Source organism: Conger conger, chromosome 5, assembly GCF_963514075.1.
Source record: "Conger conger chromosome 5, fConCon1.1, whole genome shotgun sequence".
Classification (NCBI taxonomy): Eukaryota; Metazoa; Chordata; class Actinopteri; order Anguilliformes; family Congridae; genus Conger; species Conger conger.
The window spans coordinates 52441240-52585418 of record NC_083764.1 but is presented as its reverse complement, the minus strand read 5'-3'; the positions used below and the strand labels follow the sequence as shown (position 1 = coordinate 52585418).

General features: G+C 44.4%; 3 protein-coding genes across 6 annotated transcripts in view; all 3 read right to left on the bottom strand.

Annotated features, from left to right (window-relative positions):
• Nucleotides 1-42031, bottom strand: part of fndc3ba (fibronectin type III domain containing 3Ba) — a 150182-nt gene extending 108151 nt beyond the window's left edge. For 2 of the 3 annotated variants that reach the window (XM_061243134.1, XM_061243136.1), the window contains exons 1-3: nt 41925-42031; nt 7375-7512; nt 5576-5651 (exon numbers count right to left, since the gene is read on the bottom strand). In XM_061243134.1, coding sequence (XP_061099118.1) covers nt 5576-5651; nt 7375-7488 — 190 coding nt within the window. In that variant the 5' untranslated portion in view covers nt 7489-7512; nt 41925-42031. Of the gene's footprint in view, nt 1-5575; nt 5652-7374; nt 7517-41924 lie in introns of all 3 variants that reach the window. The other variant, XM_061243135.1, reaches the window with a different exon arrangement.
• Nucleotides 42032-51159: 9128 nt separating this feature from the next.
• LOC133127931 (transmembrane protein 212-like) lies at nt 51160-54443 on the bottom strand. Its single transcript, XM_061241062.1, has 4 exons — nt 53989-54443; nt 53248-53307; nt 51885-52208; nt 51160-51285 (listed from the first exon to the last, which is right to left on the bottom strand). Exons 1-4 carry the CDS (start codon nt 54145-54147, stop codon nt 51277-51279), a joined length of 552 nt encoding a protein of 183 aa, XP_061097046.1. The 5' UTR covers nt 54148-54443; the 3' UTR covers nt 51160-51276.
• Nucleotides 54444-54747: 304 nt separating this feature from the next.
• Nucleotides 54748-137451, bottom strand: ppp2r3a (protein phosphatase 2, regulatory subunit B'', alpha). 2 transcript variants are annotated; one of them, XM_061242113.1, is made up of 15 exons: nt 137344-137451; nt 119175-119248; nt 88379-91025; nt 66870-67145; nt 65897-66000; nt 65506-65608; nt 64277-64351; nt 62380-62466; nt 62132-62288; nt 61695-61743; nt 61279-61368; nt 60904-61079; nt 59370-59488; nt 58259-58365; nt 54748-57518 (listed from the first exon to the last, which is right to left on the bottom strand). In XM_061242113.1, exons 3-15 carry the CDS (start codon nt 90509-90511, stop codon nt 57422-57424), a joined length of 3573 nt encoding a protein of 1190 aa, XP_061098097.1. In that variant the 5' UTR covers nt 90512-91025; nt 119175-119248; nt 137344-137451; the 3' UTR covers nt 54748-57421. The 2 variants fall into 2 exon arrangements, with proteins under 2 accessions (XP_061098097.1, XP_061098098.1); XM_061242114.1 differs by lacking the exons at nt 88379-91025; nt 119175-119248; nt 137344-137451 and adding an exon at nt 70256-70800.
• Nucleotides 137452-144179: the final 6728 nt, after the last annotated feature.

Sequence of the window (144179 nt, the reverse complement as noted above, 5' to 3'; positions counted from 1 at the left end):
TCAATGGTGCCGAACTCCGGAGCCCTCAATTACCACAGCGTCCGTGGCGAATACCTTAGCGAGGAGGAGATGAAACGCACCTCAGGACTGGGGGGTTAGGTTACCTGCCTCTCCGACCGGACCGGTGATTTTCCCTTCTGAAGCTGACCGACTATCCCTTAACTGAGAGGTGCAGAAAGAAAAGGCCCCTTTGCTGATCTCCCATTGAAGTGTCCACACCAGTTCTGCAAACACCACTCTTCTCCCCTTTCATACTGTAGTGGTGTAAAGGCAGCTGGACTGGTTCAATGACACAGAAAAAAAACACAGGGATATTGTTCGGTTGCACTTCAAATCGGCTTCAGGTGAAACTTTCCAGAGCACTGGTGCTATTGAAAGCAACTAGCATAAGAATGCGAATTTGCCATATAACCTTGTTCTAATATTTATATTTCTATAAATTTCACATTTCAAAGGTTACCGGAAGATTCCGTTGGTAGTGCTCAAATATTTTTCGTGGTTTTCGGACAAGAATGCAAATTTTCTTCCACAAATAAAAATGTGGGGGGGGACTAAATGGCAAATATTGCCTGTGGCTATTGCAAACGGGCAAACAACAAACAGAGCCCGCTCCCCTTTGATGGAAGTGTGGGAAAAGTGGAGAGCATTCCTCCATCGCAAGCGAAGGACCACGGAGCGGGGCTGTTAAACCCTGCGCTAAAGAAGGTCGTCCTGTTTAAACAAGGCAGAGATTATGGCTCCCGGCTTCCACCCTAATTAGCACGCAGATACAACAGGCCGGCGCGAGTGTAAACACCCCGTCCAGTGCTCGCGAGCTGCCCCTCAGCCGGGATGGGGACTTCCATGCTGGGATTTGGGGGGAGGGGGGTATGACCAGTCCTGGATGGACCGTGGTACCTCAATTTGCAGGGGGGGGGTGAGGGTCACTTTCACCTGAATGGACCAGGCTGGGAAATTTATTGAGACTCAAAGCCTACGGAAGCCAGAGTTTTTAACTCTATTAAAATTTTAGTCATACAAAAAGGCTGGATGTGTTGCCAAAATCAACGCCATGCACAAATTATACACGGATAGACAAGGATTTTTGTCCACGTGATGCTCAATTCTTAATTAGGTAAGACATTGATACATTTGCGCTCTAAAGTCAAAGTAAAGAAAAAATTCTAGCATTATACCAACTGCAGGTAAAAAAAAAACCTGCACTAAAAACCGTATCTAAATAAAAATCTTTTGACCAAATATCACCTCTGCCAACCCAGCTAGTTGAGGTCTCACAGAGAGAGTTCTGCACAGTACTGTCAAAAGCCAACGGTTCAAGGCCTAAACAGCAGTTACTTTATATAAAATCTTAAATCCAGGGTACTGCCCTGAGGTTAGGATAATGACAAAGAGGCTCCTTTCTTAAAAGCAGTTTCTGTTCGCCTGCAGGGTGCCTGCCACAGCAGACTTCACTGAAGACTCCAACCCAGTGACCTTTTGTATACACGCCTGCCTATAGTCAATGGAGTTATACGACATCTACGTGAGAAAACTTAGATACAAGTTTGATTGTGAAGCCAATTATTTCATTGCCACAACATTATTCATATTTCACACACGTTTGCCTGGGGGGAGATTAATTTTAATTTTAAGGACCAGCCAAATGGCTTTAACCGTGAGCCTTATTTGCAGAGAGTCATTAATGAATTTGATTTGATTTGATTTGTTTTGGACAAAACAAAGAACAATGGGTTTGCCCAGAGAGGGGTATTTCCAGTGGAAACCATGGTTCCGTGTGGTTTAGGGGACCTGTGAAATCCTACCGGGATAAAACGCTGTACCTCGCCTGTGTCAGCAAACCCAAAAGGTAATTTTCCTTATTAAATTACAGCGGTCGAGATTGACTAACAAGGTGTGTGTGTGTGTGTGTGTGTCAGCGAGTGCGAGCGAAGTCTGTCTGGAAGAGATGTATGTGGCCTAAACACAGGCAGACAAAGTGTAAACATATTTTCATATTCTACATGTGTGTACTCTTCTCCTGCCCATGACACAGCAGTTTTCCAGCTGTCCTTCACCAGTCAGTAGCCAGTTGGGCTCAGCCATTCCCACAATCCCCGAATCCATCGGGTGGAAGCAGGCAAGGTCGAATTCGGTCCCTGCTTCTTTGAGCCTGGCCTGTTCCATGAGCCAGCCCAACTGGTCACAGAGCACACAACCATGTCCAACTCTGGTCCTTTTTAAACACTGTAGGACCGGGGAACGGTCATGGGCCCCGTGTTATTCTTATCTTCAGTTTAAAGCAAACACAACCGTGCACAGAACGTTCAGAGGCATTCCGGTCGGACCCTTATCCCAACAACAGGCCTTTCGGGGTGCAAAGTGCACCTAAGGGGGGATCAAATGGGAATATAACGGTATTTTCCCTTAATAGTACCAATGAATGTGGACACAAGCGTTTTGGGGGCATAAAATATGTGACTACAACCTGTTCTTATAAAACCCAACAGAGTGTAGCAGGTCATTCGGTGCATGCCACACCTCGGTGGCCCTGACAACAAAGCTGACTGTGGAATGCGCGGAGGACCAACCAAAACCTTTCCCTTTGTTTTACTTTCTCATTAAGCAGCCCTTGGGGACTTGACTCTTGAGCATTCATCTAGACGAGCGACCCCAGGTCTCAAGCGCCGTGGCGCAAACAACGAGCCGGGACCAAAAGTCGAGACCAAAGCCACACCAATTGACTGCAACATTAGTTCTCATCATGTTCCATTCCGGCTTTTAGCAAAATTGCTGCCTGCGAACAAAGACTCCGTTCAGGGCCTTGAAACGTGCTCTCTTACACGATCCCAATGTGGCCATGACAAGAGAAATGTGCCAAATTCGATGTGGCAGCTAACAAGTTGTTGGCTCTCACGACTGGGAGCTTGGCCACAGACAACAGATCCCCATGCCTCAAAATCCTAAAAGTGGAGAGGGAATCGGGCCCACGGTCTTGGCAATGCTGGAGTTTCCAGCCCTCTTTGGCACGGATGACCCGACTCTTTATGCCACTAATTATGAGTCTCTTGCCCCGGATGCCTCCTCCGTATCTCCCGCTGCTCCACGGTCCCCTCCTGGCACGGTGCTTTGGGGACTAACAGGTAGTCTCTGGAATGTCCCTGGGGAGGAGGATAGGGAGCATGGGGCAGCACTCACCACCTCCCCTCTCCCCCCCCCCGTGCTGCAGGGCCTCAGATGGTTGGGGAGAGTGGGAGGCACCAGCCAGAGGAAGATGCTTTTACTCCCATCAAAGCATTCCTCAGCCCTGCCTGTCCCTGCCAGCGAAGCAGCGGTGTTAACTCTTCCTTCAACGGCTCTCGCAAACGTACAAACACACACACACGCGCACACACACATATACGCACGCACGCGCGAGCACACACACACCGACCGTGTCTGTGTGTCTCTGTTTGTGTCTATCGGTCTCACACACATCCACACACCCTGTATGTTTATCGGTCTGTGTGTGTGTGTGTGTGTGTGTGTGTGTGTGTGTGTATCTCTGTCTCTATCTGTATCTGTCTCACACACACACAAACACGGCATCTCAGCACATCTGTCTCTCTGTGCGTCTCTGTCTTGGTCTCTCTTTCACACATACACACACACACACACACACACACACACACACACACACACACACACACCGTGTCTGTGTGTCTCTGTTTGTCTCAGTATGTCTGTCTCGGTCTCACACACATCCATGCACACTGTGCGTCTGCGTGTGTGCCTGCGTGTCTCTGCACGTGTGTCTCCGTGTGTGTTTCTGTCTCTATCTGTATGTCTGTATCTGTCTCACACACACACGGCATCTCTGTGTGCCGTCTCTTGGTGTGTATCTCTCTGTATATCTATCTTGGTCTCTCTCACTCTCTCTCTCTCTCTCTCACACACACACACGCACACACACAAACACACACAGTAATCACTTTCTGCAAACAGGGTCCGTCGTCATCACTCTGCCCCCCCGCCACCACCCAAAGCCATACCAGATGATGGAGATGGAGGGAGGACCCTGGGGGGTCACATTAAAAGCACAGCGGGGGACAGGCAGTTTCCCCCGACCAAGCTTTTCAACAGAACCACAGAGCCACATGCACACTCCTAAAGAGGGACCCAGCACCCCACAGCCCCACATCCCAAGCCCAGGAAAACCACACGCAGAGATACTCTTGATCGCTTGAGGGGCCTGGTGGTGAAACAAAGCCTCTTCCTCAGAGTCCTTTGACCACCTGTTCACAATCATCACCTTGAACAGCTTTTGTTTTATTGCTTCTTGTTTGTTTTTTTTTTTATCACGACTCTCGGCATTCTGAAAACTTACTTACGGCCTATTTTCTGCCGACCTGTTTGCTCATAGCGTGTGTAATGTTCATCTTCAGTCTGCACATTTTTAGCAGGCTCGTTGTCTCATATATAGCGATATATGCATTCCAAATGGCCAACAGAAGCTTGACCTCAAGTGCAAAAAATGTTTAAATTTGAAAGATAAACAGGGTGACAAAGTGCCCTCTCTTCTCTTGCCTTGAAAATAAATATTTGTGCTGTAGCTTTACATAGTTAAAAACAAACTTTCGACTTCTGATAAACGCATGGGCCTTGCATAAATAGAACACTAAAGTTAGCAAGAATTACATTTTGAGTTACCAAAGCACAATAAAGTAAGACAGGTTTTGGAATGAGAAAGCTTACCAAAAGTAAAAAGTACAAAATTTCTCATTACAGGTCTAGATTCCCTGTAAAACTACTGGTGGTATATAGGTGGCAAAAACATCCCAGGAAGAGATTGATAGTAATTACATTCTGTAATTTCTGCATGCTATAAAGTTTTCACTAAAGCAAGTCCCACCTGGGATTTTAACCTGCAGTAAGCTGCTTTATTACCTCCAAAATGACTTCAGGCAGCAAAGCATCATGAAGCACAATGCAGTTCACATAATGATGGCCCTGCCCAGATGTTAGCAATGCCACAAAATGAATACCTTCACCTTGAAGCCCAATATTTCTGAAGCTCTCCCAGAGTTAAAACACATGGGAACAAAGAAGAAATCCTCTCTTCCCCCGGCTGTTGTCCACATACAGAGTGACTTTTCCATGCAGACTGCTGTGCATATAGGTTTTGCTGCGATTTTTGTCGCTCAAAATCAAATTACATACAAGTTGCGGTTCCACTTAGCTGTAAAAACATCGTAACATGCGGAGCAGGCGCACTTCACAGTGATTCTGAGTAACCGTTCACTCAGCCCGAGAGCGCCTAGGTTCTGATCCACCCTACGGTTCCTATATCGCTCACTCACACAATGCAGCCCATTCATGCTATGACTTTCACTGCTGGAAGCCTCTGGAACTTTCTATTAGGTATAATCTCATTTCATGTGGTGGAAGACTGCAGTTACAGAGGAATATCTATCAAATTGGTCTGATCTTTCTGACCGAGGGAAAAGGCCCAGCGCCAATTCCAGTGGCTTGGCTGGTTTCAATGTCGTCACCGAATAAAACGTTGAAGGCACGCACAAGGGAATTCGGGTGGGTAGGAGCGCCACGTGTTTCAACATACCTTGAATGCACTGCAGAGATCCATCTTCTGCCCTTATGGTAAACGTCTCTCCTGGGTTGACTTGAACCAGGATGACCTGTAGGGGGAGATCAATCGGGTCACTAAACACAACCGAGATCCACGTCATGACAGCATCTCAAAGCCCAAACAGAGGAACCAGAAATTACAAATCATTTCAGAACTTGAAGTGACCAAAAAAGAGCTCTCCATCCCACAAATGCAACAGTATAAAATAGGAAAAGTTTGAGCCTTTTGATTCAGTCATCTCAGATCGGTTTTCTGCACATTTGAACAAAGCCTTCCACGTTCTTACCCTGACGGGAGACACAAAGACTTTTTTGTTGTTCGATTCGCAACAGTTCTCTGTGGTCGTTAATAGTGATTTAATTTGTGCATTTCTAAATATGTGCAGGCAGGAACAAACAGCCACTATTTTCTTACTCCTCAGCCTGTCTCTTTAGCCCCCGCAGACACGCAACTCTAAATCGCCCGCAAGACGACACCTGCATCGTCCCATCACATTAAATCATCACCGCACCTTCCAGCAACTGCGAATAAAACCACTTCTGAGCGGTCCTGTTCACACAGACGAGCCCTTACGGTCATATTCCTTGCAGACAGGTCCTTACCGTCATATCCTCCGAGCACACATTGTTGACAGTGTATATCTGCTGGTATATGTGGAAAAGTTGTGCAGCCATTCTGGCTGTGCGAAAGCTCTACAGGTGCGCCACGATCGTGTTTATCGCCATTCCTCCGACGGACGCATCGCTCGCGGTCCTCCCGTCTCTGTGCTCCAGAGCCCAACCAGCGAACTACTTCCTGCAGAACTGTCTGCTGCCGGGGGTTGCTATGGGAACCTGAACGTGTTCTACAAATTCAGGCCAGGTTTAAAGATGAAGGTTGTGAAGGGGGGGGGGGGGGGGGGTTGGAGGACGGGGGGGGGGGGGGGGGGGTCGAAAATAGATTCCTACAGCATGGGCACTGGTTCCTTCCATCAGACAACCCCCGTCTCGAAATTGCCAACCCCCCCCCCCCCCCCCCCCCCCCCCCCCCGCTTTGTAACCTTACCTTCCTGTTGCCCTCGCAAATCTCTGTCACGGTGCTCAGCTCCTGAGAGACAGCTACGAAGAGGAAACGGGCTAAATCATTTCCCGTCTGTTTCAGTCCTGCGGATATTTGTGGTTTTGACCGAAGCAAAAAGCCGGGCCACGGGGAGCACGGGAGGAGGGGCAGGGCGGCAGAGGCAGACGGCTGCAGGTCGTCGGGGCGAGCGTGGCGTTTGGAGGACTGCACTAAACATCCCTTATCAGCGGCAGACTCTTCCCTTTCAGCTCTTATCTCGCATCGAGGCAGGCAGAGATCCCCATCAGCCTTCCTGGCATCGCGCAGAACGCAGTGCATTCGGCTTTACTTTACTTTACTTATTTAAAGTGATACAGACTGGCCAGAGTTCAGATACGTGCGAGGAGGAGAGGAGTGGAAGGGTTAGCCTGCACTTCCTCAAACTGAAGTTGCCCTTTGTGATTTTGGCTGGACATACGATGAAAGTATTTATATTTGTGATTTGTGCGAATATAAATAAATCATTTAGAAAAATGTTAAAGGCAGTGTGGTCCTTTACCTGACTCAATTTATTTTGTAGGACCAGCACCCAGTTACATTTGATGTATTCAGTTGAGTGCGTTTCTTTTATAATGCCATAAAAGGCCTAATCATAAGATGCATGAACCAGTAGGAAGTACAAGAACTGAATCTGGAGAAAGCCTGAACCTCCATTCCCACAATCCCCGGCTCACCTGTTGCGATCCGTCCCCGTTAACCATGTGCGGCATCATCGGAACCTCTCCGTTCAGTAAGGGCGGAGGCAGGTCCAGTGGTATCTGGTCTGTCATCATCATTGTGACGTACATTCATGGAGAACTTTCCTGGACTGCCTTTCTGAAAGAGAGGGAGAGTTTGAATTGAGTAAAGCTGAACTGAGTATATAATAGGGAGACGGGCATGCTGCAGTTATAATTTAAATTGATACAGATTTTCATTCCAAAAGCTACACAGGAACAAGGAACACAAGTTCAGAAATGCCTTTCGGTAACGGGATGCATTATGACCATAACATGAAGCAGATCAGAATATTAATAGGACTTGGAACATCTGTGTTCTTTGGAAGAATCTTTGTTATCACAAGGCTTCATTGCTTAGAGAACACAAAACATACAGTTCGGAATGATAGTATCGTAAATATTTTTTGGGCCAGTCTGTGGGAAAACAACAAAAACTTCTCTTTGGGTCGAGGGTAAAAAATCTTTTTTTAAAAGTAAACCTCAACAAATTAAACCAGTCGCCCAACAACAGACTCTCATGTTGCAAAACAGAAAAAGCCATCCAGGTTTTCTGATGTCATTGAATAATGGGAAAAGTCCTTGGGGAGAAAGCAAACGACGCAATATCCAAGTGTGAGTACAACGCAGATGAGTGATCCCATCTCTTATTGACCCACAGAGCATATTCAGTTATTTTTGCCACTGGTTTGTTGGTAATGAAGTGCTGAGTGTCCATTGTCCCGAAGGGGAGATGCTGACTCACAGGCTCTCAGTTTCTCTTTTCCAGACGTCATTAGCAGCTCTTCACGGCTGTCATTGCGACAGACCTTTTACAGGGAACAGCAGTCTGTTCTTCAACGGAAATAAAACATTAGTAGTTTTCCGTATAACTGTCGTTTTGGAACGTGACTCAGCCCAAAAAAAACGTTTGGTCGGATGTACCAGTCAGTGAATGCAAATACAGATTTATGCCCTCCTGGTAGTGCGCGACCAATGAAATGCCTTCGCAGTGGTTTGACTGTCCAAAGTGCCTTGTGTGTTTTAGGCTGAGGAGAGTCAGGAAATTACTGGTGCGGGTCACAAAGCGTCACACTGTGAGTCAATGGCACCCCAAGGGATGCACGGGGAACCGGCAAGAACACCCCACCAGAGAACCGATGGAGGACAACAACGATCTCACTGTTTCATCAGCCATTTCTGTAAGCCATTAAAACGGACACAGCTTCAAAGTTTGTCAGCAGATGTAAGAAGGCTGTTAAACCCATCTCCATAACGCAACGTGACAGGAGATAAGCATGTAGCTTAGAGGCTGTGGGTTTAGGCAGCGATGTTGCAATTTCCTTTATTCAAAGTACCTAAGCAGGTTCACTACATATACAGCTGTGGAAACCAACACTATGTGAGTTCTGCCAGGGAAATGTGTGCATAACAGCAATGACATGTAATGCCATGAAAATTAAATGTAACCATAACAAATAAAGCTTAAAGAAATGATAATGGGGTCCAAGCACAAGCCAACAGCCCCAATGGTAAGAAATTATTAATTAAAAATAGTGTGGACAAATATCACAAGCTATAAAAAAAATTGATTTTCAATAAATCAAAGAAATATATAAAGATGTGTAAAGATGTTGACTAGAACCTTGGAAAATGTTTTCCAATATTAGACTTCTGAAAAACAGATATAAGCATCAACTACATATGAACAAAACAGCCTTCCCATATTACCCAATATTGACAGCCTCTAGCAGGGAAATATTAAGCGTTTCTGACTTTGTAGTAACTTTGTTTATGATCCCCAAATCAGACAACCATGCAAAAGAGAAGCAGGCAGCGGTGCAGCCATAAATTCTGTGTAACCAAGTTATGGATTTGGACATTCACTAAGCCAGTACCCACAAAGGAGGCCAAGGTGACAATGGCACATTGCTGTGGCATACTCAGCCTGCAGATAACTGCCACATCATCACCCACTAAATAATTACCAAAATGAAAAGGAGGGTGGGGGACAGAGAGGAATAAAGAGAGCACGGTGGTATTCTTGTTCCTGCTCTTGGGATTTTATTGCGTTGTTTTTTAAAAGAGGGGGATACAAGCACACCAGTAACCGTGAAGCCTCCTACTGCTCAAGAGGTTTTACAAACTGCGACCGTTTATGTGCCAGAGATGAAAGCAGACCCCGGGGCTTGATATGGACCTGGCTCTCTGTACTTCCTCACTCAAGAGCACCGGCCTCTTTCCGTTCCTTCCTGATCTCCTCTTTTCGCCTCCCTGCATCCTCTCTCCTCATACGGTTTTCCCCTCTCTCTATCTTTCTGCCTATCCATCTTCATGTAAATGGTAAATGGCAGGCATTTATATAGCGCCTTTATCCAAAGCGCTGTACAATTGATGCTTCTCCATTCACCCATTCATACACACACTCACACACCGACGGCGATTGGCTGCCATGCAAGGCCCCAACCAGCTCGTCAGGAGCATTTGGGGGTTAGGTGTCTTGCTCAGGGACACTTCGACACAGCCCGGGCGGGGGATCGAACCGGCAACCCTCCGACTGCCAGACGACTGCTCTTACTGCCTGAGCCATGTCGCCCCATATGAGTTTGTTTCTCTCTCTCCCCCCTTCCAGGTAGGGATTCTTTTGATCTTCTACTGCAGTGCTACTCAACCACACGTCCTGCGGGGCTGCAGTGTCTGCAGGAATTAGCTTCAACCGTGCACTACACCACCTGATTTCACAAATTAGCTTATTATCTGAACCAAGCAGGTGAAATAATTAGTGAAACCAGGTGGTGTAGCGCACGGTAGAAGCAAATACTTGCAGACACTGCATCCCTCAGGACATGGAGATAAGTAGCGCTGTTCTACAGTAAGAATTGTTAAGGGTTAACAGATACAGACTGATCCAGTCAGCTGTCAGCCAGATCATCCCTTGGTCAGAGCCATCAATCAACGGAGGACAAACGCATTTCAAAAACACTGCAGCCCTCCTCCGCCCTGCCCAGTAATCCCAGCTCAGATACACATGTTCCCAATTGAATGTCGCTTCCCCCAGGGAGGTATTCTACGGATCACCCAGAGTGACATCGGAGTAGTCTCCCAGTGCAGAATTTGCAGGGAGCGGGGTGCAATCATACAGAACTTCCCTCCTGATTCAAAGGGCTCATTAGGCTTCCATATCTGGGTCGTCATGGCACAGCAGGTAAGGTACGTTTGCGGGTTACATTCCCCCACGTCTGGGTCAAGGCACTTCCCTTGAATTGCTTCCGAATATGGAGAGCTCCCAAGCAAAATGTTTACCACAAACGTAACCTGACCCTAAAGGAGATGAGACGTTTCTTCCCATCCTGCATTGTTCTTGGGCAGTAAAGCAACCTCTTTCCCCGCCAGCCACCCAGGCACATTCCTCACATGAAGGCTTCTTCGGTTACAGCCTGGTACACTTTAGCCCGAGGGAGAGAAGACCCCTTCCTTTTGTAGGGGAACGAGTTAGAGAGAGGACCATTATGGTGAGCCGGGGTGGGTGACGGATCGCGTATCGCCAGCTACAGACGTACTTATCCGCTTGGTCTTCTCATCTCTCATTCCTTTTCTCTTTACGCACGGAAAGATTTGAATGAATGATCAAATATGACCCCCCTGAAGACAAGTACTAAAACAGGTAAATTTTGCCTTTTTAAATTAAAATTCCTATCTTGTCTCGGTCTGGTCCAGACAACCTACTGCCCTCGGAATGAACAAAGGGTGAAGCAAGGGTGAACCCAAGACCTTTCCCAGAGGGTGGTTGGGGGGGCTGGGGTGAAAACGGGTGAACTCTGCCTCTCTTTCTTTCTTTCTCTCTCTCTCTCTCTCTCTCTCTCTCTCTCCAATGATCAGCTGTCACAGTTGAGCATCGGCCCTTGGGACAAGCAAAGCACTGTTCTGACTCATCCGCCAGAGAGAAGCAAACTCCAGAATGATTGTGACGGTGGAGGACTCGGTGTGGAAAACAGCAGGAAGACGGAAAGTTCCTCCGGCGGGAGAGGGGACGAAGCACCCCCGCCCGGCCTAAACCAGAAGTAATTAATGACCTTTCAGGAGCGCGCTCCGCGAATCGGACGGAAGGCCACTGAGCGGGGGAGTTAGGAGGAGGGGGGATGAAGTCATCGTGAGGTCATCATTATTCCGAGGCAACTATCAAAAGGCCTATAACGCCTGCCGGCAAAGCGAAGATTAGGGTGCGAAAGGGAGAGCGTTTGGTGGGGGCTGAGTTGCACCCTTTGATAACTGAATCCCCCCTTCTTTAGTGGCTAATGAGGATGTGGAGACCGCGTAAGCCCCCGGAGGCCTCCTCCTGCTAAGTGGCTATAATTACGGATTCTATTTAAACCTGATCCAGGGTGTATTTTTAGGATTTGTAAATCTTCAATGGAAATAGATTATTTAAAATTAAAGTACTACAACAGGAAAATCGGGGTGGGAGGTTGATGGAAAAGGAGGTGAGGGTAGAGGGGACAGTATTGACCAACAGGATCCACATATCAGCAAATAGAAAGTCAGAACTGCTTTGCAAGCTTTTGTTCCTAATTTTTGACGAAATCCTGCAGACAATACAGTATTACTCTTGAGCAGTGCTGCTCAACTCTGGGTCCTGCTTGCTGCAGTGTCTGCAGGTATTCACTCCAACCATGCAGTACACCACCTTACCAAAGAGGTAACATACTTGGTGAAATCAGATGGTGTACATGGTTAGAGTGAATACCTGCAGACACTGTAGCAAGCAGGACCCAGAGTTGAGCAGCACTGCTCAAGAGTAATACTGTACTGTCTGCAGATATTTGAGGATTTCATCACTCTGCAAGGATATCTCATTTAAATCGAGCGTCACTTCACAGCTCTCTGAGAAAGAGCAGAGTCATAATTTTAAAGACGCTTTTGAGGGTACTCCCCATACTGTGGGGGGACCCCTGCTGGGCGAACGGAGGGCTGGAATTCTTCTGCAGTCTGGGGGAGGGGGTCAGAGGAACACGGGGAGCACCTCGCCAATATCTCACGGCACATACAGAACAGTAATTCATTTAGGTCTCTAGAACTTTCCGAGGGGCCCGCCCGGAGCAGTCTCCACCCGCTCCCTGCCCGGCGAGTCATTCTTCAGTGTCACGGCTTCGCACGTCCATGACAGACCGGCTGCTCCACTTCTACAGCGGCCCAGCCCCCCAGCCTAGACCGTAGCCAGCAGCTCCATCGATCACAGACCGCGCCGAGCCTGACTTGTGTCAATAGCTGCATTGTTGTGTCACGGCTGAGCTGATTTGAACGGAAGCTTGGAAGCAGCCTGCTCCCAGTGTCTTCTTCTGTCGTTATCTCATTTTCACGGCAATTCGGCTCTCTCCGATGAAGACAAGGGGGCCTTCTGTCCACCAGCTCCTCTCTGCGTTAACTCGGTTTCACGCAGACTGCTCATGTACTCAGTCCAGGGCTGAATCGATCTGACGGCCCATCGTCCAAAATAAACTGTTATTCCAGTGCCCCGGACGGGTTCTCTCCCCCGGACCCACTGAAGCCGCATCAAAGGAACGAAAATGGAGGCGTAAGTTACCTTTCTGTCCAATCATTTCATACTGGCTCTCCAGGCCAATAAGCAGGTTTATTAATGAACAGATATTTGAATCCTTGCATAACATTGATATTACACTGTTCTTTGGTTAAGGTACCATCAGCTAAGCCCTGCTGCAGCACCCTTCTCAAAAGTGTGAAATGGGTGCTTCAGCAGGGCTGAGAAACAATGTCAAGCATTGTTTCTGAGCAGGGAAAATGGCTGCTTTTGGTGGTATAGCTTCCCCACCCCTTGTTCTCAAAGGAAGTCATCAGCAGCAAGAACATGCCCAATCTACCGGCAGCATTAGAAAAGGATCCGCCGCTAATAGCACTAAGTGAGGAGATATACGTGTCATCACGCGCACACACAGCCTGCTCCGCGTCAACGGTTATTTATTATTCCTGCCTGGGGAACGTGATAGAGTCCACTGTTTGAAAGCCCTTCGAGTCTTCACCTCCTCTTCCTCAAAGAGCTGTTCCGGCCTGCAGACAGCTGGAGCAGCTCTGCCGTCAGTATACCCACCACCACCCGCGGAGGAGTGGAACCCAGGTGGTCCCATCCCAAAACCTGCCGCATGCAATCCCACAGTCGCCGGGTCAGAACACAGGACTGCCGAGGTAAGAAGGTTCAGCAAAAAAATAAATAAAATAAATGATTCATTTTCCTTCCAGGAGATAATGGCCAATTTTCTACATCACTTCATCAATCATATGTCAAGTAATAAGTACTTTTGCATGGTGGTATCATTAGGGTTTTGTTTTTGTTGCTAGGATACAAGGTGCTGGTTTGTTGCTTTTCCTCCATTTCACAATAATGTAAAAAATTAACTTGGACAGACTCAGAATTTAATACCTTCATGTAGGAAACACCTAATATTAAGCAGTCAATGGTGTATAGGGTTGTGAACATTGAACATGTAACCTGCATCAACAGCAGTCTACTTAAAGGACTAAATGCAATTTGCCATCGCACAAGAGGTTATGGTGGAGGTTTAAGTAAAACCAGTAATAAACACTATTAAGCCTTTGGAGTTGGCTGCCAAGAAGGTACTTCCCATATATTAATATGGGTCCATGAAAATAAAATAAAAAAGTTATAGCATGTTCAATTTTGTTTTACATGCTGCTTAAAAAGCATTAAACTATAAAAAAAAGTCCCTTTATAAACAATGCGCTTTGCTGCACAAGTACCGGTCCTCAACGGAACTTAACGACAACCGCAATTATTCCGTGACGTTCCACGTTTTGGATGAGCAGCCATTAAACCTCCACGGACACACCCTCCATTTCCTCTTTCCTGTCAGCAGGCCGTTAAAGACAGCAAGCTGCTTGTGCCCGATCCGTGGGTAATGTCACGCAGCTGGGAACGGCTGTTGACCGTGCAGTCATCGCAACCAGGGAAAGAGGATGGGAGTAGGCCAAGATGCATAATCAACTCTGACTCAGTCCCTTTGTAGGAACTCGCCGTGTCAGTAGCCCCGGCCTGTTAACACAGGAGCGGATTCACAGAGCGCTGGCTGACATCGGGACGTGAGTGGGACTAGCTGGCTGTCCGATGAATCATGGGATTTTTCTCTCCCGGCTGTCTGCAGCCCTGCCTTTCAAGGCCCTTCCAAACAAAGAGGTTTCTGGTGAGCTCTCTCGTCCCCAGTCTGGAAAAACATGGCAACACCCTCTCTTATTTCTACATAAATATTGCGATCGCTAATTAAGCTGTTGGAAGTTTGAACAGGAGGCTGTGTCCAGCAGGCTTCAGCAGGCTCCTTCCTGTCACACGCCCCTCCCTCCCCGGGCAAAGCCCATGCCAAAATCCTTTGGCCAACACAGGCAGGCAGAGAGACCAGCAACATCCAAGACAAATGACTATGCTCCAACGGATAAGACGGGCGATGCCAGGGCACTTTCAGTGGGCAGTACCGGTCTACAGTGCAGTACAGGTCTAGGCAAAAGCATTCACCTTTTTGAAGTATGATTAAACGGTATTATTAAAAGAATGATTAACTGTAAAGTTACTGAGAAAGCACCTTGTATTCGCATCACCTCCAAATAAAAAAAGAAAATGTCACCACCACGTCACCTCTTGAGAACTCAAGGATTATTGTACTGTAACGATTTAAGGTCTGTAATGGAAATAATAAACCTTATTCATGATAAACACTTACTTTCGGAGATCTTCAAGAGCTCATATTCAATGACCATATTCAATATCGAATGTTCTTATTCGGCATTAAGAAATCTGAAGGATGCGACTCGATGAAAACAGGAAAAGAAGTCCAGGTGAGCTGCCTTTTTCAGCCAGACCAGGTGTCAGCCACATGTAACAGATGACAGGGTGGAGAGAGAAAGAGAAGTTGGGGGGTCAGAAAGAGGAAGGGCGAGGGAGAACAGGAGACGGGCTGAATCAATCAATCACTCAATCACTCGCTCGCTCACATAGAGTTGTGGGATCAGATGAACCCTCCCCATCCCCCCCTCTCTGTTGTCATAATATTGCACTTCCTCTGCAAGATGGGTTTCACAGGGTCTGGGGCTGTCATTAAGCCTGGAAAGTCTGGAAAAAGCGTTAGAGACGGCTGCGTACTGAGCGGTCAGGGAGAGAAGCTGCACCGAACTTAATGTGCTTTTTGTTCATGGGTCTCTCCGGGAGGGTCTCACCAGGGCGTCTGGAGAAAAGGGCATCGCTGGAGAAGCCGTTCTCCCTGGAGCCGACGGACGGATCCCTCAACAAGAACGAATAATGCTGAAATTATATAGTCTAAAATTGTCTGCTTTGATCCGTTCCCCACACGGGGGTCCTAAGTTTCAGAGGGCGACCCGTACCTCAAATCAACAGCAAAAACAACGAAACGGACATCCTGGAGGCGTGTTTACGAGGGTCGTGCGAGAGCAGCCTCGAACCACCCGGACAAATCAGGACATGCACATGCAGGAAATTCCTAATGCATCACCATCAGCTGTACGATGTCAGTAAGGCAAACAACCAATGTGAAAGTCTGACTGTAGCCTTCAACCTACTTTATTCCCCATTAGCCTGCTAGCACGCCCTCAGATAAACAACAAATCTTCTGATATATGCAAGAATTTATTTTATCTTAACAGAGATGGATAAAAGCCAAGAAAAATGACAACCAACACTGGGGGACGGAGGCTCATTCGGCCCTAAAGTTGACTTCTGTACAACACAGAGTTCCATTAAAAAGGCCAAAGCAGCATTGCTCCAATTCACAAAGAGCCTCCTGAGGGAGGGATTACAGTTGACTAAAGATGCCCATCGGCTACACAGACGGCCCACAAACCACAACGGCATATAAGGAGAAGTGGTAACACTACATCCCCAGGGTTTTTTTTCTTTTCTTTTCTTTTTTAAAAGAACCTCCGGAGACATGAGCTCTACCTGCAAGTATGCGCACAGCTGGCCGATGTCTGCGCAGACTGGAATTATGTCACGCTGTCTGATATCTGCTTATTAGCGGTCCTTAATCACAGCCTGCCTGCAGGTCTCACTGACCCGTGCTGCCACCACCGCAGCCACACACCTCTTCCCTTTCCCAACACGACGGCACACGATAATTAGGCAGGACAGAGACGAGGCCAACTAATTATCCTGCCAAATTTCAAATTAAACTCTCCCGTCAACGGATTACGTTTTTATTTGTTTTGCACACAGACAATGAAGAGCCTTCTGATAGGAGCTCCGCGGTAAAATCCTCCAAAGCTTCCAGAATATTCTGACAATACTTGCAATGAAATAGTGCCGTGAAGACAACGATCTTCACAAGGAAGAGATGAGAGTTTCACATTCATCATTCCTGTCAGTCAGAGATACTCTGAGTAAGGGAACAAACCCCTCGGAACAGTTTTGATACGAATGACTATAAATATTGAAACAATGCACATGCAAATCACTAACCGATTGCTGGGGCAACACCCTACAAAGCAGCTAATAATGCATTCCAGCCTGTTGCCATACACGGCTGGTGGATGTGACTGTATAGATTAGTATTCTACATACTTAATTTTAACTCTCTTCAAAGTGCATCAGCCGAACATAAATAAAAGTGGATCCATGTCTGCCAAACATTTTTATTTAATTTGCAAAACACAACACTTGCAATGCACATGTTATTGGGAAATGAAAGTGGTTAGGACAGCGTTTTCCTCTTCAACAAAAAAAAGGAAAAAATGTTCAAGCAAGAGCTCATGACATTTATTTCACCATTACCGGACACAACCAAATCTGAAAATTCAGCAGAAAGCTGCTCCGGTTTGCTTCAGACGCCATAGACTTGGCACTCAGAAGTAGCTCTTTTCGCTCGAGTCTGGACTCGTCTTAGCGGAGGCACACAAATTATGCGTTTCAGCTTTCAGAGAGTTTAAAGTAGAACTTTCAGTGGCTCTGGTCACTCTGTGTTGCAGAGTGGTGGGTGGGGGTGGGGGGGGACATTCAATCAACAGGGTGATATCATTGAGCTGTTAATATAGTGTTGTACTTTGTTAGTGCCCACTTTGCTAGCACTAGGTGGGCAGGAATGCAGTGCCTCACGTATGAGACGCAAGCCAAAACTCCAGGGAGACGTTTGCTCACAAATCAAAAATGCAGCTTTTCCACCACTTCGCCAGTGTCAGGCTCTGCAGGACTCTGTTGCGAGCCACATAGTTACTGCTGACCTGAAACCAATTTGCTCTGCAAATCACGTTAAATGTTCTTTGTCAGGGAATTGTTTAGCAGCTTTTTGTCTTTATCTAGCTTAAATTTGAGTGCACTTACAGTCGAGGAAGAGACCTGTAGCCGGCATTGAAACTCAGACTACCCCTTCAAGGTGAATCACGCAGAGCTCCTCGTTATGTTCCAGTTATGTCGCATCTAAATTAGTCCTTGGCTGGCTTTTTCTGAGCTCCATTCTCCCTACTCAACATGACCACATGACCAAAAAATGACAATCAATTATTTTCCCGGTTTGAGAATAAAACTATGGCAACTGTTCCCCTTGGCAACAGCATCTCTTTATGCCTCAAACTCACCTTGCAAGAGGCAAGCTTAATTTTTGCATTGCTGTGCCGCACTGAAGTTGCTGCAAAGCATGAGCGTCGTCCCTTGAAAAAGCACATTCTGCTTAGCCCATAATTTTGTCTTTAAATGCAGATCAATTTTCAACTGTTGACTTCCATTCCAGCAGGACTGGCAGGGATGTTGTTCTGCCTCGGCACTTGAAAGCACAACCAAACAGAAACGATAAGTGGCTGCTTTCACGTTGCGGCCAGCAATATCGGGGACTTTCATTTTGGGGAGGCTCGCAAACAGGAAGTGAGACGCAGTAATCAGCCACCCGCGAGGAGGACCACAAGAATCCCTCGGGGCCCGTGCAGGCCACGGGCAGACTCGCGCTCACTGCGGGAGGCCTTCCTGCCTGATCAAAACAGCCGAGAGGACATCCCGCCAACGATCGGGGCCGCTGGGATTGATGTGCAGGCAGGGTACTGAACCCCCTTCACCGTCGCTTTTGCTAACAAAGCAAGAAAAACGCAGGATGTCAACGAGGGGGGACGACTATTAGGAGGGGTAGGCAAGAAGACGGTCTTCAAAACGCAAGATGAAATATTATAATGGGAAAGGAAGATTCTGCAGACCTACTGCGTCTTGCTGGCTGACACTGCAGTGACTGTAGCACAGCAATGGTCAGACAATATCTTGGCATGATGCGCCCCCAGTGCCCACTCACCTCAGTACGTATTAAAAATGAGACAGGAATCTTTTCAGATGTCAAAGTAAAAACACCTGACGGCCTTAATCCAAAAGCCCGTATTGAGCACCATTATGACAACCAGACATCACAAACGACAATGAAGCCTGTGACCAATGAGACTAGTTAAATGCTGCCCACAGTCACCATGTCCCGCTCAGGGAAACGCACGCAGCAAGATTTAGCGACAAGATGAGAAAAAAGACTCCCCCCTCCTCCCTCCTCCCCAGAACGACACACCTGCCTGCCCTTTCTCGGAAAGTAATTTCATGCTAACCGGAGCCCAGGCGAGAGGATTAATTGGCGAGGAGCACTTTAATATTGTGGGAAACTGTTACGCACACACACCTCCCTTTCAGAGCCCTGCCATTAACAATAGGCGCTAACACAGGGAGCTTAAAGCCCGGTCACAGAAAGGAACACCTTTGTCAACCTAGGGGGAGGGAGGGGGAGGAGACGGAAGCGGACTTCTGCTAACTTTACCATGAGAGGGCATTGTGTGCCGGATTAAATTAATGTTTTTACAGGATTACAGTACAGAGTCAGGGAAACAGCAACCTGGTGCTTCACTTCAGAACAGGAGAGTGCGTGTGTGCTCGTGTGTCTGCGTTCACGTATATGTTTGTGCGTATCTGCGAGAGTGTGCACGCAATTTTTTACAGACAAAGAACCAGATAGCATCTTGCCCAATTATTCTTAAATTGGCTCATTTCCCACCCTATATCCGAGCCGCAATTAGGAATTGAGTTTCGGAAAAGTTCTTTATTGGCAACGGATTGTTTTTGCGAGTCTCCGGCAGGGAGTCCGTCTGGCACGGCCCCTGTAATTGAAGTAATGATATGTAATAAGGCAGAGGAAAGAGAGAGAGAGAGACAGGTAGAACTTCTGGAATTCCTCTCCCTGCCGTAAAACACGTCGGAATGAAAGAGAAGGTCTCCTTGCCCGCTCCTCTCCGTACCCTGCCCGAACAGGCTTCCCCGCTTATAAAACAGCCGCTCTGGGTGGTGGGGAATCTGCCCCTAAAACAACACTTTCTGCTCTTTAGTCCCATAAAGTTTTTCCCTTTTATGTTTCTTTTCCTTTCTTACCAAGCCACGACTTTTCACCGCACCATGAAAAGGGATTGCACCGCCCCGGTTCTAAATTTAGTCTGATGACGGCCAGAGTTCACCTTGTCATGGCGATTTGCCATTTACCAGGACGGTTTATGGCCGACGAACTACGTTAAGTGCCCGTCAGTGACGGAATATCGATAGCATTTTTTTCCCCCCTTTTATGTAATCGTGGTGATTAATGGTCTTAACTTGCAGTCGAGCCTCTGTCTGGGATGTTTATCTCCCTGGCTCCATGCCAGCATGCGCCGGCAAAACCTCTGCACCACACACATGGCTAAAATGCCCGTCACAGAGGACGCAAGGGCCCTAAAAAAAGTTGTACAAGAACTCTCTGGGCACACCGGCCAAAAGCAATGGACATGATCCTACACAAAGCTTAGGAAGCAATGCCCGTCCAACAAGTACAATTGACTTTAAAATGTTTTTATTAATATTAAAAGATTTGTATTAAAGTATGTAGACTGCCAAAATGTCTGTTTGTCTATGTTTACTTGCCGGCATTTTTAAATGGTTTGTTTAAAAGTAATAATGATACATTCAATTGAATTAATATTGCATTGCGCTTTCCCTAAAGTAATCACGCTTTCCCCACACAGTGCCATGGATTCCTTTTGTATATCCAACTGGAACATAAACTGCTTTCAAAATGGCCACTATGTCCAACTGAACAGCTTCTCTGAGCTTCACTTACTCACAGGTGCACCCTAGGTGCCCTCTAAATACACTCATTGCCTTTAGCTTGGAAGGAGTTCAGTGAAGCCAACCGCTGAGGTGTTCCTCAACCACGAGAAAGACCTGGTCACTGGAGGGTTTAACCAGCCCGGTCAGTCGAAACCCTGTCCGAAACCAGACACCGTGACAGCCAGACTCTCTCACGGGTCGGGACAGCCAACCGGATCTCTGGGCTGAAACCACACTATGTAGGTGTGTCGTCAGGGAACGATAGACCCACATAAAATAACAAACTTGATGGACATCTCAGGAAACAGACACCAGAGAAACCCTTGTCCATGTGCGTATGTGAGTGCATGTGCATTGTATGCATGCACTAGTGGTCTGTATTATGCCTTAGTCTGCAGCTTTAGTGAAAAGATTGAATTCAATACTCCAAACCAAACAACTTGCAGCCATACAGACTGAACACTTCCAGTAGGGATCCCTGAACAGCTGTTCTGCAGCAAAGACCCACTTTCTGATCTCTTTTCCAAACAAACACACATACATATAGATGTGCATGTGTGTGTGTGTGTGTGTGTGTGTGTGTGTGTGTGTGTGTGTGTGTCTCCAAATGCATGCACACTTCTGTTAGGACCAACTACAATAGGCAATAGGCAGTTCCTGAATTCCTGTGACAAGCACAAACAAAGCTCGTGAAGTGCGTTCAGTCAGCAGCTCAGGAAAATTACCATCCCTGAGGCCTGCTTGTCAAGAATGATGTCAGATTTCCTGACACACGTAAAGAGCTTTGCCAGCAAAAGGACAGATTCAAACTCATGCGGTGACACGTCATGACTTTCTGTCATTGACATTAAGTGGTGCTCACATGGCAAAGGAATGCTCTGTGGAAAGTGAACCAAGGGTGCCTGGCATCTGCTCCCCCATTACCACTGTTCATCCCTAAACATTACTCCCCAAGACGACTGTTCACCCTAATCAGTACTCCCCATGACTACTGTTCACCCCTAAGCAGTACTCCCCAAGACCACTGTTCACCCCTAAGCAGTGCTCCCCAAGACTACTGCTCACTTCTAAGCAGTACTCCCCAAGACCACTGTTCACCGCTAAGCAGTACTCCCCAAGACCACTGTTCACCCCTAAGCAGTACTCCCCAAGACCACTGTTCACCCCTAAGCAGTACTCCCCAAGACTACTGTTCACCCCTAAGCAGTACTCCCCAAGACTACTGTTCAGCCATAGATACTGTTCCCCAGTACAATAGTCCACCCCTGGTTACTCATCACTGCTGTTCACTATTCCCCATCTCTGCATTTCCTTGATGATTGCATGCATGTGTGCAGACGGTACACATGATGCAACTTGTGAAAATCTCTACTGGGTTAAAAAAAGAAAGAAAGAAGCAGAAGGTATGCAGATGAAAATATCTGCAGAGCAAACACGACTCCTAATTGAGGACATAGCTCATCCACCTCCCGGCAAATACCACTCATTCCTCAGCCCATTTCCCCGGCAGCACCGATATTTTCCCCCGACCAATGCGCACCGACATGTCGAGACTCGGGCTGAAAACGGCAGGATCAGCTCTTTTTTCCTCCCCTCTTTTCTACAAGGGAACGCGCTCCCGATCCCAGCAAATGACTGACCTCCATCGCTCTTTCCCTTTTCATTCTCCTCTTATCTTTTCTGAAATGAAAGACCTGCGTGAGAACGTGCGACTGAGCCGCGCTATCGCGGACCGAGGGGAACAGAGGGACTTTTGTGAACGTAAGTGCTCTTTACGTACCGGGGAAGGGAGAGGGGGGGGAAGGGGGGTTCAGAATGAGTGACATTGGGGGATTGTGTTGCTTTTAAAGATGCAGGCTATGTGAAAGGCCTGTTTTTTGAGACGTGCCTTCGACAATCGCGACAGGGTAGGGATGAAAGCCTACACCTACTGCTTTGTGAGATCTGAGGCCTAAGGGTTTCGCTAATAGCCATCAACCCAGGCACCCCTAACAAATGCAAGTCAGCAAATAAGAGAATCGCCCCTATCTGCAGATAAGAGAAGAATAAAAAAATCTGCAGTCAGTGGCAGGTAAAAAATGAGGCTAACACAAGACAGGCCAATCTAAAGGGGGCGACATTAGCTCAGGAGGCAAGAGTGGTCGTCTGGGAGCCAGAAGGTTACCGCTTCAATTCCGCACCCTGACTGTGTCAAAGTCTCCCTGATCAAGACACCTAACCCCCAATTGCACCCTACGAGCTGTTTGGTACCTTGCACGTTAGCTTAACATCGGTGTGTGAAGGGGTGAATGAGAGGCATCAACTGTAAAGCGCTATATAAATGCAGTCCATTTACCATTTACCAATCTCTGGAAATAATGCACATTTTCCACCATGTTAAAACCCAGACAGATATTATTAAGCTAAATCCTATACCCCTGGAGGATCAGCCTGGTGCTCGGACCCCCCACACCGCACAGCTACCCAGAAGGTCCAGGTACGCAGAGAGGGGGTGCCTTTGTGTGGTGCAGGCTGAGGAAGATGCCATTCCTCCCAGAACATAGGGGAGGATCTTCACACTTCCTCTGGAGAAGAGGAGGGAGATAAGGGAGCGGGGAGAATCGTGCAACAGCTGAACTTTTCTGGGGCTGTGGGCCCCAGCGACGGAGGAATCTCCGTTCTGCCTAAAGGCTGTGAAATCATAACGCAATGCTGGCAGGAAATATTAAATCTTTCACATGAAACACCGTGTTCCCTACCTCAACCAAAAGCAACTGCAAACATCTTTTTTTTTGAGGGGTTGAGGGGGGGTGACTCTGAGAAAGACGGGAGTAGAGATGAAGTGAGGGGAAATGGGAAAAACAAAGAAAGGGAGGGAGAGCCTAACACAGGTCAGAGATGCAGCAACTGCCTGCATTACAGTTCAGTTCCTCATTTATTTTAACATTTTAGGGAACTGATGCTTTTATCCAGAGCGACTTCCATAGTATACACCACCAATTTTTCCAACAAATATTTACTGTTGCAATACCGGTTAAGTACCTCACTCAGAGGTGAGCAAAACAGCAGTGTCCTACCAGGGAATGGAACCTGCCCATCTGAAAGCCCAGCTCCCGAACCACGACACTACACTGCTGCCCATTTTGGAACCAGAACACCCCCCACCCCCAATCCCAAAGAGAAATAGCCCATACTATCCACCCCCAAGCAGTACAAGTGAGTTAAAAATCTGTTCGTACGAGTGGTTCTCACAAGAGACCCGATGTTCCCACACTGTTGCAGCGAGGAGTTGAACAATTTTACTTCCAAATAGTGCAATGCGTTCCCATAACATTGCCTTGATAAAATTTACAACTCCCAAGTAACACATAACAATCCCATAATACAATGCGTTGCAGCTCTCTCAAGTGACATGCTAGGTTCCCGTTACCCGTTGCTATCCCTGGTTAATATGTGAAGCACAGGTGACATTAATGAAGCAGCTATGCGTCAGGGCAGCGTTTCGACAGCGTGTCTCCCACAGAGGGACAGGGATGAGCAACGCCTGCCGCTCCAATGCTTCCCCAGTAACACGCATTCTGAGAAACAGAGTGAAATCTGCCGTGAGAAAGAGCAGCTGGACATAGACTGGAGCTCTGTTCAGATCAAGAATTACTGCATTCACACACGCATGCACTCACACACACTAACAAACACAGACACACACAGACACACACCTTGACAGCCCCACAAGGCTGTACACACTGGAAACAAACACACCAGAACCCACACACACAAATTACATGTACAGGCAATCATACAAATGGACATACATTTTTAAAACACAGGGTGTAGTCACCAGCTGTACTGCTGACAGAGAATTATTTATGATAAAGCAGCTGTTAGGACTCCTCGTATTGACACTGTTATATTCTGCGCTTCTTTAATAAACAGCATGGGCCAGATGTTGTCATGTGGGACTAACAGTCCGATGAATCACCCCTCAATTACTGCAGCCAAGAAAATAAACTCCCTCTCTCTCCCTCTCCCATCAGCAGGTCCCAGCTAGGAAAGTAAGTAATATTATGGTAATCTACACCTGTCAATCACACCCATGACCAATCCCTTTCTGCCTAGGTCACCAAGCATGTACATCCCAACCTCACTACACAAACACAGAATGTTCCTGGTAGCTAAAGCTAGAAAGAATCTACTTAAGTTTACATTACATTACATTACATTACATTATTGGCATTTGGCAGACGCTCTTATCCAGAGCGACGTACAACAAAGTGCATACCCATAACCAGGGATAAGTTCGCTGAAAGACCCTAGAGGGAAGTACAATTTCAACTGCTACCTGTACAACAAAGATAAGGACGAGGGCGGTTTTTTTTTTTTTTTTTTTGTGTCAGCCTTTATGCCCTGCCATATGCTGAGAAAGAGAGACATGAAATAAGATAAACATTATCAATCGCTCACCAGACATCCTCATTCAGGATGACAAACTCAGCTTATGTTTCATATACTACTGGTACACACAGCTGGATAGTGACTGAGGTGGTTTAGGTTCAGCTCAGGCACACTGTGCGAGCAGCAGCCAGGGATATCCTCCACACCTGGGCCGCGTGTCCGAGCCACGGCCTGTTAGCGCCCCGCCACGCCGGGAGACGACACGTTAACAAACTCTGCAAACTCTGGAATTCACATCCTCAACACCTCAGCAACTGCACCAGTATCTCTACACTCAAATCCTGCTTAAAAGCCTACATCCTCTCTGAACACTATTTCCCTCACTCTGTACCCTCGGCTTTACCCACTTCCCTTTTCTCTTCCTGGTTTTGCCTCATTTCAGTCATTTTTTTACGATTTTTAAAATCAATTTACAATTTCCAGTATTCTTGTTGTATGCTTATTTCTGCCGTTTTATCCTCTACTTTGTGAAGTGTCCTTGGGTTTGAGAAAGATGCTATATAAATAAAATGTATTATAATTATTATCATTATTATTATTGTTATTGCTACTGCTGAGGGAGGGAGTGGATAATGGCAAAGACAGTGAGGGTTGAAGATGGGTTAAAAAGCGCTAGAGATAGAGACGGGACATAGATGAGAGGAGAGAGATTGAGAAAGGATGCAGGATGAGGGTTAGAGAGGGTGAAGGAGTGTGAAAGGGAATGAGGGATGATGGTTCTTCTTACTTTCCTGTCTAGATACGTATATATCTGCATGTCTACGATCCCACTCAAAGTGGCTGCCAGCTGATTGGCTGGAGCACAACATTAAGGAGGGTGTCACATAGAAATATGACCCCATGGAAAACTGTCCCACTGGTCATTTACTGGTGTTGGGAAGGGATCCCCCCCTTATGGAAAAATCATCAAAATTATAAACAAGGTTCAAGGGACTGGCGTCACATTTCCATAGCATAGCAAAATGACCTGAATATTGTTTTTGAGATTGGGGTCAACGACACTAGGTCGTGAAATGTAATAAATACTCACATTTTATCAGTGAGATAACATTTGGAAAAGGTGTGGTCACTTTTCTATAATCAAAAAATGGCACGGTGCACTTTTATATCTCAGAAGGGCAGCTTCTCTGCTGAGTCCACACTGGCAGAGTGAAATACCTTGATCCGAGGGGCTTCAGCCTGGGAGGGACTGCCAGGAGGCTGGGGGAGCAGCACTTGAGCAAAACAGCATTTTTTAAACCTTCCTCGTCGTCTCGAACACAGCCGCCAGTGCCTTGGCAACAGGCTGGTTCTGAGATTCTGTCTCTCTGGTAAACATCTCTCCTCTCCCCCCACGTTTCAGCTGCAGCCGAGACTAAGCCCATTTTCCACCGCTCCTACGGCTGTTCTCTGAAAACAATTAACCGTTTTCCTGAGACATGCACGTCTCATCGGAACATTAAAACGTTTTTTCGGAGAAACCTCCAGCGAGTCAGTAGCCCTTGCGAGACTGAGTTATAAATACAGGAAGTATTATAGTCTATAGCATGTTCATTCCCCTACAGAGTTACCCCTCTAAGGTAGCGTGAGCTAGCTGAGCGATGAAAATGGATACTTGGGAATCAAGCGCCTTTGTTGCCTTCACCATCGGAGAACCCCGTGAAATCCGGTCAATGACACGCTAAAAAACCTGAGGGAGGGAGAGGGAGCTTCTGAGCATTATCACAAGATCTGTAGACAAAACAAAATTCACATCATTTTTATTAGCACAATTTCAGCTGTGCTCCAGACGCGAGGACGTGAGGACACGAAAAGCTCAGATTTTTTCCCTATATGATGTACCCCACGATGAGAGTGCAGCGAATGCATCCTATTGTGGGGAAAATATTCAGCTCTTGTAGTTTTTTCCATTTTTCCACACAACTCGACTGGCCGCTCAGCAAAAATAAGGAGCATTAACTTAATGGCGCCCTCGTTGTTAAAATGAATGATGGCCTGATTTGACGAGCAATGGTTTGCGGGATTCAATTAGGAAAATGACAAGACTGGTAGCAAGCTACGCCAGATCTCAATCACGTGCACTCTCCCTTGTGTCTCGCTTCCGTTTAACAACATCTCAGTCATGCAGAGCAGAGCCCAAATGATGACACACAGAATCACGTTTATTGCTGCACTTCTTGAATTTGCGACAAAACACAGCAGGGAAGTTTCCTCGACAGACATGTCAAATACATAATTGTTGAAGACATCCGTTCAGAAGAAGGAAAAATAGATTCACAGGATGAAAGTTCATTGCTGTGTAATGAGCGTCAAACATGATACCGCCTCTGACAATTCTTATTGCAGACAAGAGTCAGCAATTCAATTTGAGAAGTCTCTGTCACATGCAAGTTTTTTGTCGAGTGGATGTGAGAATAAAGGACATAGAAATTAAACAAGCATTCAAGAGCTGGACTCGAAGGCCACACGTTTTGTGTGAGAGAGGGCCCGGGGGCGGAGTAAAATTTGGATAGCCGCATAGCAACGAACCCAATTGGATCTGCCGGAAATGCAGTGGACTAAGAGTTCCCAAATGAGAACTGCTGTGGGCCCCCTTGTCAGCAAGCAGCAATCGCAGCGAGAGATACGCGAGGAAACAACTACCCCCCTTCAGGAGCTGGCCAGCAGACGGTCGGCACACTGGGTCTCTGTGCTCAGTGCGGAGGGGAGAGGTTCTGCCTACAATACGTCATTCAGAAGCCCCAGATTTTTTTTTTTACTTCCCTTCAAACTTTCTCCAACAAGGCCTTTGTTCAGGTCTGAGTCTGCGCAGGCCGACCTCTCCCTTAAGCTGCCGTTTGCATATTTCCCAAACGCCCGGGTAAGACGATACTCCCCTGTGCGCAAGATGTTCTATAGAGGTCAGGCCAGCTCGGCACCATGGGCGTAGACTGGCCCCAATCATCACCAGTGGCCTCCGCAGGTATTAGTTGCCATGGTGGAATTCCTAAAAGATGAGCCACAAATAAACCCCTTCTGAAACGCACCAGGCAACGTGGTTTCAGTCCGGGTGTAAGTATAGAGGTCCTCGCGTGCTGAGATGACGCATCGGGTGCAACAAATACTCTCCATTAATGCGAAAGGTAACCCCAGAGACAGCTGGAATTTTCCTAACTCGCAATTGGTTAAACCGGGAGGGTTGAATTCTTGGCTCGCCATGGCAACATCTTGAGAACACCTGCACCGCCCCTTCCCATTGGAAGAGGGTGGACAACGGCATTCATTGTCCAGGGATGTTACGCGATTCTACTGTATCTCAATTATCAATGGGCCAAATGCCATTGTTCCCTAGATCAGCAATACATTTTTAATTCCTCCTGACTGCTTTGTTCGCAGGTTCCTACACGTTTCTTTGTCAGGATAATGCTTACCTAGGATGGCATCCACTGGTCAAATCCATGGACAGCGACAGCTCCCGTCAAGCTGAATGGCAATTTCTCCGGCACTTTGGTATAATCCACCAACCTTCCTAAACCCATGCCCCCCTTCCACTGGGCACCGTTATAGAAACTTCAGCTCAGTGCCCAGGCTAATGAGAGCTCCGGTCCTTATCGAGGGGCCCAATTGACCCTCACAAAGTAATCGGAGAGGCAGGGCCACAATTGGCTGGTTCTTGGCCCAGGAGGGGAAGGGCCCGGGCCCGCTTTAAGCCAAACCCACAGGCAAAAGAGCTATTTTTTTACAATTTGGGAGAAGATGCCAGTCATCGCTGCCTTCCAAAAACCAAAAATGTGCTCTCTTTAAATCCCTGCAGAAGCATGCTCACTACCATTATATGAAAATTAAGCAACGGTGGAACCAGTGAACAATGCAATTCCCTCAAACAAAACATTTCAAGCCTGGGAGCTGTAGACTCTGGTCGGAAAGAAGTTGGCAGGAAGACTGCGGGCAGAGCCATTGTGCTCTCCGCATGGCACTGCTCCAAAAACCTTCGCCAGCTTGAGCTGGGACCACTTATTTCTGTACCAAAACTGGCTTTCCGTACAACGGAGTGAAAACAACCTCTAGAGTCCCACGAACAAGACGGATAAAAAAAATGGGAGGGGGGGGGGGGGGAGGGGGTGCGGGGCAGCGTTACTCATTTACAGCCAATAAAAGTGTGGCTAAAAGTGCAGTCACTTTGGGTCGGTCCTGTCACCGAAGACAGAGAAGAAGCCTCAGACCAGAGGCTGAACAAAGCACTACACTGAATCTAGCTGATATAGCAAGCAGGGACAGCACAGAGGACATCAGCAATCAAAGGGTTCTGCCCTCTCTAAGTTCAGAGCAAGCAGCTCAGATTGCAGGCTTAAATTAGGAATTCCGGCCTCACACACAATGGGCTTGTGCCCGGCGCACATGCACTCAATGAACCTTTGATTAGCTCCTCTCAGCATCCGCGCATCACGTGAACCATTACAGAAAACGGAGATTCGAGATTTATTCGTACCAGAGGTTCTGAGTTGAGTCTTCGACCCATTACCAGACTGTTATTCGAAAGAAAGTTTGGTTTCGCTGCCAATTCCTGCCTGAATTCCTTTCAAAGCTACCGTTAAGATAAATTTAAAAAAAGAAAATGTTCCCCGAGTTCTTCCAAACGTACAGTCTGTGCAGTTCCCATGAACGTCCTCTCTGGTTAATCCTGGACCACCTCGGTCCCTGCCCCGCCAGCTCATATAACACAATGAAAGCATGGGAACGCGCAGCAAAATGACTTTTTCCTACGTGTTCCCAAAGTCTGTAGCCTCCACAGTAACAGCAAGAGCCTTTTTCTTAAAAAATGAACAGGAGGGGAGAGGTGAACGCCGAGGTCACGCCACGACACATCAGCGCTCCGACCCCACGCCCTCCCAACCCCCTCCTCGGCCCCCCCGACTTCAGCTGGAGCCAGGAGCAGCGGGCGGTGGTGTTGGAAGCGCAGTGACATCGCCAAAAGTCCCATCCAAGCATCTGGAGCCAGACCGGGCGAGGGGCCAGAGGCAGGAAACCCACTGTGAGCCAGGGACAGATCCGTGACTGCCACGTAGCCACTGCACAGGCTGCTGAGAGAGGGGACCCCTTCAGGCTCCCGGAGGAGGGAGGCCAGGCTTCTGCTAGCGCTCCTCCCAGAGAACACATACGCATGAACAGCATGGGGCGCAGTGGTCGTGTTGTGTAATAAAGGCCAAGCTGCCCGCACTACAAACATTGCCACTTTACGATGTCCTTTAAAAGAATATGCTGACCGGTCTGGGTGCCCTGAAAAGACAATGTCATTTAGGGCTCCAGGGTGGCTCAGTAAGTAAGTGAGTCCAAGTTGAATCCTTGGTTATGTCTTTAGCCAACTATGACCAGGGCCCACAACAGTAGCCACAACTGGGTTTAACCATAAGTACCTTTACTACAATCCTGTGAGAAGATCACTGAATTCCCAGTCTAGCTGGCATCTGCTGTTGGTGACTTCATCCATTCATTAACAACAAAGAGCCATTGAGGCCTAAAAATACACTTAAAAAGAGACTGTATCTTAACGCTAATGGGACACATCCATCGGTCAATGCATTCCCTTTTCTGACCATTACGCAAAGGATCGGCTTCATATGAAGCAGCCAAGCTCCCCCAAGCATATGAAAATCGCTTGCTGCATACCTATGGCTTTACTTCCAGAAATCTCCTCCTCTTTTGTTTTCCTTTAATTTGGCCCATGCTCCATTCCTTGTCCCCTTGAGCTCAACTGCCGCTGGTCAACCTATGGCTCCCTTCCAGCATCTTTAGCCACAGAGGATTTTCAAGGACCAATATCAAAATCCAAACAGAGCCGGTTCACATTAGATGCCGCTGTCAAAATGGCAACTATAGCCTATCCCAAAAAGCTCTCCTTAAGTCTGGACCTGAGTGATACAGCTTCTCCATCAACTTACTTTCTGCACTACAGGCCAACTAAAGGAGTAAAGAATGCAATGAGGAAGGCAGACATCAGGATGAAAGAGTCCCTGACATCCACTTTAGGATACTATAGCATCCGCTCACCATCCATAACATCCGACTCCACATGAAAGCTGAAGAGAGAGGGTGTAAGGGTTACAACTCTCCCGAGGCAGAGTCAGCGCATGCAAGTCATCCGTGTCATTCTGGTTTCTTCCTTGTTCGCTCTAGGTCTGTTAAATATGGTAAATATCCTTTTTAAATGGAATTGCCTAAAACTAAGCAAAAAGAAACTCAGCTCGGACTTTCTCAATGCTTCAGTGCCCTAGGGGGCCCTGAAGAAAGAGGTTTTGCCTTGCAGAAGGAAAAGGACGCACACGCAGTTTATTCACTTCCCTTCTCCCAGACTCCAGCCACACACACCCTCACACTCAACAACCAATCAACAGCTGCCTGCCATTGTTCAGTTTACCTCAAAGCCCAGATTGTGGGTGTTCTCAAAACTGTGACTTCAATAAACAGCCCCTTTGATACTACCGCTCTTGGAAAATTCCAGAATGAGCATCTTGAAAAAACTAGGATAATACATTCAATAATTCAAAACAAAGATACAAAGGATAGAAAGAGAGAAAAATATCTTTGGAAGAGAGGGGTTTTTTTGGGGGGGGTGGGGGGGGGCAGAAACAGGCTAATGCTTAATCCAGTCTGATCCATTTGTCACTCGCTTTCAAAGCACTTTCAAGTTATGGCGCTACGTATAAAGAGGGAACAAATGTGCCTCGCCTCACTCCAGACCGTTAAGGTTCATATGAGGAAACGGGCGCTTGGAGAACCAATTGCTTCAATCACAAACTACATGTCCCATCATGTCTTAAAGGAAATGAACCATCACAAAAGGTGAACAGTCCATTAAAGGAACCCCTTTATACTCGGCAGCTTAAATCAGCTTATAAATGTAAGTAGCGCTAAACATCCTGCAGCCCCGCTGCGACTGGACTTTCGCAGGAGCAACTGAGGTGAAGTACCTTGCTCGAAGAAACGGCAAAGTACTAACCGGGATATGCACCCACGGTCCTGCAGAACAAATGCGCAGACAGAAGGAAAAGGCATGAAATGGATGTTATGCTACTCAGGAAAAGCACCGTTTTATCATTCTCCCCAAAGCTGACCATTTAACATGAGCAATGTACACAAACTCAAGTTCTCTACTGAGAATGGCGTGTGAAACAAATCCTGAATTCTGTTGTTAAGGATTGAAGTAAGCAAGAAATGCAGAACTGTCTATGTCACTCTGATCACTGAAGATCCATAAACTGTAATACACAGTCACCACACTAACCATAATGACAAGGGAGGTAGTATTTTTATTCACACCATCCAGTCTGTTCACCTCAGTGTTATTTAAGTCACTTATTTCACAGGGACAATGCAAAAGAAGTTCATATTTGTGGGAACATGACAGACTTACCCATTGAATATGTCACGGTGTATTGGTCAAGAGTCTACAGATTGTACCAACATTTCAGAATTGGTTAGTAGTCTCAGTAGCCAATGTAGGTCCCACCTTATAACCTTTTTCTCCCTTATGTGATGATAAATGGATATTTGAAAGAACTGAATAACAAATTTGCCCCAAATCTTCACCTGGCCAATCGGGCAAGAGGTTGCATTAGATAATGAGATAAAAGGTCTTTAGTTCAATCAAAACTTGGCCTTATCACAAGTTAGGTAAGACAAACAGTTTTCAATGTCCTAATTTTTCTTCCATTGAAAAATCTTCAAAGGAATGTTAATCGGTGACGGTGATATTAGCTGTAACTGCAACAAAGGTTCACCCCTTTGTGATTGTGGTGCAACCCTCGGCTCAGGAATGTGTGTCCTACGCTGATGAAAAGGTCAGGCATTTAACCCTTTGTTGACATCTCGGCAGGCTATTGATGTGCCATTCCGAGTGTTTGCCTAGGCTCTATTCAGGCAACACTTAGCTTTTCCCCACTCAGTGTCCATGTGAACAGTCATTGGTCAGAAGCAGCTCTGGGAAATGGCTCTTGTCCTCACACCCACAGCCACCAAATCCCAGAAGGCAATTCAGGTGGAGGTACAGAGCACAGTGTAAATCCCTTCCAAAATAACGGGTTAAAAAGGCTAATTCCATCAAAAACAACTGTGTTGGAAGCAGAGACCTTTGGGTTTTCAGTTCCAGGACTGAAAAGCGTCAGACAGGGGTGTCAAACCCAGGTCCTGAAAGGGCTGAAGTATCTGAATGCTTTTGAGGGGTCTTCTGCTGCAGCAGCCAATTTAGGCCCTGGAAATGAGATACTCTTTATCCGATCAATGAAGGAAATTAAGCAATTGGGCTCCAAAACAAACCAAAAAGAGCAAGCATTCAGGCACTCCATTCCTGTAGCTTAGAGATGCGGACAGCCCGTTCTCGTCAGCAAACAATATTATATTCACAAGTCATCTACACCGACCGTCGCTTTTTCTGCTGCTAGACTCTGCCTGACATACCAGTGAATCCGCCCGAGGTTTCTGGAGCGGCGCGATTCTAGTTCGGATGGTCGCAGCCCACCATAAGCAAATTGTCGGGTGCGATCTTCGGATCGGGAACCCCGCTAGCCCGTTCCCGCTAAATTGTCCCACATGGCTGCACGCCGTCAAAGAGGGCAGCTCAGTTTAAACAAACATAACGACTTCCTCCTGGCTGCACACAAAGCCTTTAAACAGAGCCAGCCCCTCCTCTTGGGGTCACTCAGGGGAAAGTTAGGAGACCGCAAACACAAGCCCTCTCTCTCTCTCTCTCCCTCTCTGTCCGACTGAGGCCACCCCCACACAACAGAACCCCAAAGCCCCCGCCGGACTATGGGCTACCCGTCTTCGGTTTCATTTCATAGAACAACATTTGCTGCCTGCAGAGTGGTCGAGACAAAAGTTTTTTTTTTTTGCTTTTCACTAACAGGTGCATGAAATACAAATTGAGCAAAAGGGGGCAAAACATTTTTCCTGAAATCTATATGCACTCACTGAGCACTTTATTATGAACGCCTGTACACCTACTTATTCATGCGATTGTCTAATTAGCCAATCGTGTGGCAGCAGTGCAATGCATAAAATCATGCAGATACAGGTTAGGAGCTTCAGTTAATGTTCACATCAACCATCAGAATGGCGGAAAAATGTAATCTCAGTCATTTGGACGTGGCATGTTTGTTGGTGCCAGACAGGGTGATTTGAGTATCTCAGAAACTGCTGATCTCCTGGGATTTTCATGCACAACAGTCTCTAGAGTTTGCAGAGAATGGTGCAAAAAAAAAAAAGAATTCCAGTGAGCAGCAGTTCTGCGGGCAGAAACATGTTGTTAATGAGAGAGGTCAGTGGAGAAGGACCAGACTGGTGGAAGCTGACAGGAAGGTGACAGTAACGCAAATAACTATGCATTACACCAGTGGTATGCAGAAGAACATCTTTGAACACACAACCTCTAAGTGGATAGGCTACAGTAGCAGAAGACTTAAGTCTAAAAAACAAGTCCCAGTAAAGTGCTCAATGAGTGTATATACATTTATTTTTTGTTGTTGTTGTTGTTTGAGCGAACTCATCTCAAATGTACTCTGTCATTGCTGCCGTTTTGGCCTTTTTCTGTGAATAACAAAGAGCTGAAAGGGGGTGCTGCTGGAGGCTGAGGGGTTCCTGGACTCTTTCTGCTATGACTGTAAACAACGTCTTCCAAAATCGAGAAATGGTCCTCTGTAACTACACAGGGCTCTATTTTGAAGGTCCAGAGTTGTGGCATAACAGAGCATATAATCTTCATTATTTTCTGCGCCGTTTATTCCAAAATCTCACAAGTAGAAAGCAACAGTTATGTGGCTGCAAGGGTTATCCAAACTGCTGTACAATTGATGCTGCCCACACAGAGATGCGACACAAATCTGTGTTTGCAAACAAAAATAGACAAAACATGAAGCATATCATACAATAAAGTTTTGCATCAGAAACATAGCCCATTAAAACAGAGTCCCCAGAGTGTAAATATCACCTGCGTTTTCAGTTATTTCTTCCTCCTTAGTAGAAGAATAAATAAAAAACCGCTGCAGGACCATGCAAGTTATTTGGCCAAAGGTCCCTTTAATAGCCTCAATGGATGCACTGAAAATAGTTACACTGTATACACCACAGCACACTGAACTACCAAAAAAAAAAATCAGTTGGGATTCATTGCTTTATCCTTTCCCTTCTCTTGGGGCAGTTCTACCTTTCCCATGACCCGAGTGTGTACTTTATTCACATTAGAAATGCCACAGACGCCGAGAGAGAGATCAGCGTTTCAAATGCTAAAGAATAACATGATTTAACCACAAACGCCAAGCGGTAAAACACATTTCTGTGTGGAGAATGAACCCCCCCCCCACCCGCTTCCAAAGGGGTCACCGGGTCAAATTCCTCATCCAGGCCCCGAGATTTCACACACAGGGCGGGAGGGGGGAGGTGGGGGGGGCCAGGGTGTCGGAGCTTAATGATTTGTGGGAGGTCCACTTTCAAGGCAAAGAGCAGGGGAGAAGGAAAAACAGGAAGCTGCTGATGAGAAAGGCTGTGATGACAAGGTATGCATGACTGCATTCCTGTCACTGCCAACGGACGAGGAGTCTTCACCATTAGGGGGCAGCAAAGAGCCCACCAGGACTTGACACGGTGAGACGGCCTTAAGATATTTAAGTATTTAAATCACCAGAAAGGGGCGATGGGTGGGGGGGGTAAGCAATAAAGAAGGGAACTTTACATGAAAGTAAACACTTCCTCTCACGCCCAGTGCTGTGCCCCCTTCTCTGGGGGTTCATTCCACATGCATGCCTGCAGTCAGGGCTAAAATTGTCCCACCCAAAGAAATAAAAAGGGCCATTAACTAGCGGAGCGAGCGTCAGAACTTTCCATTTGTCGAGTGGCAGCCGGCGTTTTTTCCCCTCTTCCTGTTTCGCGCTGCGCATGCTAATGAGAGCGCCTGTGTTTTTCAGAGGCCACCTGACCAAATACTGACCCCCCCGCCAGCCCCCCACATGACGATGCGCCGTGGTACAATGAATACATTAACGGGGCCTTTTTCGCGACTGCAGGTCAATAGTTTGTGAAAAGGCTGAGGCCGGATGCCTGCAGGCATTCCTTTATCTCCGCCCAGGTATCTCTTCCCCAGAGGCAGAATTCAGAGAGGCGACCACAAACGTGGAGCCTTGCTGTTACGTGGCTCCAGTCTTTCTTTTACACCCCTGCCGTTTCCCAGTGGTCGCCAGACGAGGGATTGTGTCGGCCCCGGTTGGAAGGGGGGAGGGGGTTAAAGGTTGAAAGGGCTCTTTTATCATGCTTTAATCAACTGCTATCATTCGAACGAGAACACAGAAAACACCCAACAACAAGCAAACATTGCAGTTACACGCCGAGCAAACATGGAACACCTTCTTGCAGGATGTCTTGGCACACAGATGTGAATATTTGGAGAGACCTTTGCAGAGGTAGTAGCACTGTGTGTCTTGCAAGGAACAATATTAGGATTAGGAATTTCGTTTTAATATGACCACAAAAAAATAGGAGATAAGGCTGCTTCTGTGGCGGTTCTCAAGGGAAACCTTTACTGCTGTGCTTTCCAGTAGTTTAATCACCAGAGATAGCTTTCAGGAGCTCCAGCCTTCTGGGCCAGACATGGTCAAACATTGCAAGTCTGCACTGCACTACGATTAGCATACATCACAGAAAACCTCCAGCTAAAATGGAATTCAGAACCAGGGCTATTTTAAACACAGAAATGACGTCAATCCCCAAGACCCTGCTGAATGTTCCAGAGTCAACATTTGATCCGTTCATTTGAAATCTTAACTCTTTGCAAGAACTTAAACAACGTTTCAGAGACTGAGCTAATTACTACATAAAAGTACAAATGCACAGGGAAAACACAGGCCAACAACCTACTTGTTCAAAAACATTGGTTTATGCTTAAAAGTAGGCTTATATAATATTCTGTAAACATATATAAAATGCAGTCACATTGTTATGCCACTTTAAACACAGGTCTAGTTTAGTGTGAACTGGGAGGAGGTCTGTGGGTTGGAAAGTGACAACATAAGCAGAGAATCCCATTTCCTATTAAATGCCCTGCAGAGAATTCCTCCTCTCATATATTTCAGGCATTTCTTTCTCTGCCCTTTCAGAAAGCCACACTAGCAGAAGGTTTTTTCTCCCATAATTCCTGCAGTACTTCTCCAGGAATGCTTAACGCCCAGCTGCTCCTAATAAGGTTAAGGTTCCGTGAAGGGCTCAAGGGATCTGATAAGATGGAGGTGCAAAGGTCAGACGGGTTATGAATGCCATTTGTACCCCGGACACAAACGCATCCTTCCTCACTCTCTTTTCCTTGCACACTGAACACACTTCATCCCTACCCCTACCAGAGTCTGTACTTAGCCGTCTCCCAATAAGGTGCTGCGGCACAGTCCACTTGGAAGGAAATATACATTGTCATTTTATAAATCTTTCAGATTTGATAGAAATGTGTGTAGCACTAGGCACACTATAAAAAAAGAATAATTACTTGTTGGACTTGGTGTGTCCTGCCAAAATATAAGATGGCTTGTACTTCCACTGTGGTCTAGCCCACAAAGAAGTTCTAGAATATATATTTTCAGTTGCAGATGAGCAAGATTAAAGGTTGCTTTCGTGACTTTTACTGAAACCATTTAATCACTTCATTTCAACAGGTTGTTATTCACTCAGGCAAACTTTCAGGAGGAATAATGTGCCAATTTTGTTTGCTAAAACAGGGTCATTCTTTCACAAGTCATCGCTGAAAGGAGCCACATCTTCATATTGTGGGGGGAATCTGTAAGCTCCTTAAAACCAACCTTGGGTGTGAGAAAGGGCAGGGGAGAAGACAGGGAGCAGGGGGTAACATGGCAGCTAGATTTACCCCAGACTCCATTGATGAACACAAGCCTGCACCAGCACGCACATCAGAATTCAGACAGGGCCAGACGAGGGTTCTGACTCTGCTTTGTTGTGAAGAGGGGAGTAGGGGGCGACAGCATTGAGAAGGCGCTCCTTGTTCCCACCCGTGGCTGGCCCTCCGTGAGCCTTGAAAAGACATCATTAGGAAATGTGTTTATGAAACGCTATTGCAGTCCTTTCTTTAATCAGGCTGGAGGCTATGGGGGGCGGGCCAAAACAGTAGCATGAGAGAGGACCACATAGGCATAAATATGGAAGTTCTTTTCAAGTTTAAATGTTTTTTTCTCCCCCTCTGTACTGTGGTAATGAACACATCCCTGCTTCAGGGACAGAGACAGAGAGACCATTAGAGCCAGGAAAACCAAGTACAAAGGATAAACTCTGACTGAATTCCAAAAAAAAAAAAAAACATGCAACAAGTATTTTAGCCCTCCCTTAGCAACCCAAAATGATTGCCTACAGGGTATTGACAATTAGATTAACTACCTCATACTTTAATAACAACAATAATAATAGGCTCAAACTTAAACTTCCCAGAAAGCACGTGGACAAGCTAAGACCTCTGTTCCCACCCCTCATCAATCAAGACAGATGGGGAAAGCAGTTCTTGACGGTACTGGCTTTTTGGGCAGCAATTAGAAAAATCACCAAAGATTTTTAGCATTGCTTTCCAGATAACATCATTGCACATCAAAGAAAGTAGCCACTCCCGTGGAATCTACACAACCCCACCCCTGCCCCATATTTCATGAGGAAATCTCAGGAAAAACCAGGTGCAAACACCCTTGTCCTCACATGGAGAGAATACCTCATGCACTGCAGCCAATCAGAAAGGACGTCCCCAGGGAATCAGGAAACAGCCATTTCACAGGTGAGGCACTTAGCCATTAAGACAAAATCCCCATTTTCACACAAGATGCAGGGAACAAGGGGTGGGCACCGCAAAAAAATAATTTCTCTGTTAGTGCAAAAACAGTCACAGTGCAAGAAATTGCGGACTATTTCCTTAAATAACACATGCAAGTGCAACCATATCAACGTTTTTTCAAAAGAATCCCACAATCTGCACATGGAAATATGGTTGTTTTGAGAAAAGTAACACAATATCAGGGAGCCATTGCCAGGACACTGGCAAAACGCCACTACCACAGTGTTCTAGGTATCTGTCCAACAGAGAGAAATCAGTACCTGCCCAAGAACTATTTTTATTGTTGTTGCTTAGAGACATGGAACTCTATTTTAATCAAAGGAAAACGCATTCAACGTCAGGCAACATTTTGCCATTGGCTGATTGCCTGCATTCCTTTCAGAATAGTCTCTCTTATTCAAAAGATGGGGTCAGATTTCACTTCAACAAACACATTGCTCTATATTCTTTACACAGTAACCTAACATGACATTGTCTGTCATGATATGTAACATTTGGATTTAAATGCAACTCTCCTGAAGACATGGTCATAAAAACAGAGCCAAATAACAGAAAAAAGTGATGTCTGCCATTTAAAAACAGGCTTTGCATCATTCAGCAACTGCACAACTGAGGGAGAAATTATGCTAAGGGACTGTAACTAAGTTGAATGTTATGGAAACAATATGCTGAGAAAATGTGGTGGTTTTCAGATAATCTGCAAACTGAAAATAGCCCCTTAAGGCATGCTCCTGCAACAAGCTATGTCCAATTAAAGTTTCATATGTTCCTTACAGGAGCAGCCAGGGACAGACACTTTAATTATAGGTGTACCTCAGAGACCAATTCACCTCTCGGAATATGCCCTTGGGCCAAAAACTGTATTGGCTTTTGCTTTTTTTTCTAGTATGAAACGAGAGTGACAAGAGAGTAATTGTGTGTGTGTAGGTGGATCCTCACAAGAAAGGTTTCAATCACACTGCAATGTCCATGTGCATAAAACAAGAGAGGGAGAAAAAAAAAAAGTGATTTTACATGCCATAATTATCCCCACATAAATAACTCAACTAGATGTTATGGGAGCTGCTCTTTCTAACTCCTGATGATAGCTTGGGTAAAACCCATTGTAAGTCCAACTCTACACTGCTCAGTTACACAGTAGTTCACATGCTCCCACCCACCCCCACCTCAACCCACTTTAGAGTATACTGGACCCTTCCCAGCTGGAGACCAGGAGCCTCAGCCAGGAGGGATCTCTCTTTGAAACGTGCATAGTCACCAAATAATGCATCTAGATCCACATTACCGAGAATTGTTCCGGACAAGCACTGATCAGAGAAACGGCCTGGTTAATAAAACTGAAAAAACTTGCAGAAACATAGGCCTAAAGAAAAACACGTATGCACCAGTAAGAGAGCAACACACAGACGGGCAATTAAGGAAAACCAGTCTGGATGTATTTGTGACATCTGACATGCAGCTTTCTTTTCAAGTTTATTTCGATAAAGGCCCAAGAAGTTTTTGATCTCCCTGACAGTGAGATGGTAATTTGCAAAGAAGTGTATATGCGCCGGAAGGAAGGGACTTTTACGCACGCAAAATTGCACTTTTAAATACGACTACTAGTAAAAGGATCACTCACAAAAAAGCATTAAGTACTACCCTTCTATAGTAGTATAGAAATGTCATAGCCTACGCATCAATGAACATTCCACAGCTTAAAACATCGACATCAAAATATAATGTCCGTCATCTTTCACTGCAATGCTGAAAAAACCAACCCAACATAAAAAATACATTGAACTTATTTACAAAAGTAGGCTAAGGCTTCGTTCTTCTCTTTCCCGCTGTGGTATTTCATCTGACGTCATTTATTTAGGATCGAATTTCTCCTGCCTGCGATGTTTCTTTTTCTCCGATGTGGCCCCTGGATCCAAGCAAAATCTTCGAAAAAACCTCGGGGCTATGCATTCCATTACAAAAGTCTCTTTCACACCTGAACAACATAATGGCAAACTCCGGAAAAGTTTCTTAAGCTTTAGGCTACACTGATTTTCACCAACTAGTCTACCACCCGTGCCTGTAACCATTGCTGCAATAAAAATAATAATATTTAGCGAATTATATTTATCTTTCAACGAGAAAACGAAGAGTAAATCTTACAAAATTGTAGGCTACGAATGGGAATCGATGTGTTTCGTGGGGAAAATGTCAAGACTAACGCTACGCATAGCCTAGTATGCTATTTACATTTGTTCCGGGGGCTCTAAAAGTTAGATCTCGCACTATAAAACTTGAGCGGGGACAGTTTAACACTTTCCACAGTCAACAGACACGTAGTTCTTTTCATCGGTATCTGGCCAACTTGACACAGGCTCTCTGGAACACTAGGGCATGATGGAGTTTAAACACCCCCGTTTAACATTATCGCACTCGGCTAACTGCTGTGTCAGAAAAAAAAATCAAACATCTGTACTCTGTATCAATTACCCACAGAAATATTTTGGAGTTGTTACATTGCATCGATACACTGAGTATTTGTATTCTCTAAAACGATTTCCTCAATCCGAGCTAATCGAACAGGTCAGTATTAAATATGAGCCAATTTCATAACGCCTATCACAATCGCTGCATTCTCCATTCCCGAATTTTCTCAACAAAAAAAAAAACAGCTGCCATCATACCACAGCTGAAGTCCCGAATTAAAAGTTAAAACGCGATTACAAAGTTCCAACTTGATTTAAAAGAAGTGCATTTTCACAATAAAAATATAAACTGAGAGCAGTCTGAAAAAGTAATTATCTGCGCACTTTTTTATGCCTCCTCGAAAATACAAAAACAATTATTTTCAATGCCAGAAATTCTGCGCACCGCACAGACAATTACCAGAAATCAAAGTGGGACTTCGAAACGAATATACGTTCTCACGTTGATTATAATATTCAACTACAAGCCGTTTGTATGTTGAGAAGTTGTTCTAACTTTCGTTTTCCACTAAAGCCAAGTTTTCCTTTTTCCTCTTGGCTCGCAGGTTGGTAGCTAGTTTCAGTCTACCGGCGTCATCTCGCTCCAGACAGTAAAATTTAGTTAGTTCATAACTTTAAAAAAGACACATTTTATGGCAACATAACTGAATAAGTCCAGCTATGTTGAACATATACATGTAAAACTTGTTTTACGTACCTTGCTGCAATAAAAATAATCTTCAAAGAACAACAGCCCTCCACTTTTTCCCCAGTTATGATTTTGGCAATCCCCAGCTTGTCTGCCCACTGAGAAACCGTTCTGACGGAGATTCCGCCATGTCAATTATGTCTGAACGCACATGTGAGCGAGGACCTGCCCATTTCTACCGTATAATACAGAGTAGACGATCATATAGGAAAAGGCGCCTCTTGTTTTATATTGTAAATACTTCAAAAGATCAAATAAAAAGTTACACTGCAAAGACAAAACGAAAAAGCGCTCGAAGAACAGCAACAAAACGCGTTCTTTAATTCCCATGGCTTTTTATTTAACTACTCTGTCTGTGGAAATGCAGTTTATGGTGTTTGCCACCCTAGTAATATTATACTTATTCAGTATTACACTTATTCAGCCATACTTAGGCAACATTTTTGCCTTTATCAATTGCCCATCCCATGGGTGGACATGGCTTACATACTCGTACGGTTCCTAAAACTATTTATCTCCAGTAGGCCTAACTTGTTATTGGATACAACAGCAATGTCTTACCCGGAAATCAAACCTGCAACGTTTGTATATATAAAATGTGATTCATATTAAGATAGTTTCAATAATAGCCAACAATGTATGATGGAATGAGTTTGTATTCACTTGGAAAAGGTGAAACCACTGAAATTTGAGGCTGTTCAATATACCCCAGTGACTTCCCATTGAGACTGTGTATGAAAACATTTTTATCATTTAAAGTAGTAGCCTCAAGTTTAAAACCTTGAATTTATTTTTTGTCATTAAGAAATTTGGGTTGGAAACTGCACACACTGGCAAAGACAAACAAATGTTTGTCATTCCAAACATGTACTTTGAGTTTTAAGTTTGAAACCACAAACTCTTTCTAGGTCACTTGAATAATACTCTTAGAAAATATGGTTTTCTAAGAGTCTAATAGTATACTATTCATCTGTCATATATGACTGCCATAAAAGTTCTACAAGAAATCATATTGGGTGATTAAAGACAATGTAATGCATTGTTTAATGCATTGTTAAATAGCCTGAGAATATTCAAGATTCTAAAAAGTCTTGTGTATAGGGCTCTAACTGTTCTGCTCACAAGTGTGAGTGTATTTTTTAGCTTCAGTCTCAGCAGTCATGCCAAAAAAGCTTGTTCTCCATCTGTCACAGAAGATCTTTGCCTAATCTCAGATGAACATTGTTTCTTATCAATATATAAGATCAGCACATGGTGTGGGACAAATTAACATCATGAATAAAAGTATTATGAAGCTGACAGTCACAACTGCTTTCACCCATAATTGAAATAAATGCATGGCATTTAGATTACTGCTGAACAATGAATCATTATTGAAGGGTTCTTGGTTCAAAATAATTAACAGACTGGCTGCTTACCTCATTTCTCAAAATAAAAGTCAGGTGAATTACAAGCTGCCTAAGCAATGCCTTGTGTGAAGCCAATTATCCTATTTTTCATTGGAAAATGCGGGCATTACCATTAGCCTGTTTTAATGTTTTATAATTGTATATTTGGAGAGTCATATCCCCATTTTCAAGTATATCTAGTTGTATGTCTACTTTCTTGAAAATATTACAAGGATTTTCAAAGCTAGCCGAGTATTATTATGCAAGAATGTATTATTATTAGAGAACTTAATGTTTCAATAAATTTATATACCTATAGAATAAAAAGACTTCCTTTTTGAATTGGTGTTTATAGATTTTTTAAAGGTCTGGAAGGGAACTTTCCCCATGATCTACAATACAGAGATAATGACTTTACTCCAGACTTTATCATGTAAATCCCCTTAGAAATGGTCTGTTCTAAAAAGAATGCACTGTAGATATTTCTGCTGCATTCTTAGGGAGCTAACAGCCCACAACTCTCCAAGGAATCTGTCCGTGAAGAGATTATGTGCTTGTTTGTTTCTGGATATCGAGACAGAATCCATTACTAAATGACTGAAGATACAAGACCCTTATAAGCAAGGAACAGTGGGTCTATCATTTGATAATGCGAGACCTTCAGAGGTTGTCCTCTGATGGGTCCATCTATGGAAAAAAGGGAAAGGCCATTAAGCATGATCAGGCATCTGTAAAACATCTCCAGCGATATTCAGCGGTGATGCCGAATAAGCTTGTTTTCCATTTATTAGCATTTATGCCAAAATGCTGAAATGTACACATCTGTACATAAGGTACATTTGTCACATCTGTGCCCTTTTCACGAAAATAGTTTTTGTGTGGCTCTGTGCTTTACTCCATGCTCCCCCGTCTTGGTGGCCCTGTGCTCGTGTCTCTGGTCCTCTCTTTCTTTTCACAGTCCCTTCAGTCTGTTATTCATTTCACCTGTGTCTCCTCATCTGTTCCGCAGCACCCACACCCGTTGATCGTTTAGTTCATTTGTGAGTATATTTATACCCGCCTGATTGTCCTGTCCTTGGCTAGTCCGTCATTGTTACGCTTGCACTGTTCTGTTGCTAGCCTATTTTCCTGTCTGTTTTCTGTTCTATTCATTTTTTTGCAAATATCTGTTATCAAACTCTGCCTGGCCTTTTGGATTCTATTTCTTGTATTTCTTCTATTTCTTGTTTCTACACCTTTGCCCTGTCATTGGACTGACTTCCCAGTTTTGGACTTTGCCTGTTTGTCTATAACGTACCTGATTTCCCTGGATATACTTGTCTGCTGGATTTGACCACTGCCTGCCTTGATCACTTCTGTCCACCAGTGTTAACAACATTAGGTATTGGCCACACCATTCAAAATCCTGACCTTTCCCATTTTTGATATCAATGGGTAAGTACACCATTATGAACGGTAATGGCCCATACCATACTGACCATAATAGAGGAATAGCACTGCTGGACTTCTATTAATAGAGAGTAAAAATGTCAGTAAAAGAGTACTGGCTGATGAACAATGCTTTGCTGTTTTTTGCTGAAGAACATGCTGAATTTGTTCTTAATCAGCATGGTAATCTGGATATTTTGGGATATCGTTTTCTGTGCCACACGGAAGGAGTAAAAAAGCTTTACACGGACCCAGATTTAAGAAATATGAAGGTTTTTTCTCTAAACCAGACTATGCTAATAAAACAAACCACACTAAGATAATCAGAAAAAAACATGGAAAAACAAAAACGTGCAATCTTTTACAACAAAGCACAAGGGTAATTGGAAATGAGGATTATTCACTGAAGGCATCAGAGCAGAGTAAAATAAATGGCTCATGCAATATCATTGAGTCAGCATAGTGGTAGAAAACCTTGGGCACATTGTGTGGAAAGAGAATTTGTCCCAAGGATATTTCCATAATTCTAGCCCAACCAACTTGCTTCTTGTCCACCTTTTATTCTCCTGACAAAGCAAGGCAGAAAACAGCCAGTGCAGGAATTGGTGCATGCATACACTCGAGACTAAAATATTGGTGCATGCATACACTCAAGACTAAAGAATTGGTGTACACATACACTTAAGACTAAAGAATTGTTGTACGCATACACTCAAGACTAAAACATTGGTGCACGCATTCAGACAAGACTAAAGATTTGGTGCATGCATTCAGTCAAGACTAAAGAATTGGTGCACGTATTCAATTAAGACTAAAGAATTGGTGCACTCATTCACTCAAGACTAAAGCCATGCAATGCCGAGCATTTAGGGAGTAATTACTGTTTCCTGCAGTTTGCTTTTTTGACAAGTACAAAAGGCTAACAGGAAGCAATAAGGGGTCAGGCTGGTATGAGGAGAGCAACCCAAAATAGATCTGTTTGCAGTTCATTATATTTGAAGGATGTGGCGTGTGTGCTGTCCATGCATGCTGCTGCATTTTGTTGATATTAATTACTTTTTGGACTTAAGGTTGAGCCCCTACATCAGGTGCATGAAGTTGGTGTATGTGTAAAGGACAGATAGAGAGAGAGGGAAAGAGAGATGGAAAATGTTTTGGGTTCATAATAATAATAATAATAATAATAATAATAACAACAACAACAACAATATTATTATAAATCATAATATGACATCAGGGCAGCACGGATGGTGCAGTGGGTAGCACTGCCACCTCACAGCAAGGAGGTCCTGGGTTAAAATCCCGGTCGGCCGGGGCCTCTCTGTGTGTTCTCCCCGTGTTCGCGTGGGTTTCCTCCCACAGTCCAAAGACATGTAGTTAGGATAATGAATGAATGAATGAATAATAGGACATCAGAATTCAATATGCTTCCTGTAGCTTTAATTTATTTAAATGCATATAATAAGTACAATTTTGAATTAAGGAAATTTCAAACAATGCAAGTGCACTGTTATTATGACAAATATACGTAAATATATCTTCAAGATCTTTTACTTTGTAAGAACATACCTTGAAACAGTCACCTCCAGAAATTAATGTAGATGAGTAATGTGATTGGTAATTTAATTGTGAATTGAAAAACCAGGACCAATGAAATGACTATGCCTATGTTTATTTTTTTGTTGGCAATGACTGTGACCAGTAATACATGTGACTTGCTGCCACCAACAGGATGTGTCCTGTAATAATAACATTACATTCCACAGATGTCTATGTCTCCTATATGAAAATGTAGTGTACCCCAGACGGCTGCTCACACAAGCCCCTCATTTCGGAGGGAGAGAGAACCCACTGGCAATTTTTTCCAAAGCCATTTAAACATTTAACAACGCAGATATGCTTTTTTAACATCTGCGCACATGTGTTTTAAACACAGCTCAGAGGAGGGGATTAGGAAAAATGTTCCAGTGCGACTCCTTGTTGCATGTAATTAAGCTGGACGGTATTCTGATGACTAAGCACTGAAACATCCGTGGCCCTGAGATGACGGCAGTGCTGAGATTTTCCATTTTTTCATTAGGAATTTTTCATCAAAAGTATTCCGTATACAAGGATTTCTTCTGCTATCAAACAGAGATAAAGGGAAAGGTGGGGGTGGTTGGTGGTCAGATGGTCCATTGCCATGGTCAATTAAAAGTCCCTTCAATGGAATAAATGTCTGACTGGATTGTTCTCGTCATTGACTCGTACCCAAAACATATGTTCTGGATTTTCCAGCTCCCAGCTGCTCTCTCTCCTCCCCTCGTTCTTTCTCTCCCTCCCTCTCTCTCACTTCTAAAGTATTTACTCTCCACTGAAGACCTTTCATCTTGCACAAAAAGTGGAAAAACTCCAGAATTGAATTGCATTATATGCATTTCTTCATGCAGGCACTGTTTCCTCTGGTGGTGCGAGATTTGTGCTTTGTTTTTCCTAGATAGTCTACCAAATCTCTCTTCTTTACCGTAATTGGGTTTCTCACACTGGATGAGAACTATTTCAAGGCTTTTATTTGGGAGAGCTTTTTTCTTGAGAGAGCCTGCAAAGTGGTAGCCTCTGCACTTTGTATTACTCTTAATGCTACCCCTCAGCTGGGCCACCATCCTCCATGTGCTTACTCTGATAGGGGACATTTTACTCTTCGAAAGTACCTTTCCTCCAGTGTGGATTCAGAAAAACCTGGTTTTGTTGCTAGGCGTGTTTACCATGAGAGCACATTGAGCAATGTAGCCCAGATAGTGCTAGCTTGAAACTGGGGATATTGGCCAACTATGACCAGGGGTCTTGCAGCTGTGGAACATGATACAGATGTTTTATATACAAATCAGATGGTCAGCTTCTGAGCTGCTTTGGTCCTTTGTACTTCTTTATTCTCCAGAAGGTTCCAGCCCCTTCCCTCTTATAGATATCCACAATAAGCAAGCAACTGAATGCAATATGGACAAACATTGAGATTAAAAAGCCTCACTGGGAAGCTTGTGGTTTATTATTTACATTCTTGTGTTGATAAAAGCTTGGTGGAATTAGTAGAAAATGCAGAGTACCAGCCAGGCTGTCCTGTGCCAATAATCCTGGTATGTTGATCAGCTGGCCCCTGAAAAACTAGACAGTCTAAACGAGACAGTCCAAAGATTGGTGAATCACTGATTCCCACATGGGAATTAGTATAGACTGCAGGGATCTGACCCGGGTCAAATTTAGCTTGTGCCATGGTTTGGCCAGGAACCGTGTGGCCCAATGCATAATTAGCCAGAATGTCACCAAGTGGTTTCCCTGCCTCATTGATAAATAGCAATTCCTGTGATCAATCGGGTCAAGCATTGCTCAGTGAACTCATTGTCTATTTTTATGTTGACCCTGGGAAAAAAGATCAAGGATTTGACTGCTGGCAGACACAGTGCAGTCTAAGAGCTCACTAATGGGATCCTACCGTTCTCAGTCCATTAGAGACACGACAGCCAAGGGACCTCAGGTAAGAATTCATCACTATCAGGCATCCAACACTCTCAGTTTGAAAGAAGAGTGACTGGACAGTGGGGCTGGTAATAGGGTACCTCTACTTTTGGTACTTAATTAAGTTTTAAAGCAGATACTTTAATCACATAGTGTTACACTGGGAACTATTTGCTTTAACTGGAGTTGTTTTAATTATAATATCTGTACTTTAACTTAAATAACACATTTAACTCCTCTTTATATCATTTACATACCTTTTTCTTTTTACATTACTTCAGACTGCTGACAGAAAATGCATTATCATGTAGTAACTAATCATATATCATATACTATCATATACAAATCATAATCAAACTTATGATGGTGTGCTTAGATTTAAGTAAGTCTTCTGTTGAGAGCATCAAGAATTAGGCCTATGCACGTCTCACACTGATTGTGATGGAACTCTCAGCGTCTGAAGTTTTGCAAGCATTCGAACACAAGTCAGCAGACTCGACAAGAAGATTCACGTCTGCCTCTCGCTCTCCCCCTGCTCTCTGTAGAGTTTTACACGAGCGTGACAGGATGAGAACAGACTTCATTAAAGAATGGCTGAACACACGGCGAGCCGTGCCAGAGGTACAGGGCGCTGTTGCCTGTCCCAGTTTCTGAGCGGCTTCATCGAGGCGTGACGTCTGCACGGATATACGCCTTGCTCCAGGATGGAAAAACCGCAGCAGACTTCTAATCACCTAATCACAGACAGCCACCGCATGGATCAGGGCTCACAAGGCACAGGGCGCACCGGAGACGCTTCAGATGGAAAAATAAAACTTCCACTCCGCCGTTTCATTTTCCCTCAGGAGGAAATACAACCATTTCAAACTGTCTGCTAAAAAACTACGATTCGGCTATATCCACTGACAATATACCCACGTTTTTTTGTGTTTTTTTTTTTAAAAACCATTTCACCATCCCTATTCAAATGTAACTGTTGCATATCAGAAAAAAAATGTGTGATAAAATAGTTGACGAAAAGTATAACGCTTAGGAAATGGGCAGGGAAGAAAATTGTTCTTAGAACAGCTCAGTTTGATTGCCGAGTCGTGTTGAGTTGAACATTCCTGCGATTGTACAATGTGCGCCCTCTGTTGGTGAAATTGTGGAATGGAAAATAACAGAACGTCTCACTGCCCATTAACCCTTGACCCATAAATTGATTGATTTTAAAGAATGTAAGCTGTGTAAATCACTCTGGATAAGAACATCTGCTAAACGGCAAAACTATAAATCAGGGATACTGAAATATGGGCCATAAGGACAATTTCCAGTTCTCCCCTCTAATCAGGGACTGATTTAAACCTGACACACCAGGTGAGTGCAGTCTGTGTCCAGTTGGTGACATTAAAGGCCTATGGAGAATCAGCCCGATGAGAAAAACAATAGTAGTACTGACCTCAAGCATCCGTTATGTAAATGTATCTTTTGTGCTTTCTATTGCTCGGACAATTCTGGTGGGGATACTGTCACGTTTCAGGTCTGTCTCGCCATGTTTTATGTTGATTTATGTTTATTTATGTTGTCTTAGTCACATAGTGTCTTATCATGTATTATGTTGTCTAGGTTCGTCATGTTGTTTAGTTATGTTTCGTTACGATTTATTTTCTTGTCATGTCTAGTTATGTTTTCGTACGATTTTATTACCTGGTTATGTTGAGTGATTATCGTCTTAGTTTCGCTTTGTGTTATGTTTTGATGCATGTTTATTGTTACGTTAACTGGTCGTTGTTATGCATACACTTTTACATGTTTTTCCGCAAACCTTGCGTTCCGCCTTTTCTCTCTCTCTCCTTCTGTCATTCACTTCCTAATTGTTTCTATTTGTCTATTTACGAAAACTACTAACGCTAGATCAGGATTGGGTAGAGACTAACAAACTAATCATGTGTTCATGTTACCTTACGTTTCTCGTGCATGTCATTTACTAATTTACTAATGCTAGGGCAGGATAGGTTTATTACTAACGATTACTAATCTCCTTGTTAAACTTGTCATCCATCGCACCTGTTTTCCATTTCCTTGCTACGCTCTAACTAATTGTCTACACCTGTCTACACCTGCATTTATAGCCCAGTCGCGCAACTGTTCACTGCGAAATTGTCTGCCTCTGTTTTCCACGCAACTCTTGAGCATTTACTGTTTTGATTACACGTTACGATCCAAGCCCGTCATCGACTATTGATTATTGATTTCTGTTTTGTGACCTTCGTTTGTTTCTTGACTACGTCCCCGCCTACCGTTTTTGTACTTTTGCCCCGCTGATTGTTTCATGGTTTCGACTCCCGCTTCGCCCACGACTACGCCTCTGCCTGCCGTCCGCCTGTTCATCTGCCCCGCTGACAGCTCTCCTGCTACCGGACCTCCCTGCACGCCTACCGACTACGAGATTGCCTCTTCCCTCGGCACCGTGCTTTTTGTTTGTTTTGTATTTGTTTGGCTGGATCTTCGTGTATGGACTTTGCTTGTGTTGACTACGCTCCTGGGACTCGTCCCGAATAAAGCCCTAACGGGACTTTATTTTACTATTGTTTCTGAGTCGTGCATTTTGGGTCCAACCCCCACGCACCCGTCTCAGATACATTCAGTTCATTTTCCAATTTTCAAATAACCAAATATTTTTTCAAATAAAATCCAAGATAAGTTTTGTAAACAAAGCATAATTGAATCTGGAATGCATTGTGATTATTTTGTGAGCCTTTCATACATTAGGCAAACTGTTTGAAGTTTTTATTTGATGAATAAATAAAAATGGCTGCACTGCATAAATGAAAGATATCTCACAGATGGGTCTCTGTTTAACACCAAGTTTATTTTCTGATTTGAAAATAGCATCCAAGACCATCCATAAGGTAACACCGTGAGTCTTTAATCCAAATGTCAGCTATTTCTTGCATCAGAAATTCCCCTCCATTAATATGGACAGTCCTATCCCAATGAGGAGATACTATAGGCTGATACTGTAATGTCCCTCGCAGGCTGATAATTAAGGGCAAAAGGCCAGCATCAGAAGACTAGATTTTCTGTGAAAATATAAAGGGAATTGTATCAATCATGACAACAGGATATTCTTACACAGACTGAAGAACTATTGTCTATCCTAAATGGAAATACATAGTAGATAAAATGTATGTATTATTCAGAGGTGGAAAATCCAGGTTCAGAAAGTAAAAGTCATCCCCGGTATTTTGTTCCAATCACCTGGATTTCCCAATTGGCACACTTCTTCAGCCAGGTAGAACTAATTAGTCAAACAAGCTGGCTGAGGTCATGGGTGGAAGAAATGCATAGCAGGACTTTTACTTTCTGACCCCTGGACTTTCCACCCCTGGTATTACTTTCCACGATGTACACACTGAGAATTACTACTGAATTTGAGAAATGGGGATGAACATACTACTCGAAGACAACTGCTATCTCAAGCAAGGGCACACATGCACGTGCACACACATCACACACACACACACATGCATGTGCACACATCACACACACACACACACACACATACACACACGCATGCATGTGCACACAGATCACACACACACATGCACATGCACGTGCACACATCACACACACACACACACACACACAGAGCAGGATGTTACACTCACGCAGCCCTTACATTTACATGTCCTGAGCGAAGCAGCCTGAGGGTTAGCGTGATGACAACGGTGAGGGAGAGGATGAAGATAGCCGTGCTGCAGAGCAGATCTGCTGCCTGTAGGGTGAGATGGTACCCCTCATAGTGCAGTGGGTCCAGGCACAGGCCTGGGAACCTCAGGTACGGGAAGGGGAACACCACCGCATAGCCCAGGTATTCGGTCCCCACACCGCCGAAGAACGAGTAGTAACAGTACGGCCCGAGCATTATGGAAACCACGGCGACCGCAAAGTGCATGGGGCAGGCCACGGTGCAGAAGATGGAGAATGTGTAGCACAGTTCCCACTGAAACACCACAGTCACAGGGATTAGCCTTAATACATTTACAATTCAGGTGCAAGGACAGCAAGAGTGCACCTAAAGAATGCTATGCACATATTCACACCCACCATGGATAGTGGCTGTACGACTATCAACCAAGCACTTGTACTGTACAGCATGTAGCCTGCTAACAGCTGTATTTCTGTGAAAGGAACTATAGGCCTACTCATGAGTATTTATTGTGTGTGGCCAACAAACAACCATCAGCTTGGGGGGGGGGGGAGGTATTCTAGAATGAATCATTCTAACTTCATAAGGTGTTAAAAAAGCATTCATAACATGTTTTTAGGCTAGCAGCCATACCATCATGCATCCAGCTCCTGCCAAATGGCTGAAGCTAAGCAGGTGCGGGCTTGGTAAATACTTGGATGGGAGTCCTCCAGGAAAAAGTTGCAGCTGGAAGTGTTGTTGGTGTGTCCTGACTCACTGTGGTCATTAAAGACCATGGCACTATTTGTAAAGAGTAGGGGGGTTCCCTGGTGTCCTGGATAAATTCCCAGCCCTGGCTATTTGAACCTGCCACCTAATCATCCCCTGATTCAATTGGCAAAAACATTGTTCTCTCCCTCTCCACCTCAGCTGGTATCTGGTGAGTAGTCTGGTGCAAAATGGCAGCTGTGCATCACCCAGGTGGGTGCTACCCATTGGTGGTGGTTGAGACAAGTTTCATCACTGTTAGCGCTTTGAGTGTCTATATAAAACTATATAAATGTAATGATCTATCTATCATTAGGATACCATTTATACAGCATTTATATGTGGACTAATGTAATGTGTAATGGACTAATTTGTAAAGCATTTATAAAAAGTTGTAATTTAGAAATGGCTGACATAGAGGAATGACTATTACACATGATTTTAACGATATATTGGTTACACCTCACTGTATCAACACTTCATGGTGCATTGAATCAGTTTGTGAATACTTTATTAAGTGTGAAATGGTTTTGGAAAATTTAAAGGTCCCAATATGCACAAGTACAGTCACGCTATCAGTATTTACCATTGACTTTTTCTTTTGCTCTTTATTTGCCACCAGTGCACATGTTCCAGCAATTATTGCCTGGAGAAAAAAAAGAGCAGGGTTATTATTGTTTTTGGTTTATTTGTACTTAAATACTAGACAGTAAGCAATTTGTTCAAATACGATAATATTTTTTTCAATAGCTGTTAATGATTTGTTTTCATATGGCACACACTGCATTGGGATGTATGTTAATGCTAGTGTTTCAGAAATTACACTCGGTTACATAACTGGTACTGAATTATAAACCGTATTATTTAATTGAAGCAACATTAAGTACGGTTACTAAATTCTGCAAGCCTGAACTAAATCACTGGTCTGGTGTCTAGTTTATGACATTTCACAGAACTACGGTCATTGTAAATGCACCAGAATTGTGTATTGGAAGTGTATGGATGCTGAAGGAAAAAGGTTCGCAAACATTGTGCATTTTATCAATATTCTCATGTGTTATTTTATTGATGTATGCCTCTACCAATCATTACCCATGACTATAGTATCTGCTCAGTGTTGATACTGCTACACTACATTTTTAAAAGTACAAATGGTTGGGAAACTAAATTTATGGAGAAAAAAAACCCCCTGATTTGTAGAGGATTTGCAGAACTTAAAATCTCTCATTTCTCGAGCTCAGCTGGAGCTGAAACCAATGCGGCTCTGAAGCAGGACAAGTCTTTACACCTGATCATTTCATCACTTGTTCATTCATTAGATACCCACCAGCAATCCTGTCCAAACTGGAGCGGAAATTTTGGTGCTCCATCCTATATACCACGGCTTGTAGCTGGCCACAGGAAAGAAAGCAAAGATCCCTGACATCAAACTAATAATGCCGAAAGCCAACTGACTCCCCCCAACGCAGCGGAATAAGTCCACCATTGTAGCCAAATTCCTCCACTTTGAGTAAAATATAGTGTTTCCGTGTGTGACCGCCAGTTTCGCGGCCTCTGGGTTCCTCGGAAACAGTCGTCAGCACACACGCTATAGTCGCTGTGTACACAAGAACTTCATGATAAGATCTATGGACTGCTTCTTCGCTGTTTGCTGGCGTGTAGGTGTGGAAGACTAAAAAGAAAGACGCTTTTATCCCGCTTAGGGAGAGCCATAAACTCTCCATTAAGCAGTCTGGAGCAAGCAGGGAAAGGTTCGCCTTGCGTAGCCTACTCCTACCGGGTTCAAAGAACCGCAACTGACCCACCCAGATTTCCCTTGCACCAATAATTTCTTCAAATGTGTTTTAATTTAGTCGGTATTTCCGGTCGAACCCTTTCAGCACAGTCTACCCTGGTGGGCTATGTTTCGCGTCCTGCTACATGGGTGGAAGACATCTTCACTTTTTAGATGTAGGAGGCTGTAACATGACATTGCCGGTTGTCTGATAATCTACCTACATTAGCCTATACCGTGGCTGGTACCGATTATTTTTCCGCGTATTCAGTAAATAAATAAAACACGATTTCTTCAAGTGAAAACGTAGGCTACAACTTTAAAATGTCTTTATTTTAGAATTTCAAAGGGAAAAAGCCATGCGAAACACAAGCACAGTATAGTTAGGATACGTCATATTGGGGGACCCATCAACTCCTTATCGTCTGCAAAAAAATGAAATAAAAATACATCGGCCTACATACACTAGAGATTGCAAATACATTTAGAACTCAAAGGGACACATGAGTGAGACGAAAAGGTTCCCGGTTTCAGCAGTCAGTTCATCTTATTCACAGCTGCCTTTCCTGTAGACCATGAGTTGCATAGAACTAGAATATTAGTGGTACAAATCACATACTTTAAAACGTTAATATCAAGTTTTGATTTAGGCTTTTTTTGTAAAATATCTCCTCGATACGCTATCATCATTACAGCAGTTTTATTGCCTCGAGAGTTACCTCAGCTAAACAAGAAGTGCTACGTCAACATCAAACATCCTCGTAAAACGTCCAGTTGATTGTCTTCGTACAGTGAATTCAGACAGAACTCATCGTAAAATTCCACCCATTAAGCTTGATGTACATATAACACTGGCAGTAATAGAACAATTATAATTTAAAAACCCTGTGCCACTCAGTGGCAGAGAAGTTCACTTGGGAAATACAATACAAAGAGATTTACAGTGGCTATTAGAAAAATTCTTGGAACATTAAAAACTTTTGTACTAACTAGAGCTGCTGCATATAGGCCTGTTACAACGTCCTTGCAATATATCTTACACTAATTACAAAAACTTGTGCACAGTAACAAGTGGTGAGGGACTGGACGGGAAACTATTTTATTGATACCTGATATTAGATTAAAAGTTTTTCAAGGAGGATGAAGTGGTGAGAAAAAGCAGAGGTCACCAGTTGACTGCTGGTTACCGAGAAAACGCAATGGAAAAAAATGACCGGGGAGCTTCGAATCTACAGGGAGCACACACCCAATACATATAGGGCGTGCTCAGAGATCCACCTCTTTATGTCACAGTGTGAACGCGCATCGCGGAATTAAGGCAGTGGAACAATAAGGAGACATTTGTTTATAATTTGTATGCATATCATTTCATGTGTGATTCGCTGTGACTGGCTACTCCTGAGACAGGGGTCACATTATTGACAAGACGGAGTACAGGTACCGTGTATAATATTATTAAACTGAGGTGTCCACCAGCAATGCGCACTACATGCTGTGAACTAAACACAGTGCAATAATCTGTTTTGACACCATCTACCAGGCTTAATTGTAAGCAAATCAGAGCGGAAGGTTTTGCAACATATAGGGAAATAAATAGTACCTTAAAACAATGATGATCTATTTACCTCTTATTTACATGTGAGCTTTCAGGATGTACCTGTACAACAAACATTTTACTTTGCTTCATTCGGACCTAGAGTATGAATATGCATAGAAAAAAATATGAAAATTTTGTTGCCGTCTTTGTTGACCCTACGTTTTTGTTGCCAACGTCTGACGATAATGACCGTGTCTTCATTTCCGCTACCCATAATGCTAAGTTTTACAGATCCGTTTTCTGAAAAAATAATGTTATCTTGAAATATTTCACTCTTCAAGCCACATAAGACAGTAAAAAAGATAACACTGATTTCAAATCAGGATTTTTTTTTTTTGCATATTGGCTAGTCTTTTCACAACCGATATACAGCTATAATAGCCTATAGAGGCTGTTCTTTTGTCAGATCTAGTCAAATATATTAAGAATCACCGAAACAAAGACTGAGATGGTGTCTGGAATCGTGTGTAAATAATGTTTTGCTATTTCTATTAAAAACAAAACATCAACTTTACTACACTGTAACATATATGTTTTGTGTACATAATACAGGCAGTCTATTAAACGGACTACACTTTTCAGACTTGTGAAAAAATGACCTCTTACGAGATACTGGACCTTGGCCAGCTTCTCCACGATACTATATATGACCACTGGGTGGCGGAAAAGAACAAGTTATATGTGATATCGAATTGAAACCATTTTGATTGCAGTGAGAACATTCAAGTGTTCACATTTCACACCCCGTGTTCCATGCGTATATAATAACAAGTTAAACAAAACAAAACCCATGTTACAGTAGAGATCATACCATAATGACCCAGATGAGGTTGAAAATGTTTGCCATGAATGACTAATATTCTAGCACAGAGTTGAAACTCGAAACACCATTGTTTAAAAAACAAAGAAAAACAACAAAACATAAATATTGTACAGAATCTGGGAACAATCTAATAAAAAACTTCACAACCACAGCTGGGAGATGCAGATATTTCTGGGGCATAATGTGGCTCTCTCAAACCAGATGATCCACAGCTGTTAAATAACTAATAATTTAACCCCCGATTACAAAAAAAGACGAAGAAAAAAAGGAAATCTGCCGGCAGTTTATGATGAATGGAAAGAGAAAAAAAACCAAAGAAGAAAAAACTGATACTAACAGAAAAGATGCTCTTACTAAATCTACATGTTAAGACATATTACACAACACAAAAAAGCCTTTTGGTTTAGAAGCCGTTCTATTGCACACACAGTCTTTTCAAAGTGTAGAAAAAAGCGCAATTCCCTTCCAAAGAGTAACGGAAAAGTAGCTTAAAAGGTGATGTTTTTATTCCGTTCCTGTGATCACAAGGACCTTAGGCAGCGGCTGGTAGGTGGGGCTCGGGAGAATCACGCCGATAAGTCCGATATGACAAGTTTGTCCATCTTACTCCCGATTTCCGTTGGGACGGTGATCTCATCGGATTCATAGTCATCCTCAAATGACCTACACAAATGATGAACGGGGAGAAGAAAAAGATGCAGTCACTATCGAGTAATGTATTTCTGTAAATATCATGCTGTGAATAATCAAGGTATCAATCCCAAGACCTGCAAATTCATTACATTAGTCTCAATAAATAATATTTAGGAAAATATTGACGCTGCAACATGCTTTTTCATCGAAGACACTTACATTATGGAGGATACAAGACAAAGAAATCATATAGTTCATATAAGCCTAGTATATTTATGAATTTACTTGCCATGAAATCATATGTCACGTCAATATTTTGATCAGGTGCAGTGACTGTTTTTCAACACAGAATGTTGCTTATGTACAGTAGCTCAGGCAACGGTCCTAACAATTTCATTGCTGCAATGTGAGCAAAACCCCAGTAAGATCATGAAACCATAGCAATTGTTTGTTTTGTGTAGAACTTTCTCTTTTTTTCTCTCTTTCTTTCTTCAACGAATTTTATGCTTTATTTTTCATTTCATTTTATATATAACTTCTTACTATTTAGTCTTCAAATGTAACGTCTCAGTTAGTATCCTTCAATTAAAATAATGTGTATATACTTTTTTTTTAGGTGAGGTTCCAGCATAAGCCCCCTGGGGTTTCCAAACCTCTCCTAATGAAGTATTTGTTCTGAATAACTGTCCTGCATTGTACATTCGTGCAAAAGATAAAATCAATGAAATAATAAATAAATAAAGTTCTTCATGAGAGAAAGGCCTCCTCACCCCTCCTGCAGCTGCTCATTGGCCGTCTCTTCCGCCACCAGAATCTCGTACTCCTCTGCCGCATACTTGTCCCAATCCGAGGGCTCCGGACTCTCGCTGTCCAAATCCTGTCAGACAGAGAATGGCCAATGTTTGAGGGCTCCACGGAGAGAGTACCCTGCGGCTGAGAATGCACCCTTCCTCCGATGCCCAAAGCAGGCTGCAATGCAGGCTGTTTAACGCTGTTAAAAATGACCCGGCACTATGTTTAACAGCAAAGAAGACCCCCTAAATGATCTTTTTTCAATTTGAAATTTCATGACAAAGTTTGTGACGAGTGCCAGGTTGTTTCTTCATGCAAAATAGACTTGGGGTTTAAAATTCAATGACGCTGCTTTATTTTAGGGGTTTTTGACCCTTAGGACAAGGGGAGTATACAGAATGTTAAGACGACACAAGGGTTAACACACAACGATATGGAAGCATGTCCAATATGACGGATATAATATGTACAATCAGGGCCATAAATATTTGGACATGGACAAATTTATCATTGTTTTAGCTGTCTACCACAGGATATTGAAGTAATTGAAATAATGAATATGACAGGAATTACAGCCCTTTTTATACATAGTCCCCCCAATTTTAGGGGCTCAAAAATAATTGGACAAATTAACATAATCATAGATTAAACTGAAATTGTTTTATACTTGGTTGCATATCCTCTGCATGCCATGACTTCCTGATGTCCATGACCTATCAACATCATCAGAGTCTGAATATCTTATTTTCAGGTTGTCCTACAAGCGATATTAAAACTCTTTGCATTTGAATGGAAGTCTATGGGAATTGGGGGTGGGTCTAGATTCACACATCTAGGCTAAATGGCTTTAAGTCATCAAGGGTCCAAGGTATCAAATGAGCCTCAAACCATCACGCTGTTGTCAGATATGCAGTAGATACGGATGGATCACTTCAAGGGTTGATCCTCCTGAATAATGTATTCAAATATATTCCCAAGGATGATCAAACACTGCACCTGACAGACTAAAACATGTAATTCATGAAATATAATACAGCATCACATTTTCAAATGGACCGATAAGATGGGAATTATGGGCGAGGCTAATACCTTTTGCACTGCAAAGGGATCTCTCTGCTCATGGTCCAGGTACTTCTCCAGGTTAAAGAAGGTGTCATAGAATATGTGCCCCATCCTGCACCGTTTCAGGTCATGGAGGGATATTTTCCCTGTGGGGAGAAGCGTGGTCGCAACACGATCAGAGCGCGGTCATGCCCTTTTTCTTAACCAGGCATGGTCATGTCTTTATTCTTATACCACATATAACAGTTGTCCCAATAGATATTGAAATATAATTGGTTATGGTAAAGCTAGAAAATGTACTGTAAACAAGGGCTACCAATTTCGAATGACCTCAATGACTTAATAAAGCAGTATGGAATGAGAACCCATGTTACGTCATGAGTATTGGCACGGCTAGGGGTCGCTGGCTAAAAATACCCCATGGCCATGCTGGTATTCATGACATAAAATGGGTTTGAGTTCCATACCACTTTTCAAAATGGATCCGTCTACATACACTCACTGAGCACTTTATTGGGAACACCTGTACACATACATATTAACGCGATTGTCTAATCAGGCAATCGTGTGGCAGCAGTGCAATGTATACAATCATACAGATATGAGTCAGGAGCTTCAGCTAATGTTCAAATCAACCATCAGAATGGGGAAAAATGTGTTATAAGTGATTTCGACCGTGGCATGATTGTTGGTGCCAGACGGGCTGGTTTCAGTATTTCTATAACTGCTGATCTCCTGGGATTTTCACAGACAACTTTCTAGAGTTTACTCAGAATGGTGTGAAAAACAAAAAACATCCAGTGAGTGGCAGTTCTGCTGATGAGAGAGGTCAATGGAGAATAGCTAGACTGGTTTGAGCTGACAGGAAGGCAACGGTAACTGAGATAACCACTCTGTACATTTGTGGTATGCAGAAGAGCATCTCTGAACAAACAACGCATCAAACCTCTAAGTGGATAGGCTACAGCAGCAGAAGACTTAATAAGTCTAATAAATACCGAATAAAGTGCTCACTGAGTGTATATATCCCTATACTCACATAAAAGGATACCGGCTGGCTATTCTATATCACAGTTATTATTCAAAATGTACGTCTAATTGGTTCTTGACATTAATATTACATTTTGAGCTACTTGAAAATTTAATTTACAAACAAACACTATCAAACCTACATATGGTTTCACTTCAATGTATCAAGTGTCTGAAAAGGGAGGGGACATTCAGGCGGGGAGAGAGGGTAAATGGTAAATGGTTGGCATTTATATAGCGCCTTTATCAAACGTGCTGTACAATTGATGCTTCTCATTCACCCATTCATACACACACTCACACACCAACGGCGATTGGCTGCCATGCAAGGCACCGACCAGCTCATCAGGAGCAAATGGGGGTTAGGTGTCTTGCTCAGGGACACTTCGACACAGCCCGGGCGGGGGATCGAACCGGCAACCCTCCGACTGCCAGACGACTGCTCTTACTGCCTGAGCCATGTCGCCCCCAGAGGGGAAGGGACAGAGAAGGGGCGGTGCTGGACTGCAGACACCCGGGGTCGTTGCCTCACCCTGGCACTCGGGCTTGACCAGGTCCAGCATCTGGCAGAGCAGGTCGTGGAAGGGCAGCGGTTCGATGCCCATGCCCTCCATGCGCTCGCACTGCTCCTCGTAGAAGTACTCCAGCTCATACATGGACAGGACTCCGTCCCCATCCAGGTCCATGCAGCGGAACCAGTACTCCACACTTATGAGAGGGAGAGACACACAGCGAGTGAAAACCACTGATGGTGCTAGTATGCAGAAGTATACGTGAATGTTGGTGGTGGCAGTTCGGTATGTAAGTACATGTAAATTTTTCAGATGTTGATGGTAGTTACTGTGTAGGTATGTGTTAATGTTAAAGATGTTGATTGCGGTACTGTGTAGGTATATGTGAGTAGCACCTTGTGAGGTTCTTCTTATCCTCTTCTGAGATGAGGAACCAAACAAAATCTGCGTAGCTCATCCTTCCCTCCTTCTGCACTGAGTTTCCTCTGAACACCAGAAAGGACAGAGAGGGAGAGTGTGAGGGACACAGAGAGGGACTCCCAAATCTCCACGACAATAACCTTTTACATACATCTCATGCTCAACTCATAGTTCATGTCAACACACACACATGCACACACATAATATTTAGGTATATCTGTATACATAGATATATTATGAGCTATTTCACTATACAGTCACATCACATTTTATGGGCATAGCAGGGTAGCAGAAACCCACAGATCAGTAATAAATCCTCTGGCACAAGGTCAGTTTCTGCTTTCACATCTTTCTCCATTCTAAGAAATTCACCCGGGATATTATATCTTACCTGGTGACCGCTCCAGAAAACAGACGCTCTATTATCCTGTTGGATGAGGCTGGAAAAGAGGAGAAAAGACATCATAAAAACACGCTGATGACTTCCCTGCATGTCCCGGTCCTCAAATTCCTTCTAGTTCCGTATCAGTAACCTGCAGTAAAATATTTTGAAAAGCTTGAAAATTGAGCTGGTCAAGCTGGTCATAAGCTAGTCTAGTTGGGCACTCAACCTGAAGTGTTTCAGCACATATCCAGCAGCAAGCTCAAGAGCATTAACATTAACACCCTTTCTAGTGCACGTATTTGGTATTTACTTTTTTTAAGTAAATACATTTTAAAAAGCTGTCATTTTCAAGAAAAAACAACACAGAAAGTACAGAAAGTGAAGTAGTGCCCTTTATTCAGTGGCTTCATGAAGCAAACCTTCTGCAAACCACTGTTACTTACCATGGTCATTGTATCTCGCCAGGTCCTTCGGGTCAATGAAGAGATCATGATCAGTGTCCAGCTCCCAGAACTTACAGTAAATGACATAGAAGTGCTCATAGGAGAAGTAGTCTGTGATCTGATTAATATCATCCTCTTCCTCCAGCAGGGCCAAGGTCTGGCAGGTACAGAGATACACTTTATTACTTTACTATTTCATGTTCATATTCAGCATACTGTATGGATGTACAGGAAGTGGGTGGTCTCACCTGCAGGAAGTTGCTCCTGCGCATCTCAGTCATGGTTATCCTCCCTGTCCAGGAGCGGTTGACTGTGTAGAATATCCTCTGAATCACCTGGTGTCAGACAGGAAGAAGTTACGATAGGTTCCTGAAGAGCCAGGCGTCACATAGCAGATGCACCCTGGGAATTGCGGTGCTGCCCCTGTTTGATAAGGCCATGCCAGGCATGCAGGCTGTCATCAGGGTGTTACACAGCGTGGCGACATGGGGTGGATGGGGACTACATCTTCCTGGTATGTCCACAATCCCAGCTATCAACAAGGCATCAGCTTCTAACAATAGGCCTGTGACATTTTCATCATTTAAAAAGCCACCTGATGTCACCAATGTTATATCACCTGCTGTGAAATTTCATGTCACATGCCATATTAGTCTTGAAAGCTGCTTTGGGTACCAACAAACCAACCAAAAATCTATCACACAATCAAATAAATAAATGCTTAGCATGATAATACAATCGAAGGAAGTTTTGGCAGTCATTATATTTCATCAATATATTTATTCACGTCTCCAGTGAAGGGCATAGATTCTCTGTCACTCACAGGTATTTAGAGTCAGCGGAGTAAACTGTGGCCAGAATTAAATAAGATGAGGTAGACTGCGATGACGGTAGGCCTCGAATATCACACGCTGTCTGAATAAAGCTACTCTTCCCGGTAGTCCGTAAGCCTGCCCAAAGGACCAGTAAGAAGGGTGTGAATGGCTATGGCTACAGGAAGTGGCTAAATAAGGGCGCTTACAGGGATGGCCATCCTTGTGTGCCGCTGGGATCATTCTTTCCGTGATATCAGGGATGCTGATATCCCCAGCAGGAGTCTTGGCAGCTCCACACACTGTCAGCTGCTCAGTTTTCTAGTAAGCTTTTCTAGTAAGCTTTGCTGTACTTTGACAAGCAGCTGTACATTTATCTCTCTCTTGGACTGCACATACCATAATTTTTATTTTGTGTACATTATTATTATTATTATTATTTTATTTATAAAAAAAAAAAAATCAAATTCACCAGTCAATGAACTGCCAATATCGAATGAGAAATAAAAAAAAAAACTGCTAATTAAAGTTTCAAGTTTTTTGCAAAACAAGACAAAAATATAAATATAAATTTGAGACAGTTTGACTCATTTCAAGATTCGCCAATGGGAAAATTTTAGTTGTCAAGCAAACAATAACTTCAAACAAGCTAATATTTCTGACTTTATAGAATAAAATAAGCTTTAAATCTCTTTACTAAATCTCAAGACTAAAACACTTGAGACTTCTTTTGCAGCGTAATCTTGATGTTCTTCACTCTTTCAGGATCACGATGAATACTGTTTTCACCTTTGACTACATCAAATCACATACAGTGTCAAAAAGCTGAGACCACATTGAAAATCTGTTTTTTTTCCTCATGTATTCCTGGAAATAAACTGAAAGCTTAGCAAGAAATACTTGAAGACCAAAGAATAGCAAGGAGTAATGGACAATCCACAATCACCTGAACTCAACCCCACTGAAGATTTATGGGGGCACTTGAAGACAAGAAGCCAAGCATTCAGTACCATCACAAGATGCTCTTTGGAACATTGTCAAATAATGCTGGGATAACATGAATCAGGTTTCGTACAAATTTGTGGAGTCCATGCCAGCTTGAGTGCACATTGCCATTCAAGCAAAAGGTGGACATACCAAATACTAAGAAATTCTGAAAATAATATCATTTTTTCAAAGATTCAACTTTTCGGTCAAATTGTTAAGCTGATAATATAATTAGTAATGACTAGAGGACCCCACTGTACGTACATCCCATGAAAGGCTCCGGCACGCAGACACGACACCGCCCGCCCACCACAGCAGCCCGGTGAAGAGGAGACGCGCCGCTTACCGTGGTAATGTACCGGGAATGGAATTCAGGGGCGTCCTTTAGAAACGTCAGCCCTGGATGAGTGTCCACGATGTCCTGAAATGACAGACAAACCACAGGGCCGGTGACACGTGCAATGTGACCTGTCGCCAAATGTGGCTCGGCATGACCTTCCACAAAATATATCCCGTAAGAAAACCTAAGCCCCGGTGGCTTGTACAGTCGGCGTCTGTTCATAGGCAGCAGTGAATCCGACTGTTTTTCCCTGCCCTTGTTTACTGAGACCATGGATCCCACCACTTTCATTTCACTCATTACCAGGGGTGAAAAAACAAAAGCCCTGCCATGCGTTTCTTCCACCCATGAACTCAGTCAGCTGATTTTACTCATTAGTTCTACCTCCTGGCTGAAGAATTATACCAATAAGCAAATCCAGGTGGTTGGAACAAAATACTGGCGAGGACGTTTACTTTCTAAACCTGGAATTTCTGGCTCGACCCATTAAGGAATCAAGGAATCATTTTACAGTTTTTCCCACATGGGCTCCAGTGGGATTACTCTTTTTAAATAACCTCTGGAAAATGTGAAATACACTAATTGTTGGGTTAACAGTGAACACTCCATTGATGCAGACTGTAGTCACCACTAATGAAGACATTTTCATTTCATATAACACTGATGGAAACACACATGTGGTCATCTTTTCTTTGGATTTCGTCAAACTGATTTGGTGATTTGGGAGACACTTCTGAGAAAACACATGCATTAAACTGATTTAGTACCGCATGAGGAATTGTACAAAAAGTCCAGACTGCAGATGTTTTAATAATCTCAGGGCGCTTGTGATCTTCTGAATTTAAGAGTCGGGTATACGCATAACAGAAAATGGTGAGCCAGTTTAGTTTGAAATGGGTCCAGCTGGCTCATTCTAAAACATATTTCAAGCATACTACCAGGGGTTTAACTTACAATGACAATGAAGTTATGTACCCCTTAAAATAGCTTTGACAGAACAAGCAGTGAACTACTTTAATGTAACATGGCAAAATACAATTACAAATGAATGTACTGTTGCTTCAAATCGAAGCAATCTTTAGATGGACAGTGAAGAAGACAAGTCAAAGTGAAATGATGAAAAATGTCGAACAGATCTTTGTCATGAATGAGTGTCAAAAAAATATTAAAAGAAAATTAACAGAATAGCCCTATCAGCTGGATACATGCATTCTCCAGTCAGGGATTTTCTTTACCTGTAACAGTGGGATTAAGTCCTCCTGCTCCAGGTAGTCGCAGCCTGGCTTTGCTAGCAAGGAAATGAACTTGGAAGAGTCGTCATAGCAGCTGTGTAACAACCTGCAGATTCAAATGTAAGATTTATGTACATTATTGAACCCCATTGAGTAATTTTTCCTCTGAGGTTGACCCATCCTAGTAACTTAGGAGCAGTGGGGAGCAATGTGGGGTTAAGGGCCCAACAGCTGTGCGGATCTTATCGTGACTACACCAGGGCTCAGCCTTAGCTACTATGCTACAGGCTGCAATAGAAAGTAGTAACTAAGCTCTATGAGGTCACTGCCCTGCGACTGTTACTGAAAAACGTGTTCAATAGGTGATCTGCAGTGATAAGCGAGGGCTCCTTACTTCCTCCACATCGCAATGAATGAGTGAACGGAGACGAATCCAGTCCTTTCTCCCCCAGCACTGTTGAACAACGGGGCCTTCCAGTAGAGTGGGCAGCCACATGCCTGTGGAGAGGGGAAGAGATACGGCTCACATCAATGTCCTTCAAACCTACCCCTTTCCCTGCGCCTAGCACTGAAGCCTGCAGTGTCTCCCTCCACAGATTTTCTATTGTAACCCGACGGTCAGCTTCTGAGCTATCTCTACTTCCAACCACAGTGAGATTTCAGTTGGTAAATTGTTTCTGTTAACAAATAAATAAATAAAATTAAATAAATAAAAAAATAAACTACACATTTCTAGGTCACAAAACAAATAGATGTTGTACATAAGTAAACATACATCTCTGATGTACAAGGACTAGTTCCAGGCCCTTGTGGTTTCTGAGATTCCACTCCCAGAAAATAAATAAATTACATTTTAGAATGGGTTTGGACTAGTGGGTGGACATGGAGCCTGATGATGCTTATAATTCCTGCGGGAAATCAATGTAGAAAGAAACCCAACAACTGTTATGAGCCACCCCCTAGGCTTATACATTTGTTTAGTAGCTTAACACATCATTACAAGTTCAGTGGTTGTTGAAATTTGAAAGCATTATGAGGGTTACAATAAAGTAACAGATTCAATTTCTAGAGCAAAATCTATGGGGCACCCAAGAGTTACACAAAGTCATTCTCTCTAGCCCTTTTACAGTAAGTGTAAAGTGGACTGTGGCATTATCAAATGTGAGGAAGAAAAGAAAAAGGTGTGAATGCACTGGAGAGTGAATTCAGCTGGAAACACAAATCTGAGATTCCCCTGGTGGCCACTACTGCTAAAGTGGGCTTCTGAACTCTTGGACGAAGGTAATGCATTTTTGCAGATATCTCCAAACTTTTAACTTCTGTGTTGTGCTTAAGTTCGTTGCCTTTGTCTGGAGGGAGAGACGTACCTTCGCAATCTTTCCCATTTCGTAGATGTCAGCCTTCTCTTCCTCGAACTCTGTGAAAGCCGTCTCCACTTTGCTGATGGCTTCGTCGAAGTTGGCGCAGCCGTTCGGAAGTCCTTTGGGGAAATAGAAGCGTGGAATGTGTATGGAGCTGGGAGGCGGTGTGACCACTATCTTGCTGGCAGGCGGGGGTGTGGGTGGACGGGGGGTAGGGGTGGATGGCGCTGGGACAGGGGCCGGAGGTGGGGTCCCCGGTTTCTTTTCAGGCTTGTTCTGGACCTGGTGGAAAGGAAGAGAGGGAGAGAAGGAGGGGGGGAAAGATGGGTTGAGGAAACAGAAGCTGACAAGATGATTTTGCAAGCTTCCTTCAACAGGAAGGCTTCGTTTTAATGAACCTAGCAGGACTCACACAATCAAACTCTCAAGATAAAACATGGAACAGAGAGGCCTTAACTGACCTATGTTTCTCCAGGGCTGGGAAGCATCCCAATTACAGCACTACAAATACTTACTACATGTCTTTCCCCAGAGCTCACCTGAGGATCCCATATTAGACAGCAACAAATGACAGCATATGAATAAATATCAAGTTCAAATAGATTTTTAATATGCAACTCATGTTACATAAATTAATGATGGATTGTTTTGATACATATGCATATATGTGTGTGAGATATGTGTGTATATATGTGTATGTATAAGCTACTGAATGCCTAAAATTTCCCTCGGGATGAATAAAGTATCTATCTATCTATCTATCTATAGGCAATATATAGTGCTAACATATGTTGTAAAATGTGCCTTGAGATTCTTTTAAGCTATCTATGTGACAAAACGATTAAGTGAACCCGGTTTATGCAATTTTAAATACACACATTCAGCATATTGTCATATGTTTGTATGTGTAATGTAGGTGTTCAATTAAATACTGTATGGTTGCATTTTCTTGGATTAGACAGCAGGCTAATAAGCCAAGTTACAGCTAACTTGGCAAGCGTATTTCATACAGCCATAGCGCTGAGAGTTAGGCCCATTGTATACAATAAATATGAAGGTACTGCAACAGCATATGTAGTCTTGAGCTGAAAATTAGCTCTGGAATACATTGAGGTTTCCACATGTCATGCTCAGTCATGGGTACCTCATCAGTCGGTGACCTACTGCAGCATGTGGTGACACAATACATCATGACTGTGCGTCAGCAGCAGTATAAAAGTAAGAATCCCTGAACAGACCGCTCAATACAGAAAGTGACGTGGAAACAATTAGGAACTAAGGAATGACTATCTGTAAGGTAACATAACAAGGTGAGAATGACCAGGCTTGAGAAAACAAAACTCAGTCCTAACTACACCATTATTCAAAAAATTTAAATGAATGTCAATGTGCAGGTTGAAGAAGTCTGCATATGACCTGGATTACAATCATAATTTCAATTTAACAAAACAAAGATAAAGAAGTCAGAGCAATACATACACAAGATATACATAAGCAGTTTGTCAACATAAACCCACAGTCACTGAAATTATATCATGATGGTACGGTCATGAAATATTAGACAAGTAAATGGTATAGAACAACCCTATTTGACAAAAAACATACATTCTTTTAGCAGTTGTCTAAAAAGCCCCCTAGATACATATATTCAGGAACAGCCCCCAGGTGCACATATTCAGAGAATGGCTCCTAGGTGTACATATCCAAAATTCAGGAACAGTCCCCAGATGCATATGTAGTTATACATGGAGTTCCACAAGCGCCAGCTGTCAGCTATATAGCCGATTACACACCTCTTATACTTTTAGGCATATATTGATTGGTAATTTTTTTTTATCAAAGTCAACTATTATGTCAACTATTTCTCTCCCCACTGCTAACACCCCTAGCTGGCTGCTTTTCTCACCCGGCTGGCTACTAAAAGATTTGGGGATCCCCCTGAGAGTGGCCCCCAGTTGCATAAACCCAGAGCATGGCCCCAGTCTTCACAAACAACCAGAGGAGCCTGGGCCAGACCTGTTGAGAGGGGCATGGGGTGGGTTTGGGTGAATTTACTGAGGGAGTGGGGAAAAGACAGGCTCCTCTTAGTGAGCTAACGTAAACTCACCGTGTTCTGAACAGAACAAGGGGAAGCGGCCGCTTCCACCAGAAGTTAACGTCCATTCAATGGTAGTTTTTCTCCTGAGGAATGTGGTTTATGATTATGGTTGCTTATTGACTATCTCAGACACAAAAACACTTTGACTGATGTGAATTGGACCAAACTATAGAGAATAACCTCCCTGTGTTCAGAAGACTGCATAAGCTCACCACGGTCCGAACACCGCCATATAAGCCTGCCCGGTATTTAGCATCTTGTTAGCAACAGCTTCCCCACCACAATGTCACAGTGGAACACTATTACCATGTCACAGTACACTGAAATGGATTGCGTATGTGACTTGTACCAAGTTTTTATGAAAACGGAAAGGAATTATACTTTACACAGACACACACACACAAATACCAAAGCTGATCTGGAAGTAATTATTTAGTTATTCATCGTGAAGGTTGTACTGTTCGGAACATGGTGAGCTAACGTGGTGTTTGGAACATGGTGAGTCTATGTTACTCTGTTCCTGTCAGATATCTGTGAGAATGGGAGAGCACTGGATTATGTGCTCTGACGAGACCATTCCTAACTTCTTCCAACTTTTCGGCATCCAATACACTCCAAAGTCACCCAAAATAACATGACATGATTAGCTTTTTCTGAATACTAAAAAAAAAAAAAAAAAAAAAAGAGATCAATGGATGATAGGGCCGCAGACTTGCACACAATGGCAAGCATTCAGTGTTCACATGACACTCGCAGATTACAAACTAATGCTGTCCGCATACAAACAAACACCTTCAGGAAGCCCTTGTAAACATTGTTTGAAGGTTATTCCATTATTTTATTTATTTAAAGACTGATATTCTGAACGGAATGCCTTTTTTTACTATGTGGATGTCCTCCTTAACATTCTCATTTAAATCAAGGAAACTAAGTTCATTTAAAGAAGAAATTAAATACATTTGAGACTGAATCCACACACGAAAACGTTGAATGCTCAAACATTGAACTGGGTTGCCGATTGCTGAAACTTCTACATTCAGAAATTGTGCTTAAAATCTAATTGAAAAACCCATGTGTACAGTATGTATTGAACACAACAGCTGTAGCAAACTCCAACCAACCCCCCACCCCTCCCTCTCCACCTCCAAGCTCCCAGCCAGATTCATTCTGACACTGTATTCCTGGCCCTCCGCGCTATTATTAGACCCGTTGGTATCTGCTTGCAAATAGTTTGTCTTCGACGGCATGTGCGCGCCGGGCTGGAGAGAAAGCGCTGGGGCGAAATCTGACTGACCTGCGCCTGCTGGAAGGACTTGAGCCTCTTCTTGAAGCGCGAAGGCAGGACGAAATCACAGCCCCGGGCCAGGAAGGCCAGCTCCCCCCGCAGGTCGGGATCCCTCCGCAAAGAGGTCTCCTTGATCATCATATTGCGGACGGCGGTTCAGAGCGACAGGGAGAGAGGCTCACTCTCCGAGCTCTGCGCGTCAGACGGGCTACTCCTCGGATACGGGGCCCCCCCCCTCCTCCCTCCTTCCCCCCGCCGGACCCCAGAGCCGAGACCTCTTCACTCCCCGAGCTCTTCCCGGGTCTCGGAGCCGGACCAGTGTTGGAGCGTAGCGGAATTCCCGGTGCTTTCCCGTCGGAGAGTGCCTCTAGAGCGCTGGAGCATTGTAGCTGGACTGTGGGAGGCCCTGTCGAGCCCCCCTCAAGTTCTCTGAAAATCCAAACAATCTAGCTCCTCAGTCGCTGACTCCCTGCGTCTCTCTGGTACACTGCTCTCTCTGAAACATGACCCCCCCTCCCCTTCTTGGAGCTGGCTCTGGGACGTTCCACCGCACGCACAAGCTGTCCTGACGACCGAGTTGGTATTGGGGGGGGGGGGGGGGGTGACAACCTGTGTGTGTGTCCATGTGTGGGCGAGTATCGGTGCGCGTGTGTCAGGTGCATTGTGGGGGAGAAAGCACCACTTGAGCCTCGTGCCCCACACACACACACCCTTTCTGAGTCTGAAATGCTATACTTAGAAGCCCCACAGATGAAACGCTAATTTCCCTCAGTCAAGTTAGTGAGAGAAAAGGAAGCGTTAGCTCCGGAGAGAAAACACTGAACCCCTCAGTACATGCCGGGGCCATTGCCTCACTACAAACCATTCTGGCTTTTACCGTTATGGTAAGACACGATTCAACTTCATTACGATTTCAGCCAAGTGACGAATGTAACCAAAGTACATGACTGCTAACTCTAATCAACTGTAAGTCTCTTTGGATGAAAGAATCAGTTAAATAAAACATGATTTATTATTATTTTATACGATTCCTACAATGGCTTCTTGCCATATTATTTTTGCTTCCATTATGCTTTAGGCATAATTCTCATGGCTAGATATCTGGTGACTGCTGTTACTTTGTGTGTGCTGTCCATACGTGTAAGAGAATGAAGGAGGTCATTAGGGGAATGTTGGAATGTGTACAAGCACCACAAATGTCAGCCAAGTCACCTGGGCCTGCGGCCTTTAAACCACAATTCTTGCTTTCCACTCACAAAGGTTTTAGACAAAACCAGAGATACTTATCACACCAGCATATTTTATGTTTGATGGAAAATACTGAAATGGTTTGTGTAATCACAGGCCAAAGCAATGTCTGGAAAGGTCTGAATGTACTCAGGCAGCCATACAACGCAGGTTAATGGCCGGCTGTGAAACCATGTGAAGGGATTCACACTGCCCTCTAGTGTCCATATGGGAGTACTGCCCCAGAGACAGTCTGTCACTGGTGAATAATAAATAAATAGAATAAACACACACACAGAACTAAAATATCCTTACTCAATTTAAGTCTCACTGCTATAAAACTTTGGAAATAGCAATCATTTTGATATTGTATCGGAGGAGAATGAAGCTATTTATTCTTTCTGTCTCAGCCCTGATAATGCCCCCCCTCCCCCCCATAAAAATAACAGACACAGTCTGTTAGAGGAGGCCTCCTGACATTTCAGCTGCACATAGCAATCCCAGAATTCCTTGCCCTGGCTCTGGCAGCTGTTTGGAGAATATCAAACGCATCAAGATTCCACAGCGGTCCAGGACTGGGTCCCAGTGTCCCCTCTCTCCTGAACTCCGAGCAGCATAAACTCAGCCCTCATTCAGCTTTGTCCAGTCAGCAGCTGGTGTATAACACAAAGCACAAACACTGCCTGGTGAAAACACTGCCTGGTGATAGTGTCCCTTTTCTGGTGGAGCAAACTTCACTCTTAGTCTTGATGGATTTATTTGGTCAGGGGAAGTTGGGATGCTCTTAGGTGACTGGGAACAAATACTACCTTCACCTACCCTATCCAATTGTTTACATGGGGGGGGGGTTTGTAAGCATGAAATCACTACGCCCTTCACTTTAACCATAAGGAGTCATAATGCCTTAGACAAAATGAAATACCATCTGTGACTGAATGAGTTATTAATAGGGCTGTGGACAGTCCCGGCTCTTTCTGCCTACGAGGACGTTCTGAAAGGGCACATGTGTTAAAACAAGCCGTTTCCCCCAGGGCTTTGACAGAGAGCTGCGTCAACCCACCTCCTGAACGCATTCAAACCCCGTGGCAACGACACCCCCCCCCCCCCCCCCCCCCGCCCAAAAAAAGAATAAAAATCGCCTAATTACTTGTGTTATTACATTGCTTTGTTTATGGATATTGTACTGTCTGCTAATCCTACTGCCATTAGCAAATAATCTAGAATTTAATGGTATAATACATTACAGGCATTTAGCACGTGCTCTTACCCAGAGCTACTTACACAGCTTTTGCATTACATGCAAATGCGGTGACAAGGTGAATGCCATCCATCTAATTTCCCTAAAGAGCCAAGATACTTTCATTTCTTAAATGTGAGGTCACACTGGCGTGCCTCAGTGAAGTGTTCCTGCTGCCGCTAACGGCGCAGATCCACAGGTGCCTGAAGGCGAGTGAGGGCTTGTCTGAATCGGTTTCCCCCATAAAGGTGTCAGAGGAACCACGCCAGCTCGAAGGGTCACCCTGCCACTGCTCCTACAGGAGTAGGTATTGCATTCTGGGTGCTTGGAGTGAGTTAAAAATGCTACAAGCATTTTGACCACAATGCCTCCTGTTCGCCTGTCTTACATGTTTCTGACTCTCCCTCCAAACAATAAATTCATCATCAGTCACTCTCAGCTGCATTGAAGGTAAGATTTTTGTGTTAAAACATTGTTACAAGACCATTGTAAATCCCTTCCTGTCATTGAAAAAGGCTCACTGATGTTGACTCACCCTTTCCCTGTGAAGTCCTTAAATTCGGGTTTCAAAATATACAGTTGATGCACTGAGACTCAGAACTAAAACATTGTACAGCTGTACAATAATTCAAGCTCATTGGTTGAAAATTGGTTCTAATTGGCACATCCAATGGCGTGTCAACATCAGTGCGTTCACAGAGAAGGGGGAGGGATAAACAGTGTTGTGGTTTGAGGGTGATGGTTGCTGCAATTCCTCTCTTGACTGTTAGGAGTCTGACATTCCCTGTTGTATCTTTAAGTTATTGAAAACTATGGTTTTCCAGGTGAGAATGAGAGAGAACAGTTGGGTGTGATTTTCATGTCCACATTCTGTATCATTGGCAGAGAACATTTTTGAGTACTCTGCTGTCTCTGGCTAAGAGTGGAGGGTTTGGTTAATGGGACGGGTTTTCATAGAGAGCAGTGCCACATCACTCACACCTTACCCATTTATGAGCCGGCAGGAAAAACTAAACTGACAGAGCCAGAAAAGAATAATCTTTGGTGCTGAGTGATTAACTGACACTTCAGTGTTTTCTTTTAGCAATCATCATTCATAAACCATCATTGGTTCATGAACTACGACACATTTATTGCTGAAAAAAGGTTTTCTTTGGTAGTTAAATCAGCTTGAGTTTTTACATTGAAGTCATTGGGCGGCAACATCTTCTGCGCTCAGCAGCCATACTTCCGGGGGCCTCGCTGGTTAGGTTGGCCGAGGGCGTGTCACATATGCAGCTCTATGAGAGGGACAAACAGGAGGCGCAGGAGGATAAGGCTAACGCACGCTAATGTAAGCACATACGTGCGTGTGGCTGCCGGTACGGGAAGGAGGAGGAGAAGTGTAAGTTACGGTGTTCTCGCTCTGCGTTCCTCAGCTGTTTCGCCACAGCCCCTAATCCCCGCCCGGGCCGGCTTCATTACCGCGGTGGCCCCAGCCGCTCGCAGGGCAGCTGCAGCGTGTATAAATAGGAGACGGGTCACCCTCGCCCCGGCCACGACGCCCAACCCTTCTCCCACACCCATACCCTCACCCTCACCCTCACCCAGCCTGGGCAAACTGCTGTGCTCAGTCTCGGTGCAGGGAAATGAATTTACGCCAACCTCTATAGTCGGTGCAACAGTAGCGGAGACTGGGGACAGTTGACCCAACGCGTTACTTGTAACACCATCAATCTGACCGAGAAGGGATGAGTTGTGGTAATGTGATCACTTCTGTCCAGACCCATATTCCCCCACGAGCTCACACAAGAGGTTTGATGACTCTATATTAAATATTACGTGTTTTAAGCCAAAAAAAAAACTGGTTGGTCCTGCAACTGCAACAAACTGATGCATTGTGGCTCCTTATTTCACCATTTAGAACAGTTTACACAAAGAAGTACACAAACGTGTTTTACTTTTATTCTTTCAGTGTGTAATATGTTACAGTTGTATTCTGTTAGGCCTATAAACTTTGGCATTACAAATGAATGTCATGCCAGTAAAACGAACTTAAACTGAAAACTGAAATTGGCGATTCATAAGAATTCTACATAAAATTTGTTGGTGGGATTTAAGGACAGTGTGTCTTTAAGATGCCAGCAGGGATGAAGTGAGGTCACGCTCTGGCCCATTCTCACTACCAACGGCACTCCCAGCATTTTCAGATGAGCCTACCGGGCTAGCGCTAGTGTTCCCGGCTCACGCACTTGTTATACCATAAATCACGAGTTAAGTATGGATTCGGTAGCTGAAATCCAACTCTAAGCAGCTGTTATGTAGCTGGGAGTCACGTAGGAGCTCTGCTGGAGATGTCCAGTGACCTGCGTGTCGGTCCACATCAGGTGACGTGCACGGCTTTACGCGTTTCTTCCTGCTTGATCGTAGCATGCGCTACTAATGACGCATCGCTGTTACTTTCCGTTTCACGCTGGAGGAAACTGAACAACAGAAAGGACATCTGATTAACTGACTAATTAAACCCTATAACTTAAACCCAACTGACTAATTAAACCCTATAAACTCTCACTGCAGTCACCTTTGGCTGAGATAAATGAACCGCATATAGAAAACATGAGGCGTGGGTGTGTGGTTTGGGGAATGTCTTCCCGAAAGGCTAATTTGCAATAGGCTTGAAGGTCCACTTCGGGTTGCCTCCACCCGCTTCCCTCTCCTCTCCTGGTTCCGGCACGTATTGCCCAACACAGCAGGTGCACCGATATGAGGAGAAGGGTATCTAGGCAGCTTGGCTGGCTTAAAGAAATGGCAGGCGTGAACTGTTTGACTAACTGGGATTCCTTACAGGGTTACCATAAAAAGGGGGGACACTAATGCACTTTCATAATGAGGAACCACAGCCCAAGGAACTCAAGGTCCATCTCAGCTACCCGGGTCATTTCCTTCAGTCAGAAGGTTTCAGTTCTACTCAGCTGTGACCAGAGCACACGCTTGGAAATACAGGAAGAAAATGAAAGCCAGAGAAGGAGAAATGTGCCATTGACTGAACTCAATTCTGCCTGACACGGTGTCCCTTCAATGAGTTTGTCACTGAGATAATTATCTTTTGTGCTATTCAACAACTTTAGTCCCTCACTTCTATGAACAAAAACCATTGTGAGAGAAAGAGTTCATAAAATGCAGCCAAGCTTTACTTTGTTCATTTCAAATATTCCCTAACCCTGATCCTGGGTTTACAGTGTGGTCGGTGAGCAACTAAGAATATTGTCAGTGTGAGCTCACTATCCCTGACCGCAGAAAGAGGGCTTCCACTTCATTGTGTGATAGTGTGGGGTAGTTGAACTCACACAAAGTACTTACTCCCACCCCGTCCCTTAAACTCGGTAGATGCTCTGCTCGCGCATGGCTGTGGTGTAAAATGATCCACACAGATATGGCTTCTAATTGCTGCTTATTTCGGCAGCAGGCACCGGGCAGATTTAGACACAGACACACACATACACTCGCACATATGCACACACAGACACACACGACCCTCCTAGTCTGCTCATTTGAAAATAGAAATGGGAAATGCCATCACCATAGCGATAACCCTTTACCTGGATTATAAGAGGAATGTGGAGCTAAGAATGCATTCTTATTTCAACACGTAGATTATGTAATCGCTAAATGTCAATCTGCTAAATGAAATCCAATCTATGTATACCTTTTCTTGCAGAACACACACAAGGATTAAGAAAGGGGGGAATACCCTTGTTTATGCAAAATAATGGTTAAATAAAAATAAAAGTAAAATAGAAACAGGTTCAGAATGAGGCCTTGGTCACAGCTATCACTGGTCACAAATGCTCATAATTCCACAACATTCTGCAGATCTTGTGAATATTGAAGGAAATGCACTGCTGGCTGGTATTCTGCATTTACGGTAAACAGCCAGTAGAGGGAGCCACTCTTTTTGAGGTAAATGTCTTGTCTCAGTTCAATGTTATGAATATGAGCTCTCCGTTTCCTCCTATCTTAGACAGAAGCTACAGATACCATCAAACACCAGTCCATTACATATCTTCCCTCTCCACAGATATGCTTTTCTAGAACTGCTCAATAAAATGTATGTATTTAGTTGAGGACTATTTAAAATCTACACTTCAAAATTTTATGTATTTGCATAAAACAGATACTGAAGAATATGCTAGTTCAAGGATGCCAGGATCATTTTTAAGGGCTTGCCACATCCTTCTCTCACTTCCTGAATCTCTCTCTGCTTCCCTCCATCTCCAGACTCTGCTAACGTAAACTCACCGTGTCCCGAACACCAAGTTAGCGTACCATGTTCCGAACAGTGCAACTTCCATGACGAATATTTAAAAAAAGACTACCAGATCAGCTTTGGTTTGTGTGTGTGTGTAAAGAGTAATTCCTTCTGTTTTCATAAAAACAGCATGCCAGCATATAGTGACATGGTAACAGTGTTCTACTGTGACACTGTAACAGGGCAGGCTTACGAGACAACACGGTCTTCTGAACAGAGGGACGTGGTCTGATTGTTGTTTTCTCTCTAATTATTGGTCCAATTCATATCAATCAAAGTGATTTAGTGTCTGAGGTAGTCGATACACAACCATAATCATAAACCACATTGCTCAGCAGAAAACCCATCATTGAACGGACATTCGAAACACAGTGAATTTACGTTACATCTCTCACTAGCTCCAGCCCTTCTATCTCTCTCCTTCTTTGACAACCTGTGTCTCTCTCTTGCAGTCTCCAAAGGTCTTGTTTACCACTCTGCTGTCTCTGTCTATTTCAGGGCTCCTACTCTGCCCTCAGTGCTGTTGTGTCGCTCGTGCCGACACAACACAAACAAACGGAGCTCGGCTGGCACCGCGCCAACTAGCGTGGAGCTGCCCACACTCCGGGGGCTAGTCAGGCATCTGTTCTCCCCGCGCCGGGCCTCCCTCACCACGGCACCTCCTCTCCCCTGTAACCAAAGCAACATCCGTACCACATCACCGAGACAGACGCAAAGCAGGGCTCCATCTGCACCCAATGCAACCCCTCTGCGACATCACATCATCTACTTATGTCATTCTGTGCGTTTAAGGTCAGCTGACTTTCATCATGTCTTAATGTCACCGCGAATGACAATCCACACAGAAAGTGGAAGACTGTTGACAACATGTTGCACTGACGCTGTTTCACCTCTAGATGGGGATACAACCAAAATATACAAACAGGTTAAACTGGAGGACAGTATAACTTCGGAGCCACAGGATAATCGCCATTGTATTGTGGGCCAACCCCAAAAATAATGATAGTTTTATTATATATTATAGTTTAATTAACAACCTTAGGACAAACTTAGCTCATTTCAGCTCACTTTGCATTGCATTTTATCTGCAGCTATCTAGTGACTGATCTATCAAGCAATCTATCTTTCACATCACACAATACAGTGCTAATCAGTTTTCTGAACCCATCAAGCTACTTCATGTGGAGATCAGGAGAGATTTTCAGATATTAACCCATCATGGACTAAGTCACCCCATAGAAAACCCATAGAAAGGCCAAGGAATCACGATGCATTTCAACGGTCATGTATCTTGAGAAACAGTCATATGATTAAAAACAATGCTGGCGTTGCATCCGTCTGTTCAGAGAGATGTACTGCGCAGGTTGCACCATCCGTAAGCGGTTAAAGAGAACATTTGACACAGGAAGAGCAAACTGACAACTGCCTAAAACCTGTTCCCCTCATCAGTGTGACCCTGCCCTGGTGGCAGCAGGACTCTCTCTCCGCGGCTGTTTGAAATGAGACTCCACGGGCGACCCCACTCCACGCCACCTGTCCTCGTCAGTGGCCCTGGTTGAAAGGAGGGGGGGCACGAACCTCAGCACTTCCTGCTGAGCTAATGAGAGGCAGGGTTGTGACCCCTTATGGGGCCTCAGGGGGGAAGATTGGGGTCAATGGCACAGGAGGTGCGGGAGGGTGGGAAGGGCCCCTCTCCTATCTGCAGGGCCGGGCTAGGGGCGCAACCCACCTGACTGACTCCTCTGAAGACACGGTGAGCATCAGTGAACCCCAAAACTCCTGACCTCCTCTCCCCCACCATTTTAGTCCAATCCGACTCAAGTGTACTCAGTGAGTACAATGGATTTTTATCCACTGAACCTCTCTCATGAGACAGAAAGATTCCATTCGAAGGTGAGTGGGGTAAAGTGCAAAGCACAAGTTGGAAGTTTTGCAGTGGCCAACGTCTTCCCCATTAAAGGGTTACTCTCCTAAAACCGGAAGACCACTTAACCATGTGAAAAGAAAAACATGGTAAAGCAAAAAAAAGGAAAGACAGCTAGTGTCCGGATGTCAAGCTGAGAGATACACTGCTTGTCAAATGTATCACCACGTTTTAATGTTTATCTAGATTGGACCACGCAATTCGTATTTCCGGACACTAGATGGCAGGCTTCAGAATCTATTATTTTGCTATTAAATGCAATACGTGATATTACATTACACACCCTGATAAGGCAAAACAGTCTTTCTTTTCTAGCAGAGCCAAAACTTGTTGAAAAACATGGTTTTATATTGCCTCAATTATTACACAAATGTTAAAATAATTCAAGACCTACAAAGACATTGCATCTCATTAAAAGACACAGAAACTCTAAGAAAAGACTTTGCAGATGTCCTTCTTTACATATGTTATTCATTACGCTCTATCCATTCATGCAGCTGGACATTTACTGGCTGGACATTTTACTGAAGTAATAAAGTTTACCAAAGATATGAACAACACTACCCCACCTGTGATAAAACCAAAATTTCAAATCAGCGGGTCATAAGCCAACGTCCATCCCCACTAAGCCGCAGTAGGTTACAAGCATATCTCCCTTACCACTGTGCCATACCAAAGCGTGTGTCACAGCAGGGATGAAGACTGGTATCTCTTTCTATAACATCTCCATTACCAGCTATATCACTGATTGACAGGGACCAAAGAGTTCTGGGTAACTGAGGTCTAAAAACCGGCCAAAAATGTTTGCTTTAGTCCCGTAGTTGTGACTGTGTGTCCTGGATGCCTGGATATTCCCTCCTAAGAGACAGCTGAAACAACAGCCCCCCCCCAGGCCTGTCTGACCACAGCACAACATGGTGACAGGAGCACGGTGTTCCAAAGGCATAGCCGAGTTCTATTTTGAGGCTGTTGCCAAGGTCCGCCGCGAAGATGACCTGGGCACCTTCTGTGATGTCGCGATTCAAGGCCAGCCTGCGCTCGTGTGTTTCACCTTCCCTGCAGGACAAAACTGGGGCTAGACCCGATCCAGAGCGAAGCTGTGAAGTAAAGTACTTCCTGCCCTACAAAAGTGGTAAGGAATACATTCAGCGTAAGACGGGACAAGAAAAGTCACCAATGAACTGTTCCGACAAATAGTTTTATGATGATGAGGAACGTGTATTGAGTTCATACTCAGTGCTCAGGTTGAAACTGTGCTAAGCTCTCGGGACCGCTCATTAAAAAGAAACACAGAGAGAAAGAGAGCTCGACAAGCTTTCACATCATTTCACGTGAATGATGCAAGGAATTCTCTGAGGCCTTGGGTTCACTCAAAGGAGGGGATGATGGGAAATCCTCCTAGTTAAACACTTCCAGACATCCTCCACTTTGCGTCTGCCCTCTCTCCATGGGATACACCTTTCAGCTTCCTGCAGGGTCTACATACATATGCACTATGCTCTGCAGGCGATTACATTCATGTACAAACGTAAGCACGCACACACACACCGAAGCACTGATGTGTGCGGATCTTTTGAGTATGCAGCAGGATCCACACAAATTCACACAAAAGACGTGCGCAAATGCACACATACATACACACATACAAAAAAGTACAGTACATGCACTATGGGGTCAAAATACATACGTAGTTGCACCCACATGCACACACATAACTAGCTGGAGATTTGAAGAAGTGATTACATGTCTGGCCAAACTAGATCACTGAAAGTTCAGTCCTACCAAGCATGATGTTTTGGGACACACCTACACATGTATGCATATACAATCACCTAGACAGTTGCACACATATATCTGCATCGCCTTTAACACAAACACACACACACACATGCACCTAGACACTTGCACACATACAGTGGATAGAAAATGAATACACCCCCTTCAATATTTTTATGTCTTGTTGTGTCACGGAATGTAAATTTAATGGATTAAAATGGGACTTGTTTTTCCCTGACCCAAAGAACACAACATACCATATGAATGCAGTGAAATTATTTTAATTTGAAAAAAACAGTGCATTTAATGGACAAAACTGAAATTTCGCAATTTGAAGTATACACCACCCTGAGTCAATACTTGGTGGAAGCGACTTTGGCAGCAATTACAGCTACCAGTCTTTTTGGGTAGCTCTGCACAAGGTTGGCACACCTGGACTTGGAGATCTTCCCCCACTCCTCTTTGCAGAACTGTTCAAGCTGGGAGAGGTTTGTTGGTTTGCGCTGATGGACAGCAACCTTCAAGTCATTCCACGTTTTCAACTGGATTTAGGTCAGGGCTTTGGCTTGGCCATTCCAGCACATCCACCTTGTTCTTTACAAGCCACTCAGTGGTAGCTTTGGCCTTGTACTTTGGGTCATTGTCGTGCTGGAATATGAATTATGGACCCATTCTTCAGGTTCTTCTCCAGAATATCCCTGTATTTGGCCCCAACCATCCTCCCTTCAATGTTGACAAGTTCCCCAGTCCCTTTAGATGAGAAACATCCCCATAACATTATGCTGCCACCACCATGCTTCACAGTCGGGATGGTGTTTTTTTGGTGATGAGCGGTGTTGGGTTTTCGCCAAACATAGCTTTTGGCATTCATGCCAAAAAGTTCCATTTTGGTTTCATCAGACCACAAAACATTCTGCCAGTTTGTTACAGGTTCCCCAAGGTGTTCTTTTGCTAATTTCAAGCGGGCCTCCTGGTGGACCTTTTTGAGAAATGGCTTTTTTCTTGCCACCCTTCCATACAGGCCAGATGTGTGCAATATCTTTGATATAGTTGCATGATGCACAAGTTTCCCTCTGTTGGCCATAAAATCCGGGAGCTCTTTCAATGTTGCCATTGGATTCTTGGTAGCCTCTCTGACCAGTTGTCTTCTCTCCCGGTCATCCAGTTTAGACGGACGCCCTGATTTTGGCAGACTGTGAGTGGTGCCATGCACTTTCCATTTCTTAATTATGGTCTTAACAGTGCTCCAAGGTATCTTCAAAGCCTTAGAAATCTTCTTATATCCCTCACCTGATGTGTACCTTTCCACAACTTTGTCACAGACTTCTTTTGCGAGATCTTTGGCACCCATACTTCTGTCTTTCAGTGAGACTGCTCTTGCATACTAAGGGCCATGGTAAACAGCTGTTTTTATTCATGTCATCAAGTTAATTGCATTTGATTTCACACAGGTGTGGGGCAATTAGCTATTGTTTGGTCTTGAAGGCAATTTGCCATTTCCTGAGATAGTTTATGGGATGATTCAGTAAAGGGGGTGGATACTTATCAAATCAATTTATTGCAATTGTTCATTTTTAATTAATGTTAAAACATTTTTTAAATTGGTTTATCACTTTGAAAAGGTTAAGTACTGTATGTAGATTTGTAGAAAAAACACATAGATTCATTGCACTTTAATTACAGGCTATTTCAAGTAAATCTGAAAAAATGTTCAGGGGGTGTATTCATTTTCTATCTACTGTATATTTGCTTCCCCTTTAACACACACACACACAAACACACACACACATGCGTATGCAAGCATACTATCACTTCAAAAGTATCACTGTACCCCAAGGCCAGTTCTCCTGTGTGAGAGTCATCCATCTCACTAAAAGACATAAGTGCTGTTGAGCTGTTCAGGATGATAAAGTGAAACAGATGACCCTCAACAAAACCAGGACACAGCGCAGTGCTGGATTTAAACAGTGCTGCTCGTGCAGCAGACCAAAGCCGTGGTTGACCAGTGGTCAGACGCTGGGAGGGCAAAAGAACAGAACAAACTCAGTGACCAGAGTTCGAGTCGCTCCCAGGCCGAAATGCCACCGCCGAACCACAAAGGGTTTTATTTTTGCACAATGAAGTCATCTGGATCATTTTCTGTGAATTTTGATCTAGTCATATTACAGTCCTTACGCAATACAGGCATCACTAGTAAAAAAGGCAACATTTTCAAACACTAAAGCAATCCTGCCCTTGTCACGCACGGTTAAGGCATCAAACTTTGGCTCCATGCAGTTTCCCGCCAGATCCAACTACGGCTGGCGCATGAGGGAGCGGCAATAATTGGGCCGTCGCTCCGAGGGTGGGGGAAGGGACTCGTCCTGGACGATCGCCACATGCAAGCATCCCTGATGGCCTTTGAGTTACGGTCTGGGGCTAGACGGCAGAGCTTGAAGAAGGCATGCCGTCCACACTGCGGTTGCAGGGGGGGCAGTGTTGTGACGGCGTTTCCTCAGCTGCACACGGGAACTGAGAATAAATAGGGTACAACTGGCTACCAAATTGGAAGAAAATGGGAAAAATTTGAAACAAATTTTAAGAGGAAAATAAAAGTAAAGGGGGATGTATTCTGAAAGGCAGCCTTGAATTATGGGACTGTGCTCCCCATCAGGATGCCATTAGGCGAGAGGAAGGGAAGTCTCAGGGTGTTGGCGTGTGGGACGTGAGATTACCTTTCCGGCGCTGAATCTACATTTTTAATGTTTTGACCAGGTTATTGCCATGTTTCTGTTGGCTGCACATCGTTTTATTGTGGAAATCCCATGTTGACCATTGTTTTTGTATTGGAAACCTCTCACAAATAGCAACAGGGCTCCCACAGATGGGGGCAGAGGTGGTTGGGGGGGGGGGGGTTCTTTCAGTCCTTGGCCAGAGTTTTTGGTGTGACTTCATTTCCTCTTGGCACAGTACATTGGCGGCGATGATGTAATTCTCGATTGACCTAAAGTAAACAACCCCTTACCTACCCCCAATTTCTCCTTCTATATCTTTCTCTCCCCCTGCCCCCTTTTGAATTTGTTTTTGGCTCTTCAGGACGCAGGTGCAGTAATTAGGCGAGCTCAGTGAGGTTCCCCTCATTCCACTTCCACAGAAGTGACGCACTATTTTGGAAGCACACCATATTATGAACAAAGGCAAAGTAAAGAACTAAAAGAGGGATTTCCACTGTGCTCATCTAATGAGAACCATATTTAAGAGATAGCTTTCCAAAAATCAAATTAGTAATGCAATTCTCCCAAGCCTTTTAGAAAAAAGATATCAACTCCTGGCTTACAAGGTGTTCTGCATCGAGTTTTGTATTAACTAATTCTGGTCACAAATCAAACTTATTTCAAGACATGTAGAGCCAGAGAACCAAAAAAGAACCTCATCTACCGGCAGGACAGCCTAGAAGAACTTTCCGGTAGAGTAATGAAGCCATCAACACGAATGCTGCAAGGCATTGAGAAAGGCTGTGTTAATTATGTGACCACTGCTGCTACATCAGCCACACTTGTCATACGATAGCAGCTCGAATGTCACTAAGATAACAGCAAGAAAACCCTCTGTAAACTGCTGCTGCAAGTGAAATATAAGTGCAAAAATCGCAGGACGTGTCTAAGGCTGTGAATTTTCCATCAACCTTTTAGGGGATTTTTTTTTCCTGCTATTGTTTCACATGCTATTCACATCCACTTCCCTCCCCTGAATTCCCAGGGGGCCCTGGATTCTGGTCTCGGGCCGATGTGCCGGAACCCGGCAGGAATTTGCCTGATTTATATCAGCCACAGCACTTCTTCGGGCCAAGCCGGGGCTCCCTGTCACCATGGAAATTAATGGGCCACTCTGACAGGTGCAGAAAGGACGTGGTGTCGCAGCAGCAGCCAGACTGGTCCCTGTTGGCCAGTGGGGCCTCCAGACGAGGAGGTTTAAGATGTCTCTGGTGGGGTTGTCTTCGGAGGAGAGGCCTACAACCGAGCCTCATGCAGGGCCACGAACCCTTCAAGATGAAGTCGTATTTTATGTACCATTCTGATTTTGCACACCTGCAACTGTCATTCTATATTATCAGCAGTGGCTGGCCCCATATTCAACCAAGGGCTCAATCATATCAGCAAACCCCATGTTTTAGTATATGTGGGGTCAGGCTAGGAAACAGAGGATCACAAGCTACAGGTCCTGTCAGTAGCAATTTAGGAAGGCCCTATGACCTTTTTGTTTAGATCTTTCCCTCACATTTTCACCTGCTGCTGCTGTTTAGTCTAGTTGGGAAGCAAAACACACTGGAAGAGGCCACCATGGTCTGCTGCTCGGTCAACCCTTCCTGCCCGCTGCTTGTAAGACTCTGGACATCTTGATTCATTCAGTGTTTGTGTGAAGCACAGTGCACTCAGGGGTGTGGGTGGGGGTGGAGGGCCTTTGAAAAATCCAGGTTTCTTGCTACAGCTCCAGTTACACTGCAATCCTTCAGGCTAAAGCAAGAGGAAGGTTGTTGCTTAGGGGTATACCTCAAAAGAAAACATATCTCATTCATCTTGGAGTTTGTGTGAATTCCCTGGTCTACAATTCAGCTATGACCAGCTTGAATTTACCAAAACATAGCTAGAGCTGGACAAACCATGTTGAGTATGGAGCTGGTCTGAACTGGTCAACCAGCTGCCAGTGGATTCAAAACTTATCTTGAGCTGTTTTTTTCAGCAGAGGTAGGAAGTCATTTTAAGTGAAAGGCCTTGTGGAATGACTACCACCCAGCCACCACCACCCTTCCCCCCTCACTTAGAAACACAAGTGGGTAAATTCCCGCTTCTCACAGTTCTTTCCTCCTCTGATTGGCAGGATATGTTTTAATTAGGGCAGTGGGCGTAGCTCTCAGGCCAAGAGGGTCTTATTTGCATAGTTGCCGAGTGCTAAGGCAGATCGGGTTTTAGGGAGCTGTTCCCAAACTTAGAAGTGACCCCCACCGCACACCAGGGTCTGTTTTCCCTGTGGCGACAGCGAGTCTCCAACAGAATGCCATAGTAGGGGAGGTGCAACTCTGATTTAGGCCCATCTCATGACACCTTTGTCTCTGACTGACAAGAGGGTAAGCTGGGCGAAAAGAACACCCGGTTGACACCAGCAGTGCCAACAGCCTCTTACCGCTCCTGCAGGAGCACCCTGTAAAAGGACGCCAGGGCTGAAGCTGCCTGCGTACAACGGAACCGCTTGTCCAAAAATACACACACAGACAATCAGAAAGGAGGCTTTCTGCACTAGCCGAGGAGACCCATACAGGGAAAGGAGAAATTAGCTCCTCTTAGGCCTGAATGATAGTGAATGTCAAAATGACTTCCTTGTTGAAGTGGCAAGTTTCGAGCCTATCACCACAGGGCAGAACCCCTTGTCCACGCCTCCCTGTCATGTGAAATAACACTGTGCAGCCAGGCTTTATCCTTAGACTTGGATTAATTTTGCATGAAAGCCCACAGAGGGCTAATTCACAGCTGACAGGAATAGCACTCACTTGTCCCGGGTCTTATAAAAGTCTGTGGCAATTAATCCTCCCATACTTTATCCTGGCTGAACATGCAGATCCTAGTAAAGCTGTGAGCCAGAAAGTTGAAAAGGTCCGCAATTATAATTAGGTTATCTGGAAACAAGCTTCCCTCCAGTCACAATGGTTTCCTGTCATTTGCACCTCATGGGGATCCCGGGACCTGCTGATGGGAGCCACCTGCTATTTCCGTCAAGGTGCCACCGGTAGCTGGGCAGCACCTGCGGGGTGCACTGAGGGGCCTGGTGTCCAGTTCTCATTTACACAGCTGTTGACCCACTGGTCAGACCAGCGGGCAGAGCCAAAATCAGCTTGGGTGGGGGGGGCGGGGGGGGGGGGGGGTCGGTTGAGGGTAGACAAAGAATGAAAGAAGGAAAAAAAATAGGCAATAAGGAGTCTTTTTTGCTATGGCATGAGATTCCTCCTCTGACATGCGTTATGGCAGTGCCATTAATATCACGCGCTGCTTAGCTGCCAGGCTTCAGGTTACAGAGTCCAGTAAATAAACAAGTCATGGTTTACCCGAGGAGGGAGAATAAGGGAGTCAGGGTAAGGGCTGGGGGGGAAGGGGGAGTTGGAGTCATCAGCAGTTACGGCATTTACAGGGTTAATATGGGACTGTGAGGGGGCCCATCAGGGTGCTGTGGATGGTTCCCAGTAACCTATGACCTCTGTGGGAAGACAAAACCTATGAAGATCAGCTATGCTCCTGTTAAAAAAACAAGACACACACACACACACACACACACACCACAAGAGTCAACTTCACAGTGTATGCCTTTCTGCAGGCTTGGGCCCCCTACTTATAGTAACCCGGCGTTCTATTTTGTTTTCACCTAGTACTCAGTCCTGTGATGGATGTTTAGAAAATGGGTGCACGTTGACAGCCAGACCCTGAGTGTAACATAATCCCAGCGGGTCTCCACTCCCCCACTGCCAAAAGTCACTGTATAATCTGCTCACTTACCCAGAGTCAGGTGCTAAGGCCGGCTACTGTACAACCCGACCTCCACTGCAATCATCCAATGCATTTTTTAAACAGATACTGCCATTAACCTCACAAACAAGACTGACAATGCACGTTACAGCATAGCCTATTCCTCAGTGGACAGAAGAGTAAATACGAATACCATGCCATTTGAAAACTGTTCATGAGACAAAGAAAGTGTCTGCTGAGCAGAAGCCATTTTAATGCATTTCCTGACAAATATCCAGCGTAGATTGCTGATTTGTTCCGCTAATCATGTGTCAAGGGTTGCTTCCGTCAGCCTCCCAAATACTTGCATTCCAGATAGGACATATGGCTCACAGACTGTAATTTCCAAACTAATGTTGTCACACAAGATTCTCGATTTAAACAATTTGCATCCCAACAGTGGCAAGCCCCATAACATAAGCTGGCATGCCACAGAACTGTAGAACCAAAGGAACCATTAGCCCTCTTATGGTCATGCTGAATTCAGTGGGATGACACAGCCAGTTTCACAAGTACCACCACGTCCCGCTGCCAGATTACCCCGCCGTCTTATTTGCATCACAGAAGCAACAGTGCGACTAATGGTCCCCATACCGCATTAACACATGGCTTCAATTACTTTAAAGGTCAGTCGGGCTCTACTTCCGCCAAGCACAAAGCCCCCCTGTTCTGCAGAAAGAGCATCCGCCTGAATAGTGTTTTCACCAGGTTTCATTCCTTTCTGCTTTGCTATAAAGAAGTGCTTAGCGAGGCAGATTTGAAATGGTGACAAGGCCTGGCTGGGATACAGAGTGAAGGGAGAACCTGAGGCAGTTTATCAGACAGGTTCACACATGGAGCCATGAGGTCCATTATTACCTACAGCAGCAGGAGCTGTCTTCAGAGATGTCACATGGTGTCCTGACCTGGCTAAATTCTAAATTCAACAATCTGGAAATCTGTGACTTTTGCGGTGCAGATTAGACAATCAGAGATTAGATTAGAGACAATGTAAATATTACTGTATATAGTTGTGCTATTACTACGACTACAAGGTCCTGGAGCTCATTCCTATTCAAGGCAATGTACTTATGATTGATGGTATGAATACAGACAGGTTGTGATGCCAGGAGTGAGATGGCCTGGAAACGGATTGCATCATTTTACTCACCCTGATGACTTCTGGAGTTTGCTGGATCAAGAGGGTGGAGCCAGTGTCACTCATGGTAATAGGAGCAGGGCTAAGGCTTGGGGTGGGGCTGGGGACAGGGTCAGGGCTTGGGCCAGCCTGCAACAGTGTCATCTCTGCCTTGCTGGTGGTAGACAGTGTGCCCTGGAGGAGACGCATTACTTCATTCTCCTTGGACTGGGTTCCTGTACCTGTTCCACTCTCAACTAACTCCTGGGCAAAACTCTCGATGCTCTCCAGAATCCGGAGCAGCAGTGCCCCATCATCCTCCACACTTTCACCTATGCCCCCATCAGTTGCTCCCCCACCGGTCTCATGGTCCTTTGTAGGCAGTGGTGGTGATGGGGTTGCATGGACAGCAGCCAGGCTTTTGCTCCCTGAGGTCACTGGCTGAGGAGAGCCCATTAATTGGTTGCAGTTCCTGAGGTCAGAGCCTAAGGAGGGAGTCTCTTTGTCTATGTTCTGAGAGAGACATTCCAAGTCCATCAACAGCTTATCGATGTCATCATCCTTGCCACTCTGTGCTGGGGACTGGAAGGGCCTTGGCTCTGGACTCACTGTGTTCCTCAGGGGGATGTGTGTCTTGCTGGTTCCTTTCAGCAAAAAGGGTTCCATCTTTGGCTTGCATGACACCCCGTTCCAACTGCTCTCTGGTAGCTTGTCTGAGATGCTTGCCCCAGGTTCGGAGAGGATGCTGGGCCTTTTGGCAAACTGCCGGCCCTCAGTGAAGCCCAGGCTGTACCTCCCCTCCCCCCTGATCTCCCGGTCAAATGCCCTGCCCACATCTACATCCTCCTCTATGTACAGTGCCTCCATGGAGTCCTTGCAAATACTGTCACTGCTGCATGACAGCAGGGAAGTGGTGGAGGAGAAGTTGTCACTGACTGGGACACTGAGAGATAGAGCTGTGGGTGGAGTGGCAGACACTGCAATGCTATGTTGTGGCCCGTTAGCTGAGGTGTGAGAGGGCAGGACAGGGGCAGGTTTCACGGTGCCACCAGGCTCCCGAGGGGGAATCTGGCATTCAGGCTGGGAGGAGGAGGGAGGTTTGGTCAGGGGAGGGGAGTGGACGACATCCTCGTACCTGGGCGGCTGCTCATTGCCAAATATGGGGGAGAAGGGTCCCTGCTGCAGGCCATGCAGGCTGTTGACTAGCTCCGCCAGGTCACTCTGCTCCTGCCTCCCTGACCTCCCCATCTCAAGTTCTAGAGGGAGCTTCTTCAGGTAGCTAGACAGCCGGGTCATCACACTCTTGTAGAGGAGCTCAGGGTTGCTGGATTCATCACTTTCTCCTCTCCCTGACTTCCTCTTGATGCATTGTTTGATGATATCGGTGCACTTCTTTAGGTCCTCTGAACACTTGAGGAGGATGTCCAAGCAGGCCTTGATGTCCTCACCAGAGGCGTTGCTGTCGGTCTTAGTCTTCTCCAGGATGTGGGCGATGAGGTTCTCCTCAGTCAAGTTGTTGAGGTACAACGTGGCCACGCTGTTGAGGTTCTGCTCCAATGAGGCGCTACGGCTTAGCTTGTGTTCCTCCAGGACTGACTTCTGTAGCAGGCCAAAGGGCGGGCAATTCTCATCATTGCCAGCAAAGTGTCCGTAAATTATGTCCAGGTCAGTAGACCTGCGGCTGAAGGAGTCTGGCCGAACCTTCCGACCCTTCCGGAAGGTGACATGGCTAGAAGAGTACTTGATCTTCTCAAAGGAGAACTCCTTGATTTTCCCACTTGCCAAATTGATAGCCTCCCCAGTGATATCCTTGAGGCTCGCAGAACTCTGGACTGACAGTCCTTTTTTGACCCTCGGAGCTCCCGGGAGAGCCTGGTGATAATCCTCACCGGCGGTGGCTCCGGGGCCAGCGAATCCATTTTCGACAGCTGAGAATTTACCGACCAGCTCGTGGATGCTGGAGGGGCGGGAGCCAGGGGCGGGGGTGGCAGGAGCCTCAAGCAGCTCGGAGCAGGTGCTGCGGTGGGCCACGGTGCAGTCAAGCCCATGTCTCAGTGCCTGGCACGGTCCGTTGCAGTAGTGCACTGCATGCTGAACACGCCGGTCCACCATCACACTGTTGTAGCAGTTGATGCTGCTGACAACAATGCGGTATGTTGCTGCCATGGCCTCTTCTGTCTGCTCCCCTCTGGGCCAAAACAATTTTCACCACACGGAAAGTTGTATTTGCTTTTCTTGTTTTGCCTTTTTCAGAAAATCATTTCAGTGACTGGCAACAAAAAACAACAAGATTTTGCGTACAGGCACCACAGTTAAAGATGGGTCTTCAGACTGATTTCTGCTTTGCACACGCAAGAGCTTGCAGGGCTCCAGGGCCTCACACGACAGTCATTAACCTGTTTTCCATGGTTAAGAAGGCAATTACACCTTTTGCTGGGCTGATGCCACTATCCATTCCTCAGAGCTTGGCCCAGTGGCCTAATGATAGGCCTGGCTCTTCCACACATCCCCTGTCTGTGGCAGAGGCCTCCAGGCAACGAGACACTCTCTGCTCCACTTCGCTCAGGACAGGCTCCACTGGAACAGCTGGCTTAATACTTTTCACAGATGTGGTCTCTCTCTCTCTCTCTGTCGCTTAATTTCTCAGGCTTCTGTATGTCTGAAGAGAAGGAGGCACCACCTGTGAGTCAACAGACAAAAAGAAAGCCTGAAAAAAACAGCATTCATTCAGAACAATCATCAGACAGTGGATTTGTTTGGCTGTACAGTAAGTTTACGTCACCCATTGACAGAGCCAGATGACAGAAAATATAAAAAGTCCCAGAACCCTTTATTATGTAAGCTATAAACCACATTATACTTCCTGTCTCAATAGACTAGAACAGCCCCTAGCCACACACATGTAGTGCTGTTCAACAGATCAAATGATACAGACATGAAAAAAAAAGTGTCCAAGAAGATTAGCTTCCCCATTTAAAGCAGCCACTATTAGGATGGGTGCCCCAGAAATAATAATTAATACTCTGGAATTTTGATGGAACTGCACAAACTCCAAAAAAATGAAAAGGCCTTTCAGCTTGAGATGGTTCTTTTGAAAAGACACCTACTCTTTCAAAAATTCTTAAGCATTCCCCCAGAGAACATATCAAAGGGCATGGGTTTAACACCAGTAAAACCAGGAAAACATGATTAATGTCATATATTTTATGACTTTTATGGGCCAAATAAATAAAAGATTGCTCACCAAAATGTTTGGGGAGGAGAAAAGCAGCCAAAACAAGGTCTGCATTAAAGGGCAATTACATCCTCGACCAACATAGCTGCACATACACAGGTGCACATGCATACACACATGCTTACAGGCACACACGCGCACACACCAAACCTGCAACATACACAAATGCATATGATCATGGGCATGCACAAATGGATTTTTGAAAACAAAATAGATATGATAAGATAATAAGATACTGAGATCAGTAACACATACAGTAAAACCTGGTGCAGTTAAGCAGAGTAAACAACACTGCCATGCTGAAGCCAATAAGGTCAGTGTAATACACAGGATCTGCACAGGTGAGCATGCTGTACCAAATACTTTGTCTACCTTGTTTAATTGCCTCAGAAAATGTTATTCTTTACTTTCTGCCACATCAGCCATCTGAGGAACTGAGTAAACCGTGTACAAGCAGAACAGTGTCTCCTAACCAGACGTTTTCTGCCTTGCAGAATATTCCATTATATATACTTAACTTTCAATTTACAATACAATTTTAACAGAAAAACTAAAACATGAGCGTAAAAGAAACTACAAAACATATTGACTTCAGGAGGGCTATTTCATTTTCAATTGAGAGCTTCAACACATGATCTTACGCAGAGCATCTTCACTCCACTTTGACACAGATGCGATTCCCTGTTGATGCCAATTGGGTTTCATTACATTCCAGTTATTTAGCTGATGCCTTTATCCAAAGCAACTTACAGTTGATTAGACAGGGGCCAATCCCCCTGGAGCAATGTGGGGTTAAGGGCCTTGCTCAAAGGCCCAACTGTTGCACGGATCTTACTGCAGCTACACTGGGACTCGAAACCCCAACCTTTCAGATTCCCAGTCAAGCACCTTAGCCACTAGGCTATAGGTTGCCTAGTACCTCAAGAGTACCTCCACACTCCATAAAGAAGACTGGAGAATAAAAGTAAAAAAGACTGGATAACCCTCAGATAAATGGAGTGATGTTCACTGCACATGCAGAGGAAAAAGCTAAACCAATGCAAGCATACAAGTCTTACTAAAATGTCCTCTGATTTTTAGGGGTCTCCCACATATGAGGGTGGGGTGAATGGTTAAACCAGAATTTGTGGTCTGTGGTCCATGCCAATGTCAGTCAGAAAGTGTAACTGATCAAACATGCATTGGAATGGAAGAGCTGCAAGCACAGCTGTTAGTCTAATTATTAGCAGATGCTCTAAGGGATGTAAAAGTGTCTCCACGTGGAATTGAAAGGTACATAAGTAAGATGTAAGATGTGTCGGCAATAAGGTGGCAGGCAGATCTACCAGAACAAAACCCAAAAGCTGTTGTTCTTGAAAAAATGCTCCTTCTCTCTTTCCCTATTTGTTTCTCTCTTTTTCTCTATCTCTCTCGCAACCTTGTCACTGTGGAGGTAAAATGGCCACATGCGTTAAGACTCCTCTCCGCCGTAGTGGATTTATTATGCCCGTCAGCGAGCGTGAAGAATCGTGCGACTCAAACACTGGACCCAGTGTCTTCTTTTCCTTCTCTGTCTCTCTCGCTCCCTCCCTCCCTCTCTGCTCTTTCCCATGGCAGAATACATTCAAGGCCCTGTTTTCACACTCCACAACTCCATGGGAGCTGGTGCATTCCAGCTGGCTCTACCATCCCATCTTTGCTACACCGCATACCCCATATAACCCTGCGCTGCTGACTGCTAACAGCAGTCTTTGCAGGATTACAGAGGGCGGGCTGGGGGCGGCCTGCCGTGGCCTCTCAATCGTTCTTCTTAAGAGTCAGTCAGAGCAAAGCTCAGGCACTGCAATGTGAACGGACACGAGTCCTTAAGCAAGCAGAATTGCTGCTATCTTTACTCATTTCAGCTCCTGCCGGAAAGCGGATCCCAGAGGAATACTGAGACGAGAGTTTCTATTTGAAGTGCAGTCATTCCATGTGAAAACAATTAGAAAACAATTTTAGAAAAACAACCCACCTCATAGTCTCAGATTTTCTTGTAATTGTCTATATTTGTTGCTTTTTATGAATGATGAAAGACTGCAAAGTTTTTCAAGACTGTAAGTATTTTCAAGGCATTGTTTATACTGGTATAACTTGTTTCAACAGTAGTCCGAGGACCAAAAATACATATATTTCAGCAGCAAAATGAACTTTACACCAAATTCAGTGAAGGTCAGTTGCACAAATGTACCTCCACAAGTCAACCTGTTACTTGTACATCAGCATGTGTGCAATTGTTCAAAACACTCTTCTATGTTCTATGCACTTCCTAAAATACTGCAAGCCCCAATTTTGGCACTATAAATATGCAAGAAAACATAACCCAGAAAATAATTAAAATTAAAAGAAAAAACTTTCAGCAAAAAAAAGAAATCTCATAACTCATATAAAACGATGTCTATGCCCTTTAGAGTTCAATTTGAGAACATAAGGTGGGAGCCATTTGTTCACTTGGTGTGGAATGACTCTGCATAGAAGAAAAAAGGAGGTAAAAACCAGTCAGATGAGAGAAACAGAGAAACTCTAAGTGTTCCTTTTTGCCCTGCGACCGTGACAAAATCGGTCTGCCTATGGGGCAATGAATACGGTTTATGAGAGAACCACACTGCCCATAAAATCAGCCTATGGAAAGGGCATTCTGGAGGACTGCGGAAAGCACGGGGCCTCTGCAGGGACCTTCTGAGGGTCCCTCCTCTGAGGCCAACAGCCAGGGCTTTTTTAGCATTTGTGAGGCTGTAAAAACTAGCAGCCGCCACTGGCGCCCCATGTTAATGTTAAATATGCGGTGCCGTGCCTGGAAAAAGTCCATCGCCCCTAGCCCATGTACAGGCTCCATGTCTGCCTTTGCTGAGACACTCAAGAAGCCTAAACAGTTTCAGCCAATTCAATGAATATCATTTCTGCAGGAAATGACATTTCCCGAGTGTGTCTCGGAAATGGTCAGAAACACTGCTTCTATACCCTCCAGCAAGGTGCTTAAGCTGAATTGCCACAGTAATTTACCGCTTTGCAAAAAGAAATGGCAAATGAAATGTACAAACTCAAAGGCTGGTTTGCTAAGTAGAGATTTTCAGCCCAGGGCCATTTATTTATTCAATATTTCTTATTTCTTATGAACCAACTTTTATCACATTTTTGTAAATTTCCCCTGGGGAAACTCAGTCAATGAAAACCCTCCCACACTATAGCTAATTGTGTGTAGCTCAGGCCATGGTCAGTATTCAATACGCAAGTCATTGAACCAACAAATAGCGTTTCAGCTAGATTTGCCACCCAGGAGACCCTAACCAATTAATTTGAATGTTTTCGGTAACAAATTGTAACAATTTCCAGGAAGATAAATTAACTCAGAGGACTGGTCTGTAGTTGCCTACTGAGCCAATAACTGATTAGTTACCTGTGCACCATCGCAAAATGACCGACCCCCCCAGAAACACAATGTAATATAGTAAACATCATACGGAAACATCCTTCCTCTCCTGTTACCGGAGGAAGCACTGGATGTGGATGCGAATAACACACCGCTGTCCCAATGTTGAACCTGCTAGCTCTGTGAAGAGTTATTTACCATTCACTCAAGCGGAACCATAACAAACCTCTTCCCAGTAAAGTATTAATTCACCGCAGTGGAGCTGAATAAATAGTGTGGAAGGATGACGGGCTGTAAACCTCATAGCCCCGTTTACCTTCACTGTGGCTTGCAGGAGGGACCTGCGGATTAGGGGTGAAGTGCTGCTTACTCTGAGGCGCGTTTGCCTTTTTATCAGTGCTGCTTAACACCACACACACACACACACACACACACAGAATATATGTATGCCAGCTTGGCTGTAAAGGGTTCATCAACATTGAATTTGATCGCAAAGGAGTCAGACAAGCGCAAGGCAAAGCAATTGTGTGACTTTATAAATCTAAATAAAATTTTAACGGGCTGGTCCACTCCTCCTCTCTGCTATGCTCTGTGTTGATCAGAGGGCTGGACTGGGAGTAGAGCAAGGGTTGCTGAAGAGTGCCAGATTCAGACCAGCTGATGTATATAACATCAAACCTGGAGAGAGCCAGGCCCAAGAAACTAATATGAGAAAGAAAGCTTGTATAAACTCACTCAGTAACTCAAGTATGGTAACAATTTGGCTTAAAGTATATTTACTGAAGTATGTATAACGGAGTTTTATGAGAATTGAGAGTGTATTCATGTGCTTTTATATAGGTGGTCACTCAATGCGGCCCTCTTAATACTTGAGGTACTTTACTTCAAATACATGTAGAGACAATCTAATAGCTAATAGCTATTAAATAGCTATACAAAAAACAGTCAGTTGAACCAGATATTTGTTAATCGTATCTTACCTGTCATACACTAACTGCCGACATTGCTCACAGGCACTGACACAAGTAGAGGAAGCATTTGTTTTTTCTTAACCCATCTAAAAAAAACAGACATTCCTCAAGAGGACTAACAGGGCCTTGTTTTGGTCTGTTTACATCATTAGTACATGTGCTTTCCCATATGCTGCCTGGACAGACACACACACACACACACACACACACACAGGAACAATCTGGGCCAGTGGGACAGATCTCCCTGGGGGCCATCAGTCCTTCCTCTCATCCACAGCAGCATTGTGGTATCCGCACACCACTGCCGGCCGTCACCTTCTGCCCTTATTTCCTTATCCATTTCTCATTTTGCTTCCAATTTGTTCCGGCTTTAATTACAGCCTTTAAATCAATCCGCAGCCTTTTCATCTCGTCAATGGAGCATGTGTTCTGCAGCTCACGGCGCGGCGTTCGGTTTCCACTCGCCCGGCCGACTTCAGCCGCCGGGCCTGCAGCGCCGGAGCAGGTAAAACAATCCCTCTGGCCTCACAAGGAGGGGCGAGACAGCGCTTCAAAACACGGGCGGAGCAGACCTCGTTGATATTCAAATTAAAAACACGCCGTCGTTTTCACCTCATATCCTCTTTGAAATAATTCAAAGGGACGGCGGGGGGGAAGGTGAGGGTTAATGTCGGGCGGGTCAAACGTGGCCCCGCAGGGGACCGGAAGCGGCGGGAGCGAAGAGAGTCCTACGAAAACACGGCTAACAATAAAAGAGGGCGGCGCAGGGGCCCCGGGTCAGGGGCCCGGAGACGAGGCTCTCTCTGTGCAGAGCCGTGCCCCATCTTGTTATTGTGCAGGGCCTGCCAAGGAGGTCTTGCCACTGGCTTTTGTTTGTCTCTGCTTGAGTAATGACTTTTAAAGTCCTTCCCATAAGGGGGAACTTGGCTTGCGAAACAACAATAAGTTAATAAAAGAGGGATTACAGGCACTCTGGATAGTCTTTTTTCCTTCTTTTTTTTTAAACAACGTTAACCACTGGGGCTCTAGGCGGGAGTTTCCGCGAGTTTGCCATGGATTCAGCAGCCATTCGTCCCTAACTCGGACTTACAGTGAAAAGAAGGGCTGCCTTTCTCACAACACAGTTTGGCTGGCAATCACTGAAACTAACTGTAAGCCAGTTAAAAACACATGCTGATTAAATGCAGACCTCTGTCGTTGGTGGGAAAAGAAAACTGGGACAATAAAAAAAAGCTTAATAATGGAATACTTTGGCTGTTGGTTTGTAAACTCTGGTTTAGCAGCAGTGGTGCAGATGTGTCTGTGGTTGAGTCTGATTGCTGTGGACCAGTGTGTCGGCCATGACTGACACTTCACAGAACAACACCTTCCCTATTCCCAAACTACACTGATGAGTTGGGGGTTAACTCTTTGCACTAAAACAATTTAATCTGACAAATCTTGTGACCACATGGTCCCCCCCGCCTCCCAGCTTAAATAAACATCTGGGTTCAGCTCCAAATTGAACCAGATGATTTGGAAAATCGACTTGTCAATTGAGGATTCAGCTGGAGCTGGATTGTAGCCTAGGGCTTATTCACAAACGGTTGTTAACTTTGTAAATAAATAACGAAATAACAAAAGAAATACATAAATATACTATGTAGTTATAAAAACCACAAATATGTTTTTATTTTTTTCCAATTTGCTAATGACATTATTATTTTTTTTGGACAATCACGCTCCAAACTCGTGGTGAACAAAACAGAAAAAACAAACACTGCATTTAATCGAGAGTCCCGGCTAATTGAGTCGTGACCTGCGGTGTCAGAGGGTGAAATTGACTGAAACAAATTAATTTTGAACCGAGTCTGAGACGAGTGAAAGGGAACTGAAGACATAATGGCCGCCGTCCCCGCCCCTTGTGACCCCTGGCCTCCTTGGCCCAGCTCATTCACACTGAGCCACTTCAGTCCTGCCTCTGGCTGTACATCAGCTCTGGCACTTCTCTGGCTCTTCCGGTATGTTCCTTACCCCTGCCCTGCTTTCTCACAAAGAGATGTATGCAGCTCTTTGCAAATGCTCCATTTCACTGCTAAATATCGCACTGTGCCTTCAAAAACAAGAGTTCCGAGGGCGGGAATCCAGGCAAAAAATACATCTGGTAAAACTCATTCGGCCATGTTCGCAAAACCACTCAAGCCTAATCACAACAAGACATTAGAGTGCATATTCCGATGTGCACAAGAACATGCTCCCCATTCCCACCAAAAAATAATATAAGGGTTTTTGTGACCATAGCAAAAAGCAGATGACGCAAGACATTAGGCATTCAAATGTGTAAATTTGAATAGAATACGAGAATATGATTTATGAGCATGCCAGCAGCAAATATGTTACCATAGCTCGAGACTCCTCAAGTATTCAAAAGAAGAATATTAAAAAAGAATATAAGGGCACAATTTGATCCAATTCCATGACCCCTTTTTCCTGTATTAATGTCCTCAGTGGTTTGCAGCATTCTCATTGAATGACTGCAGTTCATAAAAGCCGTTTTCCTCCATCTACTCAATGTTGCTGGCAGCTTTCAAATCTAGATTCACGGAGCAAGGGCAAGTTGAAATTTAATCCGTTTCACCTTTCGCTCGTCATAAATGAACGAGTGAACGAATAGATAAGCGCATAAATTAATTACTTTAAAAAATCTAGTGAGAGAGAGAGTGAACAGGAACGAGCATTCGTCACGTTTTAATCAAGTCGGTCCCTGGCAGGGCGAATGAAACAGGAATGTGTAATGCAGCCTGCAGGCTCGGGCCATGCTACGGAGAGCCCAGCCACAACAAACGGAGCACTAATTTCTCCCCCTCCCCCCTCCCTCTCTCTCTCCCTCCCTCCCTCTCTCCCTCACTCCCTCCTTCCCTCTCTCTCCCTGTGACGGCATACGCACACCAGGCCCCGAGTCACAAAAGCGTCCACTGTACCGAACACACTATCTTATCTGCCACAGATCTGCATCTCAGTCTGGCCGCCCCCCTTCATCTGCGGATCAAAGCGACGGCAGACTGAGATGCGATTCCGTCGCCGGGGGCCGGCACAGACGCGCGTCATTACACCGGGACGCTCACGCGTCCGTTCGCGAGGCCTCGGTCTAGCGCTCTTTCCCCAGACGGTGACCTGGAAGACGAGGAATCCGAGCCCTGTCGGAGAAAACAGATGTGCCAGATCACTCGTTCACGTACCCCCTCCCCCCCCTGCCTTCGTCTATGTTTTTCTCCCCCCGCTAATCCTCCTGCGGGACTTAGAGGTTTCAGCAAATTACTGGTGACCGTAGCCTGCGGATTCTCCACGGAGAAACGGCCGGGCCTCCCGGGCGACTGACGCCGCACAGAAAAGCCAAAACCCCGAGGTCTGGCCGGCGTGGAATGTCGTGGAGCGAGCACGGCGGGCGGACGGACGGTGGTGGACGGCCTCGCGGTTCCATCCCCACCCCTTTAACCACCCTCCTGCGGGACTGAGCTTATTACTGCTTCACAAAAACCCCCCGACACAGTTTCCACATGTCTACGGCCCCGTCTGCCAAACAGTGCTGCCGTGAGGGTTGCTATGGAACAGAAACCCTGCCAGCTATTGAGCAAGGCAGGTCTGTCTGCGATAGGGGCGCCTGTGTTCACATCACTCCCTTTACTCTCACTGCAGAGCCAAAGCAGCTATAACTGTGCTCATAGCTATATTTAGTATATTTAGGATGCTCATACAAGAGAGGCCTCCACATTGTTCCATTTCCCATGCTAAAGTGTAAAAGGCCATAAGCTCCTATAAGTGGCACAGTGCACAAAGGATTTGCCATGCAATGATGCTGCGATAATGAAATGTAATCAGTATACAGGCAGAAAAGCTCAGACAATCTGCTGGGCAGCCATGGGCTCTGCGTAAGGCTGGCCCCTTTGCGAGAAGGGGACCCAGCTCTGTGACAGGGTGGACCCTTTCTGACAGGGGGGACCCAGCTCTGTGACAGGGTGGACCCGTTTTGATAGGGGGGACCCAGATCTGTGACAGGGCTGACCCTTTGTGACAGGGGGGACCCAGCTCTGTGACAGGGTGGACCCGTTGTAATAGGGGGGTCCCAGCTCTGTGACAGGGTGGACCTGTTTTGATAGGGGGGACCCAGCTCTGTGACAGGGCTGACCCTTTGTGACAGGGGGACCCAGCCCTGTGACAGGAGGGATTCAGCTCGGTGATAGGTCAGACCCGTTGTTCAGGTCCCTGAAGCAGACAGCCACAGTATAGCTGCCTTTCGATGACACATCCTGCCAGAGACATGGATATATAAGAATTCACTCTGATGGGAATATGTCTAGTACTGAGTCACTCAGGCCTTCCTCCCCCCTCTTCGTCTTACTCGTCCTCCTCTGGCCTGCCTGAGGTGTCCTGCGGGCAGCGGGGGAGAGGGGCCCCTGGAGTTGGGCGGGTGATTCACACGGGCTGGGGGTCGAGCGAGAGGCCAGCTGTTCCCAGCTCTTCACGCTCACTCAGAGGCACGGCATGATCAGCTCTGCCAGATCTCCCCCATTCACCAGACTGACTCATTCACACACACACCCACACACACGCAAGCACACACATATGCATGCGTACACATGCATTCACACAAGCACACACACACACACGCGCACGCACGCACACACATACAAACACACACTCACTTATGTGTGTTCATTACATGGAGTAGAATCTATAGCGTCTAGCAGTGTCTCCTATTTGGTCTTGCTGATTGAAGAAGATTAGCAGTGAACTATTCTCTCTTTATTAGCAGAACCAAGTCTTCCAAAGCCAAACACAAGCAAGGAGGTCAACGACCTTGTGGTGGCTATCAACCGAGGAAGTTGGTAGCTCTGAACATGTATGTGTGCTTGCATGTGTGAGTCAGTCTGGTGAATGGGGGAGATCTGGCAGAGCTGATCATGCCGTATCTCTGAGTGAGCGTAAAGAGCTGGGAACAGTTGGCATCTCTTCATTACCCACATGCAAACTCCGGCTCCCTGCAATTCCCCTTCACTTTTTGCACACTTTCTTGTGTTGTAGACTTCATTTTAAGTGGATAAAATGTTTGCCCATCAATCTACACTCAATAACCCATAATGACAAAGTGAAAACATGTTTTTAGAAATGTATGCCAAATGTGGCCAGGTGCCTCTTGTTTGCTTTAAATTATCCTTGATGTGTCTAGAACCTGATTGGATGCCACCTGTGGCAAATTTAATTGATTGGACAAAGTTTAGAAAGGCTCACACACGGTGTCTATAAAGTCCCACAATTCATACGGCATGTCAGGACAAAAACCAGCCCAGGAACTCTCTATAGACCTCCATGATAAATTTATGGCAAGGCAGAGATCAGGGTAAGGGTATAAAACCATTTCTAAAGCTTTGAGTGTTCCCAGGAGCTCAGTGGCCTAAATAATTGTGAAATGGAATATGTTTCGAACAACCAAGTGTGGAAAAAATTAAGGGGTCTGAATACTTTCTGAAGCCACTGTATATGGCATATATTGCTCTGACGTGAACCTGTTAGATACATCTGTGTTTTTGGAAAAGGAGTTTGGTATTTGTCCTGCGGTTAAAGATTATAATCCTGGAAAATCAGACAGGAGCAACCACTCAAGATTTTACCCCGTGCTGTCACGGCACAATAAAAATAACAGTCCAACTAGTGGTATTAGCATACCATTTTTCAGTAATAATGAAAAATGGATACATGCATTTAATACAGAGATGGAAATTCCTAACTGCTGTGCACCAGAAGCCAAATACAACAGTAGTCTGCTAGAGTCATAACCAATAAAATATCTCAATTATAAAAAAAACAACCATCAGCAGAACACCTAGTCTTAAGAACAGCGTGTCCTTCAAAACAGCATCTCAAACTTTGCGATCAAAAATGGCTAAGCTGTAAATGACAAAGAAACAGATATGCAGAAGAAGCGGAGCTGAGAAATCTCAGCCAGCAGTAAAGCATCAATCTGGGGCTTACGAGCTTCAGATGTGAAGGCACGTGTGGTTATCTGATGTCAGGCCTCAGAGTTTCTTCTGAAAGCCCAGGCTTGCTGTAATTCATGTGCTTCACAAAACTCAGCTTCTGCAGACTAGTGTCTCATAAATATTTCTCGCTGTAAGCCCCTTTCGCGGGAAATAAATAACACGAAAAACAGGCCGTCGCATTCACTGTCGCTTTCAAAACAGAAAATATGCGACGGGGAGAATCTGGGGTTTTTCATGTTTTTGACATGACATCTTCACAGATGTATTCAATGAAGCAGTTTCAAAGACCTTTCACCTTCACCTGGATTTCAGTGAGGTCCTTTGTGGCATAAATAAACCTGTCTTTTTGTAAAAATAACGTTTTCCATTTTGTAAAAAAGCCCCCCATCCCCCCTTGCAAGGACTAAGACTATTAGCCGAGTAAATTAAATTAGGCCTAAAAATGGACAGCTTACATCTACGCTGAAAATGTAGTTGAACAGCAGAGGTTCTGCATTAGCTAAGGTTACATGCATGCTAAAGAACACCTCATCCTTTACCAACCGCAGAAAATTACAGGTCCTCTAGCCAGTGGGTCGGTGGTAAGTCTCTAAATTAACCAAGCGTATGGAAGGGCCGCGGCAAGGAAAGTCGTCTTTTCCAAACCTACGTTTTCCGACAGACCTGGACACAGCAATCATCAGGTGATTATACCCTATGGAGCGTTTTCACAAATACGGACCCCTCCCCCTCCCCCTCCCCCCAAAGGCATTTCCTCCGGTGAAAAAGAGACGTCTCCAGTTTCAGGGACATTCCACGAAATGGGTCTGCGTGGAAGAAAAAACAACCACGGCAACGCAAATAAAGAGCTGCCGCTCCCCACTTCATCTCCCCCCTATAGGCAGCCGCCCCAGGCCCGTTACGCATGTGATCACAGCTGTCCGGTGCAACAAGTCTATATGTAGAGCTCAACCCACAGACTTTACCCAAAACACTATACAACTGGGGACCATTTTTGGGAAGGAGGGCTTTCCGGCCAGACGCTGATGTTCAGGGGCTCCTGCAGGAAACTGCCTACTGTGTGAGGCACACTGGATAGACTGCAGCATGTGCTTGTTTGACTGTGTTTATGTTACGCTCTGAATGCTGTATTCCAATGCACCCTGCAGACAAATGCATATGGGTATGTGTGCCACATTTACGCTTGCGCTTGTGTCTTTATAAGTGTGCGCGTTGCGTGTGTGTGAGTGTGCATATGTGTGTGGGTGTGCGCTTGTGTAAGCGTGCGTGCCAGTCTGCGTGTGTGTATGTGTGCGCATGTGCATTTGTGTGAGTGTGCATTTGCGTGTTTGTGTGTTGTTGTGTGTCCATATCTGTGTATGTTTGTGTGTATGCTTGTGTGGCTATGTGTGTCAGTCTGTGTGTGTGTATAGATGTGTATACGTGTGAGTGTGTGTGTGAAGACATTGGTCGCCAAACAAGCCTCTCTGAGACCCCCCATATGGGACTCCCAGGTGCATCAGCACTCAGGGTCAGCCCTGGTGAAGCGCGACCTCCGCAGCTGAAACTTTGCTCTCGTCACGCCTTGTTTCATCTATATCTGAAGTGGCGAGGACACTCAGGCCTGGCTCTGATCTGGCTCCTCTCAAGCCTACCGCCTTATCTCCCCGTCACCACGGTCAACGGCCGGGAAAGCCCTGTTCTCAGCCTTACTCCAAAGGCTAAAGGTACAGCCTTCCCCTTTGTTCCCCGCTATTTCACCCCGTCTCCTAGCTACTCAACCTCATCGTAAACAACCTACACCCCCCTCCCCATCTCTGATAGCAATGTACTTCACAGGCATGGAGAACTAGCATGGTTCCGGCCCTTCAGGAATCAGGATGCTCAGCCCTAACTCTGACTCCGTGTCTGTTGGGAATGCCACTGTGGCCCCTGAACCACATAATGGGCCACTGGCACATCAGTTCCCATAATGCCAGAGGCCTTTGTTCAAGAACCCTAACAAGCCCAGAAATAGACTTTTAAAAGGCTCTGGTTTTGGGGGGGGGAAGGGAGGGGGTGGGCTGCTTGTAGTTAAAAGCCAATCGAACCCACACTGTCGAGCTCAGCTACCACACTACAGTACTCCTCTCCATCAACAATTTATTGATTTTTTAATGGACCTTTCTCGAGTAAAAACAGCACAAAAAGAGGTCAGGGCAAAGTGGCTGCATCCAAGAGGCACAAAAACAAAAGTCAAAAGTTTAGGGATGTTCCAGCTTGGTCTTCCAGAGAAGTACTCCAAAGGAAATGAAAAGCAAAACCACACAAGCTCACCACTTCCATGGATACAGAGTGGCTCAGCAGCAAGAGGATTTGTGATTTGAAACTGAATTACGGGGGGTACTGTCTTTTAGTTTGTCTGTTGTTGTTTTTCTGCTCCTGTACACTCTTCAGGGAAGCAAATTGCTCTATCGCTCCACCCAGCCAGCACCCTATGAAATACAGGGATAAACCTTAATTCCTTCAAAATTACAGTTCTTGCCAGAGATATGAAGCTGGCACCCTCTGTATTTATATATAAAAAAAGAAAACATTCCACTAAAGCTGCAGAACATAGACAGATAAAATCGACATTTTCGAAGAATATATTTTTAAAACACATTTTTTGGCAAGAAAAAAATGTGTAAAACGTTCAGTGCAAAGTCCATCTGTGACGAGCAGGAAACAGACGCAGGCACGGATGTGTAAACCTTAACGCACCTCATTAGTAGTAAATGACACGCCGCGGTCAGAGGCGGGGATCGAGCGTTCATTTGCCCCCCGGGAACGGCGTGGAAAACAGTGTCTAATTTTCAGCAATGCTCCATTCACAGGATAAAGAATGAGTCATGTCTTTGCTTATCCAAAGCTTCCTGAATCCCTTACACCATTTAACCTTATAAGGTCGGCAGAGAAGGCTTCCTTCCTGAACTGAAGGGATAGCAAAATGGCTGTGCATAAATAATAACCCTCTTTGGCTTTAGGTCTCAATGGTCTGAAATCTGTTGGTTATTAACTTGGATAGTCATTTTGGTCCTTTATTGGGAACACAGTTTTGACATGCTCTCAAATGACCAATTTAGATGACAGCTTACAAAAAAGATATAGTACATCCAACTCAGTGCTACAAGAGAATTTCTGTTGTAGAGCCAAAGGGTCATTCACACAAAAAGTTTTCCACTTGCTAAGATCAAAACAGACATAAAAATTACAACCGAGGGAAAAAACAGAGCACCAATTAAGTCTGCATTGACTACCATGCGCATTTGCATTTTGGGAGATTCTGGCCTTGCATCCCTGTAATTTCATCATTTTGGGTTTCTTCAAATCAGCTTGCCTGGATGTGAAAAAAAACACTCTTGGGGGAAGGAGAGTGGGGTTGGGTGGGGTTGAGGTGGGAGGCAGGCGTGAGTGTGAAGGGTGTCGGGGGTGGGAGTAGTTGGTGTCTCATAGTCAGGGATCTGCAGAGGTCTGGCCACAGCAGAATAGGGCTCAGAGGCCTATATAATTTCCATCTCTACCATGTGGAGCCACATCCTCTCCAGTGGCGAGGTAATTATTGAAGTTGTTACCCTGCACAGCAGGGCCCTGCCGTTTTTTTAAGAGGCCCTGGAGGACAGTACGACCGGCGCTGGGGAAATGAGCGAGTCAGGAACATTGCATAGGCGAGAGGCAGGTGGTAACTGGAGGGACAGGTTCCCAAGCCTAGACACATAGAAAGAGGGCCTTCAGGCTATAAAAATGTTGGTCACATACATGCAAGCTGTACGAGAGGGAAATTAACTGTTTGCGAAAAGACAGGGTATTCACTTCAAGCTGCAAACCAGAGTGCTGTGAGCCTTGTAAAGGGCATCTTCCATAAACGCTAAGGAATTAAATTGATTTTAACGTGCACATGTAATGGCAGCATTATATAAACTTGAACGCCTTTGGACAAGACCAAAAAGCACTTGAGGAGAAAGTGTCCTGTTCGTCATTCAGCAGTGCGCAGAACACATATCATGTTGACAACCCTTAGAAGGCTGATTATGTTCAACAACATGGTTACCCTGGCTTTTCCTTCCCTCACTGAACCACCCTCAGCACCATTTAAAAGCAAACATTTGGGTTTAGTGTTTAATAGACAGTTGCTGGCATGCAACAGCAAGTTCCAGTTCAGAAGGTACATGTACTAGGGCCAGTATAGAGCAGCTTCTCTGGTCATTAGTTCTGCCTCCTTATGACCGCAAACTCATTATGTGGGAGGCTGTAAAATAATAAACCTTGAACTACACCCATACAAGCCATGTACTTCCTGTTTTCTACCCATTTTCTCATCCAACTAAATGCCAAACTGCAGATGTGGCCCATCCCAGCACTGCGAAGTCCTCCATCGATTTCAAAGGGCAACACAAATTACTTCTGAACTGATCAGTTCACCTGACCAGCGTAGGACTGACCAGACAAACACTATAGTGAGCTGAGGTGGGGAGTACCCTGCGGACTGACATCCCCGTCCCTGGGAAACAATGCTAGAACCAAAGATAATAAAATATAGCAGACTGTGAAGGTGATGACTTCCATTTTAAGTTCTGAATATTTTCTGTCTTTTGTTATCATGCTCCCAAGTGTCTAAAAAGTTATCCTATTGAATTGGCCAATTTGGTGGGTTTTGGGAAAATTGCTGGGAGGTGAAGAAAAGAAGGGATTGGGGACTAGGGCCTACTAACAATAGTAATGGGAGTAACAGCAGTCAAGGAAGTGAACAATTCCCTCAGAATCGACTCCCATGTGAAAGCAAGGGAGACGGCTAGATGAAACAACTGAGATTTCATCCAGGACCCTTTCTCCCAATTGTCCTTGTTAATCTTGTCCGACAGCTGACCTGAATTTGTCTGGATGGCTTGCCGTTTGCAGCCTGGTGCACCATGAGATGGAGCAGGGACCTTAACTGCTTCGCCACCGCTCTACCAAACATCCAAGATTGTCCCGGTGGTGATTAATGGCCTCCTTCTCCGTTAATTAGCCTCCAAATTCATGTGGGACATTCCCCAGATAACAGACAGGCTAACAGACGCCCTTGGCTCATTCTCAAGGGTCTCGGAGCTTTGTTTATAAGGAAAAGAAAAAACCAGAAGTTAGAATTTACACATGGAGTGCTTCCCTTCAAACGTTCCTTCCTTATATGCTCACGACTAGACCATTATAGAACTGGACAAGTCATCTAAATCCACTCTCTTTACGTTGTCCTATGCCAGATTACACAGGAGTAAAATCGATTCAGAAATATAAATTCCAGAATGTTCCAAAGATGTTGGAATTCTGCAGAAACAATATATCATATTTCAAGGCTTGTACGTGACAGGAGGAAGGCAGGTCAGGGACACTGTTGTTCGGCCATATGTTCTCAACATCTGTCTAGGATGACCTTCAGGAAATGGTAAATGCTCCAAATGGTCAGCTGAAGCCACGTGTTATCTCAAATTTTGATCATGGTTAGAGTGCTCGCTGGAGATCGGGACTATCCAGCAGTCTCTCAAACAATGACAACAATGAGTTTTTACATAATAATATCACCTTACTATTATGTAACCTGTATTGAAATTAAGTATCAGTACAAAAACTAAGTCTATCCCTTTGGAGGGCAATTATGCATTCCTACCTGCCACAAAATCACTTGAAAAATCCCATCCGCTGTAGTCGACAGTTGGCTGCAGTTAATGGGGTTTCTTCTTGCTATTGCCAAGAGTGATCACCTCAGGTCGGCCATTATCAGGGCTGGGTACCCTGTTTGTGGATAATTAGTAAAATAAGGAACTGCAAATCTCAGGGCCTGATTTATTTAAAATGGAAAGCTACATCCTACATCAAGTACAAATACCAGTTTCATATTATGTCTAAAAATAAATGAGTCGTGATAAGCAGAAAAACAAAATTATACATAAAGGCTGGGACAAAGTGTCCAGCACCTTGGACAGCACAGTACAAAAATACAGCCAACAGACCTGGGTTCAAATAGTATTTGTTTTGGATTCAAATACTTTTCTGTGTCTATTGATCTTGCCTGGTGCATTTGAGCCAGCAAGGAGGAGCAAATTGGCAGGGTTAACACTTTTGGTATTGTTTCATTTGTTCGAATACACCAGGCAAGTTTAGACAAATGCCAAAAAGTAATTAAATCCAAACAAATACTATTTGAACCCAGGTCTGGTAGCCAACTTGTCCGGAAGCAAGGAAAGGTAAAGAGCCATAGCTGGCAGGGAATTTGATCTTTGGGTGTGTGGCTCAACTTACTTATCCTGTGGTAGAGTGATTATTGTGTAACTGTGCAACATGTATCTTAATTCTAAGTTATTAATCCTTCACTAAAAGACGATATCCTGACTTATTCTATTTCTCCTTTGTCCTCTTCTCTCGGCTCTGATGTCTGTTGCCATGTTTGCGAGAGGGATGCACTTCCTGCATGTTTCACCTGATACGGATGTAAATACCCACAAATAAAATCATTCTGCACCGGATATTCATTGTTTCATTTTAAATTCAATGTGCTGGAGTACAGTCAAAACAACAGAAAATATGTCACTGCCCAAATACTTACAGATCCCATTGTATGCAGCATATTTGATTTTCCTGGAATACTCCCCATGAAAACATCCTTTATACTACTTGTTTACTACTGGATTGTTTTGGAGAAAAAAATAATTTGTCTTAATTCTGGTAATTACAATAATGCAGGAAATAAGGAAATATGAAGGCCTTGTCGTAATCCAGAGTAATTTACAAATAAACCTTAAACCTCACATTTTGTCCATATACTGTACAGATGATTATTTCCAGAAGCACTTGAGGTTAAGTACCTTTCTCAAGGAGAGACTTATCAAGGATTTGAAAGTAAAAAAATACACCCTAACAGCAACTATTCCACTCCGCTGCTCGAGGGGAATTAAGAACGGGAGGATTGATGACAGTGTCACCAGCTCTGACTTTGATCGAGAAAGATAGCGCTGATGCAGGTCGGTACATAAGAAAAATAAATTGAACCAGTGTGTTCTGACCAATTGTTACACAAGAGGTTTATTTAGACAAGCCCTGCAGCGCATAGGATTGGGCGGGGGGTTACAAAACTGAAACTGAAGGGCAGAGTGCCTCGTCTGAGAAAGTGCTCACTCAGCAGGAGCCAAGAGGCGAAGCTTCAAAAAATGGCAGTTTTTGGGGCCGGTGAGGGTGCGTGAGGCCACCACCGGCATCCCAAACTGCTGTCACCGTCCATCACCGGGGTCCCCAGCGCCGGAACTTCAGGGTCAAGTGAGAGCGCTGGAATCTCCCAGGATCCCACTCGATCAGATGCCTCCCGCTTTCAGGGGAGACAGACGCCGAGACGAGGCCTCGCCAGTCTGACTCAGAGGCTCCTCGCAGCAAAAAACCCTCTCAGAAGGACTCTGGGGAGGGGAACATGATAGCCAACATCTTACGCAATAAGAATTTGTCACGTACTGCCTAGTTGGCTTTCCGTAACTTCATTCTCCCCTCAGAAAGCGCAGAGGGTCTCACACTGCTAGTAAAAAATAGAGATAACTATATTTCATTATAAAAATATTTCTACTTTCTATTTATATTTTCGTTTCCACATATAAAGTCTTCCAAGACACAATCTGCTGGTAAGAAACTAAATGCCACAGTTCAGAACAGTGGTCTTTTTAGGGAAAGAAGAGATGGCCCTGAACAATGTCGTTGAGCCTGTGATTGTTGTTATATCGGAATACCCAGAAATCCCTAGGGAATGGCTCACTTACTGGAAGGCCTGTTCACGGAAGTGGACAAGAAAAGCCAGGTCTAAAGATGCCTTTAAAAGCTCCGGTTTATTTACGACCATTGTGGAAGTGACCGTGAAAGTCTGTCAGCGATCGATTTCTGTCAGACTCAGGCCTGTCTTTGGGATCTGCCCTGCAAGCAGGGGTTGGACTCTTCTTTGATACTGTATCTCCACAATTAGGGAAAATGGGATCTGTGCATTTACACTGGATACTGTACGTTGCTTTCTGGTGCTTTAATTTTAGCGTCAGAAGGCTGTTTACAAGGCCGGAAGCGGCATTGATAAAATGTTTCCCCATCCCATCCATAATTGATTCCATTGACACACTGCTTCAAATCCCAACAGCAGTGATGCTACAGGGAAGTGGGACAAGAATAACAAGTTGTTAAATATTGCTATTTTCACTTTCATTTGCATAGGTTCATTCTGGTTCTCTTTGAAAACAACACAGGAATATAAGAGAGGGATTCTGAAAAAATCAACCAACAAAAACCCTTCCACTTTCCTCACAGAGCTTAGCCAGGATGCAATCAACAGTATAAAGACTGGCTTATAATGTCTTCCCAAATGCAGCTCGGCAAGGCCAGTGGTCACCGAAACGAGCTTGCTTAACTGTGTTTGTGAAGAAACACACGAATGTGTGAGTTAGAGTTACACAAGGACAAATGTTGATTGAATCCAGGCCATTTCATTACCCATTCCTTCCATCTCAACACACTGTCCACAGTATTTCATTTGAAAAGATCAATAGTTCTGACCTGACATCACAAGAACATCATCACCATGAGGTTGTTTTCATTCATTTGCAAGTAAAGTAAAGAAAAAGCGAAAAACAGGAATAATTTAGGCTTTTCAACCAATCAGTCTTCACAAAACCTTCATCCAAAAATTTCCCTCATAAAAATCTAATTTCAGTTGTAAGCGATTTGCGTGTGAATCCATCTGGGAAAATCTCCATATCTCCATCTCCATCTACAAGAAATCATCACCTCTGTTTTTCCAGTGCCCATTATTTACATTTTTTAAACAATGATATTATCCATTTATAGAGCTGGATATTTCCCCAAAATGATTTGGATAGGATTTGTGCTCAAGAGGACAGGCCAGGACAGGAATAATCCCCAAACACACTGAAAATGGGTCAGTGATCACATCGCGCGCTCTGGTTTCTTACTGAAGGTTTTTTGTCTCCACGGTTCAGGGTGCGTGTGACCACAGCCAAATTAGCGGCTACTTGTACCCTTGGGGGTCACGTTAGCCATTTGTTACTACTGTGTAGAATTCATTAGAAGGATCCCGTTACCTTGCGATTGTTTGATGGCCCACAGCGAACTCCCAAGTCAAAATATTATCACTGCAAACAGGAAGCTCTATCCAGACGTTATAAATATACTGGATAATCAGGCAAGTTTACAGTGGGGTGTTTTTGTGGCTCCCTTCATTTTCATGCATGGTCTGGATTTATGATTTGAGAAAGGTTACCATCTAAGTACATTTATATTGTCTTCATTACAGACCTGTGCAGCATGCCTATGCTTTTTAATGGCATAAACTATCACCAACCTATGTTATACTGTAATTCTGTAATTACAGTATAACTTATTTTTTCACTGATGATATAAGGGTGTTCCCTCAACATCAATCCTTTAATGAGTACAATGTGTGCCTAGAGTAGAGAAGAGTTATTCATATTTGTTTTATTTATACATATCCTTTGTTGAAATCAGAAACAATCAGTTGCAGTCAAGGATGATTTTCTAAGAGGGGACCACAGCACTCTTTCTGGAAAAGATACAGGGTGGCCCGGCCTTTGAAATGCAGTGAATAGAATCTTTTCACTCATCATAACAAAGATGGAATAAGTTGAGTCAGCTGATGTGAGTCATTCGTCCCCAGATTCCGTCTCGAACAATGAGGCACCACAGGGAGGGACACGGCAGGAGTGTGACCTCCTCCACGGTTGGAGGACGTCGAGAAATCGAATTGATTCGTGCAACCATGGTTTTGGCCTTCAACAACAAAAGAGTAGGCTGAACTATGATTCGAGTTCATTGGGCCACAGTGATACTATGACATTAATTTCCTGAGATGGTCTAAATGAGACTAGTACTGACAATTCTTGGGAGCATTGACACAGCATGCAGATGTACACTCAGTGAGCAATTTATTGGGTAGACCTGTACACCAGCTTGTTAATGCGAAAATATTTAATTAAATTTATCATGTAATGCATAAAATCATCATGTGTAACAGTCTCTAGAGTTTGCAGAGAAAAAACAAAAAAACATCCAGTGAGCAGAAGGTGATAGTAACGCAAATAACCATGCATTACAACAGTGGTATGCAGAAGAGCATCTCTGAACACACAACACGTCAAACCCGTAAGTGGATAGGTTACAGCAGCAAAAAACCAATATGTCTAAAAAAACAAGCCTAATAAATACGTAATAAACTGCTGAGTGTACATTATATCCACCTATGTTCTTGCAGAATATTGGATTTCTGTGGAAGCGAGCCTTTAGACATGTTGAGTGGGGGGGGGGGGGGGGGTCATTCCCTTGATTCCCAAAAATCCGGATTGTTGCCCCTGTCTACCCCCACCTGCCACATTATCTCCTTCCTGTGGGTAGTATGGGTTTCACATAGAGGGGACAGCAGTTGGACCTCCCTGGCTATTAAAAGGATAAAAGGAGGAGCGCAGGTTTTCATGGCCTGGTGGCGACAGTGGTGAAGAGGAGGGATAAATCCCACCCCCCCCGGGGTTCCAAAGTCAAGTCTCAAGCCCTCGGATTGAGGACCCAAGAGAGTCACAAATGTATTAAGTTAAGTAGTTCCCTTTTAAGGGCCAACAGGTTTTGGCTGAGGCAGTAGAGCATTTAATGAGAGGGGATAATAGTGGTGGAGGATTACTTTGAGCTGCAGACATAATTATCAACTAATGCGAACATGTACAGGCAGAAAATAGGAAAATGTTTCAGTAGCTCCGCAATAACCACCGCATAACTGGTATGAAATGTTTGTGTGACACATTTCCCATAGCAGCGAGAGAGACGTGAATGGACCTAAAGCCCTTAATGCAGGGGTTCCCAAACTGTGGGTCAGGACCCCATGTTGGGTTGCTCGATTTCAGGATGGGAAATATGTGAATGTCGGCCACGACATGTTTAACATTACAACAACCCAACTGTAATAAAGCAATGAGGCAGGAGAGGTTGTGGTGTATTTCCAGTATAGTCGCAGCTATACTGGCACAAGATGTGTGGGGGTGGGGTGTTGGATATTAATGTGAGGAGACAGAGGCCCTTGACAATGGCTCCCTCCAACCTCCCAGGCCCCTTCCACAGTAAACAGTGCACGCGTGTAAACATTTCAGAAGAGACCAGCTGGAAAGAGACTTCTCTCGAAGTCCTCTTTCAGGACAGCAGAGACACAAATTTCTTAAAACCGGCCTGATTCACCTGAAATACTCCTTCCCTCTCTTGCCCTCTCTCTTCTTTTCTCTTTCTCTCAAACAAAGTATTTTACTCTACCATATGATCTATGTCACACTGGCACTCATGCATTCTGTCTCTCTGTTGGTCACTCTCTTTCTCACGCTTTTTCTCACCTTGACTCACTTTCTCTGTCTCTCAGACTTCCACTCACTATCACTCTCACTCTCACTTTCTCTCATGCGCAGTGGGATAAAAGAGACCTCCCCTTTACTTGACATCTGCCTGAGATAGGTTCACGTCATAGATGGCTGCATTACTAAATAGTAAGTGGTTGGCATTTATATAGCGCCTTTATCCAAAGCGCTGTACAACTGATGCTTCGCGTTCTCCCATACACAAACACACTCATACCCAAACATCAACGGCGATTGGCTGCCATGCAAGGCACCAACCAGCTCGTCTGGAGCAATTGGGGGTTAGGCGTCTTGCTCAGAGACACACCCACGGCGGGATCCAACCGGCAACTCTCCTATCCTACCTCAATGTTGCCCCATTGCGTCTATTATAGCATTCAACGTATAGATTGATCTTCAAGAGGAACATCATGTCCTTTATAACTGTGTTTGGTCTGCAAGTCCACACCTGCCTTCCTGGATCAGAGCCTGACGTTCAAATTCAGAGCAATGCACATTCCCGATCCACTTTACAACACTTGAGGCATTTTGAGCAAGGTCACCGTGAATTTGATCCAAGATCCCGGGCTCACGACTAATCGCTAAGACTTAATGGGATTGCAAGCATGTTCCACAAAGCTTGAAGAAAATGACTACATGCAAATTATATGCTTGCCAAGTGGAAATGCTTGCTGTGTATACATTTTCCATGACTGAAACTCAGTCGGCAACATAATGTTGGCTTTTTCTGTCTCTTTTGTACTGTAAATTCTGTAAATCACTGGATTCGCAGCTAGGACCCGCATGTTCAAAGAATGGCCTAGGGGAAGCATTCCTAACTCAAATCTCCACTCCCTGTTTTTACCATGAGGAACCTGAACTAGGCCCCACAGCCTCCTGAAAGGCTACCCCCATTAAGAGCTATAACAAGAACAGTAACGAGGCAGATTTAAACAAGGGCTCACCTACATATGCAGTTGGGTAACAAGCTGAAGCGGCTGAATGACGGGTATCAGGTATCACAGAGTGTTAAAATGGGCTTGTGACGCTCAAGGAAGTTATTTGAAACAGACGTCAAAAATGACGTGGGGGGTTTTCTATGGACTGGCTGTCAGCTACTTACGTAGTAAAATGGCAGGGATCTCCAATGCCTCAAAGCAACCTTAAAGTGACCAACGTCACTTTATTTACTATTTGCGCCTTCCACCTAACAAGCGCAAGCAAATTTTTTTCAAATTAACTGGAAAGCAACAGCATCTATTTTAGTCCGAAGTTCACATGCTAAGGAGCCAGTCTGTGCATTATAGGAGATAAAAAGGGCTAATTTGCAGCACGGTGCTTCTAAAACCATTTGAGTGCAGCATGTGGGTCACGCAGGATAACAGAGGAGCAATAAGACCTCACGGAGGCTCCTGGCAGCTCGGTAAGCGAGTTGGCACCGCAGCCTTCCTGCCGCCTGGTCGGGTATTTTTGCTGGCCCCCTCAGTTTTACGAAAGCCACCATGTTTATAATCTATTCTTAGTTGGTGTTTATACATGTGACCCCCCTAATTTCAGGCGGCTAGCCAGCCAGCCAGCCAGCGGCAGGGTGGGGGTGGGGGTTTGGGTGGCAGGAGGTGATTCAGGAGGCACCATAGTGCGTTTAATGCGCCCCTCAGCTGTCAGTGGCAGACAGAGAGGCTCCTAGCTCAGAATCTCCACTGGACCTTCTGAAAGGAATATCGCCCCATCCACCAGCCTCTGTTGCCTTAGCCTCCATTCAGGGGAGACCAGGGGGCACTGAAGAGTCCAAAAGTGAAGGATGTGCATATCGAGTCGAGGGACTGGGCGGTAATAGAACCTGACAGCAACAACCGTCAGACCGGTGACCAACCATGACCATCATACGTCATCCAGACATGCTCTCCTCCCTTTGCTGTTGTCATGGCAACATCCAAGGGAGGAGTGGTGACCAACCCTGTTCCTGGAGATCTGGTGTCCTGTAGGTTTTCATTTCAACCCTAATTTGGCACCCTGATTCTACTACCTCGCAGCTCAACAAGATCTCTAGCTGTTGAATGTGGTATGCATTTGTTAGGGTTGGAGTGAAGACCTATGAGATGGTAGATGTCCAGGAACATGGTTAGATACCCTTGCAAGGGAGGAAGGCATATAGGGATGACATAAGTTCCTTTAATGTCGCGTTTGTTTAGCCCATTTTGTGGCCAACATTACTCACTATAAGGGACATGGTAAGACAAAAATATGACTGGAAATTCAATTTGGGGAAAAAAGGGATGAACATGTCACACAAAGCGTTAAACAAAAGCAGTTTTTCCAATAGCACTATGTCACTGTACCCCAGCAAAGCCCTCCTGAGTAATTATCCTCACACAGAAAGCTTTCCACACATCATACATACCAGGGTTAAAGCAACCTTATGTGAGATGAGTCTAAATGATCTATATAGCATTGTGATAAGTGATAAGTCAGTATGTGCCAAGTGCTACAGCTCCAATCCACTAATTGTCCTCCCACAGCTGCAGGTCTTTGGGGCCATTCAAAATGGCATCACAGAGAGGGAGGCAATGGAAAATGGAAAATTCACCTTAAATGGAAATGACCATATTAAAAACCATAATCTTAAATGAGCCTGCAGCCTAGTAAAGGTGCAACATTGTATGCCCGTGTCCCAGGTCTAATCATGTAGGCACACGTCGTAGCATTCGTTTCAGAACCGCTCTCTCCCTCATTGTGAGCCAGAGCAGCCCAAAACATCAGCTGTGGCACTGCTGCTGCTAAGCCCCTGGATTGAAGTCTAGACCCTCATAATTGAAAACACCCCCTGCTTTGTTATAACAGAGCTTATGGAAGAAAGCCATTGCAATCTATCAAACATAATATATGCAATTGGCTCCAATACAGCCGTATGCCGGGTTTGGCTTTGCTTACAGACCAGGGAGGTGCGAGAATGTGTAAAAGAGAAAAAACTAGAGATTGTTTGTGTGCATGTGTGACCATGAGTGTGTGTACAGTAAAATACCGTATTCAGACATCTGCTTTTAATTTAGCAATGGAAAAAATTTACAAGGCTGGAGGTTAAATTTTCATATTTATTCACAGTATGTGTAAGTCTTTGGAGCTAAACATAGGGGGAAAAAAACAGAATTACTAACCCTAATCCTTTTAATGCCTGTCACATTAAAGAATTAATGAAATGAGAAATATAATCTTCTTTGTGAGTGACCAAAAGTGAAAGCAATTATATTAAACAGACCAGTGGGTGGTTGCTATACAGTTAATAAGAGTTGCCAGGAACTGACATGCACACTTAGAGTTACTGCTCGACTTCACAAACTGCAGCAGCAGTTGGCCACTTCATTTTTGGAGGATTTATGTGGTAGTCTGCTCCTTCCTGAATTGACTGAGCATGTTGAAGCAATGGGAGGCAATGCAGGCCTACCATGGGCAAATTATCATAATTTTTTCATAATTTTTGAAAAATGTTAAATTCCATTTCACATGTTGGTACAGACTAATCATATGCCTGCTTACAGGAAACAAATCCACCATTTTTCCTTGGTAATTAATTTAAAGGTATAATAGGTTATTTCCGACTTCTAATGGTCAAGAGAGGAATTGCAGCAACAAACACCCTCAAACCACAACACTGCTTATCCCCCCCCTTCTCTGTGAATGCGCCGACGTTGAAACGTCCCACCCCCCTTCCCCATGCCATTGGGTGTGGAAATTAGAACCAATTTTCAACCAATGAGCTTGAATTATTGTACAGCTCTACAATGTTTTGGTACAGAGTGTCAGCCTGTCATCTGTACATTTTGAAACCAGAATTTAAGGACTATAAGCACAGGCAGAGGGTGAGTCAACATGTCAGTGAGCCTTTTTCAATGATAGGGATTTACAATGGTCTTGTAATAATGATTTAAGAAAAATCTTACCTAAGTAATCTGATTTTGCAGTTACACTGACTAACAAGAAAATCTGGAAAGGACATGACTCATGGAGGTGCCACATTGTCAGGAGACGTCAATGGACAGCGATGAGACAGAGAGGACAAACTACTTGGCTGAGCCTCCCGTAGGGAAGCAACCAATTATGGGAGCAACCAATATGTCCCAAGGGCGCCTCATCACTAGCCAAAAAATGATCCGGTGGAATTCAAACCCACACTGGAGTGGTCATCGGGGAGACCATGTACTGGTCTGATTTGATGCCCGAGAGACAGCAAGTATCAGCATTGCTTGAGTACTTATTAGGGAAATGTCCCCTAATGAGCTGGAGAGCATGCATATTCGCTTGCTGTTTCACTTGAGTCTAACTGGCCCCGATTCAGCTGTGAAAATAATTATAATTATTCTCACATCTGAAGCTGCTGTACTGTTTTTACATAATACAGTCAAAATCTGCCAAATGATTATACATTTTCTCTGGCAATAAGGGGACTCTGCATCCTGGGTATTGAAACCTTTGGGGTTCCAGGCTCACACTGCCAGGGCCAGGGGCAGGTAAGCAGGGGTTTTCGGATTTTGTCAACTGGGCCCCCAGTACACTCGCAGACAAAATGGTTCCAAAAGGAATCCTGTGATTCCATAGAGGAATCCTAGTTCAAGGGTTTTCGGTTAGGCAAAATGGTTCTTTGTCTGGGAGCTTGTCTGGGAGACAAGTCTTCTATGGAGACAAGTCAAATCAAGTCAAGTCAAGTCAAAGAAGCCTTTTTATCTGAGAGGGAATGGTCATTAAATTACTGGAATTATAAAGTTTTATATAATCATGTTCTCCAACCTAAGCTTGTCCTGAAACCAAACTGAAAAAAAAATAATAATAATAATAATATTGAACATTAATTACAACACACATTGTCCTTTGATTGATGACTAAGCCAGTCACATTTTACATTTTCCAAGACCACTAAAGATAGAACACTTGCATGCATTTACCCAATATTACAGAGAGATTGCACTGTTGTTACTTAGTGAATCTAGTCATTTGTGTTAAAAAAAAAAACCTTAATACCCAGAATTAACAGAATGATCAGAGCGTCCTCAACACTGTCAACACTTAACATTAGATTTTAGATGTTGTGCTCTCATTAAGCAGAGATAGCAAACTAGACAGTGCATGAACAGTGCAACACACACATACTGCATGCCTAAATACGCGTGCACACACACAAACATACACACACAAACACAAACTTCCTGAAAACACAAACCCGTATCCCAAAAACAGTGTCAAATTTATTGTTATTGTTTCTTTATAAGTTATTCAAGGAAGAAATTTCAGCAGTTTCAAATCTCAGCACGCTTGGCCTCTTCCTTCAGAAAAAGGGAGTGGCCGTGTTAACCTTCTCTTGAAAAAGTACAGTCAGAAGAATGAAAAAAAAGCCAAAGGTTCTCCAAGTCGAATTTACCTCACTTCTGAAATATGTCCCACGAGACTAAGGGGAAACTTGTTAGTCTCGCCATTACAACACGCATGACTCCCACACACTTTATTTAATGCCCTTTGCAGAGTGGCTACATTCTGTCATGCCCCAGTCATGTCAGAACCCACTGGCTCTCTCCGAGAGTTTTGCGAACACGACGTGGCAGGACTCTAGGGAGCAGATTACGGCGCCGGCCGTTTGTTTGCTGTAGAGCGCTTGCACTTTGTCTGCCGAGGAAACCTCAAAGTGACCGTGTGATCAGGTGGTGTAAAACACTACCTATGGTACATAAAGACCGGCTGCAATACGAAGTACACAAAGGAGCACGTGCCTCCAATGGTTACTGCAGACTGCGGAGGAGGGGAGGGGGCCTTTCTTTGGTTTAAATTCTTACCTATTCAAGAGAAGACTCCATAACAAGGCGTCCAAAATCCTTTCTTCGCCCCTGTCAAGCATTCCTATTCATTCCTGAAAAAAAAAAACAACAGAGAGAAAACAGTTGGGTTTTTATCTATCCAGTCAAATATTTCTTATTTCAGCTGAAATCTGATATGACTTAGCTCGCTTCTCTCTTGGCAGCGGTCGTGTGTTCCTGCTCTGACGCCGTAACAGTGGCTGTAATTGCCTCTTGGTAGCAACACTCATAATCATGGCTTCCTAAGCATAGGCTATTACCACTGGATGGAGAAACTCGTATTTGTCTCGTTCTCCTCCGTCTCCTTCTCCGTCTCAGTCTCTTTCTCTGCATCGGTATAGCTGACGTGTGACCCCCTTCTCAAAGAAGGGCGAGGTGCCTCCATTTTGTTTATCTTGAAACCAGATGAAGGGCCACACACCACAGTTGGAAGGGTAAGCATTACTCTGATCCTAAACCGGTGTCACCTCCCAAAACCCGATCCTACGGAGCGTGCTACATATGCCTTGTTGCCAATGGATCGCAGAGAGCTTACCGCAAATTCAGGAATAAAAGAAACCTTAGAGGTGTTGTGTCTAAGAATCCATTCATAAAGAAGAGGGAGATAAAGCACTTTCATGAAATGGAAGCACACAGAGATTTGTGCTAATGACGACTGAGGCAGGAAATTAGCAATGTAAAGTTGAACCTTTGAAGTTCCTAAGACACTAATATGCTATGAATACTTGTGTCTTATGAGACTGTGTTATCAAGGCCCTGGCCAATCTGCACTGCACTTTCTCTATTAATTACATGCATAAACAAGTCTGGGTTTGGCTTCAGCAACCTAGTTTCAGCTGTATAATATACTGCAAATGCAAGAATGTATTGTAGATTTTTTTGCCATTAAAAATGGCTTGAGGGTTTCTTTTCAGTGCTTTATTGACATATTTGGGACATACACTCTGTGATCACTTTATTAGGTAGACCTGTACACCAGCTTATTCATGCAAATAATTAACCAGCCAATCATGTGGCAGCAACTAAATGCATAAAAGAAAGCAGTCGTGGTCAAGAGGTTCAGCTGTTTTTCAGACCAAATGTCAGAATGGGGTAGAAATGTGATCTGTGAGGAAGAAACAAGTTTAAGAGAGAGGTCAGGGGACAAGGCCAGACTGGTCGAAAGCTGACAGGAAGTAACGCAAATAACCACGCATTAAAACAGTGGTATGCAGAAGAGCATCTCTGAATACACTCTCTCTAAGTGGATAGGCTATAACAGCAGAAGACTTAATAAGTCAAAAGAAATAAGTCCAGTAAATACGTACTAAAGTGCTCACTATGTGAGGCAGGTCTTTCGGATCAGGTTATGTTCTGACATGCACATACAGTGCATAAAAAAGAAGAAAACACATGCACACACCAACAAAGGAAATATTAATCTCTATCATTATAACAGATAAGAAAGGGGGGCCTGTCATCGTTTTGACAGCCTTGCTTCAGTAGAAGCAAGAAAACAGTGCTTTAAAAATAAACAGATCTTTCATCTTTGAACATTAGGGACCTGGGTGCTTTCCCGGTTCCCATCTCAGCCTATTTTTGAAAAGTGCCCTAAAATGCACCCGAGAGGCCATATTTACCACGTGTGTAAATAAATACACAGCTCAAATTGTCCTTTCACTTTAAAGAATTTGCAAGCAGAATTTACAACCTCCATTTTTGAGTGACAGAGAGATGTTAACTAATCTCAAAGCTCCTTCAGGCATTAACAGAGACAATCTGCAAAGTAAACGCCCCTTCTCCTACATATAAAATGTGTCAGAAGAAGAATAAATATGAAGGAGAGACATGAAACTGTCACGATCATGAGAGCACTAGAAAAATCATTCAGAATAATAATTTAAGAAACAATATTTTCAGTTCACAAAGAATATGAATAATGTTAGGTAGGAATGTCAAGTTGGCTATCAGCCTTTTTTCTAGCACTGCTAGAGAAAGCACATTTCATTGTATTGCTTTTGTACGAATTATTAAAAATATATCATTTTTAGGACAAATTCTGTCCAAATGAACATAGACAGAATATTAAGTCATTAGATTTCTCACGTAATGTACATTCATTCCTCATTAACGGATACCAATTACCACAATTAACTGGAAGCCTGTGTTTACTTGCATGTCCTTTGAAGGGAAAAAAGTGTCTCAAGTGATCGTTTACATTGGGTAAGAAAGTACCTTGAACTGTGGAATGATACTTTGTACAGGGACATAAAGTCGATAAATATAGCTCTGGGTTTGCATATCCTGAATTCCGAAAATTCAGTTGGGATAGTTTCAGCAGGCACCCCAGGAAACAAAACTCTCACAGTCGCTGAAGAAGACACAGAAGCCTCCCGACTCAAAAAACATGGGAAAATGATCAAGTGGGTGCGAGACTTGTGTGCTCCATCAGATATTTTTCCTGGTCGGTGGCCAGATCTTGGATCTTTAAGGTTTATTTTCTTTGGCCACTTGTCTCGGTCTTATTTATCAACAGCAGTGGCAACATGATCGTGACGACTCCACATTAAGTCCTCAAATCCTTTGCTACAGCCATGGTGTTAGTAGATCTGCTATCAGCAATGATAAAATCTTCAGCAATTTTAAAACACGGTAAGTCTTATTAAAAGTCTTTTTAACCGAAACCAAGTTTCTCCCTTTTAGTGATTTTTCAGGAAATATAACTGGTTTCGAATCATAAATTACATCTTTCCAGATTATTTCGAATACCCAATTCATTCCAAATACGTGAGTCAGATACCCCTAGGTAAATGGTATCCAGGACAATATCCATCCATCCATTATCTGAACCCGCTTATCCTGATCAGGGTCGCAGGGGGGCTGGAGCCTATCCCAGCATACATTGGGCAAAAGGCAGGAATATACCCTGGACAGGTCACCAGTCCATCGCAGGGCACATGCACCATTCACTCACACACACATGCCTACGGGCAATTTAGACTCTCCAATCAGCCTAACCTGCATGTCTTTGGACTGTGGGAGGAAACCGGAGTACTCGGAGGAAACCCACACAAACACGGGGAGAACATGCAAACCCCGCACAGAGAGGCCCCGGCCGACAGGGATTCGAACCCAGGACCTCCTTGCTGTGAGGCGGCAGTGCTACCCACTGCACCATCCGTGCCGCCCATCCATTTAGAACTTCCATGGGTATACTTAAAACATATAAACAAAAAGATTGACATCGAGATTCATTCAGATTTGTGCATGCATACAATATCAACAAAGTGGTTTCAGATTAGATTATTGCATTGCATTTTAAAATGCCTGTGATAACCCTTCTGAATAACAATGACACCTTGAGGGTTTTTATGAAATTTCAGGCACCATTTTCTTCACCATACGACAAATTTCCCCATAGGGCATGATAAATCTGTCTATGGAGATATATCAGTGTGGTAGGAGCAGGTATCACGTTGAATAGGGAAATACAATAAAAGTGTGGAATCCAAAGCATTTCATTTAAAATGTGTCACACTGAAGGTAAATTTGCATGTTAGCAAGTCTCCTAGAGGAATGTTCCGGTATCCTCTAAATCATCAGACTGATAAAGTTGCTGAAGCGCGCAATTGCCAACAAACCGACGACCCAACGATCCCCAGCAGGCTGGGAAAATGACGCCCTGACAGCGATCATTTAATCCTCATCGGCCACACCTCAGTCAAAGCTTTCCTTTAGACTTTCTACAGACGTGACTCATAGCACTTACTGCCCCGCAGCGCTGGCGATGGAACACCGAGGAGCTTACGGTAAAGCCAGAAATGGGCGCTCCCGGGGTGGGTTCTAGGTGGGCTGGTTAATTGGGTGTGACTATGTCTCTGGATCATTTATTTACACAAATTCATAGCTCCGGTGAGACAGGCCAATTCGCCAAACGAATTAGTACAGTTAGCGATTGGAAAGGTCTTGCTCGGGGCTACAACATTTTGAAGAATCCATCCCATACCAAGCGTGAAGCAAAGTCATTAAGAAAATAATCAAATCAAGAGGGAAATTAATCACGTAGGCCTAAATGCTTTGATAAACAAAGAAAAGAAAGAAATAGGCTGTCAGTACATGCTGAAACATACAGCATCCTGAATGCGTGGCCATTTAATTTTCGAATGTTTCAATTAGATATCATGACAATTAAGGTTAGAGTGAGTAAATTGTTCTGATATGATTCATTAGATCATTAGGTAAATACACAATTGCTTTTATTCTGTAGGGGCATTTGTACAAACAGCACTGGAATATTTTTAAGTGAAAGTTAAATCAAATTCTCAAGTATATTTGTGCATTTCAAACTTCATATTCTTGAAAGATGAACTTGTGAAAGAAGTATTAGTACCTAACCTTTAAAACAGATCCAAATAGTCTGACCCAAATGAAGCCTTAAAGAGTAGAAATACACTGGTAATATACAAAAATATTTCCTATGGCTTATTTTGCAGAATTTACGTTGCCAATTCTTTTCAATAAGCAAATTCTTCTTGATTTTCTCACCCATATTTTGAATACATTTTAATAAATGTTTAAATCTCCAAAAAAAATTGTTTGCTCTCAATGGTTCCCTTTCAGAACATAGATGGATCTTTTATCTTTTATTTGATTCTTTTTGCTTTCGTGGACTATTGGAATCGCCCAGAAATGCTCCCGTTTCACCAGTTTGGGCGGTCTGCGCATGTCAGGCTAAAACAGGCTCTGGACACAGACAAGAAATGGAGAAAACATTCAACCAGTAACTTCAAAGAAAGACCTTTCGACTGGTAGCCTACTGTACAGCCTCTTCCAGTTCTGCTGGGCTCTTATGCAGTGGAACTATTACTGAGGTCAATGGTCCCCACCCCCACAACTGGACAGAGCCCATTATATTATTGCCTGCTGCGGTTTTTTGGAGCCAGCGTCTGCTCCGAGCACTCCAATTTCATTATAATTTTCTGTGATCATTTACAGACTCTCACTTGTTCTGCACAAACACTTCCAGTCACTGCATGAAGAAATATCCATTAATTCCCTCTGTGGAAATAATGGAATATAAAAAGTTGACCTTACCATGATGTCCTGACTATATACAGAGGGTAAGAAATGTACACAAGGAAACCTGTCTGTGGAAACCGTAGCTAGAAGGCCAGAATGTGTTCCCTCAAAACACACTCCAGAAGCCATTCCAGTTAGAAACTTGGCTCAGTCCTCTTGCGTGGCTTGCCGGTTCGATGTTCACGACGCCACTAACCTCACGTCAGACAAACCACTGCGAGAAAATAGAAACTTTCCAACCTTACCTCCCTATGACCGCTTCCACGGGGGTCGATCCCTGCTTTTGCTTTCATCCGTGACGCCGAGGGTCTCTTTCCATCGGAGGGATGGAGAGCGGAATTGCTCAGACACGGATTACTTCCCTCTCCACTTTACGCTGAGCTCTGCTCGCTGCGCGCTTCCCCTGCTCACGTCGTGCTCCGCGATCCAGCTGCGAGCGGCGTTCGTAACCACGGCAACGGCGAAAACGCCGCAGCCTGATCTTTCAGAAGCAGGCCGAGAGGAAATATGTCATTTTGTTTTCGCAAGGCGGCGGGCTTAATTAAAAGGAAAAAATAAGTATGTGGGAAAAACACAATGTTGAGGCGAGGGCTGAGGGAGGTTTATTGGAGAGTCTAAATTGCCCCTTGGTGTGCTCCCGCTGTTGCCCTTGACCAAGGCGCTGGCCTCAGAACTGGAGTCGGTCCCTGGGCGCCACACAACGGCTGCCAAGTAATTAGGATGGGTTAAATGCAGAGGATGCATTCAGTTGCCTTAGAAGGCAATGACTATTACAAATAAAAAAATACTAAATAGATAATGAGGATCTTCAGGCATGTAATTGGGCACCTGTAATCTGCACCGGGCAATGGTCTGAAAACGGCCACAGGAGACGGACAGTTAGCATGGAAACGTGCTTTCCTTGGGTTGCCAGAGCTGCTTCAGGCGACATTACTCTTCTGCCTGGCACAACACAGCATGTTTCAACCTTTCCCTGTTTCCACCCAAACCCCACCCAAAAACAAGCCGTATTCCCTGTTACTCCCTGTTTCCACCCATACCCCACCCAAACCCCACCCAAAAACAAGCCGTATTCCACACACAGTTATGAATATGACGGACTCGTCATCCATCCAAAACAAAAGCTTTACTCATCCTTCCTTTTTCATAGAACCTACCTACCTGTCTTCAATGACTAACTAGCAGCCTCTTTGTACACTGTAGTAATCCCTCAGCAATACTTGTTGCTATATGTTAAGGATGCTTGAAAAGACGCATGTATTAGCATGCAACATACAGTTTATCATTGTAGCTTTTGAAGCTAATCCTCTTCCAGGCTAATCTTCTGGCAGATTTCCTTTCATAATTTCTCCTCTTATTGTTATTTACTGCTTTTCAAATCCTCATTTTGAGGAAAAAATGTTTTGGAATTTTTGGTACATAAAAGAACCTAGAAAAAGAATAACTTAATTCTAAACCAATTCATTTTCCCACCTCAGTTGCTAAAAAAGCAAAATAGCGTCCTTTTCACAAAATAACCCTGCTTGCTTTAAATAATGACAGATTCTTTTTCAAACAAGTAATGGCTTTCTGAAAGTTGTTTTACCAGGGGACGTAGACCATTCTTTAGGGGTAATTTCCTGTATACCATTGAATTTGATTTGACGGCTACAGGAAACTTTCTGAGAAAAAAAGGTAGGTTGTCACCACTTGCAAAGACACTTCTCATCACTGCATTGCATATCATTGCACATGCCACAAAGCATAATCTAATTACATTTTGAATAAAAATGAAAATAATGAGTGAGAAAATCCAATGGAATGCTTTCAGAGGATTTCTGACCACAATCAAAGCTGTCAACATCCAGTAAGAAATTGAGTCTGCCTTGCTTAATTACAGAGAAAGAAGATTGCCATTGGCTGAATTTCTGCGGTCACCACAAGTAAACCATTGAAAACAGAAATCATCATAATACATTCCTGGTGGCTGAAGCAAAACCACTTGAGAAATACACAGTGTATAATGAATGAATGTGGCTTAAAAACAGTTAAATCCCACTTATATCCAAAAAGAGTTTAAAAAAAGGACAACCCAAATTCTTGGCTTTCGACAGCACTGCATCAGATGCTGAAACAAGCTTGTTAACACTGTTGAAAACCCATTATCTTAGCAAATGGGTCTGGCAGCCTTTTCAGAACAGTGATTACTTTGAGTCTGGCTATTTGGAGTCCCTTTTATTTATTCTCAGAAAATCTGTTTTAATTCATTGCCATTACTGTCCTCCACTCAACCTGTGCAAATATCCTCCTGCCCTATTGAACAATCCTTCACTCAACCAACCCTGTGGAACAGTCTTCCACTCTACTGCCCTAGGGAACCATACCCCATTCTTCTGCCCTTGGGAACCATATGCCATTCTACTGCCTGAGGGAACCATCCTCCACTTAACTCTAGAACTCTGTGGAACCTTTATAATCTCTATTGTCATTGGAACCCTCTTCCTGCTGCCCTGTGGATACAATGCCACAGTTGGCTTCAGTAATGTGAGATGTCAAAGCCCTTGCTTGCAGTGACCCTTCTAAGTTCCCAAAACAGCAAGTCTACATTCATACACTAACTTAGGGTCCATAAGATGCATTTATGGTCCACATTAAAGTTGTTTATCATGCTTCTCCATCACACATTCATATGCACACACACACACACACACACACACACACACACGAGCGTGCACACACACACATATGCACACACACGCAGGCACACACCCTGAGGTTCCTTTAAATTTATGATCCCTGCACTCCCAACAGATAGGCCATTAAGAAGGGATGGAAAGGCCTGATACATTCTTTCCCACTGGAAAAGAGGGAAAGTTCCAAACCCCCCAGCTGTTGGATGAGTCTAAACAACAGGACTTTCACATGTCCTCCACAGCCTGACTCCGAGGAGTGTTTCCGGGCAACCTTGAGGGGGGAGGGGGTCTGTATGGAGGAGAAACAGGGAGGAGGCCCGGGGGGGAGCACTGCAAGAGTCTGGCCCCGCCCCACACATGGGAGGAGGGTCACATTTTCCTAAGGAGACGCACTGCCTCCCTCACTGTGTGCTAAAGCTATTACTGCCAAAGCCCACCCATTCATTGTGTTCTGCGGGGGTAGTAACATCCACAAAGAAAACAGCCAGAGAAAACAGGCCTGTCCCGTCCCATAAGCCCAGCACACAGGCAGCAGCGCTTTCCTTCTCAGGCCCAACACCTCAGGCTTTTTCAGCCTGCTCCTAAGCCTGGAGGCTAAAGCGCAAACTTTCAACTTACAAGACAACCCTGTTTATTGAAAGGACTTAACGGGCCATGAAATCCAACACGATTCTGCTGGCTTTCATCAAACAGATATAAAAGAAAATGCTGCAAAAACAGTAATAACTTTTTCAGTCAGGAGAAAAAAAAATTCATAAAATGGAAGAAAAAAGAACCCGTCAATTACTTTCCCATTCAACTAGAGCGTGGTGCCAATAAGGGAAACATGCTACTAAGGCCGGACAATGGCCTTAGTTCTTTTCTGTTCTGTCTCTCTCTTTTTTGTTTTGCCCCTTTTTAGAATTTTTCTGGAAGGCTTGGCACCCTTCCTGGCACTGCAAGAATGTTGGAGCCCCTCCGTGTGCCCGCGAGGCAGACAAAGGGGGCCAGTGTTGTAGCGGAGGGCCACGGCCGGCCCGCTCAGCAGAGGGCTATTGACTCATTCAGCCGCATTCCAGCGGTGCGGACTTGAACTGTGACATTCGAGGCTCCCGGGGACGGCGAGTTGCGAGTCGCCGCGGTTTTGACAAAGCGCTCCAGTCAACGGGCCCCGTCTCCTCGGGGGAGGGGGAGGGGGGCCTTGTTCCGGGGATTCTCAATGTTCTCCGCACGGAGGGTCTTTCCGAGGAGGACGGGTTGGGACTTGGGGGAGGAGGGGGGGGGCACCTCCAGGACTTGACTCGGGGGCGACCACCCACAGCAGAGCAGCGGGGATCGACAGCTGGATTAAAGATGTTTCATCGCCGAGCGTCCAGCGAACGCGAATGGCCGGGGTGCCAGAAGACTTCAGAAGTGCGAAGACGCGGCGTAATAATGGCCGTTGTACGGATGGCGTGCGAGCAGAGGCGTGGGCCTCCGCGTGAGAGGGGGCAACACACGCGGCGTATGTCATCACCATCACTACACAGGAACCGCTGTAAATCACAACAACACTTTTACTTATCAAGCCCATGTCTTTCATGAACTTGAGTGTTATTCTGAAGAGAACAATGCAAACATTCACATCCTGGACCTTGGAATTAAACTACAAAGATGAAAGATTGGCTCCAGGTGAACAAATTCTCCAAAAGCCTCACCTCTAATTCAGGAATACATACAAAACTACAATACAGTTATATTGTAGTTCTGAAAACCACAATCTTCTAGTCACACTGGCGACAATGTAAGTGTACACAGGCAATTCCACAGGAACCATCATTACTGCAGGATATTTCAGTGGTAAAGTCCAATACAGCTACAAAAGAGACCTCCCTCAGGAGGAAATAGCCTCTATTATGTTGTTGTATTGGGCTCTTCCACCCAAATATTCAGCAGTTGTAATGTCAGTTACTGTGGAATTGCCCATGTACTGTACATAATGTACTGTGTGTGAGTGTGTGTGTGTGTGTGTGTGTTTGTTTGTGTGTGTAGCATGTACTGTAGCAGGGATATGGTTTTGTGCTATCTGGAAAGTAGTCCTCCTACCACCTTCAGTCTCCAGCAAAGAGCCCTTACCAGGCATGCAAACATGAACCTCACACGTCTTCAAAGGAGGCCACAAGCCCCTGGAAGTTTACACAAGCTGGCTGCGAAGGTGAATTGTTTTGTGAAGAGCTCAGTCTTTCCCTGACTCTGCTGGAGGGTGCAGGTGGCTCTGCCTGGACACGACTGCCAAGTGGAGTGTTTATTTAGTGTGTGTACGAGTGCATGTTTGTGTGTTTTTGTGTCTGTCTGTGCTCGCGTATCTGTGCGCATCTGCATAAACGAGTACAAATGCGTATATCTGCGTTGGAGTGTATGTGGGTGGTCGTGTTTACTTGAGCAGGTTTGTGTGCATATACCTGAGTGTTCGCATAAGCACATATTTGTTTGTGCGCAAAGTAAGACATATCTGTGTGTGTGTGTGTGTGTGTATGTGTGTGCGTGTGTCTGTGTACATGTGTGTGTACGTGTGTCTGTCTGTGTACGTGTGTGTGTCTGTGTGTGTGTGTGCGTGTATGTGTTCATGTGTGTTTTGGAAGCTGTGCATTCCTCCACACCTTACACTCTGACATCATTCGCCCTTCAGGGATTGGCTGCATTCTCATGCCCCTATGGAGCTGAGGTGCAGCTGGTGGGCAGGCCCAGAGGGACTCATTACATTACATTACACGTTATTTAGCTGCCTCTTTTATCCAAAGCACTTACAGTTGATTAGACTAAGCAGGAGACAATCCTCCCTGGAGCAATGTGGAGTTAAGGGCCTCGCTCAAGGGCCAAACAGCTGTGCTGAACTTATTGTTGCTACACCGGGGTCATGTACCTTAACCAGTATGCTACAGCCATGCTCATACTCTCGGACTGAAAGCAGGGTCGCAGCGTAGAAGCGGGGGGGCCGGGAGGCAGGTCTCAGGTGGTGAAGGAGCTTAATCAGATGTTGTGAGTTTCTCTGTCATTGCTCTGATTGAGCTGGGACATTATAGCCCCGTTTTATGACAGGCAATCAAGTAGCTACACCGCCTCTATCCTCAAGCAGAACACGCGACAAGCATGGGCTTTTTTAGTACAATTCGGTTTCCTACCTCAAAGAGAAAATCTTCCGTGGTTATATCAAATCTGAAGCCAAGGCCTTGATATAAATATTCCGCCAAGGAAAATGCTATAAAATGGATGAACAGTGAGGAGATAGGCAGTCCGGTATGGTATGAGAGATTTATGAATTTAAAGAAAACACGCTACTGTGCTCTGGCAATGACCCTGTTTAATGATGATAAATACGCTGATAATGACGATAACAGCTATTCCACGTCCACAAGCTATTCAGTACTACAGGTACTGAGGAGCATTGCAATAATAGAGATAACAAAAAGCGAAAACGTTTCGTAATCATTTTCTACAAACAATCAGCCATTTTAAAACGTTATTTTACAGTCAGCAGATGCTGCTGCAAGATCACTGTGAGCAGAGGTATGATCTGTTATCATCTCAAGAAACATCTTTGAAGACCACAATATCTAATAATAGACTACACTCCTAGGTTATGCACAGAAAATCTGTTTCTATGGCAATGCCAGGTCTTTAAACAAATTCCGTGTGTAGTTTCAAATTATACTGACTCCCAGAAGAACCTGAAACCTGATATTTATACATTCAGAGTGTTTGCTTATCAGACGGAGAGATCTTTCCAGGCTGCATGACAACTGACAAATAAAGAAAGATGACAGACTTTAAGTGCGGAATATCTCCCGAATTGTCGATTCACCTGAGGGTGCAACCACAAAGACAAACCTGCGGAATCCGCTCACAGCAGCGAGGTATTGTTTATCATCTCACACCAAAAGAGCATTGTCATTCCAGTGGAAACACTTCCCAAGAAAATTCTGAATTCTGAAACCACACACTCTCCTTGGGATATACTGTCACAGTACGAGAACAAAAATGATGAAACAATCTTCCGCATTTTTCCCACTGCTCTTGGGTTAAACCCCTGACTGAATGAGAAAACAATAATCCCTTTCATTCAAATAAACTTTTGACTAACCAGCTACCTCGCCACATAGGGGAAAACCTGAAGGAAGACACCATGTATGGAAGTGCTGCTTGGAGGTTGGATCTCAAATTACATTTTGACAGAGTGGGCCAACAGCTTTCCAGCCCACCGGATCAAACCCTTTAGGCGATGATGTCTCAAAGAATAAATCGTCAATTCAACATGGACCATTCTTACGTTGCAATGTCTGACACAGATGCAGATATGCTCTTATTAACAAATTAAGTAAAGCAACGCTATAATTTTCTCCTACTTCCATTATCAAAAATCTATCCGAATATTAACTCAACCAAAGAACGGTCCCTTCCGGGAGGCAGGCGAGCGGGTTTTCTTTAAATGCCCTTCCCGAAACAGCACAGCAGGTGAGCTCAGGACTTATCCCTCTCGGTCGTTCCCTTTACGAGTTACCGCGGCGACGCCCAGATGACACATAACGTTCCCGCGCCGGGTATGCAGCACTGCACCCCGTGTCAGCACTTCGCGACAGCATCCCAGAAATGGGGCTGCAGTGCTGTGTGCAAGTTTAGGGGGTATTGCATTGCCCCTTTTACTGATAAGTGACATGATTTATGACACCAACAGGCACGCACAGCCACATGTAAAATATATCAAACAGGGACATATCCCATTTCCTTCACTGGTTCCCCTTCACTTTTAGCCCAGTTGGTTTACTTACTTTGACTGTAAAGATTAAAGAAGCACTTTTTTGAAACCATTTTGGCAAACAGTGCGTATGAGCTGTGCTTTTGTTTAGCCCAGGGCAAAGGACACAGAAGACTCCCATTCAACACATTAATCTGCTGGCAAACACAATTTCTGTGATGTGCTACCCCACTAGAATATTGAGCCCATAGGCACAAAACGTGTTCAGCCAGTCCTAGTCTTTAATTGGCTTCTTTGCTTTTCAGAGAGTTGGCGTTCATAGAGAACTCAAGCTTGGACGTGACTTAGTACTCTTAGTACTTTTTAGAAGAAACACTTACCCAGGACGACTTGCATAACTTGCAAGTTGTCCGTTTTTGCAAATGTAACAAACCCTAATGCCCTACACAAGAAGCACCTGATAATATGCTCAATATCAAGGGCGAGAACAGTTTTCTGTTTAATCAGTCTAAGGGCTATACAACAGGTTCTGCTTCAAGCAGAAGGGTTTCTCTGAACACCATCCCAAACAAGTTGCCTTTTTAAAAATACAATTCTAACCCCATAAAATCCTATTTCAGTCAGTTTCGGGGACCTTTAGGAGCACTGTCAAGCTGTGATTTACCTCCACCAGCATGCACAGCCACTTTCAAAGCCTGAGGCGGCCCCTGAGCGATCCTTCACTCCGGGGGTAAATGATGGATGTCCTCAGGCTAAAACAGCCTCTGCCCCTGCCAATAAGGAGCCATACTCTACATATGTGCATGTGGCTCTGTGCGTATTACATATATATCAACTTTTTTCAGCTGGTGCCAGAGATACAAGTTCACAAGGTGCAGAAAGAAGCTCCAGTCACCCCGATTCACCGTCACCTGACCTCGTCTTTCTCTGACATCCAACTTTCGCACCACGAGACCTGGCCTTACCTCGCCTGCCCCATCTCCGCTTATGGAGAACCCAAGAACCATGCTTGCACTTTGGGGATGCTTGCTTGAACAGGAGGGGATTACAGACCGCACAACGCAGGCAGCGCCCAGCAAAACGACTCCTTTCCCGTGGTAACGCAAAGGTCCTTAAAAAGCCACCACAGATCATGAAGCTACCTGCTTCTAACATAAGCTCCACAGCACTTGACACTGAGGCCCCACTACATACGCAATGCATTTGTATGCCTGATCCAAGCAAAAGATAAAACACTGATTTGACAGCATAGAAATCCTGGCGGAGGCTTCTTGGGGGAGTAAAATAAAAACGAGGGGTGACAAACGACCAGCGACGGTAAAAATGTCAAGAGGCGGAAAGATAGGTCTCCTCGGACACACCCTATGAGGGGGAATGCTGGGAGGTTTCCACTCGCTCATTTCCTCAGGGAGCCGTATGACTGGCTGTGCTGCACTCCCCCCAAGAACAGGGAGAAAACTAGAGTGACCTCTGACCTCTCCCTACCTCTCGAGCCCTGCCGATCTGCAGACACTACCGCACACGCAGACACACGCGGGGACACAAAGCAAGCGAATCAACTTGAGCACAGGCTGCTGTTTTTGCTGTATAATGGAGGGCAAAAAATATAAAGAAGTGGCCCCCTCCATTTCTGTATCCGGGCTAGACCCATGTTAGTGCCCACCTCCACACCCTCTCGAGTCATTTGACCCTGTATGACCTTTAACCTCTTTTTAAGGTCTTCAAAGTAAAGACGTCCTTTGTGTTTCCTTCAAGACGAACAATTGAAATGAACCCAGACGGTAAAGCCAAAAGTATTTCCATGTAATGATTTCCACATTTATTTTTCATCAGGCTCACGCCTTTCACCCTCACGCTCGCCTCTAATTCCCAGTTACGTTCGTTCACAGTGAGAAATGTTTTGGTCAGCGGGTCTTGTTCACCTGAGAACTCAGCTCAGAAAGAGTGAAAAGGCTGAACAAATGACAAACGGCTCGGGCAAGATATAAACCCAGTCCCGGGCTAAAAAGAGATGTTATCGACAGCTCCGCGTCTCTCTTTCGCCAGCCCGGGGGTACGGCTTTGGCTGTACCACCAGTAGTGCTCCACAGCTGAAGTAATCAATCTCACTGTGGAAAGATAGATATTCAGAGATGTCTGGCAAGAAGAAAACTCTGGAATCTGGAACCTCACAAAGAAATTCTCCAATGCCCTGCAGATTCACTTTATAAAAGAACGCAGCCGACAAGACTGTTTGTACTTTGCAATGTAAAAATACTGCATGAAACTGCAGAACAGAAACTGCACTTGTCAAATTCCTTCCTAAAGCCAACTCCCAATGAAATATGAAATTCAAGGACGATGAAATTCTGATCTGAATCCACACAATGCGACACAATTTATCAAAATTTTGCTAGCTAGCTATATCACTAGGATATAGTATGCCATCATATCATTTCTAAGTTTTGGGAGTTTTTTTATTTTGTTATTTGAAAAACAATCAGTGGAATTACCGTCAAACCCTTCACGCTATGTCCTGAGTATGCCACACCATTCCATTCCAGTAAGATTTTACAAACCATGATTCATGACCCAATAAATAAGCACAGCTGAGGACAAAATCATTCTGCCAAGACCTTATCACAGGCATCCTTAAGTCACTGAATCATTCAGCTAATAAATTTGTACTTGCATGATTTCAGCATTGTTTTCCCTTAAACTTAATTTCTATTAATTCACTCACATATAGGCTAATGTTCCAGCTTTCCTAATATCATGTCAGTTGTCTATTTGCATACTGTCTGCAGTATTCATACTTGATTTTGCTATTGTGTGCAGGAGAAAATATGAAAGCTATTCAAGGTTGTGTTACAAAACGTGTGATTTTGGAGTGCATTTGACAAGTTCCAGACTCCACCTCCCATCAGCCCTTTGGTGAAATATCCTGTGGTACACCTAAGTACTGGTGAATGATTGCATCCATGCTGTCCATGACTACACTGCAGTCAAAGAGATTCATTCTCTGTGAACTTTTGTAAATTAAATAAATCCGTTTCTGAAGAGAGGCTAATGTCGTTAAGCCACCAAATGGATATGAACTAAGGCCTGAAAATAATTGCATCACAGCAAAACATACAGTAAGTATGCCAGATGCAGACTGTTAACATTTCAAAAAGGTAAAAAAAAAAAAAAAGCTTAACATTCCAGGATCTTGCTTGGTTGGCATGGAGCCAAATTTTATGAAGTGTTTGCTCTTCCCCTGTCTAAATGCAGTGCTTCACAAGAGTTCCCATGATGAACAAAGAACATAATGCGAGTAGTAAATACAGAAATAGCCTCTGTAGGCTTATATGAGTGGATACAGTAATTACTAGGCAAAGAGCCTGCTTGTCTAAATCAAGCACAGAAGAGACTTCACTGTATAAACAGTAAACCAAGTTTTTTAGAGTCTAGAGACTGATTAGATTGATTCTCTCTCTTTCTGGGTGCGTGTGCGTGTGTGTGTGCATGCGTGTGCATGCGTGTGTGTGTGTATGTGTATGTGTATGTGTCTGTGTGGTTATTGGAGAGGGTGTGTGTGTGTGTGTGTGTGTGTGTGTGTGTGTGAGTGTGTGTGTTTGGCATCAAAAATAAAACAATGCTAGCTATGGAGTTTCTACTTTGTGAAATAAGTGAGTCCTCTGGAGAATCACAGTTCTGGGAAATGCTGTTTCATCCTTCTCAGGCCCCGCCCTGGAGCTGTTTTCATCCTTTACCAATGAGTAACACCTTCTCACTTTCCACAAATGCACCCTTTCAAACACCTTCTCAAAACCACCAAAGAATGGAGTGTACAGAACAATGTTGCTAAAATAAGGCTGGGGTTTTAATTCACGTAAAAACTTGGCACTGAAATCCGTCATTGAACATTCACTGTTCATCTTATCAGCATCGTTGACAGCCATAGTAGGACTTGGGTTCACAGTTAGACACTAGGGCGGAGGTTTGGTGGGCGGGGAACTTTAACAGTGCCTAGCGCCCAGCAGTTATGGCATGGCAGTGTGCCTAACAGTCAGAGCACATGCTAACCGGAGGGCCACAAAGACCAGAGCACAGGCATGCCGCAAGCTCACAGGCGCACAGGAAGCATTCAAGTCGAGCCAAGCTGAGTCTAAGATGCGGGGCTGGTACGCTGGTTCTCGGCAACCCGCAAGCCTTTGGGACAGCACTGTGGGATGCTGGCTGTGAGGCATAAGAATTTGAGGAGAAATAGTAAAGCTTGCCAATTCTTTCACTAAAACCCCAAATTCCTCTTCAATCCTCATCCAATGGAAAATGGATGCAGGTGTGCTGAATGGATGCTAATTGACGAGACTCAATTTCCTGCAATCCTATCAATTTACGTAATTGCAATACATGAATGGATGAATGATACAAATACGCAGATGTGCAACACAAGGCTGTAAAAGCTTTGAGTGACTTAAATTAATCGATTTGTCCTCCTAATGGGCAATTACCCCGAGGTCTCCCAGCACAGATCCGGTCCTATTTTGGGTTAATTACAGACGAAACAACTGTGTTACTATTCCTCCTTTCAATGTCTGTCAAGAAAGCAGTGAAAGATACCAGAGGTTCAAGGTCCTGTTTAGAAAAGATGGGACGGATGCATCTGATCAAACATTTACCAGGCTTTTGCCAGATTTGTATCCAATGGAGAGAAACACTTATAATTATTAATAACATAAAATACTACATTATTTTTGGAGGTGTGAAATGCAGTGGGAATGAACAAGTGATATGCTGACAAAACCTTGGTGACAAAGTAGGCTAATGTCTAGGCCTATTGCAGCTTTTAAAGTCAATAAGCAGTCTTGGAGTCTAAACTACTGTGCGGAGGAAACACATCGCAAATTGTATACCACAGAAAAATAAAATTGTGATTCCCGTTACGCACCTATATATACGTTAAACCATGAATGTAGACTTGTGCCATTATTGCGGATTGATATTTCAACGAGCCCATGCTGTGCCTACGTCCCTTGGAATAAAGCGAGTCTGACTCCATAAATTGAAAATAACTCCATAAAAATAATTCACGCATTGACAGATTCTCTGATGTCAATCATATAGTAGTGGATTTGGAGTTCACTACATGTTTATTAAGTTATTTTAACCACATGCACAGTTCTTATTAAGAAAATAAACAAAATGTACTTTTATGTATTCTTTCAAATACGACAAGTAGCCAGCCAATACAAAACACGCGGGTCAGTTTTAACCACGCTCCAACGATCTGCTCCAAAACTCATAGGAGCGTATAACTTTGAACGCTACCTGCATCTAACTTGCTATTTTGAAGAGTACGGATTCTCCACAACAAAATGCAAATGCAGTCACTGATGCGTCAAAACAATTTGACTAGCACGGTGATTCCCTTTAATCCTAACCACGCATTCGTTTTATAAACACCGCGTGTTTTCTATGCGGTCCACAATAGCATAACTGCGTACATTTCAGCATGTTACACTGTCACAACATGCTATAAGTTTAATTGGGAAACATCAATTCTTCTCTACTGAGCATGAAAAGTTTTTTAATCGAATACGGTACACCTTGCTAGCTACAAACTCAATGCAATTCTCTCGATTTCCAAATTCATTTCGGCTATACGAGCCAGAAACAGAAACCGTAAATATTAAGATTGTGAAAGCTCTCGTAGGGCACTACACAAATAAACCCAGTTACGTACCTATTGTTTCTAGATTCCACTCCACTCACGGACAACCCGAAGTTGACAGAAATCCACGAGTGAAACATTCACTCTTCGGGGAGACTGTCAAATGAGAGCATGTGGGAAGTTCTCCGTATTTTGGGAGCTCCAGAGTAGGAACGCCTCTATCGCGAATACGCTTTCCTGTGCTGTGCTGACAGCTCGTGGAGAACAAGAACAGCGAACGGGGGCCTGCAGGGGAGTTCCTGACAGCCAAATTGGGGCGGGAATTTCTAGAGTGACATATAGCACATGACTGTAGCTTTACGGTCACTCAACAATCTGCACAATGTTCTACTCCTAAGGTTAAGGTGAAACTCTCTTTTTATTATATGAGCAGCCCAGGGCAGTGACTTACCGAGCACGTTAGGCACTCTGTGCCAAAATAGAACACCATTTTGTATAAGCTATATTGTTGGAAAATACATTGGAAATAATGTATTTAATTTATCAACTGTCAAGTTTAAATCATTGCATTCACGTTCTCAAGTACTAACAGCCAAAGTAACTGGCCATTCTTTCATTTCATAGGAAGGATTTTGTTCGATTGTTTAAAAATTAACTTTGACGTGGGGGCTGCTGAGTGGCTCATCCTATTAAGACAGTGTTCTAGTGCATGGATGGGACCCACATTGGTGCCATCAGTGCCACACTGTGGCCAGCAGCCCTACAGGGAAATATATTTACCCGGGTATGGGAGGATTTCAGCAGGCCAGGATTGCAGTGTTTCGTAGTGCACCAGCAACCCCGGTGCTCAGCAAAATTGACATCATGTGCTCAGCAACCCCTCAGTCTTCCTCTGACCCATGTCTATACAAGCCCAACACACCAACTGTGGTATGATAAGAAGTGCTGGCTGACGTACGCGCATTGAGGGAGAGGGTATGCTTGCCTGCTCTCTCTCAAATTGATAGCATAGGCAGCAGCAATGAATGCTGATAAATACTGTCACTGCCTGGCACTGCCACTCAAACTAGCAAAAGGGCTTAGGACTCAGTATGAGAGTGTCATTACCCAAATGAGCCACTCGGGAAGACTCAAGTCTTATTTCATATAAAACAAAACAAAACAAAACTTTGGAAAGATATTACAATTGCTTTTAGTGGCACACCTGCACACCAGCTTGTAAATGCAAATATTTAATATTTCGTATACAATCAGTGACCACTTTATAAGGTACACCTGTACATGATGCTCAAGGAAAGCTGTGATGTCACAATAGCCTCGTCCTTCTAGCATAGTTCATATATACTCAGTGACCACTTTATTAGATGCATCAGCTTGTAAATGCAAATATTTAAACACCATAGTATTAGCAGAAGTAGCAATAGCCCACCAATTTGCCGCAATCACACGCATTCTCTGTGGGACATGCACATCTCTAGGTTTATTATTGTGTTGCCATAGGAATGAATAATACCAGCTGGCCACTAATGCATGATAATCACAGTAAAAACCTTTTTAAAAATACCTATTTCAGTTGATCATTTCACCTTTTTCATCTTATCACAAGAAGGATCCTTCAAAGATATATTTTTCAGAAATATACTCGGAAATGTCAGCTGGTTTTAGAGATGCATTATTTTTCACCGTATGATTTATATTTTCAAATGACCCATTGGCACATCCATCCATCCATCCATTATCTGAACCCGCTTATCCTGAACAGGGTCGCAGGGGGGCTGGAGCCTATCCCAGCATACATTGGGCGAAAGGCAGGAATACACCCTGGACAGGTCGCCAGTCCATCCGAGGGCACACACACCATTCACTCACACACTCATACCTACGGGCAATTTTTAGTCTCTCCAATCAGCCTAACATGCATGTCTTTGGACTGTGGGAGGAAACCGGAGTACCCGGAGGAAACCCACGCAGACACGGGGAGAACATGCAAACTCCGCACAGAGAGGCCCCGGCCGACGGGGATTCGAACCCAGGACCTCCTTGCTGTGAGGCGGCAGTGCTACCCACTGCACCATCCGTGCCGCCCCCCCCCTGAAACTGTAGCCCATCTGATGACGATGGAAATAAGAAACAGTAGCTTTTTGTTCAGCTTTAGGCATAGCAATTTCAGTTGATGATTAATAGATACATTTAAAAAATGAACAAGGAAAAGAATAAACAAATCCACTTCAAAGGTTCTTTTTTTTTACTTTTCATCCTTTTCTCCCAAATTGGAAGCCCACATATACTGTATGTGTGAGCACTTCGAGGTGCAACATCCTCTATGAACTTGGGAGGGTACAGACAAGCACAGGCTCTCCTCCAGAGCACATGATGTCAATTTTGTGGGGCGACATGGCTCAGGCAGTAAGAACAGTCGTCTGGCAGTCGGAGGGTTGCCGGTTCGATCCCCCACCCGGGCTGTGTCGAAGTGTCCCTGAGCAAGACACCTAACCCCCATTTGCTCCTGACGAGCTGGTCGGCGCCTTGCATGGCAGCCAATCGCCATCGGTGTGTGAGTGTGTGTATGAATGGGTGAATGAGAAGCATCAATTGTACAGTGCTTTTATAAAGGCGCTATATAAATGCCTACCATTTACCAATTACCATGAACTGGATGAAGAAGTCTCTTCCTCTGTAGCTCAGCCTGAGTCCATCCATGTGTTACAACAGTGCCTTAACAGGATGAGCTGTTCAGCAAGCCCCACTTCCAATGTTATTTTACCAAAACTGCCTTTAGATTTTAGTTTTTTTTTTTTTAAAGAATGCTTCCACTGAAATAAGAGAATGCCCAGTTCTGGAATAGCTACTACCAAGGGACCAAGGATTGATATTCCCCCTGAAACTCACAAACTGCAGTGGTTATCACAGGTATTGCAGTTTATTAAGCCTCTGGTGGCAAAAAGCCAATTTCCCCATTGAAGTCCATTCAAAACTATGAATTCATGAAATTACTTGTTTGGACAGCACTTTTAATTCTAAAATGTCTTCTCATAAGCATGACACAGAAAGGGGCGAGGTCCATTAAAGCACTTTTAACCAAACATCACTGAATAGGCCTCAGAAGAACAGCTTTCACCACTCAAAAGTTTTTTTTCTCCTTTTACATTTTGTATGGTTTGCCAGATGACGTCGGCGATAGCTAAACAAGAAAGGACAACGAACACTTTGTGATGGGGAACAGGGAGAAGTGCTTGCAACGCCTATCCTAAACATCCAACCATTCGATACCATTTTCTGAAGCGTCATCTTGACCATTAAGGACAACATAATGGATATACTTCCGGGCCTGTTGCCAGGATACACCCCCAACCACAAGATAAATGTGCTTGCTGTAATGACATCAATGGACACACGACGTGTCACTTGACAAATAAGAAGTATGTTTACACAATCAGAGTGCTAGCCAGTAAGTACAATTCAGCAGAAATTACCAGCAGGGTCTGGCTTTATAAACACTGTGTCAGAAACCAAAAATGTAACATGTGCTTATGTTTCTCACTTTAGGAACAAAGCATGTTGTGGTTAAATTTCAGAGAGGGCTGAGGCTGTACTGTGAGCAAACTGTTGGAACAGATTTCTATGATTTTTAACTCCCAGGAACCCTCATCTTCACTGTCTAATCCACTGAAGTATAGTTGCTGACCACCAGTCTGGCTGTGCTCATAACCAGCCCTTTTCTCATTCACTTCCTCTTGTCTTTCTGGAAGGTACATTCCAGAGATTCCAAGAAAGAGGCACAGAAAAACTGGGAATGAAAATGTGTTCATTTAACCCTTGTGTAGTCTTAACATTCTGTATACTCCCCTTGTCCTAATGAAGAAACATCTTGTCACTCATCACAAGATCATTTGGGGGGTTTTCTCTGCCGTTTTTGACCCTTAAGACAACAAAAAGAAGGGGCATTTGTCCCCCATTCTTTAGGGACTTGAGGTCAGGGACATACAGTATGTATGCCAAAGGAGTTGGTACAACATTTTTTGTATGCAGTCAAATTATACCACAAACAATAACAATAACAAATGATGAAACTGATAGGACTGAAACGTACATTACCTAATGACTGTATTTCCAACACCTTTTTACAATGGTGCCACCCTTTATTTATCACATGCAGGCCCAAAGACATGCAGGTTAGGGACTATAGATGAAAATGACCTCATTAGCTAATTCTGGCGCATTTACATTGATGTGGAAACTGACAATGTTGATTAATGTGCACTGATAAATAAATAAAAATGAATAAAATATGTATTTTTGATTCTGATTTTGAATAATTAAACCAATCTAAATTCACCAAAATGTTCAATGGAGAATGTTGCAGAAATTACATTTTGCTTCATTTGACTCTGAGCTTGATGCAGGAAATGCTTTGCAGGTTTCTCACATTTAAACAGAGGCGTCTCTCAGTGGGGGATGGTGGTCAATGGGAACAGTGCTTAAGTGCATTCTATGATGTGAGGCAGGAGGAGCGGAAGCAATTATATACAGCACATGGTACTGGTCATTATTGCACAAATGCCTAAAGGCATGCAGTCGTGTGCTGGGCACAGCCAGAATGCAAAACAGCAAAGAAATGGGCACTTTGGGTGCAAAACAGACTGCGCATCACTGCAAAAAGCAATTAATGGGATAAAGTCATTGGTGCTAATAATTTCTCAATCTGTTCCCTCTCTGTGGGCTTTTAGTTTGCCAATTAGAGTTAGTTAGAAATCAGCAAGCAGCCTGTATATGTTTTCAGCTCTGCAAGTGCATTTTGACCACCTCCTAAAATGAGTGTTTGTATGCTTATGATACTGTAAGTCAGTGTGTTTAATATGTGTTAGTATTTATGCGTTGTTCTTTTGTTTACAGCGGCCTCAGAAAGTATTCAGATGCCTTCACCTTTTGCACAATTTATTTTGTTGTCAGATAGGATGGAAAGCGTTTGTGAACTGCCATCTTCAGGTCTCTTCCCAGATTTTATATGGGGTTTAAGTTTGGGCTTTGGTCGGGCCACTCAAGGACAATCAGAGACTTGTCCCAAAGCCACTCCAGCACTGTCTTGGCTGTATGCTTTGGGTCATTGTTGTGCTGAAAGGTGAATCATTGCCCCAATCTCAGGACACATGAACTCTGGAGCAGGTTTTCTTCAAGGACCTCTCAGTATTTGGCTGCATTCCTCCTTCCCTCAATTCTGACCAGTCCCCCTGTTCATGTTGCTGAAGAGCACCCCCATAGCATGATGCTACCACCACTATACTTTACTGTAGAGATGGTATTATCCAAGTGATGAGCAGTGCCTGGTGTTTGCCAGACATAGAGTTCTGCCCAAAGAGTAACATTTTTGTCTCATCAGACTATCAAATATTTTCCCTTATGCACTCACAGTCGTTTAAATGCCATTTGGCAAACTCCAAACTTGAAAGTGGCATCCATCGAGCCACTCTACCATAAAGACCTGATTGATGGAATGTGGCTCAGATGGTCATCCTTCTGGCGGGTTCTACCAACTCTACAGAGGACTTCTGAAGCTCTGCTAGAGTGAGCACCTGGTCATCTCCCTGACCAAGGACCTTCTTGCCCGGTTACTCAGTTTGGCTAGACGGCCTACTCTAGGAAGAGTCCTGGTGGTTCCAATCTTCTTCCCTTTCACAATTATTGAGGCCACTGTGCCTCTGGGAACACCCAATGCTTTGGAAATGGTTTTATGCCCTTGCCCTGATCTATGCCTCGCCACAATTTTATCACGGAGGTTTATAGAGAGTTCCATGGACTTTTTTGTCCTGACATGCAGTATGAATTGTGGGACCTGATATACACAGGTGTGTGCCTTTCTAAACTATGTCCAATTAATTCAGTTTGCCACAGGTGTACTCTAATCAGGTTTTTCAAGCATAATTGAAGCAAACAGGACACACCTGACCTCAATTTGGAGCACCACAAGCAAAGGGTCTGAATACTTATTTAAATGAGAGATTTCATTTTTTGTCTAAAAACATGTTTTCACTTTGTCATTATGGGCTATTGAGAATAGATTGATGGGCAATTTTATCCGTTTAAAATGTAATCTACAAAACAATAAAGTGTGCAAAAAGTGAAGCGGTCTGAATACTCTCTGAATCCACAGTATATGACACTGGTGCGCAAGTGTTTTGTTGTTTGTGCATGTACAGTAGGTTTGTGTTTCTGCGTCCGTGTGTGTGTGTGTGCGCATACCAGTGTTTGTGTTACTGTTTTAGTGTTTCCATGTCAGTGTTGTTGTAAACCTCCCCCTCTAGGGTGACAGCAATCCATATGTGCAGCAGTGCTGCCTCTGAGGCTGTGGCTACAGTATGGCTGAATTATAATCCAGAGACCAAATGCAATTATGCAGCTTGTTCCCTGCAGTGACACGACTGAGCAATGCCTCCTCAGAGACCAGGAGAGGGAGTCACTGGCAGACAGCTGGCGAACCGCTGCAATTCCCACTGACCCCATTCTCATTGTTCCAGCTATCTGATTGTTATTACATTTCACTCACATCCAAAGCTATGCAGAGGAAATAAAATACACCAGATTTTCAGCAGTCCTTTCATTTCAAATTTATTCATGTTAAAGGGTCAAAAGGGCAGGTCCCTGAGAAAGCAAAGACCAGTGAAAGCATTTCCTTGGCCTTCTTAAGCCTTTATGTCTTTTATATATACAACTGAATTTGTTGGTACATAGTATATCTTTATTATTCTCCAGTGCTTGCTTTCAATATTGGCTGCTTAAAATACATTTCTAAGCATAAACATGTCTTAACCCTTGTGTTGTCTTAAAAAAATGACCCGGCACTATGTTTAACAGCATAGAAAACCTCCTAAATGATCTTTTTTCAACTTGTAATTTGATGACAAAGTTCATGC

Excerpts from the sequence above, each read along its gene's own strand:
- ppp2r3a (XM_061242113.1), bottom strand. The coding sequence starts at position 90,511 with ATGGCAGCAACATACCGCATTGTTGTCAGCAGCATCAACTGCTACAAC. Across the intron at positions 62,289-62,379 it reads GCAGGAGCAACTTCCTGCAG|ACCTTGGCCCTGCTGGAGGA; the intron begins GTGAGACCACCC and ends TGTACCTGCCAG. Across the intron at positions 58,366-59,369 it reads ATCCCTTTGCAGTGCAAAAG|GATTTGGACAGCGAGAGTCC; the intron begins GTATTAGCCTCG and ends TCTGTCTGACAG.
- LOC133127931 (XM_061241062.1), bottom strand. The coding sequence starts at position 54,147 with ATGGTGGACTTATTCCGCTGCGTTGGGGGGAGTCAGTTGGCTTTCGGC. Across the intron at positions 53,308-53,988 it reads CAGTTTGGACAGGATTGCTG|GCAATAATTGCTGGAACATG; the intron begins GTGGGTATCTAA and ends TTTTTTCTCCAG. Across the intron at positions 52,209-53,247 it reads AGCAAAAGAAAAAGTCAATG|TGGGAACTGTGCTACACATT; the intron begins GTAAATACTGAT and ends GTGGTGTTTCAG.